Source organism: Podarcis vaucheri (genome assembly GCF_965113315.1).
Source record: "Podarcis vaucheri genome assembly, chromosome: 16".
Classification (NCBI taxonomy): Eukaryota; Metazoa; Chordata; class Lepidosauria; order Squamata; family Lacertidae; genus Podarcis; species Podarcis vaucheri.
The window spans coordinates 32,636,627-32,778,401 of record NC_138754.1 but is presented as its reverse complement, the minus strand read 5'-3'; the positions used below and the strand labels follow the sequence as shown (position 1 = coordinate 32,778,401).

At 45.0% G+C, this 141,775-nt stretch overlaps 3 protein-coding genes and 3 long non-coding RNA genes across 11 annotated transcripts; 2 read left to right on the top strand and 4 right to left on the bottom strand.

The window, feature by feature from the left end:
- Positions 1-20,236: 20,236 nt before the first annotated feature.
- CHFR (checkpoint with forkhead and ring finger domains) lies at positions 20,237-41,686 on the top strand. 3 transcript variants are annotated; one of them, XM_082203193.1, is made up of 18 exons: positions 20,237-20,393; positions 21,334-21,487; positions 23,563-23,662; positions 27,521-27,630; positions 28,773-28,832; positions 29,017-29,229; positions 29,898-29,990; positions 30,350-30,506; positions 32,222-32,376; positions 33,452-33,614; positions 34,480-34,622; positions 35,502-35,621; positions 36,491-36,574; positions 37,757-37,827; positions 37,991-38,078; positions 38,494-38,601; positions 39,797-39,869; positions 41,287-41,686. In XM_082203193.1, exons 2-18 carry the CDS (start codon positions 21,346-21,348, stop codon positions 41,327-41,329), a joined length of 1,923 nt encoding a protein of 640 aa, XP_082059319.1. In that variant the 5' UTR covers positions 20,237-20,393; positions 21,334-21,345; the 3' UTR covers positions 41,330-41,686. The 3 variants fall into 3 exon arrangements, with proteins under 3 accessions (XP_082059319.1, XP_082059317.1, XP_082059318.1); XM_082203191.1 differs by having other exon boundaries at positions 20,238-20,393; positions 29,775-29,990; XM_082203192.1 differs by lacking the exon at positions 20,237-20,393 and adding an exon at positions 20,442-20,718 and having other exon boundaries at positions 29,775-29,990.
- LOC309521200 lies at positions 29,147-29,768 on the bottom strand. Its single transcript, XR_014214557.1, has 2 exons — positions 29,679-29,768; positions 29,147-29,301 (listed from the first exon to the last, which is right to left on the bottom strand). It is a non-coding gene; the product is annotated as an uncharacterized lncRNA (long non-coding RNA).
- On the bottom strand, positions 29,868-32,212 carry LOC309521188. The gene is made up of 2 exons (XR_014214543.1): positions 30,810-32,212; positions 29,868-29,966 (listed from the first exon to the last, which is right to left on the bottom strand). It is a non-coding gene; the product is annotated as an uncharacterized lncRNA (long non-coding RNA).
- Positions 41,687-48,627: 6,941 nt separating the features above from the next.
- On the bottom strand, positions 48,628-94,553 carry LOC309520994 (uncharacterized protein). Of its 4 annotated transcripts, none has more exons than XM_082203111.1 (7): positions 94,532-94,553; positions 64,495-65,474; positions 57,907-57,958; positions 56,976-57,078; positions 56,688-56,851; positions 52,296-52,541; positions 48,628-51,102 (listed from the first exon to the last, which is right to left on the bottom strand). In XM_082203111.1, exons 2-7 carry the CDS (start codon positions 65,385-65,387, stop codon positions 50,341-50,343), a joined length of 2,220 nt encoding a protein of 739 aa, XP_082059237.1. In that variant the 5' UTR covers positions 65,388-65,474; positions 94,532-94,553; the 3' UTR covers positions 48,628-50,340. The 4 variants fall into 4 exon arrangements, with proteins under 4 accessions (XP_082059237.1, XP_082059234.1, XP_082059235.1 ...); XM_082203108.1 differs by lacking the exon at positions 94,532-94,553 and adding an exon at positions 94,176-94,417; XM_082203109.1 differs by lacking the exon at positions 94,532-94,553 and adding an exon at positions 94,034-94,103.
- A 10,702-nt stretch (positions 94,554-105,255) lies between these two features.
- On the top strand, positions 105,256-122,642 carry LOC309521685 (uncharacterized protein; the record flags this gene model as incomplete). The annotated part of the gene is made up of 11 exons (XM_082204397.1): positions 105,256-105,261; positions 108,656-108,810; positions 115,612-115,691; positions 115,806-115,837; positions 115,987-116,103; positions 116,243-116,322; positions 116,444-116,552; positions 116,646-116,729; positions 116,969-117,073; positions 117,386-117,437; positions 117,534-122,642. 11 exons carry the CDS (start codon positions 105,256-105,258, stop codon positions 117,557-117,559), a joined length of 846 nt encoding a protein of 281 aa, XP_082060523.1. The 3' UTR covers positions 117,560-122,642.
- Positions 109,484-110,071, bottom strand: LOC309521201. Its single transcript, XR_014214558.1, has 2 exons — positions 109,949-110,071; positions 109,484-109,786 (listed from the first exon to the last, which is right to left on the bottom strand). It is a non-coding gene; the product is annotated as an uncharacterized lncRNA (long non-coding RNA).
- Positions 122,643-141,775: the final 19,133 nt, after the last annotated feature.

Genomic DNA, 141,775 nt, shown 5'->3' with positions numbered 1-141,775 from the left:
TTGTCTCTTTTTTCAGGTTGTACAGTCTTTCTTACAAATCAGTTATATCTGTTGTGAGACATTAGTGTTGAGTACTGCTATGTCTTTATGTGTGCTGCAAGCCACCCAGAGTGGCTGGGAAGAAAACCCAGACAGATGGGTGGGATCTAAATGATAAAATTATTATTATTATTATTATTATTATTATTATTGCTGGCACGAATAACGTATAGCATTTGGCTGCTCCAGGAGAACAAGAGCACCTGATCCGCAGGGCTGTCTTATCCATAGGTGCTAGGGGTGCGGGGCACCCGGGCACTGGACTCTCAGGGGCACCAAGCCGAGAGTCCGGTGCCTGAGAGTTGAGTCCGGGGAAGAGCCTGCCCGTCGGTCAGAGTGCTGCTGCAGGCTCTTCTGTCACCACGAGTTCAGGGGTGACTGAGCCAGTGAGACGCTGAGGTGGCTAGCTGGCTCCGCCCTCCTGCGCGCCTGGGACTGGGCAACCTGGGGGGGGGCCCTGCCAGGCAGATCTTTGCACCCCGGTGCCGCATATGCTTAAGACAGCCCTGCCCATCTGTAACAGCTGCGCCACAGACTGGTTGTGCAACATGCTATGCTGAAGAACTGGGGGGGGGGAGACGCCCCCAGCCAATTGCTTCCGCTACCCACAGAGCACAGCAAACTGCTCCAAAGGAGGAACGATCCTTTTCAACCAGGAATGTTGCCTTTGACCACACCAGGCAACACAGCACAGTGTTGTCTAGAAGGCCCTCTGTGAAGATGCCGCGGCCATCAGCTGCCACCTGATTATTTTTACTAGAGACAGGGATTAAAGCGGGTTCCCTTGTGCATGGAAAGCACCTGAGCAGCAGCTTGACACCAAACAACACAGGAAGCTGCTTTATACTGACTCAGACCATGGGGCTCAGTGATGTGCACGCTGACAGTGCCTCTCCAGGGTTTCATGCAGGGAGTCTTTCCCAGGATCACCTAGAGGTAGAATCGCAGAGTTGGAAGGGACCACGAGGGTCATCTAGTCCAAGCCCCTGCAATGCAGGAATCTTTGGCCAACATGGGGCTCGAACCCACAGCCCTGAGATTAAGAGTCACGTGCTCTACTGACTGAGCTATCACGGGTGTCAGGGATTGAACCTAAAACTATGCATAAGAAGCAGAGGCTCCACTGCTGAGCCATGCTCCTTCCAACAAGGGTCAAGCAAGCCGATTTGCTAATTTGCCCCATGCCAAGCTGGACAGGGGAGTTTATAGATGCTGTAGATGATGCAGTAAATACGAGGCATTTTCCCGTTTTGCTGAAGTCTTTAGAAAAAATGGTAACCTTTTACTGGCATAAATAATAAATGTGGCGCATCCCCACCCCGCTTACTTTTCGCCTCCTCGTTATTAAAGCAATAAAGCAATTTCAAAGGTGTGGTTAGCACGAGTTAATAGCATCTCCAGGGGATTCCTGCTACCCTAGGAGATTTATTAATCTTGGTTTTTTTAAAAAAAGGGGGGAGGGGGGCAGAAGACACCCTTGTCGTGTCATATGCCATTAGTTAATTTCAGAAAGCATCTACAGGGCTCCCCCGATTCATGTGTTACACGGAGAGCAGGACAAGTTAAAGAGAGATAAAAAGCCATCGTAATCAGGTCAGGAGATGCTTCCAGGAAGAATTTTTCTTTTTCATTTCCTGCAAAAAACACAAATCTGTTTCACTAATACAGTCTTGGAAGCAAAGGCTCTTTCAAGGCCACCTCTGAAACGGAGTTTCCTAACACAGTACTGCTTCCCCCAAAAAAGACTCGGATGCAACACACAGATAGCCCAAATGTCTGAACTTGGCATCCTCAGAATCACAGCTTCCATTCAAAAAACAAAAAACAAGGACTAATCCTTAGGGCTACAAGACTTAGGGCTACATTTTAAAAGGAAACCAGCAGGTCTTGGCTGATCTTATGGAAATGCAATCTTTTAATGATCCTGTGACCAAATAAATCCAATTCAAAACCTGACCTCATGTAGACAATTGCTGCACATGGAAGTTCTACTTTTGACAAATAATTTGCTTTCACTGGAAGGGATGCTCATTTTTTCCCTTTGGTCATACAGTCATAATACTTCTAAGGATTCCTTTGTATTCAAATTATATACTGCCTACTTTTTATGCCCTTTATGAATAAATGTGTTGAGGGCTGTGTGTGTGTGTGTGTGTGTGTGTGTGTGTGTGCATTTGTATGCATGTATGCAAACACGCTTCAGGGGGGAGGTCTTTGACCCGGGTGACAGAAAGCCTAATTTCGGCCCTGACAACCCAGCTCACGACCACCACCACCACCTTTCCCTTTTTACTCCCCTCTTCCTCCAAGCAGCAATAACCCGCGTGGAAAGAAGCCAACAAGGGCTGTATGTCTGTGTGGCCCCTGGGTTTGAGATCCCCCAGCTCTGCTTTACAGTGACAAGGCAGCAACAAAGGGTTTCTTGCGCTGCTGCAGCTTAATCCTGCAGGATTGGGGCGGCAGGCAACAAGCGGCTCTCCTCCGCCTGATGGAGCGGCAAAGAGACACGGCACATCATTTACAGGGAAAGGAAGGTGACTTTGAGGCAGTCGTCAGCTTGCCTGGGAGTGTCATTGAAGGAGATTCTTAAATTTGTCTTGACAGAGGATCCGGCTGTATGGACAAGTTCGCTGCCTGCCACAAAGAATAACAGGGGAACTTGTCTGTTCCAAACCACCCCCAATCGTACTCTCACAGTTTCCCCACTGCCCCTTCCTGACAATGTCTGTCATTCCAGCATGCCATCACTGGGAATTAATGTCGGCCTGGGGTGGCGAAGCAGGGAGCCAGGGAGCACATCAAAAGACACGCCAACATTAGACTCCAACAGGCCTTCATTTAAGGTAATTATGTACCAAAGAGACTCTACCTTATCGCTGATCTCTTGCTTTGTTATCACAACAGGCCTCCCAGATTCCTCAACTAATACCTTCCTCCCCTTAACAGAAGACTGATGGATAGGGAAGAAACAACCGGTAATCCACAAACATGTGGGGAATGGGACTATATGCAGATGGAGACCGCTGTATATTTTGGGTTGATGCCTAATCCTCACTGGTATACCTTTGATGCACTACAGAATGCCAGTATGAGGCTAAAGTGATAAAACAGGAGGAAAGCAGGATTCTGGCTTCTACAGAACAAGACAATTGGCCAGTTTGGCTCAGCAATGTCAACACTGATTGGCAGAAGCTCTCCAGCATTTCAGAAATGGGCCATCGTGTCCCTCCTCCCTGCAGCTTACCTGGATATTTATTTTATTAAATTTCTACACCAGCCTTCATCCGAGGATTGCAGGGCGGCATACAATATAAAACACAAAAAAATACACAGCATAGGAACAAAACAGCAACACACACACACAGTATTACTTCTTCATTAAATTGGATGGAGGGTGGTATAGCAATTCTATTATTATTATTATCATCATCAACAACAACAACAACAACAACAACTGGGATATTCTGCATGCAAACCAGATGCTCTACCACTGAGCTACTACAGCTTTTCTCCTAACAAGAAGCTCCTTTCTACCAAGTCAAACCATAAAGCCTCGTATTGTCTACACTGAGCTACAGCCCTCACTCAAATCTTCCTCTATTTTAAAAATGCAGTATGCTCTCACATGCTGAAGCGCTTCCTATGTAGAAAATTTGTGTACACCTTATAATTTAATTTGGGGTCGCTCAGGGCAAATGACTATGCTTAAATGACTTGCAGCATCCACTGCAAGTACAAAACGCCTTTCCCTATTGTTATTTTAAAAGCAGCATTTCGGCACCAAGGGGTAGAGTCAGGAAGCTGATGAAATGTGCATATTATACTAAAAGGGGAGAAGATTAACACCTTGGCAACTAAGGAAGCTATACATTAGGACAGAAATGAAATTCAAGTTGCAATAGAATGGAAAAAACTACATCTCTGAGGGGGGAGAGGAAGAATAATCTACAATCCAGATGTTCGCTAAGCAGATGAAACCTGGAAACGCTAAAAAGGAGTCCGGGTGAAAACAAAAACAAGCTGCACTTTTTGAGCAGAGAGATAAAGCTAGTTTACTGCGGGGGGGGGGCAGCTTGGTAAGAATCTTGTTTTCAGTCAAAAGAAAGGTTTTCAACAGCAAAAAGAAAGTTGTAATACCTCATTTCAGAAAAAAAGGATATCAGTCAGACCCAGAAACCATTTATACTGATTTTAATGTGTTTTTGCATTGCTGTGACCCATCCTGGGACCTTGTGGAGAAGGGCAAAATAGATAGATGATAGATGACAGATAGATAGATAGATAGATAGATAGATAGATAGATAGATAGATAGATAGATGATAGAGATAGATAGATGTCCTAGGAATTTCAGGTTTCACTTTAATAAAAAGCAGTTTCTCTCCTCTACAGTGACGGGAGACTCAAAGTGTGTGGACAACCTAAACCCCTTAAATTAAGAACAGGCTTTTTTAATTTTTAAAACCAGAATACTTCCCCAACACTTAACCCCAACCCTGTACACCCTCCTGTGCCAAAAACCTCCAAAAGAAAGAAGCCTCATAAGCATTTAGAGCAAAAGATTCTGCTGGGCCAGGCCCTAGGCCCAACTAAGTCCATCACCCTGTTCTCAAAATAGTCAACCTACGAGGAGCCCACACGCAGGCAGTGACGCAGCCACTGAGAGCTAAAGCATCCCCCCCCCCTCTTGCAAGTCCCTGCAACTGGCATTTAGAGGCAAGGCTGCCTCAAACGCAGAGAAGAACATAGCCTTATCCTCCTCCTTTGGAGTGCAAAGGCTGTTCTAGCCATCCCAGGTGGTCCCGCCAAGTTGGGAAAGCCCTTTCCATCACCTGCTGTACCGCAAGCACCGACCTTGACAAAATGGTGCGCTAGACAGCCACCAACAGCCCTATTGAGGGTCTTCCTTAAGTTCCTACAAGACTCTAACAGCTCCACATCAGCCCAAGCAGACATCGCAGGCCCCTTTGCATCTCCAATGCACCAGGCTCCATTTTATTTTTGCAGCTTGCCATTAATGCATGTCAGTCCAGTTGTCAGTCTGGAGGCTCAAGCTTTATTTTGCAGACAATCGGGGTAAAATCCAATTTGAAAAGAAAGGCAAAAGCTGTAGTTGTTAGAGAGGTGTGATAATGAAAGCCGTTGTGGCTTCCTCCCCCCCTTTTCCACATTTTATCTGTAAAACAGCCTGAGGGCTTACAAAGAGTTTACAAGAGCCCGGGAGGGGGACGGCTGGAGATAACAGTGGCAGGCACAAAGCAGCTAAACTGAAATCTCTAAGTTATCTGCCTGTGCCAAATTTTCAGACAGAGAAAAGGAGGGGGGGGGGAGAAATAGAAATGCTGTTCCTAAAGACCAACATTGCCATCTAGTGTCAAAGCACTACAGTCAGACTTCGCTCAGTTTTTGTAATCTGAGGTTATCACTAGACTGTCACCTTGTGACAGTTAGATTCCATCAGCCCCAGTCAGCACCCATGGCAGAATAGATACAATGGTACCTCGGGTTAGGTAAAGGTAAAGGGACCCCTGACCATTAGGTCCAGTCGCGGACGACTCTGGGGTTGCGGCGCTCATCTCACTTTATTGGCCGAGGGAGCCAGCGTACAGCTTCCGGGTCATGTGGCCAGCATGACTAAGCGGCATCTGGCGAACCAGAGCCGCACACGGTAACGCCGTTTACCTTCCCGCCGGAGCAGTACCTATTTATCTACTTGCACTTTGACGTGCTTTCAAACTGCTAGGTTGGCAGGAGCAGGGACCGAGCAATGGGAGCTCACCCCATCACGAGGATTCGAACCGCCAACCTTCTGATTGGCAAGTCCTAGGCTCTGTATAAACTTCATCATACCCTCCAACATTTCTCCAATGAAAATAGTGAAGTCATATTCAATAACAACAACAACAATTTTGACTGAGTAGCTTCCAACATATATAAAACCATCATTAAACACTGAAAAACTTCCCTATACAGGACTGTCTTCAGGTGTCTTCTAAAAGTTGTATAGTTACTTATCTACTTGACTCAGGGGTAACCCCATGACGGTAAAGGTAAAGGACCCCTGGCAATTAAGTCCAGCCGCGAACGACTCCGGGCTTATGGCGCTCATCTCTCCATATCTCCATACCCCCCAACAATTCTCCAATGAAAATAGTGACACCCCAAGGACAGAAGGAAGGCTTCTTTAAATCTGGGATGGTCCCTGGAAAATAAGGAGACTTGGAGGGTCTGCTGGTGCTTGGGGGTGGAGATGTGGTCCCAGACCCATCCACTCTGAATGGAGTCTTACGCCTGAGTGAATAATAGACGTTATGTCAACTGGAGGGAGAAAGACTGTTCCCCCAAAAGTATGTGCCCACTAACGGCCACAAGAACACCATACATCTAAAACACCTGGTTTCCCCAAAGGATTCTGGGAACTATAATTTATAGAGCTACAATTCCCACCACACTTGACACACTGCAGTTCTTGGGATTCTTTGGGGCGGGGGAAAGCAATGTGCTTTAAATGTGGATGTGAATCCGGATATTCTTCAGAAGTTCTCTGAATCCCCTCACCTTTCATGGTGAAGTAGCTGGCTTCCAAGGGCCTTTTTTCTGCAGCGGCATCTGAATTATAAATGTAATTGACAATACCAGTTGTTGTTGACTCACTGACTGATGTGATGGACATGTTTGCCCTATTTCAGTAGCAGTTGGTGACCAACAGGCATAACAAGGCAGAAAGTTGGTGGCGCAAAGGAGATTATGGGGGGGGGGTACAGCGCAAATTAGCTAACTTTATCTTCGTTCAGGCCCAATCAGGGTATCCACAAAAATACATGAAGGATGTCTCAGAAGGACTGACAACTTCTTGGAAACGTTCTCAAGTCCATATAAGAGCTATGGCATTAGATGGTGCCATTGATGGTATTTCCACCACTTGGGAATAAGCTGTTTGCTATGTCAAATAGCCCTTCCTAAACTTTCTCTGCTCAATAGCTACTAATTATTCTATCCTTTTCCTTCCCAACACTACTGGTACCTTTTAAAAACACACACACAACAGGAATACTAAAAAAACCTAAAACACCAGGCAATAAAAAGTCGCTTATAAAAGTTGTATGTTGCTTGAAGTAACAGAGTTAACGGATAAGCAGAAAATCCGAACAACATTAGTTCACTGGACAAGTTCAATAAAATCTAGCACTAACGACGTCTAGCCCATTCCAGACTGCTTTAGCATAGAAAAATCTATATGAAGGGCCAGAAAGCAACCTAACAGCTGCCCCCAAGGCATCTACAATATAATAAAATACTAAGGCTGCAATCCTAACTCCACTTAACCAGGGAGTAAGCCTTACTGAAGTCAATAGGGTTTACTTCTAATAGACACAGTTAGCATTGTGCTGTGGTGCTACGATCCTACAGACACTTACTTTGGAGTAAGTCCCACTGAATCCAGCAGGACACAACTGCAGGTGTAGAAGTCTTGCTCTTGCTTTGCAATTCCTTAATTTGCTCTGGGTGCTGCTCAGCTTTCCTAAACCCTGTTCTATGTATGAGTCAAAATTCATTCCTGAATTTATTATGCTGCTATGAAAAGCACAGTTGCCCTTTCCCAAAGTTAGTTTTTAAAACCTTACACCACAAAAGAGAAAAAGAGCTCAATTAAGCAAGTACAGTCAAATATTAACAGGGCAGCCTCCACACAAGCTAAATTAGTAGAAACATTACACCTGCTCTTCCCACCCCCAAAAAAAGCTTTAAATTTTTTTACCCACATCCCTCTAGCCATACCGTAGTATACCACCATTCCTACAGAGCTCTATTTACATATTACACACAAACACACATATATATTAGAAGTAATAAACACCAGAAACTCACAGAGCTGAAGTTAGTATCATGCTTCTTTCGCCTGCTGTTTGCAAAAGGAGGTAAAAACCAGCACAGCCTCAAAGAACAGGTGGCAAATGCATGCATCTGATTGGTTGGGGAGGACGGTCATAATCCCAACCAAACCTTCTAGCACCTTCAGTGAGTTGCTGGGGTACTCCTGACTGACTAACCATGTGAGAAAAGCTAAAGGGGGAATTAAAATGGAGGCACATTCCTGCAAGAAGGGTTTTTAATTTGCTATTTAACATAGCAGGTTTGGTGACTTTTTTTTAACCCTGGAAACAGGGGTGGGAACTTAGTGAGGATTGCAATTGGCTGTGCTGTCCTGAGATCATTGGCCAGCATAGGAGATGGACAGAAATAACTCCCAGCTAGACTGGTAAAGAAAAAGTTGTTATGTGTGATATAACATTGTGCCACCAGATGGCGATGTGGAGTCCTGTTTTTCTCTAACTGTTTTCCCTGTTTAAATTTACATCACTTACTGAAACGCTTCTTTGATATGTCTAGATGCAGCCTAAATGAGATATATAACGCAATGTATATGACCAGAGACTGGGCTATAGCTTTGTGGGATTCAGGGTTCAGAAAGATTACTGAGTAAGCAGTGGGCACCCAAGACCTATATGAGAGCCCCTCCCTTGCCAAAATTTGTTAGGAGGCCATCGGATACACTTTTGCTAGTTTTGCTGCTGCTATTGTATTGGCTGGTTTTGACGTTCTTCCGTGTTGTGCTGTACACTTATTTTATTCTTATTTATTATTGCATTTATACCCCACCCTTTCCTCCAAGGAGTTCAAAGAGGCATACAGTGGTGCCTCGCAAGACGAAAAGAATCCGTTCTGTGATTCTCTTCGTCTAGCGATTTTTTCGTCTTGCGAAGCAAGCCCATTGACGGATTAGCGCTATTAGCGGCTTATCTGCTGATCGGATCAGCTGATAAGCGGCTTAGCGGCTTAGAAAAGGGGGGAAGGGGGGGAAAACCCACAGGAACTCACAAGACATTGTCGTCTTGCGAAGCAAGCCCATAGGAAATTCGTTTTGCGAAGCACCTCCAAAACGGAAAACTCTTTTGTCTAGCGAGTTTTCCGTCTTGCGAGGCATTCATCTTGCAGGGCACCACTGTATATGGCTCTCCCGCCTCCATTTTATCCGTACAACGACACTGTGAGGTAGGCTAGGCTGAGAGACTGTGACTGGCACAAGTTCACCCAGCAAGCTTTATAGGCAAGTGAGGAGTTGAACCCTGCTCTCCCAGGTCCTACTGTGACACTCTAACCACTGCACCACACTGGAAGTTGAATACAGGGGACAGGAAACCAAAGACCTGACCTTGGAGGGGGGGTGACCCTCCAAGCTTCTCTGTTTTTCCCTCAGGCCTCCAGAGTCACACCCTTCACCAGCCCTGGAATGTGTCCCTGAACTCTGGTAGTGATTCTTGCTTGTCTGGATGGAAGACAGGGGAAGGGGGCCACTTGCAAAGAAACTAGCTCACAGTGCAAACACAGAATTCACATTTATTGCTCTGCCAACTTTAGCCTGCGGCCCCGCCCACATGTGGCCCCTAAAAGGCTGTCTAGGAGAGAATGCGGCCCTCAGGCTGCAAAAAGTCCCCCCTCCTGCAGCTTAACTACATGATGAGGTGTAAATGAGATGAATAAAGAAAACCTGCCAATAGCTTCAACCTCAGATCTGAGAGCTCTATCGCGTTAAATGTTATAGCAATATCAATTCTGCTTAGAGAGATATACTAGAAGTCTCTTTATTAAAGGCACAGGATCACTGGCCTGCGCCAAACTAGTCAAAACTATCTAAAATAAGGCAGGCACCTGTGTAGATGCCTTAACCCTGGTTTGCTTGCTTTGAATGACTGTTAAATACAGTGGTACCTCGGGTTACATACGCTTCAGGTTACAGACTCCGCTAACCCAGAAATAGTACCTTGGGTTAAGAACTTTGCTTCAGGACAGTGGCGTAGCGTGGGTTGTCAGCACCCGGGGCAAGGCAAGTAATTTGCGCTCCCTAACCCATGGATTTGCACCCCCTAACCCTAACCCCCAGATGTTGCGCCCGGTGCGGCCGGGCCCCCCTGCACCCCCCACACTACGCCACTGCTTCAGGATGAGAACAGAAATCATGCAGCGGTGGCGCCGCAGCAGCAGGAGGCCCCATTAGCTAAAGTGGTGCTTCAGGTTAAGAACAGTTTCAGGTTAAGAACAGACCTCTGGAACGAATTAAGTATGTAACCAGAGGTACCACTATACTCCGTTTGCTCACCTCTAAAGCAACAGTAGCTTATTCGTATTTCTTTGTATGGGTTCTCTGGAGGCTTAGCATGACATGCTATGCTAAATCATAGTTTTACTGTATCTTTACCCAGGTTAAAGGCAACAGACATGGTTGGTGCTAACCATGGTTTAGTGCTATGTCTGCAATAACATGGGGAAAGGTTCGCCGTTGATTTATACCTGCTTTGAAGTTGTCAAACTACATATAGAATGTAAAAGTATATAAAAAGAAATTGGCAATCCTAAATGGAAGTAAGTGAAAAACTGGAAGCCATTCTGTGGGAAATAAACTACGAGAGCCAGTTTTAGGTGGGCAGGCCGCACTGGAAGCAAAGGCTGGAACATGGAGCCTGCACCAGAGTAGACCAGCTGGTGTGAGAGGAAGTTTGCGCCAACAAGCCAGTTGGCAGGAACTGCCTATCCTGCAAAATCCAAAGGTGAGAAGCAGAGCCACTGTTGCCAATCAGCAAATTGCTTGTCAGGCCTTTAAAATTACATGCCTTGCAATTGCTTGGGGAGCCTGAATCAAAAAGGCATAATCTGCTGTTGGTGTTCTCTAATTAGTTGTTTTTAGAGCACCTACTATTGACACAGTGCCTTTAGAGCTTTGTGAATTGCTGTAATGACACCCATTCCCTATCTCTACAGCTTGCAGCCTTATCTTTTATGCCAAACAGGGTGGGTGTTCAGCAAATACTTGGCTCAGAAGGCCATTATAGGTGCTTGCGCTGTGTTAAATCATCCCATCAAAGTGCCAAGTAAGAATCAGGGTGTTAATCTTTGTATCTGGATGATTTCCAGATCTACAAACGAAGCTGTGCCAAAAAATTCCAACCACTTGCACAGCGTTTATGGGATAGAATGGGGTGGAGGGGTGGGAATGGTAGCTTTGGGGGCCTTTTACAGTGAAATATCTGGAGTTATTCCTATGGGAACACTCTCTCTCTCTCTCTCTCTCACACACACACACAAGCTCTTTTTTTTTTTTAAAAAAAAGCAGATTTCCCCCCCTACAACAATCCATGCACACAGCTCAGTAGAATCCAGACACCCAGCTATTAAATTCTTTTCTAATTTACAGAGGTTGTGAAGTTCTGTCACAAAGTCCAGTGCCTTAGCAGTAGAGCATATCCTTTATATGGAAAATATGCCATGTTAAGTCACCAGTATCTCCAGTTTAAGGTTCGGAAGCCTCCTGCCTGAAACCCAAAACACTGCTGCCAGTCAGTGTTAGATAAATGAGGAAAAACTCCCCAATTCTTCCTTGGATGAACACTTTATCCCCAAGAAAGGGACGCTGGATAAACACAGCATCAGGGTACGGTACGACTGCATTTATTAAAGCCCAATCAATGATGAGCTTTGAAGCACAAACCTCTGGGCTCATACTTCCAAAAAGTTGCCCCAAACAATATAAACTCTACAGCTTTTGCTTCTTTTGCTACATCAGTATAGACGTGAATTTGTCTAACATTCTTCCTCCAGGGCCCATTTGAGATGACTGAGAATTACGGAGGCCAATCAGTCACAAAATGGTGGCGCAAGGGCAAGAGCCAATCACAAAATGGTGGCAACTGGAGGCTTAGTTTGGCATAATGAGCTGACATCGTTTTGCGCTGGTATCTAATCCCATCTTTGGGAAATGCTTTTTTTTTTTTTTTTTTTTACGAATTTTCCTTGTCCGTAGCTCAGCTTTCTTCAAGCGAATTACAGACAGGTGTTCTGCTGCTATTCAGAAAGCCTCTCTGCTTTAGGCAGTATTTGCTGATCTGGAAAGGGTTTTTTCTTTTATATTTTCCCTTCCCGCCCCTGCATACCACTCAAAAGTATTTTTACCCATCTCCTGTAATTTCTCCTCCCATTTTCCTTTCACTCCCACCTCGTACCTCCTGCCTCCCCACCAAACAAACAAAAACTGCTAGTTTATTTCATCCCTCCTCCTTGGTCCTTTTAAATTCACTTCCTTAACAGCTTTCCTCTCTTTCCCCATTCTTCTGTCCCCATATTGTTTATTGTTTATTATCATTTATTATATACTGACCTTCATCCTTAGATCTCAAGGGTGGTTCACAGCACAAAAATACAGGGTAAAAACAATAACAAAACAAAACAAAAACCCCACCACCAGCCATTTTAAATGTCTTTGTTCTTTTATTTTTACTAGGCCAGTTGCCTTGAGACTCTTGAGTGCAAATATGTGGCTTATAATCAGGGCCAGCCTGGTAAATTTTCCCATAAGATGTTCCTATTTTCATCAGAGAAATGTTGGAGGTTATGGAGATAAGTAACTACGTAACTTTTAGAAGACCTCTGAAGGCAGCCCTGTATAGGGAAGTTTTTTCATGTTTAATATTTTATTGTTGTTTTTTTAATATGTTGGAAGCTGCCCAGAGCGGCTGGAGTGACCTAGTCCGATGGGCAGGGTATAAATAGTAAAATTATTATTAGGGAATACGGCATCCCTATTTTCACCAGAGAAATGTTGGAGGGTATGGCAGCAGCAAGGGCAACAGTGCAGTGTTGGCAGCGTGGGGAGGGCAGTGGTGCAATGGCAGGGACAGGAAGAGGGCAGGGAGTGGGTTGAATCTGCCCCCTGAGGCAAATGGCTTCAACTTGCCTCATGCACCTAATAATAACAGTATCTCCACACCCATCATTCAGCCCGGACATGGAGGTCCAGCTCCGAGGACCTTCTGGCAGTTCCCTCACTGCGAGAAGTGAGGTTACAAGGAACCAGGCAGAGGGCCTTCTTGGTAGTGGCACCCGCCCTGCAGATGTCAAGGAAATAAACAACTATGTGACTTTTAGAAGACATCTGAAGGCAACCCTCTTTAGGGAAGTTTTTAATGTCTGATGTTTTATTGCATTTTTAATATTCTGTTGGGAACCGCTCAGAGTGGCTGGGGAATAAATAAATAAATAATTATTATTATTCACTGTCTAGTTTCCTTCAGACCTCCACCCATTTCTTCTCAGAGATGTTCCTTTCCTCCTCCTCCTCAGCATGCCAGGTGTTACTCTGTGCTGGCACCTTTCCAAACTAGCCATGCCATAGCTTTTTTGGTTGGGCAGATTGAGCATGCTGAGTGAAAGGAGAGTGGTTTTTTGTTTTGCCTAAATTGTTGAGCTTTTGGGGGGAAATCACACACAAAAAATGCCATTTTCCAGCTATCTTTATGGAAAATCGGCAAAGACATTTACCTGATTTCTGCCCGGACACTGCTGCTGCTGCTGACTGCTGTATTCTAGATATGTTTGGGAAAATGCAAACATATGGCAAGCTTACTCTTGGTAGCTCCACGACCCTCAAAGGTTGTGGGGAGATCATGGCCTGGGAGAGGGCGTTCTCTGTGGCAACTGCTAAGTTGTGGAATTACCTCCCCAAAGAAGTGTGTCTGGTACCTTAATTATATTCTTTCCTCCTATTTGGAAGACGTGCCTCTTTATGTTGGCCTTTTGACGCCTGAGATATATATTTTGGGGGCCCACCCTATTCCTGTGACTGTAATTTTTTTTACACTGTTTTAAACATTGAATTTTAATTTTTTTTTCATCTGCCCTGGGACCTTATGGTGAAGGGAGAGTAAGAAATCAAAATTACCAGCAACAGTAGTCATAATATTAATCGATAATTTAAAAAAACACTGAAGCACATAGCCTGGTTCTCTGAACATAAATATATAGGAAGCTCTCCTTCCAGATGCATCCTTGCCTTGCCTCACCATAAGCAAAGACTGCCCTTAGTAGGGCCTTATCTCTGTTGAACCTATTTACTCTGGTTGTTAGCAGACAAATGCAAGAGATTGAGAGACCAAGAAAATCCAGGTTATGCTGCTGGAAGAGGGAGGGGTGAAGGATAAATCTGCTCTTAAGTGAAACTGACTTTTTATCTCTCTGTGTCTTCCTGCTGACACTACATTAGGGAGGTTGACATCAAAAATCCCCGGAGGTCCAAATCCAATTTGAAATCAAATGGAAAAGACCGGCCTGGGAAGGACAAGGATGAATTGGTTCTGCCACAAGAAAAATTAGGACAGAAACAGGTTTATCTCCAACCAATCTCTTAAATAAACTGCCTTGAGGTTTTAATAAGGGGGTCATCCTGATCCGATTTTTGAAGCGTAACGGGGACACAGAGCCTGAATTGACCCATCTGTATAAGCGAGTTGCTGGCAACACGGTGCTTTGTGAGTACTGTGCCATATTTAGAATGGAGGCAGGCGATTCCTTGATGCCCGCAATTTGTATTCACGGAGACAGCTGCGGCTCTGATTAACATACCATCACTTACAAGAAGGTGCCTTTCCCTCTATCCGTCTGTCAAAAACCGCAGCGATCAAGTACTCTTGTGTTCACCAAAATTCAAAACGATGAACGTCTGGCTGCACATCGGCACCAGATGAAACAAAAATAGGAACTGGAGTCTCTAGGCCTTAATAGACCTGCCTTAATCATAGAACTGGCTGCCATTTATTTTAAATAGGAGCCTCTCTCATGGCAGAACTAAGTAAAGCATCACTTATTGGCAAGTGAAGTGGCTGCAGAATGCCTGCCAGTTCAGTTAGCTCTGAGAAACTTGATTCAAAGGATGAAGAGAAACAGTGCAGTGCAGTCCAAACCCTGTATATTCAGAAGTAAGTCCTATTGTAAGTGGGGTTAGGATTGTGGTCTTAGTCATAAGGTGGCAGGTTCAAAGAGCTGTTCGACAGTGGAATTTGCTGCCAAGGAGTGTGGTGGAGTCTCCTTCTTTGGAGGTCTTTAAGCAGAGGCTTGACAACCATATGTCAGGAGTGCTCTGATGGTGTTTCCTGCTTGGCAGGGGGTTGGACTCGATGGCCCTTGTGGTCTCTTCCAGCTCTATGATTCTATGATTCAAATCCCCAGCATTTCCAAGTAGGGCTAGGAAAGACTGTCTGAAACACAAGAGCCCCTATTGGCGCAATACAGAGCCAGATGGCACAAAGGTAAGGAAGTGTAAGGAAGTTTCCTATGTAAGCCACAGACTGCAGTCATAGTGCGCACCCAACACATGCCCAATCTGCTTATTCGTAAGAGCAATGTGGCTTGTCTTCTAACCTGCTTGCTATGTACAGTTCAAACTGTTTGTTGTCTTCCCCAAGAGATCCTTAATCCCTTAACATGGAAGCAATTAAATCATTTCCTCCACATTTAGGATATGGTTAGCCACAAACCTAATATTCGTTTGCATAAAGCTGTTTTCAAACTCAATGTTCTAATGTCCTTCTCCACCCCCCAAATCCCCAGAGCTCTACAAAGCTCAAGATTCTTTGTGATTAAATGTGAAAAAGCCCCCCGTCAACCAACATTTTCAGATTTTCAATTTTCTTTTTGGCCTCCTGGGGTTTTAATATGAAATCTTCCAGCACGTGGAAGCCATATAGCATCCTGAATTACGGCCAGTTTTCTTTTTAATGGCCACAGCGGTGTATTTACTACTTGTGACCACACACACACACACACACACAACCCAGTGCTCAGAACATCACTAAAGGATGATGGGCCCAGCCTCCCAAAAGAGAAAAAATAAAGGACAAGGTGACAGGAAGGGAGCCCTTGGCTCCAGACTAAATGAGCTGATTCTTCCTTGCTCATGAAAGCGACTGACACCCAAATAAGAAGGAACTAGAGACTTTAAAAGATTTTAGTTTGTATCAAAATAGAAAGAAGGGGCTGAAATAGTCTGTTAGCAGAGGAAACAACAAGTTTTTATTTTTATGCCATTATTAATCCATATTGTTTTCTAAAGGTACTATATTGCTGTTTATTTTCACATTTAATAATATCGTTATCTTCTATCTAAGGCTTTTTAAACGGTTTACAGTTAAAATCTTGAGTCTGTGTGGTCTTTTATCACTGGTTATTATACACTTTACCTCCTTTCTCACTGGGCTGATAATGAGCAAATACAAACTCTGATTAAATGACAAAAATCTGCCACCAACGAAGTAACTGTTTTCTAGCAAATCTAAAAGGTTATTTGGTTTCTTGATCTCCCTTGCTATGTCTGTTTTCATTTGCTAGCTGAGTATATAAACTTCCGCTCTCTGCTTTTGTTCTTCTGTTGCATTTTGAATTTTATTAGGGCCTTAGTTTATTTTCATTTTATTTCTAACATTTAAATAGACACAAAAGAACAAGAGTTCTATGGGCAGTTCACCAAGCGACAAAAAATTAAAATACATCGTAAAACAGTAATAAAAACAACCTTGAAATATAATTAAAAACGCTATTTAAAATTGCCTTGGGGGACCATTTGGTGGGCCAAAAGGCAGGATTTTTTTTAAGTACTTAGAATAAAACAAAAACAAAAATTCTGTCAATTGAATAACAATTTACTTGGACCAAGAAGAGACAGGAGCAGTGGGAAAGAAAGAAAGAAAGAAAGAAAGAAAGAAAGAAAGAAGTCTTGTCTTTGTACCTCTAGTTTATAAAAGAAAACCACTCTCAACAGCCTGAATTCAATTACTGTACTCTGCAGCCAATGAGAGTGTCGCAAAGCAACAGCAGAAACTCCCTATGGGATTTGGCTTCTTTAACTCCTGTCATATTATTCCCTTGCCCTGCCAATGGAGGAGACTCACAGCAGCTGCATTCGAGAACCGGAAGAGATGTACCGTATTTGATTTCTAATACATGCCTCTTTGTGCATGGAGCAGACGTAGAGATAAAAATGAAGAGGGACATACTAAACCGGCTAGTCCAACCCCATCAAATTCATTGATACTTATTTCTGATTAAACATGGTTCAGATTGTGCTATAAATGTTTTTGTTAAGCCGATTTCTGTAATGCACTCTACATGGGGCTGCCTCTGAAAGTACTCAGGAACTTCAACTGGCTCAAAGAGCTGTAGCTGTTTTTATTGTACTTATTTGTATTATTAATACAGACTTTCTATATGCATACAGTTTTAATTCTTTTAATGTTTGTTTTCTAATGATTTTCCCCATTTTAAACAATTATTGGTTTTATCTCTAAGCCCCTTCCCCTTCCTGGCTGAAGCCCTATGGTTTTTATCTGTTCCAGGTATGAGGCTAAATGACTCAGCTACTTCCACCTGGCTTGATTGGTACTACCGTCACTTGGCTGCAAAGCAATCACCCCACAACTGGGCCATCTCGAAGAATAGGAGTGCAGATGCAAGCACTTAAGTCTGTATTAAATGAAGGGTTAATTGCACAATGCTACCTAAAAGGTAAAGGACCCCTGAAAGTTAAGTCCAGCTGTGAGCGACTCTGGGGTTGCGGCGCTCATCTCGCTTTACTGGCCGAGGGAGCTGACGTTTGTCCGCAGACAGTTTTTCCGGGTCATGTGGCCAGCATGACTAAGCCACCTCTGGCGAAACCAGAGCAGCACACGGAAATGCCGTTTACCTTCCCGTCGCAGCAGTATCTACTTGCACTTTGACATGCTTTCAAACTGCTAGGTTGGCAGGAGCTGGGACCAAACAACAGGAGCTCACCCTGTTGTGGGGATTCGAACCGCCGACCTTCCGATCAGCAAGCCCTAGGCTCTGTGGTTTAGACCCCAGTGCCAGCCGTGTCCCTTTTTCAATGCTACCCACACCTCCTCAATTACAATTCTTCAGCATTTCCACTACAGGCTGAGAAATGCTGACTGGCCCATGGTCACCCAGTCAACTTCATGGCTGAGTGGGGATTTGAACCTGGTCTCCAAGATCCTAGTCCAACACTCTAACCACTGCACCACATTGGCCCTCATACATAAAATATATCGGTTATAAAATACATTTTAAAATCTATGTGACTAATAATCATGCACTCTAGTCAGACTGTCCCCTCCCTCTCACATGGCCAAACTTTACATTTTTTTTCTCATTTGTTTTAGTATTTTTAAATTGCCTTAGATGCTATGACAGAACGGTGATACGTAACTGTGATAAATAACTGGAGGCTTTTTTCATTCTGTATGAGACATTCAGGTGTATATAGCACATAACACAGTTACAGAGATTTACAGAGTTTCCAGAAGGATAGCTGTGTTACATCACAATCATAACCATAGCTACTCAGAAGCAAATCCTATTGAATTCAGTGGGGTTTACTCCCAGGTAGTAGGGCTAAGATTGCAGTATTATGGCACCTTAAATGAAGGGTGGGAAACCTCTGGCCCTCCAGATGTGGTTGGACTAGGGCTCTGTATATACTATACATTCAAAGCACATTCATAATACATTCTTTCCTTCAGAGAATTCTGGGCACTTTAGTTTACCCCGCAGAGTTACAATTGCCTTCAACCATTAATAAGGCAGCAACCAGAATTCTTTGAGGGAAGCAAGTGCTTTAAGATTATAGCGTCCACGCAGCTAGCATTGGCTATGCTGGCTGGGACTGGCTAGAGTGGAAGCTAGACCACTTCTGGACTGCCCAAAGCACTGGCGTCCACTTCTCCAGATACCCTGAAGGAAGGTGAGGACAGGTGACCTCACCTATGCCCGAAGTCACCCCCCACCAAAGCAGGCTCAAAGCTTCTCAAAATCATTTTCTCAGCAGCTAAGCATCAGAAACATTCCGCTTGCTGTAACTAAAAAGATTGCAACAAGGTAGAGAACAGAGCCCATTGTCTTCTCGGGCCTTTCTCAGAACCACATTGCAACTTGCTTTCTCTCCGGGAAACATGCCAAAGCACAAGAATGAAACAACGGGAACACTCTGAAAACCCCCTCACCCGCTTTCCTGCCAAGAGTCCACAATAGTCCCAAGACAGCTTTCTGTTCATGCTCAGAGGAACCTCAACATGGGGCAGGACTCCTGAGGGAGGAAAAAGGGGGAGGGAACTAGAAAGGGGTATATATGCTTGTGCACATGATTGTGAACTCGTGCATGCTTTTTGTGACTTATCACACTTGCTCCTTCTACCAGTTCATGGGTGGTAGAAATAAAAGCCTTTTCTCCGAAACTATTCCTTAAGTGTCTGTTGACTCCCACTTCCCTTTCCCTGGCGCAATATTTTTCCCACCCAAGGGCAAAGCCTCATAAGGCTACAACCCGATAATCAGCTTTAGCAGTTATGATTAAATTGACAATTGCAGTGGGACAGGAATTGACCTAAATTACTTGCATTGAACATTTTAATGAATTGTAATACAGCGGTACAAAATTAGAAATTCCTTTGAAATTCCTTTACTCTTTGTTGGTACAGAAACTAACCTACTGTAGGAGGGTGAAATCTGCATTGATTGCTCTGCCCACCTTTGCCTCTGGCAGTTTTATGTGAATATATACTAAGCATAAATGTCACTAAGTAAACATTAACTTATTAGCTTGCCAAATACAGAAATTGGCCCTAGTGTTTCTGCATATTGCAGTTTCCAACTTAAAAAAAAAAGTTTAAAGATACAAGATGCATCTTAATCATGACACTTGGAAGAAGATTCCCCAGACCTATATTAGCAACCATGTACTCTTTTTGGCCCCCCAGTTGTGTTTAATTACCCAGTCATATGTCATATGTATATTGCATTGTTTTAGCAGATTTTAATTTACTTCTCAGATTCAATTGTTGCTGTTGTTTTTAATTGTTTGTATTAATAGTGTGTTTGTGTATTTCACAGCGGCCATCAATCCCACCCAATTATCTGTGGGGGGTGTATAGCTGCAGCTTCTTTCTATTGGCAAAACCTCTATTTAAACCCTAAACTAGCCTTGTGTATCAATCCTACACAAAGGGATGTGTGTATGATTTATAGAAATATATAGAGATAGAGATAGAGATAGAGATAGAGATAGAGATAGAGATAGAGATAGAGATAGATAGATAATGATTTTCAAAACAGACTTTATGGGCCTTGATTGTATTTCCTGTTTCAGTAAGCTGCATTGAGTGCCTGTCAGTGAAAGGGGCAAATTAACAACAACAACAACAACAACAACAACAACAACAACAATAATAATGGGCAAGGACTCTATGGTAAGCACAGCGAGCGACTCTCTAGCTGCCGCCCTTGCCATAGATAGCGTCGCCGCCCTCTTCCTTTCTCCTTTCCTCTCTCCCGGCCTCCCCCGCACCCCTCTCTATGGTGACGCTCGAACCTAGACCGGCCAATGGTTGGCCAGAAGAGGCCTGGCGAGCTCCGCCCAGGGCCTGATCAGCTGAGGGCTGGCAATGTCTGTTGACAGCGGCAGCCTCAGCGGCAGGACTCGGGCGTAAGAGGCTGGTGGGGCTGGGGCTGCCGGGGGGGGGGGAGCTCAGCCTGCGGGGCTGGGGCAGGGGGTGGAAGGGGACAGGAAGGAGAGGGGGCCGAGTGGGGCTCTCTTCTCCCCATTGCTCTCCCTCCCGGGCTGGGCGGTGGGGGAGCGAAGGGAGGTGGGATCCGGGCGCTGTGAATATGGGGCGCTGTGCAAGAGTTCCTCCAGTCTTGTAAAGGCCCCCCCTGCCTTGTAAAGGCCCCCCCTTCCCCTCACGGGCTCAGCTCTCCCCCCAGACCTCGCAGAGGCCTTCTGGAGGAGCCTGGATGCCAGCAAGGGGGAGGTATTTGGCACAGGCCCCTATTATTATTTCTTCTTCCTCTTCCCCGTTTTCCTCCCCACCCTTTTTTTAAAAAAAAAAGATTTTCTCCCACACATACACACAACCCCTCCCCCAATTTCTAAGCCTAAAGGGAGGTTGTTTTAAAAAGATACTTAGAAACGCAACAGAAGGCGGAGGAGTTGAGCAACTGAGGAAACTGAAAAGGAGGAAGAACAGGAAGAACCACCCACCGCCCAAAGGAGACGCTAGGGAGGAATTTACAGGGTTAAAGCTGAGATTCTAAACAGTTTTTGGGGGTGGGGGGTTAAGCCCCCATTGACTTTCTGCTCAGAAGGTGGGGAAGCAGGTGGGAGTGAAACTGCACCTCTACAGAGCTGCTCCCTCCCCTCCCCTAAAAAGAATTATTTTACCAGATTTTACTGCAAACCTACAACACGTGCTTCCTCAGGAGTTCGTTTCTTGTTTTGTCTCATTGTAACTCGCATGCTGCTTTTCTCCCCAACCCCGCACCCCCCCAGAAAAAACAACTTAATTGCAAGAAGCTGCCAGTTGAAGCTAAAATGAAACTTCCCCCACCTGGCCGCTTAACTTTTCTTTCCGTCCCAAACTCTACAGATGTGAATCCAGATGGAGCACTCGGAAGTCAGAGGACAAATACAGCAGCAAAGGCAGCGGAAGCCTTGGGGAAAGCTGATCCGCTTGGGGGCCGAGGAAGCCGAGCCTCACCTCTTGTTGCTGAAGAAAGAGTTGACAATTGGGAGAAAAAAAGGTATGGTTCCAGAAATAGTCGTGCAGTGGATGTGTGGGCTATAAGATGGCAGAGAGGTATGCAGAAGCTGTCTGTTCAATCCCTTGTTTATAGTTTTCTACCCAGCCACAGGGAACCCACAGCTGAGGATTTTTGTGTCTCTATGTTGGTATTCTCTTAGGGTGAGCTGAGAAGGCTTTTTTAGTTTCTTGTTAATAATCAACAATCAACAGACTTACAGCTTTACTTTGAAGGGTCTGTTTTTATCTTGCTTCCTGTTTTGTACACTAAGCTGTTTTGCTTTTTGTTTTTGAAAATATGCTAGGACTCCATGTTTTACTATCTCAAGAATACTAATTTATGAGTCAAGGAACATGGGTAATACATTTTTTCTAAGTTGACATAATACTCAATTTTTCTTTGATTCGCAGCTGCAATATTTGATTGCTTTTGCAAGACATTACATTTCAGAACATTGTTTTCATTTCATTTTTTTATATAAAAAGTTGAAAGATGCTTACCGTGTAATCTGATACACGTTGCTTTAGAAGTAGGCCCCATTAGACATAATCCCAGGTAATTGCGTAAAGAATTGCAGCCTAAGTAGTTGTTAGGCACATGTTGTACTAAACCCTCCAGCTTGTATGAGAGAATAGTAAATCATTATATGAACTGTCAAAATTGTTGATGTGGATACAAGTTCTGACTTAATCTTTCCACATGTGCTCTTTCATTGATATAACTAATAAAGTCTTTCTCTGTAAGATGCTGTTAGGAAATGTTTAGGAAATGTTTCCTTTTTTTATAAGCTGCTTTCAATATATGTTAGAGAAGAAACAGACACAAATGCAAATACATGAAACCATGAATACAAATATAGAAACTATGATCATGTATTAAACATAAAATCTAGAGTGTTAACTTGTGAACGCATCCAAATAACGTGTACGTTAAAGCACATGGCTCCCTCCCCCCAAAAAAAATTGAATTGTAGTGTGGAAATTGTATTTTACCCCACCATAGCTACTTAACTTCCCAGCACCCTTAATAAAACTACAGTTCTTGGGATTCTTTGGGGGAAGCCATGTGCTTTAAATGTGTGGTGTGCATGTGACCTTTGCATGATGTATGTTCTTTGATGGGAAGATTGCCACCTTTCAGAGCCTGATTGATCACATCTTTGCTTGGCATAAGTCCTCAGACATGTAGTGGGACTTACCTCATGGCCAAAAGAGTGTTGTGGTACCTTGGAGCCTGGAACATTTATTATAGAATGAGCTCAGCAGTGACCAGTGAGGTGGCATGGGTGGGACTCCGTTGCTCTCCTGGCTTCTCAATAAAATGGTAAGCTGGCACTTACTGAGACGGAAAAGCATGGCACTGTGCATCGCAGCAGAAGCACTGGATTGGCTTTGCCACACAGCACTGAGCACTCCATGCCTTGACTCTCCCCTCTCAAAAATCGCCAGTGGCCTGCTATGTTCAGGAAGTGGGAACCTCACCTGTGCTGCTTCACTTTCATGGACTAGCTCATGCCATAATAAATTTGCTAGCCTTTAACATGCCAGAAGACTTTTCATTGTTTTTGCTGCAACAGCCTTACACACTGCTATCCTTCTGGAAATTATTTCATGGTAAGTACTCTTATGATGACAGACTTAAATATGTAGGGCTGAAGGTTTTTTTTGGGGGGGGGAATGGGGCGATGGGATGGGGGATGGGATGTAGTTAGACTACAGTTCCCATCCAGCATTGCCAATAAGCCATAGGATGGAGGGTATGTGGCTGGAGAAAGCTGTGATTGGCTATCCTGGAATTCTGGTGATACATGGAAAACCTGTCCTGGTTTTGAAAACGGATGTCACAGATTTGTGGAGGGTGGGCTATCAAATTATTATTGTCCGTGATAGCAAAATAGAAATTTCACATGCAGAAACCGTATATCCCTGAGGAGCACAAAGTTGTCCCAATAAAAGGGGATAGTCAGCCTTCTCATACCCTGTGTGTGAGCATCGCAGAAATTGTGATGGCCTCAGTAAGGCTGAATTCTTCCAGGAATATCTGCAAATCTAAAGACACTCATTTTTGTCACAAAGGTTGCGACCTGTCCTTTCCTGGCAACAAACTGGTGTCTGGAGATCACTGTAAAATAAGGGTGGATGAAGAATCTGGTCAAGTATCACTGGAGGATACCAGGTCAGTTTCGCCTGAACCCTTTCTGCTTTCCTTGCCTGGTTCTGTTGAGTAAAATGTTCTGGTTAAGTGTTCACGCGGGAGTGCCCTGGCTGCCCTTATTTGACTACAAGGCAATATGTTGATATTTCCTGCATCCCGCTTCTCTCTTGGGACCTGTCCAGCTTGCACACTTAAAACCAGATTTTTTTTTTTATCTGCTTTCCCCATGGAAACTCTAATTTTGTGAGGGTGGTGATTATTCCATCAACAAATCCTTAAAATTGTTAACTGAGGTTGCAGTTCCCAAGGTTCCTTGGATGGTAGATGACTCGATTGTTCCTTAGGTTGCCTCAAGCTTGAGACCCTGTGGTATTAATTCCCGCCCCTTTTGTGATGTCAGAGCTTTTAACTATTTCTAGTGTTCTGTTCCAATAGAAGGGATTTCCATAACTGCCCTGATGTTGATTTTGTGTGTGTGGGTGTGTGTCTCTCTGGTTGCATACACTTTCCTGTGTGCACGACTTGTGACATCGCCTCTCTTTGAAGTAATCTGTTCAACTATTTCGACATCATCTTGCATAAATGAAAACAGGCCATAAGAGAGTAAGAGGTCTCACAGGCTTTTGTAGCTAGCAAGCTGCCAACATTATCACAGCCAAAATACAATCTGTTTTGCTGGCAGGACAATAAAAGATTTGATGGAGAGCATTAGTAATTGGAACACTTACAGGTAGGGTGGCCCAGAAGAATTGGGTATGGAATAGTCACAGACACATGTGTAATCACTCGGATCTCGATCCAGCTGAAGCCCAGATTTACATGAATGGGCATGGGATCCAGGCTTTGCCCAGATCTGGTACACAGCCCCTACACTTACCTTTCCATCTTAAAGATCCATCAGTGCCCTTTAGAGCAAGGGTGGGAAACCTGTGACCCTCCCAATGTTGTTTGACCACAGCTCTGACCATTGGCCTTTCTGTTTGTTGCTAAATGATTAGCTTTCCAGCACTACTAAAACAGGGTTGGGCAGCCTAATTCAAGCTACTATCCCATACACGTTTGCTTGGGAGGAAGTTTCATTAAAGGAGCTGGCGTTTATCTCTGAACAAACATGCATAGGATCAAGCTGTAATGTTAAAAAAAAAAAAAGCAAGAGAAATGTTTCCAAATTTAGCTGAGATACCTGTTCTATATTTCTCTTGCATCTTCCCTCACCAATTCTCTGTTTAGGAAGCAGCTTTAATTAGCATTTTTACTGCAGAAAGTCAACAGTTTGCTAAATGCTTTCTGTAAAAAAAAAAAAGTGCTCGGATTATTTTGCACATGAAATGGGAGTCTCTTATGTTTGAGGGAAGGGGATACAATTTCTTTTAGAAGGCCCATAAAAGTAGCATTGGGAGCCTTATGCAAAAGCAATGCACCTTCTTGCAGTTTCCCAGTTTGGGGAAAAGGTTTCCTGCTTTCTGCATCAGAAAGGCTAGCAAACTGTTTTCCTCACTTGGCAACTCCCTCCCCCCACTTTTCCCTTAATCAGCAACTGTAAATGAACAGGGTCTCTCTTGTCTTGCAAAGTTGCTTACCCTTCTTCACACCCCAGTGAAAAATCCAGTTTGCATCTTGTTAAATTGTGCATTGAGTAAAAGTGTGTTAACTCGGGTGTTTCCCAGTTCTTGGTATCAGACTCTCTGGGACCCCAGGGGGATGAGGCAAGCAGCTTTTTCTTTTTTTTTTTTTTAGATCAAAACTCTGGAAGAGGAGGGAGCAGAGCAAGGGTGGGGGTTTTTGTTCGGTAATTATGTTATCCTCTTTAAAATGCCGTCCTATATTTTCCTCAGACTTTAATTTGGATTTACAGTTTCTATTTGTCAGGTTTCTTGCATAAATCTATATTAAATTGGGATGGATATAATACAGGATGGCATTTTGATGAGGAAGATAAGATGTGGATGCTGTTGGGGGGTGAAATTTTATTCGTGAGGTTCCCTCTGTCTCCCCCTTGCTGTTTAGGGGCAGCTCTTCTTACCCAATTCTAGCACTTTCCCTTCAGTATCTTGTAAAGACAGGCTTTGTCCACCCGATGGCAGCAACGGCCGTTTGTGTTTCTTAAATAGGCTTTATCATCCAGACTTTGATATTAATCACTGTGTGCAAGAGCTGCTGCTGTTCTGAGGACGACGTCCTACCCTTCTTCCCCAAAGAGCCTGGGCGATAGAACATTATAATTTAAACTAAGATTAAAACATTTAAAAGCAATTTAATAATTAAAAACATCTAAATCGTGTAAAACTGTTGCTCTTGCAGTTTAATAATTGTCCAGGCTGCCAGGAACAGTTATTTTTCAACCATCAAAATACCTGGGTGAATAGGAATGTTATAAAATTCCCTCCAAAAGTTAATTGTGACCTGTCAAGTAAAAAAATAAAATAGTAATCATATTAGTTGACTACAGCTTGGGTGACCATTTTAGGCATAGCTAAATAAGAGGAGACACATTGTTAAAAAAAAAAGGGACTAAAGAGGACACAGATTTACATATGCTGACTTATACTGTGTAGGTGCCAAATTAGAAACAATCGCAGTAGTTTATTTTTTAAATTTTATTTATGCTTTTCAGGTTTATACATTTCAATAATTTTACAATCATTTTCAAAACTTGACTTCCTTCCCCCTCTTTCTGCAGTTCCTTAAATTTATTTTTAAAATCTTCTACATATCCAAATTAACTTAATTTGTTCATTTATTCATTTTCTTTAAATATATATTCTTATGAAAGTGCAGGTTATTACAATAATTCTGCCAATGTTCTTATCTATTTACAATTTATTTGTAAATATTCAATAAACCATTTCCATTATTTTATAATAATAATAATAATAATAATAATTAATAATTTATTATTTATACCCCGCCCATCTGGCTGGGCCTCCCCAGCCACTCTGGGCGGCTTCCATAAAAACCAAAAATACAGTAAAATATTACACGTTAAAAACTTCCCTGAACAGGGCTGCCTTAAGATGTCTTCTGAATGTCAGGTAGTTGTTTATCGCTTTGACATCTGCTGGAAGGGTGTTCCACAGGGCGGGCGCCACTACCGAGAAGGCCCTCTGCCTGGTTCCCTGTAGCTTTGCTTCTCGCAATGAGGGAACCGCCAGAAGGCCCTCGGCGCTGGACCTCAGCGTCCGGGCAGAATGATGGGGGTGGAGACGCTCCTTCAGGTATACTGGACCGAGGCCGTTTAGGGCTTTAAAGGTCAGCACCAACAAACTTTTTATAAAAAGTTTATCTTGATTTCTTATTTTTCCGGTAAGTTTTGCCATTTCTGCATATTCCACAAGTTTTTGTATCCATTCTTCCTTGCTTCTTTTCATTTTTGGGCGAGTAACATTATTGCTGCTGTAGTAGCATACATGAATAAGTTTCTGTACAGTTTAGATAGTTCTGTCCCTATAATATTTTTTTACAAACGCTATTTTAAGCATCCTTTTCAATTCGTTATATATCATTTCCCAGAATATGATATAACAATCGCAGTAGTTTAAATAAAGTACATCTTGCCATAGTGGGGAGGACTGTGACCAGGTGAGCTCTGTGCCTGCTCCGTCCTCTGTCTGAATGCTAGCTGTGACTAAGCTGGTTTAAATGAGATTCCTCAGAAGGGGGTGGGCTCTTCCCCACTGGAGGTATTTAAGCAGAGGCTTCGATGACCACCTGGGATGTTGTCATTGCAAGATTCCTGCAATGAGTAGCAGGGTTGGACTACATGACCCTCCGAGTTCCTTTCAGGTTTCTGATTAGCCACTTATGTAGACCTCCTCTCTCTTGCCCACCCCACTCCTAATCCCTTGTTACTCACCAGAAGGCCTTGTTTGTATTTTATAGTACTAATGGAACGGTTATTAACAAACAGAAGGTGGTGAAGAAGCAGACTTACCCGTTACAGACTGGAGATGTGATCTATGTTATTTACAGGAAAAATGAGCCAGAAAACAGTAAGGGGATTTTGCTGCTGCTTCTTTTTTTAATGGGCTTCTTTGGCGCAGGGGCTGATGGGTGGGAGATCTCTGGGGTAGAGCAAGAAGAGGGAACCTGTGCTGACACCACCCTCTGACGTTGCCGGCTTACAATTCCCGGCACCCCTGACCATTGCCCCTGCTGGCTGGGGCTGATGGGAGTTGGGGAGTCCAACATAATCTGGAGGGCCAAGAGTTCCTCACCCCTGGGTTAGTGTGTGTGCGCATGTGCGCAGAAACGAAGGGGGGAAAACATTTGGCATTTCTCCAAGTGAAGCTTATATGGGATACACTCTTGTCCCGGGCCAAAAGCCTAGCCATTAAAGAAAGCTGTGGGCCACATGGCCAAAAACGTGAGGGTTGTCTTGCCATCCTCACCACAACCATGTGGTGAGGGAGAGTGTGTGTGTGTGTGTAAAAATGGCCTAAGGTCATGGAGTGAGCTTCATGGCTGGGCAGGGATTTGCACCTGGGCCTACCCACTCTTATGCCAGTGCTCTCACCACTAGAACACACTGGCTTTTGTTAGATTCCAGCACTGACAATAAGTGAAGCACAGAGCTGCTGCAATGGCGCTGGTTGGGAGGAAGCAGGGAAACTGGGTTAGCAGACTGCTTCCTGTCTCAGAAATGGTGCACTTTGGAAATGGAAGAGGAGGAGGGAGGTGTCAGGGAGGCGTCTGAACCTCCCCAGGCAGATGTCTTTAGGGAGACCCATCTTTGTTTGAAAAATTCAGGATAGGAAAAAAGGAAGCACTTCTTCATGCAACCTGTAATTAAACTAGGGAACTCTCACAGGAAGTAGTGATGGCCACTCACTCTGATGGCTTTAAATGGTGCATTACACAAATTTGTGGAGGATAAAGCTCTCAGTGGCTACTCCCCATGATGATTATGTTCTACCTTAGCTGCCGGACACAGTTTGCCTTTGAATGCCAGTTGCTGGCAATCGCAAGCGGCAAGAGTGCTATAACACTCAAGTCCTTTTTGTGGGCTTCCCATAGGCATCTGGTTTAAGAACAGGATGCTAGACTAGATGGGTCATTGGCCTTTTCCAGGTAGCTCAGCTTCTCTTCTTAGCTGTTGGGAACCATTGGCCTTACTGATGTTCTCTCTCTTCAGATGTTGCATATCTTTATGAATCCTTGAATCCAAAACAGGACCCAGCTCATGAGCCAGTAGGTAAGTAAAAGCGATTAGATCAAGGCCTGCGGAGGCAGGGGAGAAGGAGCAGTGAAGATTAGCTGCATCCCTTTTAAAGCTGCCGGGCTCTGCAGAATCCCCTTAACAGAGATTTCTCTAAGCCTCTCGAGCTGTTGAGGCAGCACCAGAGAACGTTCCCCCCTTGCTCCCTTCCCCTCTGCAGAAGCCACTGTCAAAAGCATGTGCCATATGACCAAAGATACCTCAAGTACCAGACAAAGCGAAGATGGGACCTCTGCGGCATTGCCACCGTCGGCTAACCAGGCTAGCTATGACGAACCACAGCCATCCACTTCCACGTCGAACCTCTTTAATGCTGCTTCTACCTCTCTCACTGAGGCCGTATCCACAGAGCAGGATAATCCTTCAACATCTGGTAAAGTCTCAATTCGCTTGGCCCCATGTGTCTAATGATCATTTCACGTAGGCCTTCCTGCTGAAGCCTAAGCTGTTTAAAAATTGGGGGTGGAAATCCAGAATAGTCTTTGGAGAAGTGCCGTTTTTCAGGTTTTCTGTATACCCCAAGACCAGGGGTTGGCAACTTGCAGCCCACGGGGCAGTTTAACTTGCCCCCGAACCAAGCCGCCCACTTGGCGAGTCCCCGCCCGCTGCGCTAAACTGGTGCGGTGTGGCAGCGGAAATCGCGTCTGCGCACGCACAGGCGGTCCAACCCACAGAGAGATCTCCACGGGACTTGACTGGCCCAGGCAGGTAAAACCTTGCCAACCCCTGCTCAAGACCAAGCAAGTACATCTTTTATAATAGGGGGTGGTTCTACCCCTCTGTATTGGCCAAACGAGAAATACCGTAGCTGCCATTGTTTGCCTTGTGTACAGGAACGCTTTGCATTCAATCAGTCAGCAACGATTTCTGCTGATGTGCTGCACTTCCCTTTCTTTCTTTTTCTTCTTTTGGGGGCAGGGCCGCAACCGTACGCCTTTATTCCTGCACCTTCCCAGCCTGGCTTAGAACCATGTGATCCAGAAGCATCACTTAAACACAAACAGCCAAATGTAAATACTGAAACTTCTGACACTTCTTCAGGGGATAAAGAGAAAACCGTGTCGGCTATGCCCAAGTTGAAAAGCAGGGATGAAGAGGAAGCCCTGGAGCCTGCCAGGAAGAAAATAAAAGCAGGTTAATAAATAACGGTTACTTCCTTTTTTTAAGAGGTCTGTGGTCCAAGATCTGGCTGGTTTCCCATCCTAGTAACTTTGGGCACTCCTTACTGTCCCTTACTTCCCCACAACTTGCCATGCAATTTATCTTCCCTTCCCTGAAACCCCTTCCTGGTGTAACGTCTGCAACCCAGCTGAAAGGTGCCTCTGTTTCCCCAGCCTAGCCTGGGAAGATACCCTTCAGGGCACGGAGAAGCTCCGCGCCTTCAAAATGGGCAGGGAAGGATTGGGCAGCATCTTGTTTGTTGAGCAACAATGTCTTGGGTTCCACTGTGTGTGCCAGCGCTGTGATGTGTGTTCCCCTCCCGCCCCTTGCAGGTGGCGATGCCAGCGCGTATCTCCAGGTGATTCCTCCAAACGTATGTGCAATTAAAACGGGGACCGAAGACACAAAGTCACCAAATGTGAAGCCAGACAAAATGGAAGAAACACTCACCTGTATCATCTGCCAAGAGCTGCTGCATGACTGTGTCAGGTAAGGGGGGGGGCGGGTGTCTGTGGGCCAGACCAGAAGTAATGGCAGTAGGCCAATGTCTCTGAATCAGTTCACCACTGAGTTCCTGTGTAGAGTATGCGTGTGGCGGGGGATTGAAAACTCCTTAGGGGCACACTTGCTCCCCCCCCCCGAGCTATTTTTCTCACAGTGAGAAAATGTTTGGTGGTGGGAGAGTGAGCGCTGAGAAGCACACACAGGCAATCACAATGGAACTTGGTGTACTCTGGGATGGATTGAGTTCTCTTGCTTCCAATCACCATGGTCCGCAGCTATGTTACCTACCCTTTAAGAGCATGGAGTCCAATATTTGGTGGGTTGGTTCAATTTGTTGTGTGAGATTCATCCCCCCCCCCTTACACACACGTTGCTGTTCAGCTCTTGTTACCCCTTTAGGGTTGTCAGGTCACGTTGCTGTGGCGACTGTAGAATTCACAGTGGACAGAACTCACTTTGCTGGGGGGTCTAGATCTAGCAGTTGTTTGTCCCCTTGGGCTTCCTTCCTACCAATAACACACCCCTTTGTTCTTGATTCTGGGCCCTGTCTCTTGTTTTGCCCCAGCCCCTACTTTGTGCTTGGCTCCTCCTTCTTTTAACTCCGTGATTCCAACATCCAGTTGTTGCCTTGAGTTCCTCCTCTCCCCACATCCCCTTTCCTTTCACAGCCCAGTCTTCTGAGCGGCCTCCCTAGCTCTCCTCTCTTCTCTTCCTGCTCTCCTGCCCCTGAAAGTGCAGCTCCTCTTGGCTCCTTCAGAACACCTTCTCCACATTCATCCCTTGTTGCATCAGTTCCGCAAGCCAATGAGCATTCCGAGCCACTGTACCCGCTCAGCCAACCATATTCCATGGTTCTGCTGCCCTGAGAGCAATTCAGCAGAGCTGTCTGTTTCAGCACCAAACAGAAGGTTGAGGATGGGGAGAGAGACGCCTCCAGCAGCAGAGCACAGAGATGCAAGACTGAGTAGGATCCATCTCCTCTAACCCATGCGCATCATACATTTAAAGCAGTCTTATGTCTTATTAGTCACGGGGAATTCTTGGAACTGAGGTTTGTTACAGGTGCTCTGTGAAGGCAGCAGCTTTGACAAACTACAGTTCCCAGGATTCTTTGAGGGAAACCGTGGCTGTTAAAGTGGCACAGGGGTGCTTTAAATGTGTGGTGTGGATGTGGCCAAAGCTGTCGCTGATTTCAGGATAGTTGAACTGATTCCTTTTCCATAAGTGTTCAAACGCATTTGGAGCCAACATAAAAGCCCAGAACCTTTGCTGCCATTTGATTATGTGGATAAAAGCCATGGGGTAATGTTATGCATTTTGAAGAAGGTCATACGAACACATTAAAAATGCAGCACTGCGAAATCAGTGAACACACAGCCAGCAGGAGTATAAACACAGCCTGAGATGCGGCATTTCTGATCCTGCAGACAGTGGTTTGGTGTGCTGGGAAGAAGCCTTGCATTTGCACACTTACTCTTTCCCTTTCCTCCTGCCTGCACATTACCAGCTTAATGAATCATTTTCTAGTTTTGGTCAAACCACAGTTTGATGACTTGAGGGAACTCTGGAGCAGGGTTACAAAGTAAGAGGCTTGTTCCTAAGCCCTACAAACCATGGTTTGCATAGAATGAGAAACATCACATTTGATTGTAGGCACATCCTCCTCCTCTCCATATCAAGGTTTCCCCTGTTCTCTCCAGCTTGCAGCCCTGCATGCACACTTTCTGTGCCGCGTGTTACTCAGGATGGATGGAACGCTCCTCTCTCTGTCCAACCTGCCGCTGTCCGGTGGAACGTATCTGTAAAAACCATATTTTGAACAATTTGGTGGAAGCTTACCTCATCCAGCACCCAGGCAAGTGAAAAACTGTCTTCAGATATATGTTGTTGATGCTGATGATAGATTTATGTGGCTTTTTAGAGAGAGGGGCAGGGGGACAAGTCCCTGCCCAAAGGAGCTCGCAATCTAAAAAATGGTCACACCAGAGACCACAGTTGGAGGTGGAGGCAAACACTATAGTGCTGCAATCAAGTGCAGGCTAACAAGATGAGCTGCATTCATTCTGAAATAGTGAGTCGACTCCACTTACACACAGTGAATTTATTCAGTCATTTGGTAGTTGAGGGTACCAAACACATCAAGGGGCTTCCGAGAACACATTTGGCTAGCCCCACCCCCAGACACTGACGTGTATGCAAACCATACCCCTCAGCCAATACAATTGGCATCAATCTGTGCGCATGTGGATGTATTCAAATAGGGCTCCCTTCACTAGAAATTGCATCTCCATGAATCGAGCCCTTCCCAAGTGCACAGGCACACATGGGTGAGCCTGTTGCAATTTGTGCGTCGGCTAGATGGGTGTGTGGATTGGTGGTGGAATGTGAATCAAAAGCTGGAATGCAGGGCCAGCCAGGTGCGTTCTCCGAAACCCCTTCCATGCATTCAGTACCTGCCCATACCAAATGACTGAACAGGTCTTGCACATGCCTGTGCCTCTGTTCCTATGTAAGGGGCAGGTGGTGTAGTGGTTAAGAGTGGTAGACTCGTAATCTGGGGAACTGGGTTCGCGTCTCTGCTCCTCCAAATGCAGCTGCTGGGTGACCTTGGGCTAGTCACACTTCTTTGAAGTCTCTCAGCCCCACTCACCTCACAGAGTGTTTGTTGTGGGAGAGGAAGGGAAAGGAGATTGTTAGCCACTTTGAGACTCATTCGGGTAGTGATAAAGCGTGATATCAAATACAAACTCTTCTTCTTCTTCCGTGCATTTGAACTGAAAGCCACTTTAAGAGCCAGCATAGAGGACCTCCTGGATTCCTTGAAAGTTCTGTGACTCTGAAATGATCATGGATGCATTTTTGAATGGGAGCCTGTGTAGCTTAGGACCAGCTCCTGGTCAAAAGGCTAGTCGACTTTCCTCTGTTTGTAGATAAGTGTCGCAATGAAGAAGATGTGCGAAGCATGGATGCCCGGAACAAAATCACTCAAGACATGCTTCAGCCAAAGGTGCGGAGGTCCTTTTCGGATGAAGAAGGAAGTTCTGAAGATCTGCTGGAGCTGTCTGACGTCGATAGCGAATCCTCTGATATTAGGTGAGCGTGGTTGTGGCAATAGGATTGATTTTGTGGGACTTGCAGCCTTGCTACCAGGACGACATTTTGAATCTGGCCTTTGAGACGCTTCTCAGGCCATGGTGACTCCTTCCGTGCCTTTGCTTGCCTATAATTTGCCCTTGAATTGTGATATCGATTGTTTGCCTTGACAGAGGAAACTGTGTATGTGCGCGCGCACACACAAGTTTTTTTTATTGTAGCATGGTTGGATTGTACTAAGGTAAGAAATGCATCATTGGCCTGCTGGTTTGGGGGAAGCTTACACGGTGGACATATTCTTCTCTCACTACTGTTGCCCATAATGGATGTTCAGGGGCATGTTGGCTTCTCATCCTGGACATTATATCATAGAATTGTAGAGTTGGAAGGGACCACAAGGGTCATCTAGTACAACCCTCTGCAACGCAGGAATCTTCTGCCCAACATGACACTTGAAGGCGGCCAGTGATGTAAAAAAATCCTCTCTTTGGGCTTGTTGCTGCTGCAGGAGCTACTCAGTCTTCTGCTCTTGAAAGGGTCCACAAAAGCCATGAAAGAAATCTCTCTCACACGCCCACATCTTACCTGTGTGCTGCCTATTAAAGAGTGCCAGGATTACCTGATGTTTTCATCCCAGTTAGACAGTCAGGGCCATGCCCCTCTTAAACTTGAGCCTCTTATGATCTTTCGCTGTCCTGTAGTTCAGCTTTGCTGTCTTCATGCCCTGCTTGAGTTTCTCAGAAGCCACAGTTGCAAACAAGATGTGGGAATTCCTGGACCAGTCCAATGGGGGCTCTTGAATCTGATTGAATTCACTTTGGCTTTCACACGAGTTCCAATAACCTACCTGCACCCGTCTTTTCAGTCAGCCATACATTGTGTGCCGACAGTGTCCGGGGTACCTTCGGCAACCCGTTGCGGCCATTGCCTCCCCGGGCCAGGAAGGAGAAACGGAAGCCCGGCAGCCCTTGGGGGATGCACCATCTACCTCTGCCAACTTTCCAACAGGTCAGTGTGGTGAAAGAATGCAGTCAGTGGGTGGTAACGTGAGGCCTTTGTGCTGTGTCTTGCCTGGCAAGTTCTTTGTTCCCACTCCCCAATAGGTTTCCTCTTCCTTCCTTCCCCATTATTACCCCATTGTGATGGGGCAACACTATCAATGGGCTCTCACCCCAGGCCAGATAGGATGTAATCGCCTGTTGACTTGTTCCCCACGGAAAAGTGTATATAGCCGGAGTGTCATGTTTGAGCATCTTAGCATTCTTTGCTGAGGGTGTTATATTGATTTTTCATAGGTCTACCTTTCAAGCACACAGCTGGATCAGTTTACAGGGAAGGGCCATGACTCGGTCCCAGGTTCAGTCCCCAGCATCTCTAGAACCAACTGGGAGGGATTCCTCCCAATCCTGGGTGGTTGCTGGGACTCAGCATAGACAGTATGGACTAATAGATAGATAGATAGATAGATAGATAGATAGATAGATAGATAGATAGATAGATAGATGGACTAATGAATTTATATTAATTCATAATTATATATTAGTAACTTTATATTACCCTAACTTTGTATTTTTGTAATATTTTGTTTAAGCTGACTGTTTTTGCTTCAGCTTTTTGTACACGGCTTAGAGATATTTTTAAAATATTAAGCGAGAATATAGAAAGTAAACAATCACAATCAAATAATCTGCAACAAGCGGGGCTTTCGTGCCAGTTGCACAGAGCTGTCGGTTGATGCAGAAAGGGTTCGCTAAAAGTCTGACTTACCTTGGATTGGGTGGCCCCTGGTCCTGATCCTGACCATTGAGATTCTATGAAGCTCACTGTCCATGCCCTGTTTTTATTCCAACTCTTTCCGTGTCTCCCTGTTGTTTTCTCCCAACCTAGCTGTCCAGGAGTATGTGTGTCCTTCTCAAGGAAGCCACGTGATATGCACTTGCTGTTTCCAGCCGATGCCGGACCGCAGAGCAGAACGGGAACAGAATCCGCATATCGCCCCCCAGCAATGTGAGCTAGTAGTCGGTTGCCTACACTGTTAGGCATTTTTGCTGTTTGTTCCAAACTGCTGTCTTTTGGATGATTTTGCCATGGAGGCGTGAGGGCAGAGTTAAGCCAGCAAAGGGTTGGGAAGTATTCTGTTTTTTAAAAAAGTATTAATGACGATGTGTACGTTTGCAACAGGACAGTCTATATCAGGCATCCCCAACCTGCAGCCCTCCAGATGTTTTGGCTTACAACTCCCATGATCCTTAACAGGACCAGTGGTCAGGGATGATGGGAATTGTAGTCTAAAACATCTGGAGGGCTTAAGGTTGGGGATGCCTGGTCTCTATGTTTAAATAGATATCACCACCCAATTCCTTCTCCTCGCATGGCAGTGCGTGAATTCCTTTGGGATTCAAATAGTGGGTGGGTGCTACTTGTGGATAAATTTATGTAAAGGGAGCTGGGGGAGTGTGCAGTATGAAGAACTGAAGAGGGAGTGTAAGCCCTTCCTTTTTCACCAGTGGGGTGAGTGCAGTTTCGCCTTTTCTTCCCGCTGTAGGAAGAGCACTGCAGAGCACCACTTCCCCATCCTTAAGGGAGTTACTCCTCCCTTTGTTTCTGGTCCTCTGCCTCCCCTCTTTCCGCTTCCAATTATTCTACTTGGCTGATCAGGAAGTGATGTCACTTTGGGGAGGTGCTACCCGTATGCTCACCCCCAACTTCCTATAAGTAGTGGTTGACTGCTGAGTGAGAGTGAAGATACTCACTGCATGCAACAGATATAATGGGAGTGTGTTCATTGATAGCTAATAGGGAATTTGGGGTCCTTTACTACTTGATATTCTGGATGGCTGGTACCACAACATGTTCTCTGCTCTCTGTGTTCACAGGCACCATCTGTCTCCAACCCTTCTGTCACTTGTACTGGGGTTGCACTCGAGTGGCATGCTTTGGTTGCTTGGCACCGTTCTGTGGTAGGTTGGATCACTGTCTTTTTTCTTTTTTGCTGTTGGCAGAATTGCTTTTGACGGAATTTTCTCAAAAACTCTTGAGGAATTTGGGACCGCTGACCATTAGAAGCTGAGACAATTTGGCTCCCAGCAACATTAGCAAACACATGAAATTTCTCGTAAGCTGTTTGATACATACCTTGGTAAATGTAATCAACCGTAAAGTGTTTTCTCACAACCCAAGTTGGCCTTGGCATATTCTAAAACACAGTCCTGGTTGAGACTGTAATATTTTACTAAACTCACCCTACGGAGAGAAGCCTCTGTCTCCCTGTGGAGGTTCCTGGTTCAGACAAATTGTGCAGGAAGAGGTGGCTTACCATAGACAGTGATGCCTTTCTCCAGGTGGGAAAGAGCACTGCAAGTGAGAGGGTTGGAAGGAGGCATTCCCATAGCGTACACTAATAAATATTCTTGGAACGGCAACTTCTGCAGGCAGGTGGAGGCTTCTGGTCTCTGGGAAATCGAGACCCATTAAAAGGCTTCCTGAACAAAGCTAAATTGTGCTCCACAGAAGACCCTGAGCAGGGTAGATTCAAGACTTAGGGTGTAGAGAACCATGAATGAGATCCACGATGGCTTCCATTTGTAATGTTCCAATTTCTGTTCATGCATTCTAAGCTCTGTCTGACTATGCTGCAATGCACAATCTCTAATGTGGACTCCAGTGGCATCCTCTCTGAGAACCTAAGAATAGTCCTGCTGCATCAGGCCAATGGTCTGTCTGGTCCATCTTGTTCTCAATGTGGCCATCCCAATGCCTATGGGAAGCCTGAAAGCAGGACGTGAGCACAGCAGCACTCTCCCACTTGTGACTCCCAGCAACTGGCATTCAGAGGCTTCCTGCTTCCAGTTGTGGAGGGAGACCATAGCCATTGTGGCTAGCAGCAGTTGACAGACACTTTTTAGCCCTAGGTTGTTGAGCATGTTACCTTCTGCAGGAGCGGATTCCCATGCATCCAGCTTCCAGCGCTTGACATGGAAACTAATACTTCTGACTTCAATGAAGCCAATATTCCAGTTCTGTGAGCTTGAAATCATGACCTCTAGGCATTGAAGGTCATCCTTGTGGTGAGAAAAGAGAAGACGCCTCTTGGGTATTTCAGAGCAAAGATAATTTTCCCTCTCTTTTTAATTTCCTTACAGAAATAAATCTTGGTGACAAGTGTTTAGATGGCGTCCTTAATGGCAATAACTATGAATCGGATATTCTAAAGGTATATTCAGTTTTAAAGTATATCAGTTGAGAGAATATAGCTGCTTAAACCGAGTTTGCAGAATACATTTTTACTACTTTCCATGGGGTGGGGGGTGGGGTGGGTCAAGTTTTTAAGTTCATCTCTTTTACATGCTGCTGACTATCCTTTTCTCTCATCTGAGGATTACCTGGCATCCAGGGGTTTAACATGGAAAAATATGTTAAACGAAAGTCTCCTAGCTCTTCAAAGAGGAGTTTTTATTTTACCAGGTAAGCCCCATCTTTTCTCTCTGACTTGAGCTTTCCAGAGGCATATCTTCTGCGTTGTGCACTTTCAGGGAAGCAAATTACACTTCCCCATTTGTATCAACCCAACCTTGATCCTATTCTCTTCAGAAACCCTGCTCCACAACTATCTCCACCAGGTGAAGTAACTGTGGTTAACCTGCCAGAAGAGAAGGCCTTTTCAGTGGTGGCACTCTGGTTATGGGATAGCCTTCCCAAAAATGTTGGCCTGACACCATCTTTGTGGTCCTTTCACCACCTTTCAGTTCATCAAGGCCTTTCAGATAACTTACAGCAAACATATGTACTCTTGACAAGTTGTTGCCTGTGTGGAGTATTTCATGAAATGGCTTTTTTGGCCCCTGACTATCTGCAACTCTGATTCCCCTCTGCCCTCCAGATTACCGCATTACTGGAGAAACTGTTCTCTGTTACTGTTGTGGCCTCCGCAGCTTCCGAGAGCTTGCTTATCAGTACAGGCAGAATATTCCTGTTGCTGAATTGCCAGGTATGGAAAAACTGTCATTGTTATTCATTCACTCCATTCATTCATTTATTCCCCACCCATTCATTTATTCCCCACCTTTTTCCCTTGGTTTATAACAAAAGCCAACAAACAACACTAGAAATAAATCAGTTTTAAATAAAATTGGAAGCATTGGTTACATAATTCTATATTTCCTGAGCGATTCAGTAGCCAGTCAGTCAGTGTTTTGGGTTGGCAATTAGCTGTGTCTCACCTACATAAAGTTGCTACTGTTCTGAAGTTGGGAAGGGCAGGTAGAGGCAGCAATACTCTGAGCAGCTTCAGATGGCTGAGGACTGCCTGTCCCTAACCCATGTTCACAACTTTTCCCCTTGCATATGTGAGCTGGAAAGTATGTCATTTGTCCTCGTTTTGGAGAGAATCTTTAAATCTTATACCAAAGGGCAAAAGAGACCTACAGTAATTCTCTCCCATTATTTCTCTTCCACAATACAAATGTTTTGGGGGACTATTCATTTTGTTCTGCATTGAGACTATATTTATGGTGTGTGTTAAAATTCCAGGACAAGACTATCCCATGTGCATATGCATCAGTAACAGCTTAGCATGCACTATGCAAGCATTAAGTTTCAATATTTTAAAATACAGTGGTGCCTCGCAAGACAAAAAGATCCGTTCTGTGATTCTCTTCGTCTAGCGGTTTTTTCGTCTTGCGAAGTAAGCCCATTGACGGATTAGCGCTATTAGCGGCTTATGTGCTGATCGGATCAGCTGATAAGCGGCTTAGCGGCTTAGAAAAAGGGGGGGAGGAAAAAAAACCAGCAGGAACTCGCAAGACATTGTCGTCTTGCGAAGCAAGCCCATAGGAAATTCATTTTGCGAAGCACCTCCAAAACGGAAAACTCTTTCGTCTAGCGAGTTTTCCGTCTTGCGAGGCATTCGTCTTGCGGGGCACCACTGTATTGCATGTTGCTGTTTCTATTATATCTTCTTAAATTTCAAAAAATTCCACCTATACATGTTGTTGTTGTTTGGTTTGGTCCCCCAACTGATAATCTACTTACATAGCTTTGCACTTGCTACCAAATAATTGTCCGCACCTTATTTTAGAACAACAACAATGATTGACTGATTCACCCACCCACCCGCCCTCAAATCTCTCTGCTTTTAACTAACGTCAATTGTACATCAAATGTGTTGGTGTTTTTTCTTACAGTGGCTGTCACGTCACGCCCTGATTGCTATTGGGGGCGCAATTGCCGGACTCAGGTCAAAGCTCACCATGCAATGTGAGTTGCCCCCGCCCCTCCCCTCACCCCCTCGATACTTTTCTATAGGAACTTAAATCTGTGTGCATTTCAGGGTCAGGGTAATGGTTCCGCCAGAAAAAAACGCATGCATAACTTTTTCTATATTTCTGACGAGAGATCATTTTCCTCCATGATGCTAACTGTTACTCCAGCACTGGAATTATATGCTCTGTGCACCTAAGCCCAGTCAGCACTCTGGCAGCTGCATTCTAGACCAACAGAAGTTTTAGAGTACTCTTCAAAGGCAGCCCTGTGTAGGTATTAGATATTGGTTGCAAGAATAGCACTAAACCCTGTTGCAAGAATGAAACTAGCGTCTCCTTGGGCTTGCGTGCCTGCTCTCCTGTCTTCCAGTGCAGAGATACAAAAAGGTGATAGAAAGTTCCTGCCTTAGATTAACCACAGCTTATCATGTCACTGAACTAACTGTTCAGTGTGGTTAGTTTTAAATGTGATTAGTGGAAACAAGCCAACTTTGAATTAAAGGTAAAGGTAAAGGACCCCTGATAGTTAAGTCCAGTAGTGAACGACTCTGGGGTTGCAGCTCTCATCTCGCTTTACTGGCCGAAGGAGCCAAAGTATGTCTGCGGACAGTTTTTCTGGATCATGGGGCCTGCATGACTAAGCCACATCTGGCGAAACCAGAGCAGCGCACAGAAACGCAGTTTACCTTCCCGCCGGAGCAGTACCTATTTATCTACTTGCACTTTGACGTGCTTTCGAACTGCTAGGTTGGCAGGAGCTGGGACCAAGCAATGGGAGCTCACCCCGTTGCGGGGATTCGAACCACTGACCTTCTGATTGGCAAGCCCAAGAGGCTCAGTGGTTTAACTAATCATAGTTAACATTAACCACAATTTGCCTAAGTTTGGACCACAGAGCAAACTACAGGTAAACTCATTCACATAGCACAATGCTATGGTTTAGTGTTGCATTCAAACCAGTGCATTATTTCAAAACAGCTAATAATTTGAATATAGTATGTTTTAATATTAATTTATCAACAACAAAAACTTCCCATCCAATGTGGGAAGGAAACTTCACAGTGCTAGCTCACTTTGAACATTATAATAACATCAGCTGCCCAGAAGTCTGCCCAGGGGCTATAAACAGTTTCAACAGTTCACATGTGGGGTGGGGATGATAGTGTTTTTCTTTAAATTTGACATTAACCACCCTAAAAATGCTAGCCTTCACTTAAAACAAAAGGTGGGGGATAGCACTCAAGATTATAAAATGTTGAGATAGCTGTGATTTGTTCGTTGATAACTCAAAAACTCACCCCCCCAAAGAAGAAGAAGCTCAACAACTTTGCCAAAAAAATCATATCAACTGTTGTTTGCTTGTTTTCTATTGTGTTTTTTAAATTTTTAACTCAAGTCTTTTGTTGTTCCAGGAAATTCAATCACATCTGTGAACAAACACGATTCAAAAACTGAAGGTGTTTTTTGAGGCATTTAACTGGCCTGAATATTCGCAGCCTGTAAGAAAGGAGGGGGAAATTAAATCTGCAATACCGACCGTACAGTTATTGTTTCATTGTTCCCTCATAGCAGGGAGTTGGTTACTCTTTTTACATCAGATGCTCTGGTGTATATTTTTGATTTGTAAAACGTTTTTCACAGTTTATGAGCAGGTCAGTGTCTTTTTTTCCTTTCCTTTTCCTTCAATAGACAGTGTGGAACAAGCAGTTCATTCATGATTAGTCTGCCCCTGCTTCATCATGTTTTTGACTTAATGACATCATCATTGGACTGAAGGATTCTAATGGCATTGAATAAAGTAGGGGGAGTCTACACTGTGTGGCAGTAATTGCGCTGTTGAAATATATTGAGAGCTATTGTTTGTGGGGTGAAGTAGGGCTACAGGGTGGGTGCAAAAAGTTGCCAGGCAAGTGATAAGCTCCTTCTTGGAAAAATAGATGGGCAGCAGTAGTTATCCGCTCCACCCAAGTGGTACAGTGGAGGACAGTTGGGGCTGTGTCTACATGGTCTTGCTAAGGGGATTGGTTGCATGGCCCTTCAATCAACATGGCTGTCAAAAAAGATCACAGCTGGATTTGGCCTGGCCCATCCAGTTGTCAGGGGCAACTTGTGATATTCTGCCCTTTCTTGCAACATTTGCTCCTGAGTCCTGCAGTGCCCAATCAGTGCAGCTGAAATGTACCCTTTTTATTTGTGGTGGTGATGAGATAAATGGGAGCAATCACTTGCTTTCCTGGAATCCCTGGGGCTCTGCTCCCTTCTCCTCCCCTTAGATACGTTTGCTTTTTGGTCTTGGGACCAGAACGATAGCAAGACAGTCCACCTTCTTGTTTTGCTATCCGTTGGACTTTTGAGATCAAAATAATAGTAATCCTGGACCTCGTTTTACGAAGTGAATGTGTTCATGCAAGTCTTTCTTTTCTTTTCTTTTTTAACAGCCATTGGGAGAGAAGTGGAGGTAATATTTTAGAGCAACCCCACCAATTGTTGACATTTGCTGTCCCCTACTTACAGCTCAGTTACACTGGAGACTTGTTATTCCTTTCCTAGACCATAAAGGTGGTCTCTAGATAGTTGTACGGAATGGGCACAATCCAAGCAAGGTCAATAACTTTTAGTTGCTGGTGCTGTCAGTAGAACTTAATTTTTATTTTATTTTGTTTGGACCTCCCCTTATTCTTATATTTCCTGTGTTCTTTTCATTACACATAGAGGAAAGTTGTTTTTGTCTCCGCTTATATGATAGGCATGGTGGTAGAATCGCGCATCTTATTCTAAGCATTTTTAAGCTCTCCTTTTGACTTTAGAATTACACATGAAGCAGTACAAATAATAGGAATTGCCTTTGAAATCAGGAATTGCCTTTGAAATTATCTGTGCATGAATACATTTCTACTTTGCAAATTATCCTGCAGATTGTAACAGTTGGATCAAGGCAGCCTTGAGCAGGGTAGGATGTAGAAATAAGTTGCTTCCTCACCCCCCCTCCTTTTCTGGGATTATGTTGCTAAATTAGCAATGCCGTTGTACAGCAATACACTAGATGATGCTTTGCATTGTACATTTTCACAATGTAAGTTTGCTTTTTAAAAACATCAATGTGCTGGTAGATTTAATAATGCCAAGAGCACAGTCTTCCTTTTTGTAATAATGGGGCATGGTGCAACACATTAACTTCCCATACCCTAAAACAGTAATGTGGGAACTCACCCAAAGAGAAAGCCAACAGGCTAATCCAGGATGTTTGCCTACCCGAGTGTCCTTTAAGGGTGGGTATTACAAAAAGGATTTGTCACTTTTAAGTATGTAAAAATGTTGTTCTTTCACTCCTGGCTTTAAAAACGTAGAGCTTCCAAAGTGTTATGGTTTACTAACCACATCCAAACCATTTGTAAGAGAAACATATTTCCCCACCCCACCCTAAAACGCCAACCTAACATAACGAGCGCCTGCTCACTTGTAGCCATAGGAAAATTTTAAGTGGAGTGCCCTTAAACCTTGATGCAGTCAATTGACTGGATGCTCTAGACTGCATCCTAAACATGGCTTAGTAGATTTAAATCTGGGTTCATGATCTGGGAACCCTGTCCACACATCCCGTTAGTGGCGCAGGAGCCATTTCCCTGTACAGTCAAACCTTGCTTCTTGAGCGCCTCGGAACTCGGACGTTTTGGCTCCCGAACGCCAAAAACCCGGAAGTGAGTGTTCCGGTTTTCGAAAGCTATACGTCCGACACGGCTTCCGATTGAGTGCAGGAAATTTCGAACAGTTTCGGGAGTCGAACGGATTCCTGGAACGGATTAAGTACGAGAGCCAAGGTACAACTGTATTCACTTCCCTGACTTGAAGACGCAGGAGAGTAGGGTGGGAAGAACACATGCTATATCTATCCACTGCAGTTTGGCCTGTGACACTATTTTAGGTCCACCTTTCCTACATATCTCCAGTCCAACATGGGAAACTGCTACGGGGAAGTGGTTTCTATGTTACCAGTAAGTTTGAAACAGATTCCCAAGCCCAGCCTGATGTCAAGTTGTATTCTTAGAATATATGGTGCTTTCATTTCCTGAAATAATGTTAACGGTGTCCTGGCATTGGAAAGACCAAAAGGCAATACCGCACAATGTAAAATACGTTACCTTTTGGGAAATCTGAATTACTGCTGGATTTCATTCCGAAAGAAAAGGGTGAAGACATACACAGGACAGAAGAATGTTTTTAGTTGATTACTGCTGTTGTCTTAACTCAAACTCTCACTTAAAAGAACTGTTGCTGGTGTGCTGGACCACAAATCTGGCAACTATCGTCAACAGAGAGCAAGAAGCAGCTTACTGCCATGGAAATAGCATGGTGTTTGAGAAGCAAAATAACAGCTTTTTCTTCATGCATACATTTAAATTTAGAGCAGTCCTTGCTTAAACAGGCTTCCCAACCCATCTGACTTAAAACTTACCCAGGAAAACGATAGACAAATATGCAATATTATAAATTATGTAATAGTACCCAATTACATGTCTGCATATCTGTATTGTACTTGGTAGAGTAGAAATCAGTCCAGAGCATAAGGACAAGTTTGTTACAATCAGGATAATCCATTTGGGTAATGCTGTTCCAAGCATGTATCATTTCAGTTTGCAATGATGACTTCCATGTATGAATGCTTCTCCCACAATCACAAATATTAGCATGTCAGAAGTAGGGGTTAACTTTTCCTTCTTTATAAAGAGATTTTTTTAATTTATTTTTTTGTGGGAGAATACTCAAACATGCAGTCAGGATACTAAAAGTGGAATTATCTTCTGGTTTTAGGTCATCTAGCAGTTTGCACTTAAAACTCTTCTGTAGTAACAGGATTCACTTAAACTGCAGCCTATAACTTGCCAAGTTGCAAGCTCACAATCAGTGGGGTAGTTACTAACATTTAGCGATGTGAGTATATGATATTAGGCATGAAGAGGGTGAGTGAAGTGTCTATCTTGAACTTGCATCTGTAAGGCTTTTGCAGGAAGAATGGGTGGATCTGGCTTTAAGATGCCTGTTTAGTACCTACAAAATACAAAATAGTATGGAATGGCCTATTTTTAAGGGGAAAGCTGGTCTGGAATAATCCTTGAAGTTGACAAATGGAAAATGTGCATTTAGTTTCAGTTCTGACACTTGAGTTCTGTTGTGTGCGTGTGTTTAAAGCGTTGGAAAAAAATAGCTTAAAAGTCTGCAGTTACGGAATCCTCTAAGGCTGAGCATTTCCAGCTGCTTGGTCTCTGTTTCAGCTCAGCATGTGCATGAGAGCACATTTTTTGCATATGTGAAAAAAGGGAGCCCCTTGCACATCTGTCTCCAGGACATGCTTTGCATTCCCTGTTGCTTCTTCCTGTATTCAGAATTGGCTTCCAGCAAAGAGTTTCTTTCGATTGCTGGATGGGTTGAAAATTATGGGCTCCCCACTTCCCTGAAAAAATGGTGCTTTAGGTGCTTTATACTTGACTTGTGATGGTTCACATTAGGAACGTATATTCCTGCTCTGGGCACATCAATACCATGTTATGAGTAAAAAGAAATGAAGCAATCGGCTGTGCTGCACATCAGAGGGCTGTGAATTTGATGCCACCACACTCCTCACACACACACATATATACACACTAAATCTACTTTTTCTATGCATTAGGCGATTGAAGTATTGCAATGGAATGAAAAGGGTTTTTTGTGCGTACGCTGTATCTTTTTTAAAAGAATGAAAATAATTAATATTGCCAATGTTGGTGGGGCTGAATTGACCCTTAATCTTTAATATGCTCTTTTAAGGGTTGAAGAGCACCTATGTTCATGGGTATTACATACTCTTACATGTTTTAGTCCTTTTTTTAAAAAAAAAAGCAAAAAAAAAAAAAAAGCAAATTGTATGGTTTGGCCAGGTGATATTTTTTAGTTAATGTGTTAACTTCTAAAAGTTTACTTGATGTTTAAAAACTGTAAATGGTTTGGCATATTTTAACCTCTCTGAAGTACAGGCTTCACCTCCCTTCTGTAAGAGAGAGAGACAAAACACTGGGAGTTGGGGATTAGTCTGTTCTTAGGATAGATGTGGAAAACAGGGAGGATTGTGTATTGCTAAATAAGGCCTAGTCTCCTTCTCTGGGATATTCTTCAGTAAAGAAGGTGGGCAAATAGTTCTTCCAACTTTTTTGTGGCAATGTCAAGGATTAAAAAGTTTACTCATGAAAACTGCTTCTATTTTCTTTTTCTTTGTTGAGTTTCTATTTTGGCTTGGTTCCCTCCTTTCTTTTGCCATTAAAGCTCAAATTTTGGACTACTTCATGTGATATTGAACTGTGTATGAAGACATCTAATTTCCTATATATATATTATACACACTTACACACATACTGTTATGGCAGGGAGAGGAGTGCGGACAAGGGCTTCTAGGGTGGTGTACATTTTTTTAATGCAGTTACATTCCATTTTTTTTCCTCCAGGGAGGTGTAGATGGTTCTCCCCCTCCTCATTTAATCCCTGCAGCAGCCATGTGAGCTAGATTAGGCTGAGAGGCAATGACTAGTGAGCATCTAGGCTGTGTGTCAGTTCGTCTCCCAGGTCCTAGTCCAACATTCTAACCACGATTCCACACAGGCATGTGTGACCACCTGGCCTCAGATGTAAAATGTTTTAATAATAATAATGGAATGATACTGTGACTGGTCCTGATTTCTGCTTTCCCCATGATCTGTGGATGATCATTTTTTGAGGCCCTCTGTTGTGTGACTCTGGACTTCAGCTCCAAGGTCTAGCCCAAGCTGAGTTACTGGCTGCTGCAGCAGTTTTGCAGGAAAGGGCCAATATCATAGTATCTAAAGGGACCCAACGGTCATCTAGTCCAACCCCCTGCAATGGTGGAATTTCAGCTAAAGCATCCATGACAGATGGCCATTTAACCTCTGCTTAAAAACCTCCAAGGAAGGGGAGTCCACAACTTCCCAAGGGAGACTGTTCCACTGTCAAACAGCTTTTACTGTCGGAAAGTTTTTCTGTGTGTTTAGTCAGAATCACCTTTCTTGCAACTTGAAGCCATTGGTTCGAGTCCTACCCTCCAGAGCAGGAGAAAGCAGGCTTGTTCCCCCTTCCATGTGACAGCCCTTAAGATATTTGAAGATGGCTATCATATCTTCTCTCTTTTCCAGGCTAAACTTACCCAGCTCCTTCAAGCGCTCGTTGTAAGGCTTGGTATCCAGACCCTTGATCATCATAGTTCCCCCTCCTCTGCACATGTTCCAGCTTGTTAGCATCCTTCCTAAATTGTGGTGCTCAGAACAGGACACAATAGTCCAGGTGTGGTCTGACCAAGGCAGAAGAGTGGTACTATTACTTCCCTTGATCTGAATAGCGTTAGCTTTTTTTGCTGCTGCATCACACTGTTGACTCATCAAACCACATATTTTGGTAAAAAGCTAAAAAAGATGGATCTAGAAGCTACTTTCCTTTTCTGCGGTCCAGAATGCGTGTCGGAAGGGAGCAGGGAAAGACTTTTATTGACCAACTTAGTTCATTCATTCAAGTACCCATTCCTAATTCCAAGTAGAATTCCCCATTCCACTCATAGCTGCCAACCTTAATGTACAATGCAGAAGCAAGACTAAACTGTTTGGAAAGGTCAAGAAGACAGTTTGCATATAGTTTAGTTTACAGCACAGTCATGAAGCCACTGAGTTCAGTTGGGCTAAGAACATGTATAGGATTGCAACCTCAGGCTACAAACCTTGGGAGTCTACCCCACTGAACTCAGTGGGAGGTAGACTGCATATGATTGGCACCAGTTACATTTTAGACCTACCTCTCCTACACTGCCTAGTTTCAAATCCATTTGTTGAGCCATTTTCTAAGACACAATACCATTCCCTCTGTCCTCAGTGCAACAGTGGAATGTCTTGCCCTTAACATAGGGCTGCAACTGTAATAGACCCCTTGGTATCTCAAACAGTTGTGGGTTTTGTTTTGTTTTTGCAGAGCCATACAATATTCGTTTGTTTAAAAAGAAAAAGCTAAAGACTACTTGTTGACTTCTGGATGTTACCCATTAATCATGAAGAGGAGAAATGTATGAAAATTCCAAGTTCAAAGGCACTGTAAATGTGGTTCATACTTGGTCCATAGCCATGGCTAAACTCCACCACTCATATTTCTATAGAGACCACATGCATGATTAAAACGCACGCACACAAAAAATGTTGCACAACTGCTATCAATACTGATAAGATAGAGCAGATGGAAATTTAAACAGCAGGTGAAACCATAAATTAGTCTGGGCAAAATCAAGGCTAAATATATTAGGAGGAGCCAGACTTAAGGCTCCTTAAGCATAGCAAAAATGAAAAATTGCTCCATTTGATAGAGTGGGTTAGATTTTTCCCATTCCTCCCAGGGCATCTGCTTTGCAATAAATATTTGGAAGCCTTCCTCAGCTGTCTAAACCAGGTGCAAGCAGAGATCTCCCCAAGATGTGATCCCTTCCATTCGTGTATAGCAAAAGCCCTTTGAAGAAATGCAAGTAATTATACATTTCTTACCAGGTTACCATTGGGAAGCAATTAAAATCCTTAAGGGGCTATTAGGTATAATCAAACTAGCAGGCTTTCCTTTCATTCAGCCCTAGAATACACACTTCATTAGAATCAGAATTGCACAGCTGCTTGAAGCTGAAAAGTCTCTAGACTGCCCTGGTGGTGACAGTAATGCATTATTTAGTAATGGAAACAAAATGGTTGAAGAAGCAAATAGGTGTTTATCAGCAATAACTAGCTAGATTGGATGTTTAAAAAACAACACAGTACAAACAGAATATTCATCACATGCTAAAAATAGCTCCAGGGTGCAACTTATTAAAGCACTTGACAAACATGACCTGCTTTCTCAAGGAATACTGGGGACCTCAAAGCAACTTTTTTTGTGGCTGTGAGCAAAGCATACCCCAAATATCCTCAAAGACACACTTACTTCCTAGGCGCCCAAGAACCCTTGACAAATGTCTAAGGATGATTTGAAAAAACTAGACCACCAGACCAAGGACTGCAAAATCTGTATGGATGTTTAACTCAACGGGAAGCTGCACTTGCAATGTCCCTGGTGATTTATTTTTGGGATTGTGAGAATGTGTGCGTGGCAATGCATTTTTGACAACACTAGTGCATAGCTTGGTTGTAGTTTACCCAGTAATAGCAGATTTATTCATGATTTACCACCCAGCATTTTGCCATGTATATATTTGCAAGAGGTAAAATATTCTGAAATGGAGATGCATGGATGTGCGTGACAGGGAACTGCAGCCAGTTGGGATTTCCCCTGCCCCCATTCTTAAGTTGCATCTCCACTCTTTATGATCTTTGCAACAATGAACACCAGTGTTTATGGGGCAAAAATGGGTGTAGAAGAAAACAGGGGACAACCTTTGGAACTGTGTTTATTGCTGCAGTGAGAACAGGCATATATGAGGCAAGCATATTGGCCCTGGCCACTGTGAATTGTCCTAACAGTAGTTAGCTAGGTTTGATGAGCTTCTAGTTCCTTGCAGCTGGTATTCTTTGAATAATGTGCAATGAGAGTGTGTGTTTTACCAAAGTGTGCATTCATCTCTCCAAAGCTGCCAGGACCTTCCCCAGATGATACTATTAGTGTACTTACTGTATGTTGCATCACATGCAGAGAAAATCCTCCTACCCCAAGTGGCAGAGCCTTCTGCAGGATTTAGGAAAGAAGCAATCCTTTTATAATGCAGTCCTTAAGAATAGCCAGAACTACCATCGCTAATGAGACTCTTGACAATCCTAACTGTCTCACATCTAATGTAGTTTTACACACAAATGCAGTATAAAAGAAACCAAGCAAAGGTGCTGTGCATTTTGTTTTGTGCTCATGTAGCTAACCATTTACTTCTTTGTGTGTGTTTCTTCTGCTAAACACAGTTCTAACTGGTACTCACTGCCACTTCCCTGTCCAAGCCACAATCAAACTTCAGTAAGGAATTGTGCGATTTCCTCCAGCTGTGACTAGAATTTGGTTGATATGTTTCAAAGTATTATGTCCAAAACAGCATGCCTCTTTTCAATGAAAGCCTGACCATTTGCTTCCTGGTATAGTGTGGGAATAGACAGTGCTTCCATATTCATCACACCAACTTTAAGAAAGCCTGTCTTCTTTGTAAGAAGTACCAGCCTGGTAGTCTTGATAAGCTCTCAATAAGTCAACAAAAAACTAACAGTCATTAGATGCATCTCAGTGAGAGGTGGCAATGGAATAGGGTATAACTTAACACACAATCTATTCCAACATTTAGAGTCAAGGCTGCCCAAGCACATTCTCCACGTTGTACGTACAATGCAGCTTCCATTCCGTCTCAGAAGGAACATGTGTCTTTATTGCTTCCAATTGCACAAACCTACAACCTTCAGTATCAGTTCTGATACCCATATTTGGAGGAGTTACTGAACTGAAGTTTGACACAACCGGTGAGAGGCCAAGGAATCAAAATTCGGATGAGAATTAGTGGTGCCAGTGTCTGAAGCAGGCCCATAGTTTTTATCCTTGTAACCACTGCAACTCTTCAGGGAATCACTGTGTGAATTTGGGTACTGTCCCCAAAGATCAAGGTCTGCTCTGATACTGGTGGATTCAACTGAGCTTTCTGGAAGAGTTAGGTCCACTGGCTGCTCATCTGCAATGGTCAACCCCATATTATTATGGATAACATTTGGCTCAGATAAAGCATCTGCACATTGATTCACATGCTCTGCTAAAACCAAAGGCTGCTGATCATCCCCTTCCTCAGAAATAACAAAAACAGGTTTGGGTTTATCCACTTCCAATGAGAGCTCCTTGGATTTTGAGCCATTGACTATGTTGCTTGTGAACTGGAGGGGCCCTTCAAGGAGGTCTTCGGTTCCCTGGCTTGGACTGTTGACTGGAGATCTTGCGCCAACGTGCTTTGCATGATCAGACAGCCTTGGTTGGTTACAGTCGGGAGAACTTGTTAAAAACCCAAAGTAAGGGTTTCTGAAACGGGATCTTTTCAAGTTGCAGCTGTTGCTTAGCTTGCGTTGTTTCTGTGCCGAATACGTCAGTGGGTAAGATGCAGCGCTGGCCGATGAGTCCAAGTAAGCCGGTTCAGAGATGCCGTCTATTTCTGCAGCTGAAGTTACTTTCCGAGTAGCTGCAGTCTGGTCTTTCGTGGATGCAGAAAAGCCCTGGCAGGAGCAATCATAACGTCAACTCTGATAATCAGATCTGAGGGAACTACAAGTGAATATTTCTTAAGAAGTCGTTTAAAAAAGGAGCAAGAGGTCATTTTGCTCTATTTCTTCACTGCCATTTCCTTCTCTGCCTTGTGCGTGATTGCCTTTCCCACGACTTAAAGGTCAAAGCAAAAAAGGGGGGAGACACGCATGCACATATGGGAAGGAGTGTTCTGAAGGTAAGAAAACTCCTGTTAATATTTCACAAGGTTTCCACCATTCTTTTCTTTTTTTTCTATTACAGAATCAAAGTCAGGAATGGGGAACCTCTGGCCCACAAGTTGTTGCTGGACTATAACTCCCATCAATCCTGACCATAGGCTATGCAGGGCTTGCTATAAGTGTCACTCAGCTGGTTAGTACTGGTTAGCTGGGCAGAGATTGGTTGCCCTACAGAGTTCTCAAGTGAGGCTTTGCTGTTGGTGCCTATCAGCTGTTGGGTGTTGACAGCAAGCCACGTTTGCCAAGGATCAATTGGGAGGGAACTTTTAAGGCTCCTGTAAAGGCTTCCTTTAGGGATGCGGGTGGTGCTGTGGGTTAAACCACAGAGCCTAGGACTTGCTGATCAGAAGGTCGACAGTTCGAATCCCCGTGACGGGGTGAGCTCCCATTGCTCGGTCCCTGCTCCTACCAATCTAGCAGTTTGAAAGCATGTCAAAGTGCAAGTAGATAAATAGGTACCACTCTGGCGGGAAGGTAAACGGCATTTCCGTGCGCTGCTCTGGTTCTTCAGAAGCGGCTTAGTCATGCTGGCCACATGACCCAGAAGCTGTATGCCGGCTCCCTCGGCCAATAAAGTGAGATGAGCGCCGCAACCCCAGAGTCGGCCACGACTGGACCTAATGGTCAGGGGTCCCTTTACCTTTAAAGGCTTCCTTTGCAGCTGTGCCTTTACCTGCCCCACACCTGATGCCATAGATGGCATTACATGTGTGACAGATGGGCATGGCTCTGTGAAAATGACCCCATGGGCCACCCACACTGGGCCTTACTTGACTTGCAGGTGCTAGATTCTTATGAGCATGCAAGCATGACAGTACTAGTAGGGGAAACAGGCTAGACCTGGAGCCACTGGATCAAACTTTGACAGCAGATCTGCAGGACACATTCAACTTGCATCCCCAGGGCTTTCTACAAATACTTACACTGCTGTTAACCAATTTGGTGAAAGGGCTGTTAGTAGCCCAGCTGCACCACTTTTTCTGTAGCTGAGGCAATGGAGCTAGTAAGTCATGAAAAGTACGAGCACGCCATGTTCGCTGAGTTGGGCAATGGCTCTCTGTCTGTGCTACCCCGATATTTGTAGCACTGATGCCAGATTCCGCTGGACCTGCTGTCAGCCAGTCAGAAACTGAGCCTGGACTCGTGATGCTTCTCTTCAGTTTTCTGTCCTAATTGAAAAAAGACAGATAAATCAAAACGAAAATACTGCATGTGATACCTTTTATCCAGTTGGCCAGTGAATTTTCTTCTAAAATCCATACTTGAAGCTCTGACCCAATTAAAATCCCATAGCTCAGTTGGGTAGAGCATGAGACTCTTAAACTCAGGGTTTTGGGTTCAAGTCCCACGCTGGGCAAAAGATTCCTGCATTGAAGGGTTGGACTTGATGACTTCATAGTCCCTTCCAACTCTACAAGTCTATGGTTCTGTGACTTTTACTTGATTAATCAATTGATTAAATTCACAGTATTTTGCAAATGAATGAAAGCAATTGTTCTGACTCAAAAACATATGCTTCTTTTCTGGATCAGCTTTCCCCAGTGTGGTGCCTTCCAGATGTTGGAAGACGGTCCCCATAATCCCTGAACATTGACCATACTGGCTGGGCCCTAGCTGTACCGCTGACTCCTCAGACTGGAAACTCCACTCCCAAGTTCACAGGCACCAGTCTCTCTACAGTGGTGCCCCACAAGACGAATGCCTCGCAAGACGAAAAACTCGCTAGACGAAAGGGTTTTCCGTTTTTGCGTTGCTTCGCTAGACGAATTTCCCTATGGGCTTGCTTCGCAAGACGAAAACGTCTTGCGCTTTTTTTTTAAAGCCGCTTGCAGAGGCGCAGTTGTGACAGACCGTGCTTCGCAAGACGAAAAACATCGCAAGACGAAAAGACTCGCGGAACAAATTCTTTTCGTCTTGCGAGGCACCACTGTAGTTACCTGCTCCTATAAATAGCATAGAACCAGGGTCCTTCTACATGCCAAGCACATGTACCTTCAGTCTAAAATAGTGCTTGCAGATTAAAAATTGCAGTATACACATACACAAGCCCCATCTACACTATGCATTTGAATAAGTATTATACCATTTCAAGCAGTCATGGCTTTCTCTGAAGTTATCCTGGGAACTGTACATTGCTAAGGGTGCTGAGAGTTGTTAGGAGACCCCTATTGCCCTCAGGAACCTACATCTCAAAGCTGGTTCCAGTACTGATTCTTGCAGTAACAATGGTCTTAATCACAAACACTTGTGAATTGCTTAAAATAATAAAAAAGGAGATTCTGCAAAACTCTTTTGCACGAAAGACACTGGGTCTCCCCAAGGGCTCGGTTGCTGCACAGTTAAGAATAGAACTGGGCCTCCCCTCCATTGTTGCGAGAGCCCACATTAGAATTATTAGTTTTTATTGTAAATTAATCAATGCCCCAGGTTCCCTACTAGCCAGGCAAGCCTTTTTAACTTGTTCTCATAGCAACAAATGGTCCAAGGCCATGGAGACTATTATTGCACGCTACTCCCTCCCAGGTCTTGACACGCTGTCATCTTGGGACCAACATAAAATCCGGGCCTGGATTCTTATAAGAGACGAGGCCATGGACCGGGCACAGTCCACCACAGCCCGCCTCTCCATGTGGCTCCCTAAAGTGAAAGTGGTAAGATCACTTGCCAACTACTTGATAGAACTGACAGAGCCCAATCTGAGAAGAGCGTTTACTATGGCCCGTTTCCATTCTATACCCATGGCCTTCCTCCAGGGGATTTACTCTAAGACCCCTATTACTCAGCGTCTATGTCCATGCGCAATGAATGAAGTAGAGGACTTCATACATTTCTTTTTCTATTGCCCTATTTATGAGCCAATAAGATCTAAGCTCCTCCTCCTGATCCCGCCCACCATTACGTCTAAGGAAGACTGTTTGAAATCGCTTCTCGTGGACGCAAATCCCCAAATTTCACGTGGGGTGGCAATCTTCATAGTGCAGGCTCTGAAACTCAGGGCTACTCTGACAGGGTAGTGTGTCCTAGGCCTGGACCTGTTTTAATTCTTTTTATTACTTTTTTATATATATCCGCATATTAGATTTTTTGGCGCTGGCAACTAAATCTTTGCATTATTGTCTTAGGGTAATTTAAATGTCATTACGCCAGCAATATCGCCTTGTATTTTGCTTGGTTGTTTGTCTCTAGCATTTTTGTATTGTCTTATTTTGCTATGGCTGTATGCTAATGCAATAAAGGTTTGATTTGATTTGAATAAAAAAGGAAAGAAAGCTGAAAATACATCAAATGGCTTGGGCATATCTCTGGAATAGTATTAACACCTTATAATGCCATGAGAATTAATCTGGAATCGCCAGCTTGGCTCCCCCTATGCCCCAGAAGTGGAACACTACTGGAATAATCTCTAGAAGACAGAATCAGTTTTTACATGGATTTCAAAACTCATTTCCTGGACAGACACACTCTTGACTCTCAACAGTGGTGGATTAGCTTTCTTGCTGGAAGCATAAACTCCCAACTGCTCCTGTTTAGGGTGACCACGTCTCATGCTTTATAGAGGACTTTCCTCTTTGTAGAGATGTCAGAGGACAGGCTTCTGTGCAAAAGTCCTCTTTTTGAAGGGCTGTCTAGTCTAAGTCAATAACCATAACAAAGGAGAGCAGGAGGGGATTTGAAGCTCCCACCAACAATTATCTCCTGGATATGAGGCTGAGCAGCCACATGTACTAGCAAAGGTTATGCAAATATTTTGTCCCCCCCCCTTTTTGGCAATCCATTAAGCGGCCAAGAATGGGTTGTTTCCAATGCTAGTCCTAGACACATTGAAATTGATGGACATTGCTAACTTGGGTTCAATAATCTCAACGGGTCTGTTCTAAATAGCATTTAGTTAGATCCCACCTTTAGTTACTAGAGACAGCTCTTATTTCCTGTTCCTTAGTAATGGTAAATCATGGACAGCTGTAAAAATAGATGACTGACCTCTATAAAGAAAGGCATCCGACCACCCTATGCTCCATTGGTGAGCCCCTTCCTCTGTTAGTGGATACTGCTGTGGTGGTGGGGGGGGGTTTACCTGGTGTAGACAACAGCATCAGAGAGCAGCAGTGCCCAAGCAATACCATGGGGCTGCCCTAACCACCATTTTTCACTGGAGGCATTGTGGGAAATTAAAATGGCGGCTTGATCCAGCTGCCACTGAATGTTACGCAGAATGGTGGTATGAAAACACAACCCCAAAAAATGTAACAGAAGACAGCTGGGTGCTGACTCTGGCTATGAGCACAGTGGAATTACAAGCATGTCCCTATTTTCATCCATGAAGCGTTGGGCTCCTGCCATGATCACAGCTCGGACTCACACTCCCTAGGAATCCTGGAGCCACTGTTGACCAACAGTTGCTTCTCAGTAAAAGGATTTAGATAATCTTTTTTTTCCCTTTCCCAAATCCGCTTACGGGTTCACATTGTCTAGACAGGCATTTCAAGCGAAGGTGATCCTGGGATCTTTTTTTACTGTCAAGGTTCAAAATTTCACACCCCCATAAACATTGGCGTAACATCTAGAAAAGAAAAGAACGACAGCAACTAAGTGGAAAACAAGTACTTATTTGCGAAGTTCTGACTTGATTTAGGATAGGGAGCATGTTCCTATCCTAGGCAGTAGACTATAGTCACAATTCTACCACCAGGGAATTTGGAGAATTTATTTCAGTATTTTCCTGTATGACGAAAAGCTCACAGAATTTCATTTAAATCTGTGCCTTTTCTCTTGGTCAATGTATTTGTGTGGACATTGCCCGCCAGATGTTTTGTACTACAACCCACATCAATCCTAGCCAGCAAGGCCAATGATCAGGAATAATGGGAATTGTAGTCTACAACATCTGGAGGGACCAAGATGGCTACACCGTGTGTGTGTGTGTGTGTGTGTGTGTAGGTAGCACAGGTTTAAAATATGTGCTGCCTTTTGTTAGAACAAAAATAATTTAATGGTGGCTAACCCTGTGGCCCCAAAATTGTTGCTGGAGTCCCATATCCCATCAGTATGGCAAATGGGTAGGGATGATGGGAGTTGTAGTCTAACAAAATTTGAAGGTTGCAAGTTGTAGCTAAACATTGTTAAGTGGGTCCCACCTTGCATTTTGAGGTTATAGGTGTGTCCTGGCTTTTGAAACATCTGAGAACTACTGATTGAACATGCACATGTGAATCAAAGCTTGAGACAACTGGAAGGGGAAAACATGCTTAAAAACACAGCCCAAGATCTCATTCACTGAAAATGTCTCACTGAAAACACACCAAAGGTTCCTCTACCTGTATTCTGTAGGAGGTGAAACTTAAGCCACCAGCTCCAGGGCTGGCTGAAATAATAAACACCTCGTCGCTTCCAGACTCAGTGGTCACTGCTGACACTGAAGAAGGTATATCCTGGTCTGTTTGCCGAGGAGAGCACTCCATGCTGCCATCGTAGGAAGTGACTACAGAAAACACAAATATGTCTTATTATTATTTATAGTTTAATACCATCAGGGTGTTGCTGGTTTTGCAGCAGTACTGTTCTGTACAGAGTACCGTGGCAAACCCTATACATTTGCTGCTTACCGGCTCCATTCCCGTCAACAGAGTGGTTGTTGTTTTCATTCTCTTGACTCGGCATCACCAGCTGCAGCTCATTGATATCAACAGCGGCATTCTGGATCCCATTCTACAACTCAAAACATTCCCAAGTCAACATCTGAGAGATCTGCATTAGCTCCCAGTACGTTTCTGAGCACAATTCAAAATGTTGATGCTGACCTTTAAAGCCCTAAACGGCCTTGGTCCTGTATACCTGAAGGAGCGTCTCCACCCCCATCATTCAGCCGGACACTGAGATCCAGCGCCGAGGGCCTTCTGGCGGTTCCCTCATTGCGAGAAGTAAGGTTACAGGGAACCAGGCAGAGGGCCTTCTTGGTAGTGGCGCCCACCCTGTGGAACACCCTCCCTTCAGATGTGAAGGAAATAAGTACCGTATTTTTTGCTCTATAAGACTCACTTTTTCCCTCCTAAAAAGGAAGGGGAAATGTGTGTGCATCTTATGGAGCGAATTCAGGCTGCGCTGCTATCCCAGAAGCCAGAACAGCAAGAGGGATCGCTGCTTTCACTGCGCAGTGATCCCTCTTGCTGCTCTGGCTTCTGAGATTCAGAATATTTTTTTTCTTGTTTTCCTCCTCCAAAAACTAGGTGCGTCTTGTGGTCCGGTGCGTCTTATAGAGCGAAAAATACGGTAGCTATCCTATCTTTAAAAGACATCTGAAGGCAGCCCTGTTCAGGGAAGTTTTAAATATTTAACACTGTCTTGTTTTTAATACTTGATTGGGAGCCGCCCAGAGTGGCTGGGGAAACTCAGCCAGATGGGCGGGGTATAAATGATAAATTATTATAATGTTGTTGTTGTTGTTGTTACCTTCAGGGAGACAACAACAAGAATCAAAGAGAGGAAAAAACCAAGAACCTGCACAAACCAGCAAGACCACAAACTATTAGCACTAACCTCTTGGTCACTGCGTGCATCCAAAGAGCTCCTTTTGGGACACAATTTCTTCCTGAATGGGTTTGGGTGGGGGGAGCAGGGGAGGGAGGGGGAAAGAGGCAAGAGGAAACGTCACATTTATGCACATTTCAGCAGCCCTTGCAGCTGGAAGTTCAGCATCATCTACTAGACCAGGAGATGGGAACCTTTGACACAGGGGTTCTCTATCTGGCCTTAGAACTCTCCCCAGGCCACAACCCACCACAGGCTCTGCTTGTCGCTGGACTGGAATACGACCTTGAACTCTGCTCATGTGTCTTATTTATATGGGTGGAGCATAGAGAGAGGTGTATGTTTGTAGAAGCTAGCCTAGTGTACATGGATTGCTCCACCAACTTTTGCATCTGGTCCCGCCCTCCACTGGCATGTGGCTCTCAGAAGACTGCTTGGACAGGAATGTGGCCCTCGGGCTTGAAAAAGGTCCTTCACCTTTTTCTAGGAAGAAAGACAGTCAAAAATTCAGGCTACCCACAGTGGTGTTCCATTTTTGAAGCGGGAAAAAGTGCACATTACATTCCTAGAAGTAAAATACAATGCCCAAATACAGCAACGAATTAATATGTCATGAATAAATATCTGAAAGACCTGGCTCCTTCCCTAGAAACATTATTGGGTGCTAAGATCAGCAGAGGGCGCTTTCTTGGTAGTTCCTCCAACCTCAGAGGCGCAGAGGGTGGCAGCCCAGGAGAGGGCCTTCTTGGTGGCAGCCCCTAAGCTGTGGAACTCCCTCCCCACAGGGGTGCACCTGGCAGCTTCATTGTACAGCTTCCAGAGAATGCTGAAGATGCATCTCTTTACCCTGGCTTTCAACACGTGTCTATTTTTCAGAATACACCTTATTTTTGTTATGGTAACTTGTTTTAAATAGTTTTTAATATTGTGTTTTAATGTTGTAACTCACCCTGGGATCTTAGGGTGAAGGGTGGGTGATTAATAATAATAATAATAATACATGCAGGCAAACAGATATGTTTTAACCTTGCATCAAAAATGTCAGCACTTGGTGTACTTCTGGGGGTAAGGATTTCAGTAATGGTGGTGCTATAACAGAAGTTCTTGTGCTGTGTTTCCCTTGGTGATGGGATTATGAGAAGGGCCTTTCACACTGATCTAAGGAGCTGGGCCGGCTGACACAGTGAGATTTGTTCATTTAGATACCTCTACTCCAAGTCATTTATGTTAATTTTACTTGTTTTTATTTAACAGAACTTATGTACCACTTTCCTGCCAACCTTGCAGTTCAAAAGCACGTCAAAGTGCAAGTAGATAAATAGGTACAGCTCCGGCGGGAAGGTAAACGGCGTTTCCGTGCGCTGCTCTGGTTCGCCAGAAGCGGTTTAGTCATGCTGGCCACATGACCCGGAAGCTGTATGCCGGCTCCCTCAGCCAATAAAGCAAGATGAGCACCGCAACCCCAGAGTCGGCCACGACTGGACCTAATGGTCAGGGGTCCCTTTACCTTTACCTATGTACCACTTAAATATCAAAACCTCTAAGCAAGTTTAGATACAACATACATTAAAATTACTGATAAAAACCAGCATTAAAAACAAGTTAGGCTAAAATTTTCAGATTAAAATTAACATGAATTAAAAATATATCTACACACACACACACACACATTATGAAATAAAATGACATTTTAAAATGAATGTTATATTTATACGTCTGGATATGCTTGCTTAAATAATAATAATAATAATTTTTAGCAAGTGCTGAGGGTAGTACAGTGCTTAATATCAAGGGTCAGGGAGTTCCAAAGTTTAGGTGCTGTCACACTGAAGGGTCAATTCCTAGAAAGTGTGGAACAATGTTAGGTGACACTGGTAAAAGAGCCAGCTTTGATTTATAGGTCAACACCAGCACATAAAATTCAGCCTGGAAATGAACAGGCAGCTGATGAAGATCTTTCCGAGTCAGTATTAGGGAATTCCTAGTACTTGCTTCAGTCAACATTCTCACAGCTGAATTCTGCACTGTTTGTAGCATCTGGACATATTATAGTTATCGCTGAGAAGTAGTGGTAGTAGAAGAGCTTTTATCTGGAGGGCGTGCACCAGGATACACATACCTCTAAACATTTGGTGAATCTAAGTTTGGCCTCATTGAGAGGCAGAATTTCAATATAAGTAGGAAAATGAGAGTACCCATAAACATTTTTTTTTTTGGGGGGGGAGCACTGAGGAGGAGGAGTTGTCTTACTCATGGAAATAACTATACACACACACACTCATTTATTTATTCAATTGATATCCCGTCCTTCCTCCCAGAGGAGCCCAAAGCAGCAAACACATGAACGGTGCAATAGCAAAAGCATGCTTAAAACATTATCTCAGACAGGGCTGCCAGGTTCAGCCATTAAAACAGGAATGTTTTAAAATTCCTTCTGAAAGTTAGAAATGAGGGGCAGGTAAGCTCCTCACCAGGGACACGGGTGGCGCTGTGGGTTAAACCACGGAGCCTAGGACTTGCCAATCAGAAGGTTGGCGGTTCAAATCCCCGCGACGGGGTGAGCTCCTGTTCCTCGGTCGCTGCTCCTGCCAACCTAGCAGTTCAAAAGCATGTCAAAGTACAAGTAGATAAATAGGTACCGCTCCAGCAGGAAGGTAAACGGCGTTTCTGTGCGCTGCTCTGGTTCATCAGAAGTGGCTTAGTCATGCTGGCCACATGACCCAGAAGCTGTACGCCCGCTCCCTCGGCCAATAAGCGAGATGAGCGCCGCAATCCCAGAGTCGGCCACGACTGGACCTAATGATCAGGGGTCCCTTTACCTTTAAGCTCCTCACCAGGGAGGGCATTCCACAAATGGGGAGCCACCACCAAGAAGGCCCCTATCACAGGTTAATGGCAACCAGTGGTGGCAGCACCAACAAGGCCTCACCTGCTGATCGTAGGGTTCAAGATGGTTGACAATGGTGAAAGGGACTCTTTTTGGTACTTGAGTCCCAAATACACACACACACACGTTCTGGGTACAGGGATACACAAGTTGTCGGCCACCAAAGATAAAGACAGTCATTGGCTCTTAACTGGTCAAGTGAGCTCCACAACCCCACAGAGTGAGGCCGGCTTGGGCTCTAAGGAATACAGCCTTACCGCGCTCCTCTTTTTTGGGTTAAGTTTAAAAACAGAGGAGGGGTGGCAGCCTTCGGGGTTGCCTGCAAGGAGCCGAGAGGGAATAACAAGCTCATTCTCTTCTGGTAAGGCGGCGGGTAGCACAGTGGTTGCCGTCAGAAACGGCTCCTTGGCAGGTCAGAGCTGCAACAGAGCTTGGTTTCTGTTGCAAGGCCTCTTCCTACTTCACAGCCACAGAGTGGGGCGGGGAGGGGGACCCCCAAACCCTCAGGACTCTGCAGGGCACGATTCAAATTAAATAAGGTGGACGAGCCTCTTGTTCTTGGGGGCTTGGGAAAGAAGAGGGGTGAAAAACAGCCTCGCTGCTAACCCAGGCCTGGCCTCATGGCCAAAAGTAATTAGAATTATTGGCCAACCAACAACTGAGGCTTTCATTCCTTTCCCCAACCAGTAAACAAAGACAACAGTGTGGCAAAATCTTGGAGTTTCCCAGAGAGCTGAAGGGAATGAGTGTCTACAGCAGACACACACACACACACACACACACACTTAGAATAGTGCCAGGGTGCTAGATTTGGCCTGCGCCCTTCGGGCTGCCTGCAGAGGTGGGGAGCTGCTACTTTTAGCCAGCAACCGGCAGATTAAAAGCAGTAATAATAGGGATGGTAACGATAAAAAAGAATAGGAGAGATGAGGCGAGGGGTAGCCAAGCTCTGGTTCTCCCAAGGGCAGGCCACGATGAGGAGAAGGAGAAAGCAGGGCATGTTCAGAAAACAGGTTATTTGCTTCTTTTGTGCAGGCTTTTACTCCAGAAACGGTCGTCAGCTAATTTGGGATGTTGAGCTAGAGAAGAGCCGAGGTTGAACGCTGCCGGCCTAGAGTCAGTTTTCAGTAACAGAGACTAATAATTAGTGTTTATGTTACAGCACTTTCCCCTCCGTGCTCAGACACCCTACAGCAGTGGTCTGGGGCTTGCCGAGTGTTTACTTTGGGTTTTTTCCCCAGGTCCAGCCCAAAACATTTGGCTACCCTGAGGCAAAAAAAGCAAAATGGCACCTTCCCAATTCCATATACAGTGGTACCTCAGGTTAATTACTTAATTCATTCCAGAGGTCCATTCTTAACCTGAAACTGTTCTTAACCTGAAGCACTACTTTAGCTAATGGGGCCTCCTGCTGCCACCGTGCCGCTGGAGCACGATTTCTGTTCTCATCCTGAAGCAAAGTTCTTAACCCGAGGTACTATTTATGGGTTAGCAGAGTCTGTAACCTGAAGCATACGTAACCCGAGGTACCACCGTACAGTGGACCCTCAGGTTATGTTACCTTCGGGTAACGTAACCTTCAGGCTGCGAACGCAGCAACCCCGAAGTGTATACTTCTGGGGTTCGCTGTGTACGCATGCGCAGAAGCGCACTATCAAACCACGTGCATGCGCAGAAGCAGCGCCTCTTCTTACGAAATTTTCAGGGTGCACATGGACCCCCGGAATGAATTAAATTCATATCCAGAGGGTCCACTGTACAGTCGTACCTTGGTTCTCGAACAGAATGCGTTCGACTCCCAGAACCGTTCAAAAACCAAGGCGCGGCTTCCAATTGGCGGCAGGAGCGTCCTGCAGCCAATCGGAAGCCATGGAAGCCGCGATGGATGTTCGGCTTCCGAAAATCGTTTGAAAACTGGAACACTAACTTCCAGGTTTCGATCGTTCAGGAGCTGATTTGTTCTGGAGTCAAGGCATTTGACATCCAAGGCACAACTGTATAAAAGATGGCCCAAACTGTAGCCATCTCTTTTTTTCCAACACCAGCCATGGGACAGGGTCCTCCACCGCACCTGAGAGAGCATGCTAGTTTAGGGGTTGCTGAGCAAGCCACATGGCTCACATGGTTATGTCTCCTTCTCCATCCCTTGGCATTTGCCTCCTGAAGTGGCTAATTCACTTTTACCAGCCTTGTACTTTTATTAGAAGAGATTCACCAACTGGAGCCTGGTGCAAAGGATGTAAGGTTGGATCCAGATTATGATAGCCAGCGTGGCATCGTGGTTACAGTGTTGGACTAGGACCTGGGAGACCAGGGTTCGAATCCCGACTTGACCATGGAACTCACTGGAAGACCTTGGGCCAGTCACTTGCTCTCAGCCTAACCTATCTCAGAGGGTTTTTGTGAGGATAAAATGGCAAGGGAGAGTAGTATGTATGCCACCTCGAGCTCCTTAGATAAAAGGTAGAATAAAAATGTAGGAAGAATAAATAAATGCTCTATGACATCCATGACGGATATACGGCAAAAATCACCTGGTTGTAAATTATTCCGTCTTTGCAGGCTGTGCAACCAGACACAAAGATGACATTTGGAGCTGTCCCTCAATGAAGGAAAGACTAAATTAATCGTATGAATTTCAGTCAATTTATTAAATCAATAAAATCTGCACAAATTTGCCTACAAGGAAAGAAAAAGGTCTACAGGGGGAAAAGAGAGTATCCTTTTTTTTTAGACAATAGGCATAGTTCACTATGCATAGTCTCTGAAGAGGTATTCTCTCTTCAATGTCTCTTCAAAGATAGTACGTGCAGGTGGTTTTTGTTTAATATAAGCACTTTTAAATTGCTTTTAAAGCAATTAAAATGTTTTTAATTTATTAATTTAATGAAGCAATCAGACATGGCTTAATAATATTCTTTTTGGCTGGTATCCCTCATTGGAAGGCATCCCTCAGCTGAGAGCGATAATTCTTAAATGAAAGTTAAGGGTAGGGATCAATGAATCACTCAATTTCAGTTCTCTGTTTCTCATTTTTCCAATCTGAAATTCAGTTCTCCACATTTCTGCAGCAATTTGCATTTTTAAAACATCTTTTAAAAAATGTGTCAGCTTGTTAGTGCAAATGTATCTTAATAACCACATTTTTGTATCCACGCTGAGTAATATACACAGGTTTACAAGCGATTTCCCTAAATATAATGCACTTTGTATGTTATTACCACTAATATATGCATTTTTATGCACACTTTCCCCTAATATACAGTGGAACCTCGGGTTATGTACCATCCTCCTTATGAACGCTTCGGGTAACGAGCTCCGCTAACCCAGAAGTAAATGCTCCTGGTAGTGAACTTTGGATGTGAGCGGAAGTCGCGTGCCGGCGGCCCAGCGGCACCGGGAGGCCCCATTAGTGAAAGCACGCCTCAAGTTAAGAACAGTTTCAGGTTAAGAACGGACCTCTGGAATGAATTAAGTTTGTGACCGGAGGTACCACTGTATATGCAATTTTTGGTACACATTATTACCTAGCTGGAGAACTGCATCACAAAATTCAGAGCAATGCAAATTTAGGATGGCTGTGCTTTTGTTCAGATATTATTTCAGAAAGTGCAAATGCAGCAGGTAGGTCTTGAAATGTGAACCGAATTGAACTTCTTCCCCATCCCTAGTTAAGGGTTCAAAAATGAGTCAACAAAGGCAGCACCTACCTGCAAGCTATACAGAGCGTGGACAAAAGAACAAGTGCAAAGAAGACTATCCCTGCTATTATCATCAGCATCATAATATTTTCTATCCCCTCGTTTGAGTCACTCACAGCAACCAGTTCTGTATCATTCTTGTACTCAAAGAGCATCGCAAAGCCTCGCCCGCGATCCGTGGTCGTGATCAGCTCCACAATGACTTCCACCATCTTCAGAGAAGACCCAAAAGTCATGTTCTTGTTCAGCGGTGAATTTGTTCCGCAGAAGCGAGAAGAGAAGGCAGTGAGGTCAGAGACGTACAAGACATCATGGGGACAAACATCAATTGAGGACGGTGGTGTGGAGGAAGCATCTGTGGGCATGGCCACCGTTGAAATGGCCATGTCCTCTCCCAAAGTCACATTTCCTAAATGTTGTTTAGGGCCTTCTGAATCCTCGCTTCCTCCCCTGGCAGCAAGGTGAGCAAACAGTATTTTGTCCTTCGGGTTTTGATCCCCTTGTACTCCACCAAAAATTTGTCCTGGCAAAGTGGCACTGGTAGCTCCCATTAATAGCAGCTCACTAGGCTGAGTAACTGCTAACTCTTTGGGTTCTTGCGTTTGCCTGAATTGCTTAGACTCCTGTTTCTGAGAGGTGGCCTCTGGAAATCTATCATCATGAAGATTATAAAAATCCTGCGAGTGAGACTCTTCAAAAATTATACCCTTAGTAGGAAAGGTGGTGGGGAAGTCTGCATTTTCCTCAGTCGGGGAAAGCTCCTCATTTGTGTTTTTTGGAAGAGAAAGGAAACCACCCCAGACATGTGGATTTTCGCTGATGCTTTCAAACACATCGAAGTCAAAAATTTCCAACATGAGGTATGTTCCAGCAGGGATAAAGAATTGCCAAATACAGTGCATGCCTGATGAGTAATTGTTTGGGAAACCAGGTGATAAAATAAGACCTCTTTCCAACAAGCTGAACTGTGCGCCGCAAGAATAGTATACCTGAAATTAAAAGGGAGGAGATTACTTCTTAGTTGCTTTGAATAAAAAAAAAGTATCAACACTCTGTCACTGGCATTTGTTCCCACCCCTTTGCAAACTTCATCTAGCTGCCTGCCTGTGCAATGAAGAATATTTGTAAGGAATATGCCTCTGATTGCCATCGCAGGGAACTGCAAGTGTGAGAGTGCTGCTGCACTCAGGCCCTGCACATAGCCATCCCATAAATATGTGGTCACTGTGAGAACAGGGCACTGAACTAAGATGGGCTTTAACGGGCACCATTAGGCAGAGTAAGGCTTGTTAGTCTGTGAAGTGGCTGCTCCGGATAAATATATGCCCAGTGGTGGATGTGTCATTGAAATTCTACTCAATATTGATGCAGAGCAGATTCCAATGTACAGTCGTACCTTGGATCTCAAACGCCTTGGCTCCTGAACAAATCAGCTCTCAAATGATTGAAACCCCGAATTGAGTGTTCCAGTTTTTGAACGATTTTGGAAGCCGAACGTCTGATGGCATTGGCTTCCTGCAGCCAATCAGAAGCCGTGCTCTGGTTTTCAAACGTTTTGGAAGTCGAACTGGAATGGATTCCGTTTGACTTCAGAGAAACTTAAACACATGGCAGATTCCCAAAAAATAGACCAGAGGCAACTGCATTTCATCCAGCAGTTTTACTGCTACTGAAGGCAAATGAGCATAATGGTCACAAATCCAATACGTTCAGGATTGGCACTGTCCATAAGAAATCCAGTTGCAGCAGACTTAACTTAAACTTACAATAACTTACAATAAGACTAAACCTTAACACTAAGCATATTATGTACAGAACACCACACCAGAAGGAAGAGCGATAGAAAGAGTGAAACTCAGGCTTCTTCTGGCCTTATTATTATAGTCTGCATGATCTTGACAGAAAGAGATAACAGAACCAGTTTAAACCAGCTGTACTCAGCTTATCTGAGGGAAAAACCCAAACAGCACAACCCTTCTGCTTGTTTCTTTCACACAGAGAAACTCCCAGAAGCTTCCAGAACCCTCTTGAATTAAGTAGAATAGGAAAGATCTCTACACATCAGATCGATACTCTCTGCACTAAGAAATGCAAACTGACAGGATTATGGGACTTCCCCCTATGCATCAACACACCACCTTTTGCTTTGCGTGGGATTCAACTGTATTGTGAATGGCCTAGATATGTTACTTGTTGCCTCGCTCACATTGGAGGCGGCTGCCATGTCCATAGTTTTCTTGATTAAAGGTATAATCAAGCTGGCATGCTTGTTGGGAATGTTTTTGTGTGGAGGAGCGTGCCTTAATTCTGAAGGAAGTAGGACGTGTTGACCTTCAGGTCCACGGTGATGCATGGATCGAGGGGAAATAAATCAATTCAGAAAACATCAATGCAATCCCTGCATTAACTTGAGGGATATAAATCCTGCCGCCTCCCTGCTGCCTTGAAAAGAGGAAAGTTATAAATTAATAAGGCAGTCGCTCTTACGCAGGCACCATTCATTCCCTGGCATTAATTGGGGAGGAAAGGGGATTTATTTTAAAAACAAAACTAAAAAGGATTAAGTCGTTTTTAGTCTGTTTAAACACAAAAAGGATCTTGGCAGGACAACAGACAAATCTTACAGAGTCTGTGTATAGGCACAGATGTCAAAATATTCTAGATTCCTTCTCACTAACAGGCCCTCTTTGGCTCACCCTGAAATTAAAGGCTTTGAAATACACCATAAATTAGTTCTTAAAGTCTCTCTTCCTCCCACTCCGCTTTTCTCCAGTGGAAAACTTGTAAAATGAGAGATGTAGGTTTAAATTTTAATTTTTTTCCTCACATTCCTAGAATCTAAGCAGGGCGGGGAACCTGATCTGGTTAGTGGGCCAGATACCGTATTTTTTGCTCTATAAGACTCACTTTTTCCCTCCTAAAAAGTAATGGGAAAGGTGTGTGCGTCTTATGGAGCGAATGCAGACTGCGGAGCTATCCCAGAAGCCAGAACAGCAAGAGGGATCACTGCTTGCGTTGTTCTGGCTTCTGAGATTCAGAATATATTTTTTCTTGTTTTCCTCCTCCTAAAACTAGGTGCGTCTTATGGTCTAGTGCGTCTTATAGAGCGAAAAATACGGTGCTTATCTCTCCTACCCTGGGGTTGGGGTGGGGAGGACAGAATAGACTCACCTGCCACCATAATAACATCAGATGATGATCATAGGAACTTCAAAGCACCACATAGGGCTTGCATTGACCCTATGTGATGCTTTGAAGCACCACAGACTAGCGGAATTGAAATCACCACCTATCAGCTGATAGGTGGTGACTTCAAGCCTGCTTCCAGCAGCGATCAGCTGTTTTATCAAGTTCCTTATGGGACAGCCATGCAGTTGATCCACTTGCATCTCTAACCACCGTCCACCTGATGTCTTGTGTGATGCCAGCTGCAGGGCAGGTGAGTATGATTTGAGGAAATGGGCCAAACTGGGATCTATGTCGGGCCAAATTTGGCCTGTGGGATGGAGGCCCCCCCACCCATATCTGGAAGGCAGGCTGTTTGGCTTTATTTGAGAAGGAATACTTTTAACTGCTGATATGAAAGGCTGCAAGGGGTGATGGAACAAAAAGAAGCAGGGAGGAAACCAGCCAAACCCAACAATCTGCTCTGTTCACAAAAAGTATATCTGAAAAGGTCACCTCAGCAGTCAATGATTTATTCATTATAGCCAGAAAGGCTGAGCAGACTCATGAATGTATTCCATCAACAAGACAAAGGAGGAGGAAATGCAAGGAAGATCAAAAGACTGCTTTAAAAAGAAAAAAAGAAATTTAAAGCCTGAAAGGGGAGTGTCTGGAGGAAATACAGAAGGAGGGGTCAACTGATAATATTGAATTGTAAAGTGTTATTAAATATGAGAAAGGAATCTGTCCCACTGAATGTGAACAGTTTATTATGGCGGCTGTTGGCACATCTAGACTGTCGCTATTTTCAGAGAGGATTCAATCACATATTGGCAAATTGAGGTTGCAAAATTATCACTGATTGTGAGGTCTTGCGCAACAAACGTACTTCCCCAAAAGAACATGCCCGTCTTGTGATGGGAAAATGCAGTGGAAAGTGTGATATAACACAAAGCAGCATACTTATACTGAGTAAGACCATTGGTCCATCCTGCTCAGTACTGTCTATACTGACTGGCAACGGTTTCCCGGTTTTTTTCTCCCAGCCTCACCTGACCGATGCCAGATATTTACCTCCTTCCGGGACCTTTTGCATGCAAGGCGGATGCTGTGCCAATGAGCCATGACCCTTTCCCACTTGCTCAGCGACACATGATCATCAAACTTCCCTGTAAACAAATCATCATGCGTCCTCATTCAATAAGCAACATCATCTCATCTCCCTACAAGCAAATCAGGATGGAGGCTCAATAAAGTGATCGTCTGAAAGCACTCAGATTTACGTAAGTCGAGACACAGATGTGAATAGTACAGGGACCGCAGTGCGATTTTGAGGGAGGAGCTTCAGGTTGAGGCCAGCGTCACATTTCTTGGCTTCCATTTTGAAAACATACGTGGAGAGGCTGAGGCTGCCTGATCACGGTGGCGGAAGCAGATCCAGGAAATCAGTTGGGTGTCCACAAGATGACTGACCTGTGCATGCTTATGGCTTGTTGACTGCAAATGGTGAATTGCATGCTGTAGGGGGTGGAGGAAGCAATTAACCACGACAAGAGGAGGAGAACATAAGAATCATAGAATCATAGAGTTGGAAGAGACCACAAGGGCCATCGAGTCCAACCCCCTGGCAAGCAGGAAACAGTCATACAGAGGAGTCATACAGGATCAGACCAACAGCCTGCTTCCAGGGGGGCCAGTCAGATGTTTTACTTAAGTCCTTAAGTCCGTTTTTTAGACAATCGCTGCATAAGGACAAGATAATGCTGGTTTTGGGCTAGCCCTACATTACTGGTGTGTGTGTTTTGGGGGTTATTGTCTGAAAGGGACCCAATAAATATATTGGGCATTTAAAAATTCAATCCCAATATATCTTTGGATCAAACACCCACCTCCATTTAACCAGCTGTGTTGTTGTTAATTATGTTTTTATTGATTTTCTCCAAACCACCCAAAAAGGATTGCCACCATACAATAACAGAAACAACAAAATCTCGAAAGACACCCCTTCTTCCAAGAATAAAAACTGTCATGTTCTACATGATTGACATGTGTTAGGATAAAAAGAAAATGTCCTAGAATCTCTAAAATAATGTCCTAGTGTCCAGAATTGAATAGATCAAAATATTCTGTATGCTACAGGGAGTCCCTTGTTGTTCACATATGCAATAAAGAGATACTGTTCCACTACTTGTCTGTAGACTTCCCCCCACTGCCATTTTTAATTTATATTTTTGTGTTTTTCGCTTAGAGCAATCTGCCAGAACTTTTACTACCAAGGCATGACAGACACTCCTCCAAATCATTCCAGTATCTAGCAATCACCAGGCTGGCGGCAACCAGCAAATGTCCGATTAAAGGCTTAAAATGTACAGACCATCTACAGAGCAGCTGTGGCCTCTGTGCTCGGAAAAATCTCAGTATAGGGTTGCATTCAATCCAATACATTTCAGAGTAGACCCGTCAAAATTAATGGACCTGACTAGCTTAGGTCTATTAATTTAAATGGGTCTATTCTGAGTTGGACTTGGCTGGATACATCCCGTATTCTAGAATGTTGTCCTGACCTTTGTTTGGCTCTCATTATACCAGCAAGTAAATGTGTATCATAATAATATATACCAAATTACTCATGTGTAGTTGTCATCCTTTGCATTTGCTGATTATAGCATGGGGTGCCATAGGGCTCTGCAGATAATTACAGAGAAATGGTGCTTTGGTCTGCGAGTCTTCAAAAGCATGAGATTGTTTGCTTGCAAGCTGGAAAAAGTGCTCCTTTCGAGAAAGCACCAACAACTGTCTTGTTACGTGTGCGTGTTTTTGTCTGTGCAAAATCTGGTGCCTTCTTGGTTCTCCTGGTATTTACTTGAGTGCCCATATTTATTTGGTCATTTATTTATTTTTTGCTTCAACCCTCATTCCTAAGGGTAAAGGTACCCCTGCCCATACGGGCCAGTCTTGACAGACTCTAGGGTTGTGCGCTCATCTCACTCTAGAGGCCGTGAGCCAGCGCTGTCCGCAGACACTTCCGGGTCAAGTGGCCAGCGTGACAAGCTGCATCTGGCGAGCCAGCGCAGCACACGGAACGCCGTTTACCTTCCCGCTGGTAAGCGGTCCCTATTTATCTACTTGCACCCGGGGGTGCTTTCGAACTGCTAGGTTGGCAGGCGCTGGGACCGAGCGACGGGAGCGTGCCCCGCCGCGGGGATTCGAACCGCCGACCTTTCGATCGGCAAGTCCTACCCTCATTCCTACAAGCTACAATTCTGGCCAAAGAAGAGACCATGTGGTGGATGGTGACTTCATGGAGTAATTGTGCAATCTGGTGAAGGCTCCTTATTTCTGATAGTCCACAGCTGTGGTTATCTTAATGAGGCAGCTGGTGCTAGCCTTATCCTCTTACATCCCCCTTGCAGTTGCTTTTCCTTTAAACCCTGAAGAGCATTATCCACAATTTAAACTTGGGTACGCAAATCAGCAGAGCCTTGTTGTAGAAGCATCCTAGGACCAAACCACTTCTGAATGTGGGGTGAGCTAGCTCTTTTCACGAAGGGAGGTACCTTCATAAATTAGTGGGCTATGCCATACTGTAAGTTTCCTCTCTGAGGTGCTAAAGCATGGGTAGGCAAACTAAGGCCCAGGGGCCGGATGCGGCCCAATCGCCTTCTCAATCCGACCTGCGGACGGTATGGGAATTAACGTGTTTTTACATGAGTAGAATGTGTCCTTTTATTTTAAATGCACCTCTGGGTTATTTGTGGGGCATAGGAATTCGTTCATTCCCCCCCCCCAAAAAAAATATTGTCCAGCCCCCCACAAGGTCTGAGGGACAGTGGACTGGCCCCCTGCTGAAAAAGTTTGCTGACCTCTGTGCTAAAGTTTCCTGTGTGCAGGTGCTCCACCCGACAATCTGCATGCAGAAATAATACAGTCTGAGAGAGGTGCAGAGAGTGGCTGGGGCAGCCCAGTCAGATGGTTGGGATACAAATAATAAAATTATTAAAATTTATTATTACAATATTTTGCTACTTGTAGGATCTGCAACACAGTGTTGCAGTATGGAGTGCTTTGGTTCAGGGTTCCAGCCATTTGATTCAATTCCAAGTTGTTTTGTCATAAAGCAAGGCTGTGTACACACCATGCACTTAAAGCGTCCCAAAGCATCTGCATTTTACCCTTCACAGAGCTACAACTCCCAGCAACTTCAATTATCATTAATTAATTGATATATTAATAGACCACCTATATACCAAAATGGCTTCCAAACAGTTTACAACTGTAAAAATCAATATATAATTAAAATCCATGATAAAAATCCACTGGGGTGTTAAAACATCCTTAGTTAAGCTATGCCATAAAGCAAACAATCAAAACAAGAAAACCTGATGTTCATAAGGATGAGAGATAAAAACTGCAAGGTAAATAAGCATATTAAGGATTAAGAAATGACCTACACCGGTGGAGGGAAGGTGTAGTATTTATTTTTGTATTCTTTGTATTTGTTTGTACTCAGGTTTTTTGAAATAAGTGAGTATATGTTTGGTTGTATGTGCATATTAAATAATAAATAAATAAACAACCCTGATGTTCAGTTCAGGGAAATGCTTGCTCAGGAGCCAATGGAATGCCATCATCGATGGGGCATTACCAAAAACGGGGGCCACCAGTGAAAATGCCAACTTCTATGTTACCACAAGCCAATAATCATCAGGCAACGGCAAAACTACATGGGCTGCCTTAACAAACTACAGTTCCCAGGATTATATGAGGGGGGTGGGGTGGGAGTCATGTACTTTAAATATATGGTGTATATGCAGCCCAAAATCGGATAGGTCCTAAGGAAATCAGAGCCTTAATGCTAGCGCATGTTGACATGTTATACTTTTGCTTGGAACTGATGTTTTATAGTGTGGAAATTTCTAATCATTTACATATGGTAAAACTGCTGTTACGTAACCTGATGAGTAATTTGTTTTGGGCTAAAATAAATGAATAAATGCATTCCCTCCCTCCCTGTTGACTTAAGGAGTTGTGCTTTTCCACTATGGGAATTTGTTTGTTGATGCCATGGACAGCTTGTAGACAGGTGGTTCCAAGTATGCTGGTACCTCAGGTTACATACGCTACAGGTTACAGACTCCACTAATCCAGAAATATTACCTTGGGTTAAGAACTTTGCTTCAGGATGAGAACAGAAATCATGCAGCGTCGGCGCAGCGGCAGCAGGAAGCCCCATTAGCTAAAGTGGTGCTTCAGGTTAAGAACAGTTTCAGGTTAAGAACAGACCTCCAGAACGAATTAAGTTCTTAACCTGAGGTACCACTGTACTCTCCAGCCATTGCTCTTCCTCTCTAAGCTGCAAGCAGGACTGCAGCTGACACATGGGGAAATTGTGCATAAAAATGAAAATATTTGTGGAAATTACACACAAAAAGACATCACATTGGGAGAAGTTGCTTGCAAAAAATAAATAAATTACATTTGCCATAACAGCATATAAAATACATTCATTAAGAGAAATGTGCCCTAGGATAATGGATAATTTTCATGAGGAATTTTTTTTTAATGCAAAATTGCTGCAGAAAGGCAGAGAACTGAATTTAATATTGGAAAACGGATTTGCAGGGTATCATTTATGTCCCATTTGTATGTGTTTTTAAATCAGCCAATGAAGAGGGACTGAGAATTTAAAAATCCAGAACTTTATAGTTAAATGTTTAAATAGGGATTGCCTGTCACTTAGACAGGGACCTTTTTCAGAGAGAGACTAGGGTTAGCTCGGCAGGTTAACCCTATCTGATCCCCTGAGAGGAAAGTACGGTAAAAGTCTTAGAAGGGGCTTTGAGATTGTTGCTGTTGTAGAAACACAAATAGCTATTCTAGGTGGAAATAGTCTATCCTGAGACTAGATTTAAGCAAGAGTGCTGTTTCAGGTTATATAGTGCTTCAGGTAAATAGTGTTTGGCCATAAACTAAGTATATGTGCCTCACATGAGTTGAAAAACCCCACTGAGGGCAAATCAATCAGAAGTCTAGTTTTGCTCCAGAAGTGCCTCCTCATTGCTTTCTGGGATAAGCGGATGCATGACACCCTTTGCTCAAGCAAAACCCCCGAGTTCAGCTTAATAAAGAAACCTTACCACAAACAGTCAAAACAGCATTGTTAATGGGAAGAGTCGGATTTTTATAAACACTCAGAAAATCGGTGAGATTACCCAGCTCCCATCTTCAGTGAGGGAGTCTGTCATAACACACATAAGGATTGGGGTGGTGGTAGACATTTTTTTAAAAAAAATTAATTAATTAAAACACAGAGCATATTTGATCACTGGTGGAGGAAGAGGGAGTGGGGGAGCGCATCGCCCCTGGCACCACGATCCCGGTGGGGTGCCATTGTGGCCGCCCCCTGCGTGCTGGGCGCCATGCCCTCACAGGTGGCATGCCATGCTCCCAGGACACGCGCCACACCCTCCGGAATGTGCACCAGCCACGCCCACGCCTGATCTCTGCCCCCCAGTGCCGGAGCATGAAGCTCCGCCATTGTTGTTGATCTACCTTGCCAGGCCTGCTCTGAAAACTAAAGGATAGTGTGTCTAATAATAAGGGACTATAATGACTATCCCCCATGATAGATTGGGCAAGAGATGCGGGACATAACATAATGTTTGAAGACCGGGAAAGGTTGTGGAGGAAAGGGGTCAAGTTCACTGCATGTACGGTGTTAAAGGAAAATGTTATGAAAATGATGTATAGGTGGTACTTTACCCCTGTAAAATTAGCAAAGATTTATCACAATAGTGATAATGCTGGAAATGTGAAGAAAAAGAAGGTACCTTTTATTATATGTGGTGGACCCGCCCCAAGGGTGAAAGACTTCTGGGAGAAGATTTATAATGAACTGAAAAAAATGTTGAAATATACATTTATTAAGAAACCAGAAGCCTTTCTTCTTGGAATAATAGGTCTGGAATTGCCCAAGAAAGATGCTAGATTGTTTTTGTATGCCACAACTGCTGCTAGGATTTTGCTGGTCAAGAATTAGAAAACACAAGAAGTGCCAACAGTGGAGGAATGGCAGATGAAGATGATGGACTTTTGGGAGCTAGCCGAGCTGACCGGAAGAGTCCGTGACCAGAAGGAGGAAGAACACCAGGAGGAATGGAAGAAATTTAAAGACTATTTAGCTAAATATGCTAAAATAACTTAAACAGAGATACTTGCAAGTACCAGATTGGCTAAGGATTTAAATATGTGACGTTATAGAATAATACGTTTAAAGTTCAATATGAAAAGAAAGAAAGATGTTAACTGAGTAAGTAACTTTTATGAGAAATTAGTTTTGGAAAACTGTGACAATGATATACACTGAAACTCAGCCAGGGGGATTCGAGGAAGTCACTTAACAATGTTAACAAAAGTGGAACTATTACAATTAGGATTTATGTTTGTTTGTGTTGTTATTAATCTGGAAAATCAATTTTAAAAATTGAAGAAAAAAAACAAGCATAATGACTATCCCCCTTCATGGATCACTGCCTTGTCTTGGCGAAGGGGCTTGAATAATTCAGAGAAGCTATGAGCTATGCCGTGCAAGGCCACCCAACACGGACAGGTCATAGCCGAGAGTTTAGACTAAATGTGATCCACCTAGAGAAGGAACTGGCAGTCCACTCCAGTATTTTGCCAAGAAAACTCCATGGACATAAAAAAGGAGCAACTTTGAGAAGTGAGAGTTTCCAAGGCATGCTCTGGTTCATGGGGTCACAGAGAGTCGAACACGACTAACTAAACAACAACAACGACTATCAGACACGAGTGGCATTTGCCAACTCTGCATTAAATAATTAAAATGATGAAACTAGATACCCATAATTATACTGCGACTGCAGAAAAGCCCTTGACACTGCTGGATTTACCTTGCTTGAGTTAATGGCGTGGGAGTGAGATAATCACTTTGAACAGCTCATTATACGAACGCATCCTAGTATCTCCACCAAGATCATCCTGCCCACACCCTAACATTCGGTGGAAAGGCCCTTAATAACATATAAGAAGAGGCTGCTGGGTCAATCTAGGCCAGCATCTTGGATGCATGTACAGCACATTTGAGGTTATCCAATCGGGAGGTTATCAGAGCACAGGTTACTGACGTTGGTTGATCCCATTCCAGAAATAATATTTTCCCCACTTTCTTGATGTTTCAATGGTACATGGGAATGGATATTTGCAGAGGATGAGCAAAAAGGTCACAAGCAAAAGAATTCAGAGACAAAAATAAAGCCATTTGATGGAATGTTTTGAGTGAAGTGAGAAAGAGGATTTGGGGGATGGGGTAAAGTAGGTTGTTAACAGCTCCTTCTCCTAAACCAAGTAAGAAATTCCAGAATGAGTTCACATCCACACTTTGGCCTCTGGGAAGTTAAATTCTATACTCAAAAATAATCCTATGAGGTTGGGTTGAGCTCTGTAGGAGAAAGTTTCTTTCTAGCCTTCCTGGCCTGGACAGAATGAGTGGAGTTGGCTGATTTTGCAGAGCCGAATTGGCTTCTCAGTCCTTTTGAAAAAAAAGTTATTTGTTTTAAACCCAAAGATGAAAACAGCTTGGAATTTTGTTTTCCAACACTACAAAGCAAATCTTCTTTTATGCAAACTCGTAGGACGTTCCACATGTTGGATGTCTGTGCTGCAGAAAGCCATATGAGGTTGAAAGCAATCCATATGTGGAAGAACAGCATGCAGACAAATCTCTCCCGCCACTTACTTCAGTCTGTGGACCTCCCAGAATGCCCCCCAGCCTTGAAGCAGTTCCATATACTCCCCCTCCCTGTTCCATTTATAATGCTAAGTGATTCTCACTTTCCCGAAGTCCAGGGATACTGGCACTAAATTAGTTTGGATGAGACAGTATTGGAATCTCTGTAATACTATGGATGGAGAGAAATTTGATTCACTTTGCATTGAAAGGTGAACCTAATTTGTGCTTTCTAAAACAATAGGAGAACTGAAATGCACCCATCCTTCAAAGCTTGCACTCCTCTGAATTTTGCAATGCAGTTCTCCAACCAAGTAAATGTGTACAAAAATGTAGACAGGTCAAAACCAGCACTTTGACTAGGGCCCAGAAACTAATTGGCAGCCCAGGGGCGTCTTGCCCATAGAGGTAAGTGGCCTGGGGCGCCGGGGCGCCAAGTTCTGGAGGGCACCAGGGAAGAGGCAGAGGCTGGATGCGGCACCTCCTAGTGTCAGCTCACTGCCCTCACCTGCCTCCGCCATGCCGTGCCGAAGCAGCGCCGCGCCTGGAGCCTCCGCCTCTTCCCCACCAGAGGAGCTGTCCTCCAGCCACTGCCTGCCTCCGCCAGCCCTGCAAAGCTGTCGGCAGCGCCACAAAAAGAAGAAGAGTTTGGATTTGATATCCCCCTTTATCACTACCCGAAGGAGTCTCAAAGCGGCTAACATTCTCCTTTCCCTTCCTCCCCCACAACAAACACTCTGTGAGGCGAGTGGGGTTGAGAGACTTCAAAGAAGTGTGACTGGCCCAAGGTCACCCAGCAGCTGCATGTGGAGGAGCGAGGACGCGCCCCCCGGTTCATCAGACTATGAGTCTACCACTCTTAACCACTACACCACACTGGCTCAGCCTTGGATGTCTGTGCTGCAGAAAGGTCGGCAACTCTGGGAAACAAGGGTGGGGGGCACCAGAGGGATCTTTGCAGTACAGCGCTGGATATACTTAAGATGGCTCTGTGGCAGCCAGTACAATTTGGACCAGGATCAATGTAATATCTTCAAACCATCTTGGCCCCGAAATCTGCCAACTGCTTCTAGCCTCTCACTTGCTGAAGGGTGTCCTGTTCCAAAGAGTGGGCAGAGATTGCAGGTCTTTAAGGAAAATATCTCGTTCTTTTGTTAAAAGTATCTGGTAACACTCTGAGGAAAACCATGCTGGGCTCTTCCAGACACCCTTTTTAAAAATAAAATAAAATTGTGCATTCATGGTTATTTGTGGTTACTATGATATCAAGGCAGTTATACACAATGCGGGTGGCGCTGTGGTCTAAACCACGGAGCCTCTTGGGCTTGCCGATCAGAAGGTTGGTTGGTTCAAATCCCCACGACGGGGTGAGCTCCCGTTTCTCTGTCCCAGCTCCTGCCAACCTAGCAGTTCGAAAGCACACCAAAAAGTGCAAGTAGATAAATAGGTACCACTGCAATGGGAAGGTAAATGGCGTTTCCGTGCGTTCTGGCTTCCATCATGGTGTTCCATTGCGCCAGAAGCTGTTTAGTCATACTGGCCACGTGACCCGGAAAGCTGTCTGTGGACAAAGGCCGGCTCCCTTGGCCTGAAAGCGAGATGAGCGCCACAACCCCAGAGTCGCCTTTGACAGGACTTCACCATCCACTTTCAGTATTATTTGCAGTATGATGTGTGGATGGTCCAGAATAAATCCTCGACTAATTCACTATTATCAAGGACACGTTACAGAATCAATCAATCTCTCTCTCTCTCTCTCTCTCTCTCTCTCTCTCTCTCTCTCTCACACACACACACACACACACACACACACACACAAGTCTGGATGGGCTCAGTGACAAATTGCTTACCTCTCCACTCTTATATCCCAATACATCCCTGGGCCCATGATCTTAACTGGGAGTTAGGAGTCCGACAAGAGGGAATGGCTACCCATGCATGGTACCAAAGCAACACCTTACACAGGTACTTTAAAACCAAAACCAAAAACCTACACCGAAAAGCTGAATTGGCAATTTGGAAATGATGCAAATTAGACTGTCATCTGGCTTGTTCACACAATTGAGTCACTACCTGGATCTCGCACTCATGAAGTAGGGAACATGCAAATCAGTCCGTCATTGCTAAAAATTGCGACTACTGCCCTCAAAATCTCACTTATCCAAAGGAGAAAATCGTAAAGGGGGATTGGGGGGTGGGGGAAGATGAGGAGATTCTGCGACTATTGCTTTAATCTGGACTTCAGGGGCCAGGATGCTTGTAAATTTCACTTCATTGCCTGTGCATCACTGCAAAGCGTGGAGACCCAGCAGGGATGGGAATGAGAAAAGGGCCCTCGTTCGTCAGTCACAGGAAAGGCCAGTCAGGAGAGTTGTTGTTGCAGAGTGCTCACCAGCAAGTAGTTTATTTTCCCCAAATTGTTCTGCTGTGCCAGATCCAAAGTATATTGGTCAACCCTGTAGCTAAAAATACAAGAACATCACACAAATAGAGAATCATCTCTCAAGGGTCGCCCTTAACCCTGCTACCCTCATAATCATAATTTTCTTACATCTAACTGGTAAAGAATATGGGATAAATATAAAAATATATAAAGAAAGTTAAAGAATCCAGCTGTCTCTCTTCTGAAACCAGTGCTAAGAATTGGAACTGACTTCTGTTTGTTTTTAACATCTGGAGGAAAAACAGCATCCTTAGATATAGAGATTTGGTTTATTCAGGATAGAAAGCCTGATTATTAAAGAATCAAGAGCAGATTAAACCAGGAAAACCCTTTAGGCACATCCAGGTTTTCATAAACATAAAAAATCCCATGATTAATGATAATTCAAGAAGGTTGATGGGTTATGAAAAATTAATTACCAAAATGACTGTTTATTGTCAAAATCATATCATTTAGTATTGAAATATGATACAGAATTCAAGCAAATAAAGGATTTTATGATTAATCTGACGCAGAAAATAAAGGAAAGAATACCCCAATGGAAGTATGGGAAAGCTTATGGAAAAGATTGCCTTATGTATAACAATAAAGGGAGATTGTAACAAAGTAGTGATGTGGTTTTATCTAACCCTAGTAACAATACAGAGAAAATACCCAGGTTTATCCTGGAAATGTCAAAAAGAAAAGGGGGATTATTACTGTATACGGTGGGAGAGTCAGCTAGCAAAAAAATAACACTTTTGGAAATATAAAAGGTTTTGTAACAGAAATATTGCTAGACTCCAGTTTTCCGTGGTCATTCGTTATACAGGTTGTGGCTGGTGGGAGTTGGAAGTTAGCAACATCATGGATCAGGGATTGGTTAAATTGCAGGAAGCAAAGTGTAGGAATAAACGGACAGTTCTCCAAATGGAGAGAAGTAAAAAGTGGAGGCTTCAAGGATCAGTACTGGGACTCGTGCTTTTTAACTTGTTCATAAATGATCTAGAGCAGTGGTTCCCAGTTGGTGGTCTGCGGACCCCAGGGGTTCCATGACACCATTCACATAACAAAAACTACCATAGAGATAACAAAATTTTCAATAGTAGGAGGTCCATAGTTTGGCTTTTGAAAAACAGGGGATCCACAGTACTTAGCTAATTGGGAACCACTATTAAGAGTTATATGTGAGGTGGCCAAGCTTGTTGATGATACTGAATTGTTCACGGTTGTTAAAACAAAAAGGAGGTTGCAAAGAGCTCCAAGAGGACCTCTCCAAATGAAGTGAAAGGGTGGTAAAATGGCGAATGCAATTCAATGTAAGCAAGTGTAGAGCGATGCACGTTGGAGCAAAAATCGTTAGTTTCACATACACTGTGGGTAGGCAAACTAAGGCCCAGGGACCGGATCTGGCCCAATCGCCTTCTAAATCTGGTCAGCGGATGGTCCAGGAATCAGCGTGTTTTTACATGAGTAGAATGTGTCCTTTTATTTAAAATGCATCTCTGGGTTATTTGTGGGGCCTGCCTGGTGTTTTTACATGAGTTGAATGTGTGCTTTTATTTAAAATGCATCTCTGGGTTATTTGTGGGGCATAGGAATTCGTTCATTCCCCCCCCCCAAATATATATATATATATATATAGTCTGCCCCCCCCACAAGGTCTGAGGGACACTGAACAAGTTTGCTGACCCCTGACATACACACTCATGGGGTCTGAACTGGAGGTGACAGATCAGTAGCAAGACTTGGGGGGTCACAGTAGATGTTGACCCAACGTGCAGGGACTGTTAAAAAAAAAAAGGCAAATGCCATGCTAGGGATTATTTGGAAAGGAATTGAAAATAAAATGGCCAATACTGTAATGCCATCGTACAAGTACAGTGGTACCTCTGGTTGCGAACGGGATCCGTTCTAGAGCCCCATTCGCAACCTGGAAGGAACGCAACCCGCGTCTGCGCACGCGCGGGTCGCAATTCATCGCTTCTGCGCACGCGCAGGACATCATTTTGTGCGTCTGCATGTGCGCGAGTGGAGTAACTCCTTCTGGGTCGCCGCGGGATGCAACCTGAAAAGGAGTAACCTGAACCGAACGTAACAAGAGGTATGACTGTATATGTTATGACCACATCTGGAGTACTGTGGACAGTTCTGGTTGCCTCACCTCAAAAGGGATATTGTCGAGTTGGAAAAGATTCAGAAAAAGATCACCCAAATGATCAAGGAGATGGAACAACTGCCCTATAAAGGAAGGTTGCCATATTTCAAAAAGTGAAACTCTAGACACAAAAATTATTGAGGGGTTGTTGTTTTTTTGCAAATTTTTGAGCTATTTTTAAGGAAATTCACCAAAATCTACACTTTTCCTGGACATTAAAGATATTTCCAACAGCCGAATCCTGGTAATGTCCAGGAACTTCCGGATATATGGCAATCCTAAGTGTTAGAGACTTCTTAGTTTAGAGAAAAGGTGAGTTAGAGGTAACATGATAGAAGTTTATACAGGGGTACCTCGGGTTAAGTACTTATTCATTCTGGAGGTCCGTTCTTAACCTGAAACTGTTCTTAACCTGAAGCACCACTTTAGCTAATGGGGCCTCCTGCTGCTGCTGCGCCACCAGAGCACGATTTCTGTTCTCATCCTGAAGCAAAGTTCTTAACCCGAGGTACTATTTCTGGGTTAGCGGAATCTGTAACCTAAAGCGTATGTAACCCGAGGTACCACTGTAAAATTACGTAGAGCTTTTCTCCCTCTCCCACAAGAACTCGTGGAGCTCCAATGATGCTGAATGTCGCAAGATTCAGGACAGTAGACTATTCTTACGTTTTTATGTAACACCTGAAGGATTGCAGATTCCCCATTAACACTGCTTTAAGTAGGGATTTTGGAGAATTAGGATGGAAATTGAAACAGAAGTTGCCAACGTCTGTAGAATTTGTCCCATGGTCTGGAAAGGAATGCAAACGGTATTTGCTGCTGTTGTTTTCAGCCTGCAAATGATATGTAATTTATGATACCACCCCCCCCCCCCACATTTGCACTGTGTTTCCTTCAAATTGAAATGAGTGGCATGGAATAACTTAATAACAATGCAATTACTTACATTAAATTCTGCCACTACAGACAGCAAGACGAATAATGTGGATTTTGCCAGAAACTGAACTGCAGCAGAACGGAAACAGCACTGCACAGTTGGAACATAGTTGGAATGGAAATTGATGCCTTCTTACATCCCTAGTTCTAAGTGATGGTTCCCAGCTCTGAAACTCACTGAGCTGTATCCAGCTAAATAGTTCTGCTAGTGCAAGTATTTCTGCTTGTCCAGTGGTACTTCCTCTGTGCCCTCCCCAAGGGTTTGTGGGGACCCTCAGAACAGATTTAGGGGGGCATGGGAAAGAGGGAATATTTCTTCATGCTGCCTGAAGTCCTTGTGCTAGCAGATCTATTTAGTAGGATGCTATTATCGCTGGCTAGAGGCATGCCAATACACACTTTACTGAATGGTGTTCAACTTCGTACTATAAACTTTTCCAATTTGTATTTTCTCAGACTTAAAAAGAAACTGCTGCAGTTTTTGATGCTGCTCTTGTCTCCAGAGTTGTTTTAGCTGTTTTAAATTCTCTCTCTCTCTCTCCCACCCCCATGACACACACACACCAGCTACCCTTTCTGAGGTAAAAAGGCAATTAGAATGTTATAACAATACACAAACATGTCAGTAGTTGCAATTTTAGAAATTCTCCTTTCCCGTCGTCATTAGAGAGTATTGCTATGCTTCATGCACTCAAATCATTAGGCACCAAAACAGAGACATGAATACCCCAAACACTGCGTTCCCTAAAGCAGCTGTCACGGCAAATCAGTATCAGGCATCTATACATAGGGAAGTTATGCTTAGGCACTTATCAAGGGAAGGGTTGTAGCTCACTGGTTTTGCATGCCAGAGGTCCCAGGTTCAATCACCGGCGTCTCCAGCTGGCAAAGACTTCCTGCCTAAACCCTGGAGTGCTGCTGCAGCTCAGTGTAGATGATACTGAGGTAGGCGGCGGTCTGACTCTGTACAAAGCAGCTTCCTATGAACAAGCTTGGATAGAAAACCCAAAACATAAATCCACATTCTAAAAAACCAAACACCTTCAGTTCCACTCTCAAACCAGAGTATGGAATTTGGTATAACCAGAGAGGAGCCAAACGTTGATCAGCTTCAGGTGGCCACTTTTATTATTATCAACAGTCATATCTAGAAACTGGAATTTTCAATGGGCATTGCTGTCCACTAAACATGCAAGTGGTGGGAGATGATCATTTTCTGTGTTGGAGGCAACCTCAAATGGTCAACGTCATGCCTATATGCCAGTTGTAAGATTGCTATATAGTCAATTACAGCAGAATTCTAATTGAGTTTGGTACCTTTCTCTGTGAAGTAGTGTTTTTATTTGTACACAGATTGTAACAGCTGGTGTTTTTAGTTTGATAATTTTATTTCCTTAATTGTTTATACATGATGGCCCATGTGGTCCCTTCCAACTCTACAATATCAGGAAGTCTTTAATGTTTGGTGTTTTATTATGTTTTTATAAGTGCTGCAAGCTGCCCAAAGTTGCCAGGGGAAACCAGCAGCTTTTGAATTATGGTGCTGGAGGAGACTCTTGAGAGTCCCATGGACTGCAAGAAGATCAAACCTCTCCATTCTGAAGGAAATCAGCCCTGAGTGCTCACTGGAAGGACAGATCCTGAAGCTGAGGCTCCAATACTTTGGCCACCTAATGAGAAGAGAAGACTCCCTGGAAAAGACCCTGATGTTGGGAAAGATGGAGGGCACAAGGAGAAGGGGACGACAGAGGACGAGATGGTTGGACAGTGTTCTCGAAGCTATGAACATGAGTTTGACCAAGCTGCGGTCAACCCCAAGGTTTTTGTTTTATAAGTCTTCTGCTTTTGGGGAGGGGAAGGAGTTACAATTCCATTCTACACCATGCTTGTGTTGGTCCTTTGGCTTGATGGTTGTGTTATTACAATTTTGGGGCCCAGTCAGTTTTGCCACAGATTGACAATTATTGGCTTGTGGTAACAAAGAGTTGGACTTCTTAACTGGTAGTGAATGCCCTGCCTGCTTAAATATGAGAGGTCACATCAGTATTGGCATTCTGCTGGCTCCTGAAGACGTGCCCATTTAGGCAAGCATTTCATTGAATTTGAACTTGTGATCTAATTGTTTTAATTGCCTTTTACACCGTTTTCCTTACTATGCTTCTTAACTGGCTTGTTTTATTGCATTTTTAAATTATGGATCCTTTTAACACCTTGACTGATTTTTTTAAATTGCGAATTTTAACTACACCTGGATTTTATACTTGTTTTGCATGCAGAAGGCAATGCTTGGCTTAGGTCTCTCTTGTCCTTCCCCTCTTTACTAAAAAATGTGGTACGCCAGTCCTGCTGTATTTGGGGACTCTCCAGCTCTAACACCAAAGCCAGCGTGGTGTAGTGGTTAAAAGCGGTAGTCTTGTAATCTGGGGAACCGGGTTCGCGTCTCCGCTCCTCCACATGCAGCTGCTGGGTGACCTTGGGCTAGTCACACTTCTTTGAAGTCTCTCATCCCCACTCACTTCACAGAGTGCTTGTTGTGGGGGAGGAAGGGAAAGGAGAATGTTAGCCGCTTGGAGACTCCTTAAAGGGAGTGAAAGGCGGGATATCAAATCCAAACTCCTCCTCCTCCTCCAGTGGAATTGGGACTGGCAGGGCAGAAAGGCAGGAAGACCAACCACTAGGTGGAGCCAGAGCGAATGATAAGCAGAGCCACCCCCTGAACCAGGGGTGCCATCTTGAATAAAATATTGGAGTGGGCAGGTAAATCCCGCCCCACATAATCGATCACATGAGACACAGTGTGCACACACACAATTTGAATGGCAATGTCTATCAACTTGGGTGCCCCGGTCCCCTCAAATATTTTTTTGGGGGTGCGAAGACTCCTCAGCCCCTAGGAGTTGGCTCTTATTTCCTGCAATGGTTGCAAGAAGGCAAGTGTGACAGCAGCTGGCCCTGCTGTAATATCCTCCACTCTCAGAGACCCTGGAGAGTCACTGCCAGTCTTGGGATAGGTGTACAAAAGGCTGTATCCAATGTCCATTTGTTGCGCCAGCAGATGGCAACATTTAAAGGTTGTGCAACAAGGGAATCCAACACAACAGTTGTGTAATCTGCTTAACAGTAAACTTTGGTAATGCACTTGTATTTTCCCTTGTGCAACAATGTTCTGTTAGCACAACTATGCCCCTAAGTGATTTCAAGCCAGTGGTACATTGCATACAACCCCAAACAGTATGACTTGGTACAGTTCACTAGCGTAGCAGCAGATACTGGAAGAGAAGCGTCCATTCCTCCCCTGCCCGCCCCCCAGGTTTTCTAATTGTGGTAGTGTTTCCTGGCTATAAACAGTGCTTCAGCAGTTGCATGCCAAAGCACTGATTTTGTTGCCCCGGCTGCATCATTTACTGTACGGATTCAACTTGCATTATTTGGTCGGTTGATCTGGCAGGAGACCTCGGTACGGCAAGCTGTGATTCTGGCTCCACTGCCAGTTGCTTTTACAGACTTAATAGCTGAAATGTCATAGACTTTATTAATCAGACTGCATTCTTTGCTAATTGATGGACATAGTTTCGGAGTTGAAATTTTTTAATACTTCACTGAGCTCGGGAGTGATCCGTCATGGAAAAAATACACAGCAGACTTTCTCTCTTGCTTCAAGCGCAACCAGCCCTAGACTGCCTGCGACATTCTCTCTCCTTCTTCTGCTTCATGTTATTTACATTATTATCCCATCCTTTGCCTTAGGCTGGGATATGGAACCTGTGCCGTGCCCTATGTTTTGGACTACAACTCCCATCAACCCTGACCATTGTTTTCATATACAGTGGTACCTCAGGTTACATATGCTTCAGGTTACATGCGCTTCAGGTTACAGACTCCGCTAACCCAGAAATAATACCTCAGGTTAAGAACTTTGCTTCAGGATGAGAACAGAAATTGTGCTCCAGCGGCGCGGCAGCAGCAGGAGGCCCCATTAGCTAAAGTGGTGCTTCAGGTTAAGAACAGTTTCAGGTTAAAAAAAGACCTCCGGAATGAATTAAGTACTTAACCTGAGGTACCAATGTATAGGGACGTCCCATTCCATAATGATAATTTTACTATGTACACACCACCCATCTTCCTGGGTTCCTCCAACCACTCTGGGCAGTTTCCAACACACACACACACACACACACACACACACACACACACACACACATATATATATATAAAACATATTTTTTAAAGTGAATAGGGTTATATCTTTATTTTTAAATGTATTTTTATTAAACATTTTCTTGGTTTACAAAAGTATGTGCAATGCTCTCTCTCTTTCTCTTTCTCCAAGTAGCATTTTTTACAGATCAGTTTCATTTGTTGAGACATTAGGAAGAAGAGGGGGAAAGAGGCAGAGGGGGGGGGGGAAAGGTGAGTGGGGGTGGGGTCAGGTGGTGGTGTTTCTATTATACTTAATATATGTGGGGGTTTGTGTCAGCATCGCTTGTGTGGGTCCTCTTTGAAGTCCGTTTGTTTTCCTTTGGTGGTGAGAGAGGCTAAGGCTGGCCTAGCGTGATCTTTGTTTTCATGTGTGAGTGGGTGGATGGGATCAGGTTAGCCATATTGATTTGTATGCTGTTGGTGGATTTTTGTCATTGTTTGTAGGGCTGATAATAAAACATTAAACATTTTGTGGGGAAAAACTTTCCCTATACAGGATTTCCTTCAGATGGCTCCGTGGGTCAGATAACTCCATACCCGCCAACATTTCTCCAATGAAAATAGGGACATCCTAAGGAAAAGTGGGATATTCCAGAATCAGATCAGAAACTGGAACGGCTTCTCTAAAACAAGGACGTCCCTGGAAAATAGGAACACCTGGAGGATCCGAGAACATAAGAAGAGCTTGCTGGATCAGACCACCTAGTCCAGCATCTTGTTTTCATGGTGGCCAAACAGATGCCCAAGGGAAACCCACCAGCAGGACCCACAAGAGCACTCTCCCCCTCCTGTGTTTCCTAACAAATGGTATTCAGAAGCATTACTGCCTTTGACTGTGGAGGAAGCATAGCAATCTTGACCAGCAGCCATCAATAGCCCTCTCCGCCATTAATTTGTCTAAACCCATCTAAGCTGGTGGCCATCACTGTCTCCTGTGGGAGCAAGTGCCATAGTTTAACTGTGCTGCATGACGTTCTTCCAACATTCAGCTTCTTTGAATGTCCATGAGTTCTAGTGCTTTGAGAAAGAGAAAAGAAACATCTCTCTCATGTCGCCCCTTACTCCAATTGAACTTAAAGGTAAAGGGACCCCTGACCATTAGGTCCAGTCGTGACCGACTCTCCCAGTGCAGAACCCAAGGTGGCTCACAAGATGCCACAGAATTGCACACCAATCCATTATAAATATTGAATAACAATTAAATAAGCTATTATATATTAAAAAACCACCAAATCAAAACAACTTAGAACCATTTACACCACCCACCTTTAGAAGTAAAAGGTAAAGGGACCCCTGACCATTAGGTCCAGTCGTGGCCGACTCTGGGGTTGCGGCGCTCATCTCGCTTTATTGGCTGAGGGAGCCAGCGTACAGCTTCCGGGTCATGTGGCCAGCATGACTAAGCCACTTCAGGCGAACCAGAGCAGCGCATGGAAATGCCGTTTACCTTCCCGCCAGAGCGGTAGCTATTTATCTACTTGCACTTTGACGTGCTTTCCAACTGCTAGGTTGGCAGGAGCAGGGACTGAACAACGGGAGCTCACCCCGTCACAGGGATTCGAACCGCCGACCTTCTGATCAGGAAGTCCTAGGCTCTGTGGTTTAACCCACAGCGCAACCCGCATCCCTTCCCAATTGAACATACTCCCTAGGAAATATATTTAGTTCTGCAATCTTCTTTATAGTGACTATTACATTCACAACAGCAGGAGAAAGAGGTACAGACTTCTTTAAGAAGCCATTGCATGTGGTCTGAAAGAAAGGAGGCGGAGGGGAGATTGCATTTCCTGCCCTACCTAAGTGGTGTCCCTGGGGGGATTTGAATTCAGGCTTCTTAAAAGCCTGCACTCTAGATAACACACTGCCCCACACTTAGGAGCTAGCAGGAAGCATTTAATTTCAACTATGCATATGTGCTTCCTCCTCCTGGAATCAACATATTGTGGTTTTATTTTTATTTTATTTTTCTTAATAAAAAACAGAATTCCCCAAAAATAAATTGGACCCAGTTTTCAAATCAGCCATTCAGTGGGGCAGAGGAGGGAAGAATGAAGCTTGAGGCATGATCATAAAAAGAGAGAGCGTTATGCTCCACAATTATGGCACTGCTTCTGCTAATTAAGGCAGCATGGTATATGGAAAACAAGACGTATAGATAGAGAAATCTGGTTTCAAATTCCTGCTCGGTTGTCAACCTCACTGGGCGTCCTTAGGATCACCCACCTCTCGACCTAACCCACATCATATGGCTACTGTGAGCATGAAAAACCACACCAGACCATCTAAACCAGGGGTTCCCAAACTGTGGTCTGTTGACTAGTGGTGGTCCGTGCTGTTTTTGTGGATTTGTGGTTGGAGACAGGAGACAGCCCATCCATCACATCAAATATTCTCACATAATATAGATTTGCAGTTGTTCATCCATTGCCTCCTCCACTTCTCACATAATATTCTGCTGTGTTACAACCTGAACGCTACAGAATTCAATTTGAAATACAGCAAAGTAACAGGCAAGAAACAAAACAAGCAATAAAATACAGTTGCAGAGTATTGCAATTGCTACGACAGGCGGAGGTTAGTATGCAACTACATATGTACTGAAATTAATGAACACAGATAAGTTGGGCCCATTAATTTCAATGGTCTACTCTGAGTAAACCTTAGTCGAATTCCACCCAGAAAAACCATCAAGTGGTCCACCAAAACCCTCAACAATTTCCCCATGGTCTGTGGGAAGAAAAGTTTGGGAACCACAGATCTAAACAAATTGTGAGGATATTTTCACTTTTATAAAGATGCAACTACATACATATGCTAGTGGATAGCCTTACGGGATCTCTGTGGGACTTACTTGTTTCTCCTGGGGTGTGGAGGGTCTCCCTTAATAGACTTGGGGCACTGGCCAAGTTTGCATATACTATGTGGCATGTGTATAGCCACAAATTTAACCTGACTCTTGCTGTCAGGGTTTACACCGAGTATGTGGTGCCAACAGGGTTATCTGGGTCCGGTACACAGTGGTCTGGTTTGCACATAACCCAAAACTATGGTTTAGCATTATGCTTGAATGCTGCCAGTGGCTTAACTATAGTGTGTTTACTTTCAACAAACCACAAGCTGAAGCAATGGTTTGTTGTTGGTTGTCCAGGGACTCAGGCAGGAATATTCCCTGGTCCTACCTGGAGATGCAAAGACATGGACCTGGGACTTCCTGAACATAGAGCAGATACCCTAACTCTGAGCTACAGCCGATCAAATACAGTACAATCTATTGGCCAAATTTATTTTCACAATGACCTGGGATGAATGTGGTAAGTTCTTTGAAACTGGTTTCTCTGATGATGCCTCCAAGTACATCTTTCATTAGGATCCACCTAGCTCATGTAGCAAGGATTATTTGGAAAGATATGCAAGCAACAATATTCAGAGCCAAATTTAGGTGATATAACTAGGGTTGCACTCCTATGCACCTGGGAATAGGCTCGATTGAGTTTACTGCCAAGTACACATATATAAGATTGGGGTGTACAGTGTTATCATATATGACAGTCTCCACCAGTAAGGAGTTACAGTCCAAAATATTTGGAGGGCATCAACTTGGGGAAGGATGCTATACAGACTTGCACAAACTAGTGGGTGGGCATCCAGCACAACAACTGTCCTAGCAGAAACTTGTTGTGTAGAAGATTCTACAATCTACTTGCAATCTATTTGCAACAGCCAGAAACCTGCTTATGTATTCTCTTATGCAATAACAGGCAGATCCATGCCATATTCATAGCCAATGACTTTTCCAAAGAATCATGGGAACCGTAGTCTGCTAAGGGAGCTGCAAATTCTAGCCCCATGAGGGGGGAATCTACAGTTTTCCTAGATATGCAAATGAGGGCTCTTATAAATGAAAGTTCCGTTATATAAAACTCCATGCATGCAAAACAGTACCCTTTCAGGGGGGGAGTTTCTGACCATGTCTTCTCCCTGATCTGCTAGCCTTCTGTGCACACAAAGTGTTATGTACTGAGTTGAATAGGATCCAAACTGAAGCAGTCTGATTGGTCCTAGAACAATAGGATCCAAATTGCAGCAGTCTGATTAGTCCTAGAACAATAGGATTCAGAATGCAGCAGTCTGATTGGTCCTAGAACAATGCAGCAGTATGATTGGTTGGCAGGAACTACCCAATCCTGCTCCAGATAGAAGTGAATCCACAACCTGATTGGCTTACAGTAGAATTCCGGAATTAGCCAATCATGTGCAGCCCATTGTGTAAATAATGTATATAAAGCAGATACTGTGAGGGGACATTCATTCATTCCTCCTCACCACTATGAGCTGAATAAAGAGCATGAAATCACTTTGCGACTCCGAGTATATTTCACAAAGGATTTTTATTTTTACACGGAGGCACATTCTATCGTACACCCTTGACTGAAGAACAGTAGGCTCCTTCTATCTGGGATGGTCTTCATCTTCCACCGAGCACGCAGTTTTGGGAGGGACGCACAAGGAGCAGGGAGGGAGGGAGGGGACACCCGTCTAGCCAGTCAGTTCAGCCAAACCAACGCTGGCGATCAATGGGGTGACAGATGTCGCAGCCAGATCACCCTCACATCCTATCATATGCATCCCTGCCTGCAACTGAAAGTAGTAAAGTCCAGTCACAGGTTTACCACCTCTGTGGGAAGAAGGCCTAGCCAATAAATCTTTTAAAAATAAATTTGCAGGCTTAGTGGTTTGTCCAATCAAAGCTCCAAGGCAGGAAATTATACTTTTTATTTGTCTGAATAGGGTTAGGGAGGTCTATCAGAAGGCTCTGACAGAAACTAATTTTTTAGCTCTCAGAGCCATGCTTAGATGTGCTGCAAAGCTGTGCAATGGTCTTGAAACAGACCAATGTCGAAATCATATTCATGACTCAAAATGATTGTGTTTCCAACAAAGAAAAAGAAAAAGAAAGAAAACTTCACAGCCACAAGATTAATGGCTTGTGAAGTCTTAAAAGGAAAAAGCCAATGTTATTTTTTGTCAAAACCATGAAGGCCAAAAAAAGACCCCAGACTGCTTACTTTCTCCTCTTCAAAAGCCATCTGTCCAGTCATATGACCGCTTGATAGAGTGCAATGCACATTCAAAGCCAATGAGTTCCCTGGAAAAAATCCTGGGAACTGTGGCTTCTTTAAGTGACTGCGAATTGTAGCTCTGTGAAGGGGAATACAATGTTCTCTTAAACAGAAAAAGTAAAAAATAAAAATCGAATATGAAAACACAGCACAAACTCCATTCGTGGGTAAACAAAATAACTGAGGTAGGAGCCGCACCCACACGTCACCCACCCACAAAAACATCTCCCAAATACATCATTGGCAGTCCTCTGCACACAAACCTCACCCTCAACTATTCCCAACTACCACAGTATCCATAATACAGCTAGTACGCAGCCAGCTATTTGTTGCAAAGCTAACATCTGGCACACACAAAAAACCTAGGCAGCATTAAATACAACCAGTTAATTCACCCACCTCTATCTAGGGCAATACAGATCATACAGAGAATGTTCCCTTCTCATCTCCCACCTGGTTGGACATAGTTGGTTGTTGTTAATCTGTTCTTCACCCTAAGGTCCTGGGGCAGGTTACTGGGACAGATCACAACTATTTAAACACGATATTAAAAAAACAGTTTGAAACAACGTACAATCAAAAAAACTGGGTGGGCCCTAAAAATCCTCTCACAGTAAACTGATTCAGTCTCTCACACTGAGTCGTATTAATAAACCTTACAACCCTTCAGAAAATATAATCCAGACTCTGACCCCTGGCAGCAAAAAAACACAACTTCAGTTACCACCCAATAATACACCACACACTTTCTCCTCTGGGATAATAAATTCAACTCTAGAAACTTAAAGCAGGTTGTGCCCCTGGGGCAGACCCAATGAGTTCCTATGACTACATGGTCAAAATCAAGGAACTTTAGGCCAATGGAGACAAGGTGTTACTTGTGCTAATGCAATTGACATGTGTGCTTGTTTATATCAACAGCAGCAGAGGGGGAAGCCTGAACAGGGATATTTCTTTGGCCTGGGGAGTGGAGTTTAACTCTTTCTTTCCAAATCCTGACAAAATTGGCTCTCAGAAGCTGCTTCTACCATTTCATCTGAACAGGGCCAATGGACACTACAAATGCAAACAGCAGCTTTGGAGTGAGGATTTTTGTCAGGAGCATGTCAGGGATAGAAAAGAGTTAAAATTTTACTCCTCACAGTCCCAAAGTTGTTAAGGCTTCCCTGAGGTTACTGTTCACATGAATTAATCTGCGTATTTATTTTTTAAAAATGTAATCAACATCATTTATAGTTTGGACCATTAGGTTGTATCCAAGGTAGAGCTAAGTTAAAGTCATTTAGCGGTACACTTGTTCTGTTGACAAAATGATATGCACCAATGGAACGTAGGCCAATCCACACCATACATATTATAGCACACCCAACACACCTTCAAAGCACATGGCTTCCCCCAAAGAATCCTGGGAACTGTAGTTCTTCCTGTTAATCGTGCTGCTTTAAACGTGGATCTTTATTGTATTTTGATTTTGATTTGTAATGTTTTATTTTCTCTTGCCTCTGAAAGCCTTACTGGAAATGTAACATGGTATAAAAATTAAACACACACACACTCACGAACCCTGCCATTTTCACTGCCAAATTTCAGCGATGGAACAAATGATTAGCCTATGACACTTGCCTCTTACAATCTCTTTAAAGACAGAAATCGAGAACCAGTGGCCCTTCAGATGTTATTCAATTCCTCACTTTGCTGGTCCAGTGCCAGATTTAGGGTGGTGCAGGCTGTTCCTCTGCAAAGGGCACCAAGCCAAGGGGTGCAAAAAATCCATTTCGGGGTGCCAAATTTTGGCCTTGCACAGGGCGCCATATTACAAAAGATGACCCATGTCCGCCCCTGATTAGCCTCATAAAGCATGACTTACAGTCAAGGATAATGGAAACCGTCCCCCAAAATACCGCGTGGGCAACAGACTTCGCCCCACGTTGGCAGCAACAGTGTGAGAACAGCAGTCAAACAGATCACACAGGTTTAAGAAACTGTACAAAAGCCTGAAGCACCTGTTTGCCTAAAAAGGGAAAGTAGGAGGCAGTATGTAGCAGGTACAGTTTCAGACCTCCGAGTCCCTGAAAACAAAGCAAAAGCCATCCTCTGTTATCTATGGCCAGAGGACCAAATTAATTAGCTCAACAGGCTCATCTGAGCAGCTCTGCCTCGCCCCCCCCCACCTGTTTTAATCGGGATTTCCATCTAAGGCACCGATTCCAGAGCGTGAAAAGCCTTTTAGATATGAGGTGGTCAGGTCCTTCCTTGCAACTTAATTAAAAGGAGAGCGGGGCGGGCGGGGGAGGGAGCGAGAGAGGGGAGGAGTACACGTGACAGATCAAAGAGGAAAACACACTCGTGTGTCCTTGCTCTATAGCCCACCCCCCGTCTCCAAATTTTCCGGGTAGCATAGTATAAAAAACCAAAAAACAGAAAAAGACCAGAGTCAACGGGGTGAGAATAAAAAGCGACCGTGTACGCTGCTCTCCACACTCGGGCAGAGAAAATCATAAACATCTCCCCTCGCTGACTTGAAAGGCGGTAGCCGCCTCCCGCTCTCCACCCACCTTTTTTTTATTTTTCACACATGGGCACAATTTGCAAATCAAAGCGTTTCCTTCTCTTCCAGATCCCCCAGCACAAACCACCACTCGCTGGAAAAACAAAAACATCCTGGCATGTCTGGACAAGCCAACCCACCGACCCCCCCCCCACTCCCCCGTTGAAGAGAAAACGCAATTACGCACCAACCCCACACTTTGTGGCTCGGCGTTATGAGCCCCCCCCCCCACTCCCCACGCATCACCTACGGCTGGAGTTGGGAGTTTTAAGGGTGCCCCGCCACCCCTCACTAAGAGGGAGAAATCTACCCAGCAGGAAGGAGGGGGACCCGAAAGAGAGCACCCCCTCCCCGCCCGCCCACCCACCACGTAAACATCCCCACGGGGTTACCTTGGCTTCTGACCCCCAGATGCAGAACGCCGCCGCTGTCAACAGATGGAGCCAGCCTGATCTCAGGGGTAAAGGGGGACTTTTGCCCATGCTTGTTGGCTCCTGGAGCTGCTTTTGGCAGCGGGTTTGTGCGTTGGGAAGGGAGCGAGAGCAAGAGCTAGAGCAGCTGTTCCTAATACCTTTGCCTCCCAAGATTGGTCCTCCTTCTGCGCCCTCTCTCTCTCTCATTCCCCCTTTCCTCCTCCTCCACTCACTCTCTCCTCCTGTTCTCCCTCCCCTCATCTCCTTTCTCTTCGCTCTAAACTCCCCCCACCCCACCAAAAAAACGCACAAAACACCCTCAGGGTCTGTATCACCTGCAGCAGGGATGGGTGGAAGACGATGGGGAAAGTTGAGTCTTTTCCTCCCTTTGCTCAAACACCATTTAGGTCCCAGGAAGATTTCTGGACATGGGAGCTGCACACAGCCAGCAGCCTTGATTTCGTGGGAGAAACTCATGGATGGTTGTTGTTGTTGCTGCTGCTGCTGCTGCTGCTGCTGTTGTGTGGTGTCGTCAAAACCCCACCACCACGCAAAAAGAGATCTATAAAGGTTTCTTCCCTTCCCATCCCATCCAACCCCCAAAGCCAGTTTTCCACAACTGAGCCAGTCCACTTTGGGGGGGGGGAGTTCAGATCAGAGGAGGAGATTTATTTATTTATTGCAATTGCCCCTATAAGTCCAGCAGCTGTTACAGTCTTAATTACCAAGTTGAGGATCTCCCTGCCCTATTGAAGAACTGTCCAAAATGATCTACCTTACCCAATACTTGCCTTGTCTTACAGGGACAAACAAAACAGGTATCTATTGGACTTCCACTTTCAGCTCTGATAAATATTTGTCAAAGGAACATGGGGGTCCAGGTTTAGTCCTCAGCATCTCCAGGTATAGCTAAGAGAGATTACCTTCCTGAAATGTTGGAGACTCACTGCCAGTCAGTGTAGGCAATGTTGACCTACTGTGGCTCGGTATCAGGGGCACCAACTTGACTAAAATATGGGGGGCCCCCTCAGGTAACCAACACCCTGAATAATAGATCACATGACGTGGCATGCACACACCATTCAAATGGCAATGGCCTTGAACTTGGGGGGAGCTGGCTCCCTCAAATATTGGCTCCTATGCTTGGTATATGCTGGGACGCAGGTGGCACTGTGTGTTAAACCACTGAGCCTAGGACTTGCCAATCAGAATGTTGGCGGTTCGAATCCCTGCGACGGGGTGCGCTCCCATTGCTCGGTCCCTGCTCCTGCCAACCTAGCAGTTCGAAAGCATGTCAAAGTGCAAGTAGATAAATAGGTACCGCTCCAGCGGGAAGGTAAACCGCGTTTCCGTGCGCTGCTCTGGTTCGCCAGAAGCGGCTTAGTCATGCTGGCCACATGACCTGGAAGCTGTACGCTGGCTCCCTCAGCCAATAAAGCGAGATGAGCGTCGCAACCCCAGAGTTAGTCACGACTGGACCTAATGGTCAGGGGTCCCTTTACCTTTATGCTTGGTATAAGGCAGTTTCCTATGTTCCTAAATTACAGGAGGAAGCAGCTTTCAAACTTCTTTGTGTGCATGGCCATGGACCACTTAAAAATTGCTCAAAGTCGCAGTAGCCTACTTAATAAACTATTGTTTTATTTGTTCTGTGAATCAAAGCACATAAGTGATATTTTAATAATTGTATTCTTGCCTTTCTAATACAATGGATAAAAAAACCCTAAAGTAATGTGTTTTTTTCCCCATCAGCGCCACATTGCTGTCAAAACTAGCACCATATAATGAAAAACACAGGCCTGATGCGTTATTAGCCTGTTTGTTGCTTTGAACATATACAAAATGGCTTTGATCTCCAGTGTGGAGGGAAGGGGGAAATTAATAAAATTTATGTTTGGATTAACTGGCCTATTAAAGTTTACGTACTAATTGCTCAACTATTGTGGAGGCAAAATCCTTTGCAGACCTGCTGCAAGTCATTTGATGATACACCAATAGATCTTAATCAACCTCTGCCCACCCCAAGTCAGATTATTTGTCTGTTTAGCCCAATCATGTTGACTCTGATTGGCAGCAAATCTCCACAGTCTCAGGCAAAATATTCCCCATCATCTGCTAGCTGATCATGACTGTGTACACATTACCACTCGCTCTGGCTCCAGCATACTTCCACCGCTGGTGTCTGAAACTGAGTACACTGGATGTTAGGTAAAGGTAAAGGGACCCCTGACCATTAGGTCCAGTCGTGGCCAACTCTGGGGTTGCGGCGCTAATCTTGCTTTATTGGCCGAGGGAGCCGGCGTACAGCTTCCGGGTCATGTGGCCAGCATGACTAAGCCGCTTCTGGCGAACCAGAGCAGCGCACGGAAAAGCTGTTTACCTTCCCGCCGGAGCGGTACCTATTTATCTACTTGCACTTTGAGGTGCTTTCGAACTGCTAGGTTGGCAGGAGCTGGGACAGAGCAACGGGAGCTCACCCCGTTGCGGGGATTCAAACCGCCGACCTTCTGATCAGCAAGTCTTAGACTCTGGTTTAACCCACAGCGCCACCCTCGTCCCTACACTGGATGTTAGCCACAGTCAATAGGTACCCTGTAGCTTCTTGAGAAATACTCATAGATTCATAGAATTGTAGAGCTGAAAGGGACTACGAAGGTCATCTAGTCCAACCCCTTGCAGTGCAGGAATCTTTTGCCCAACTTGCTGCTCAAACCCACAACCCTGAGATTAAGACTCTCATGTTCTATGACAAGGGTAGGCAAGCTAAGGCCCGGGGGCCGGATCTGGCCCAATTGCCTTCTCAATCCAGTGGCCTGCAGATGGTCGTCGTGTTACATGAGTAGAATGTGTCCTTTTATTTAAAATGCATCTCTGGGTTATTTGTGGGGCATAGGAATTCATTCTTTTTTCAGAGTATAGTCCGGCCCCCCACATGGTCTGAGGGACGGTGGACCGGCCCCCTGCTGAAAAAGTTTGCTGACCTCTGTTCTATCAACTGAGTTATGTACTCCCACCCCTCTCACACATGAAAACAAAGTTCATCACAGCCAGTTACAAGCAACCAACCACACCCTAGGCCAACCCCAACCTCTCTCACCACCAAAGGAACACAAACGAATTGCACAAGCGACACTGACACAAAACCCCACACATACATTAAGTAGAATAGAAGCATTGCCACCCCACCCCACCCCACTCACCGTGCCCTCCTCCACCTCTTCCCCCCTTTTCTTCCTAATGTAACACTAATGTCTCAACAAATGAAACTGATCTGTAGAAAATGTAACTTGAAAAAAGAGACATTGCATGTACTTTTGTCAACCAAGAAATATTTAATAAAAATATGTTAAAAACAACACCCCCCAAAAAAAACCTATGTACTTTCCCTCAAACCAGCTTCCATCCAATTTGAAAATGGAAGCGGCAGTTAAGATGAGGTGTGTACATTTCAGATAACCATTGCACATGCTCAGATGACAGCTTCAGTGAATTGGATTTCAGCACAGGGAAACAAATCAGGAAATGGGCATTGTGTGAAGAAGACATCCCTGCCCTCTCTCTGGTGTGTATAGCATATGACTTGAAATGGAGGGGCGCAGGAATGGCCTTGAGGTGTTTCAAACTTCTACACCTACCCTGTTTCAACTAGAGTTGCCTACCAGCTAAAGACTGAATCTTCTGCTTTAAATATATGTTGCAGATGTAGATGTCCCTTCCCTCAGGCTCTTCCCTCAGGCTCTTAATCTCAAAAGAACTTAATCTCTCCCCACATCTTTCTCCCCCACAACTCCACAACGCCTATGATAGCAGTGTGTCACACCAAACGTGACTGACTTGTAGACAGGACTCTATGAACTGAAAACGGAGGTGCTATATGTGCCTTTGTTAGCCATGAAAATCAATAAAAGCAATAAAAAGAAAATACATGGCATACAAGGAAAAAGAAAAGGGCGGGAGGAGGAAAACACAAGATCAAAATGAGTTCTTCAAACTTACAATTATTTAACTTTCTCTCCCCATTGTCTGTTGATGGTGTATAACCAGCAACAGTTTCGGACTTGCACCTACTGTGTATTTTTCTAAGGGCTATCGTTCAAAATACACTTTATTTTGTTTTGGCTACCAAACTGCTGTCATCTGACAATGGCATTTTATGAAACATAGCCCTTCTTCCCAGCGCTTAATCTGAATTTTGAAAGAGAAGTTGAGTTGTGATGTTTCTCAGCTTTCACAGTTAAATCCCCCTGTGATTGCCAATGTTAATACAAGTTGGATGTGCGTGGTTTTTTGGTGGGGGGAGATCTGTCTGACAAGGAATTCAAAAGGATTTAGAAAATAAAGAAAAACCCACAAGAACACACGAAGTTCTGAACAAGAGCCTTAATCTGACAGTAGCAAAGATTCTGATTAGTGTTCTTACATCTTTAGGATGTAAGCCTGCAGAGAGTCTCAGACAAGCACATAATGTGCTTGGAATAACCTGTCAAGCACATAGCGCGAGCGGACGAGGGGAGTCTGCAGGTTTAAAATTGCCGTTCTTTTTAGGAACTTATGACTCCCCGTTAGCTGAATTCCTTTGCAGAGGTCATCTGAGTACAGTCACCCGTAATCCCTTCAAGAAAATGCCAATTCTGCTGCTGTACTAAAATTGAGCTACATACTGATATAACACATGCTGTTTCCCCCTCTTTGCTTAAGCTGCCAAAGACCCAGTTTCACCTCTCCAGTAATTCCTCCCTCTTACCAGGTTCGACTTCCACCTGCCACCCAGTTTCACTTTGGCCATTCCTAAGGATTAAAAAAGCAATAAGTCACGGTATTCACAAGCCATTATTTCAGTTCCTTAAGTCTCTTGGCACATAGGAGTACCCAAGGGGCTTAGGCCCCATCTGAACTATACATTTAAAGCAGTATCATACCACTTCAAACATCCATGGCTTTCCTCAGAGAATCCTGGGAAATGTAGTTTGTTGATAGTTGATAGGAGTCCCCTGTTGCGCTCGCAGAACTACAGTTCCCAGAGTGGTTTAAAAGTCAACCTCTTTTCCCAGGAAACTCTGGGAATTCTCTCTCTCTCTCTCTCTCTCTCTCTCTCTCTCTCTCTCTCTCTCCCCACCCCTCCCCAAGCTTCTAGCATGGCTCACATTGCTCTGTTTCAATACAATCTTGAGTGTCAGAGCATGTGCAGAGTTTTTTTTGCAGAAGAGAGTTTCTGAGGGAGCATCGCTGAACTCCTGAGCAAATGTTCCCACAAAGATCTTCCTTCAAAGAGCAACATATATGGGGTTGTCCTCTGGTATCTTCACAGCACACAAGTTCCCCGGTTTCTGAGTGGTTTAAATACATAATATGGATGCAGCCAAGCTTCCACTGGAGTTCATGTTTCAAAGCCTCCTTAATGTATGGAGGGGATATTTATTTAAGCTTGAAGCTGGGGAGTTAAGGGCAAACTCTTCTCTGTGTGCTGCAATGCTCAGAGGACAAATTCCGTCCTCCCCCACCACAGCACCAGAGTGATGGACTAGGTAGGACCTGGGAGACTTGGGTTCCAAGCCCCCACACAGCCATGAAGCTCACTGAGGGACCTTGGACTAGCCAGTATCTCTCAGCCTAAGCTGTTGTTGTGAGGAGAAAGTGTGGAGAGGAACACCATTTTCACCACATTGAGCTTCTTGGAAGAAAGGTTGTATATAAATGTAATAATAATAATAAATTAATAAATAAAAATTGGACTTGGGGAGGTAAAAATCTCGCCGGCTCCAATAGGAGTCTGCTTTCAAGCCTAATTGTTTTTGGAGACTATTTTCAGGGGGGTTTCAGCTGAGGAGGGAGGCTCGGTACCTAGGGAGATAAGCCCTCTATTAAGTAGTGGGTGGACATAGCAGACAACACAGAGATTTCTCCAAGTAGTTCTTTATAAGTAAGCTGGAACTGAACTGAACAGCAAACAGCTCAGCCGGCCTGCTTTTATAGGAAGCCGGCTGTCAACACTGTAACAACAACAGCCCAGGGTATCCCGCCTAAATTAACTTACGTGGACCTGAGTGAAAACTAATATACACAATACCCCTGGTGGCCAGGGTGAGAACTTCAATACATAACACCCTCCCCTCTCACCTTACTGCCACCTGGGCTAAGTACAGAGGCACTGGAAAATAATCTTCTGTTTATTTAACACAGCTCAGAACTATGAATATGTCCACCTTCTCATAAGAACATAAGCAGAACCTGCTGGATCAGACCAAAGTTGTCCCCCTCCCCATCCAGCACCCTGGGCCGTCCCAAGACATTTTGGCACCTTAGGAGGACCACAAAATGATACCTGCCTCCTGCCAGGGAAGAGCTGGCGAGTGAAGATCTACATCAGACACAAGGGGGAATAAAGATCTACATCAGTGCCTCCTATTCGCCAGGTGACCACTGTAGAGTGGCAGCAGCAATGGGCAATGCATTTCTTGGGAGGCTGGAACTGTTGGCCCTGTGAATCCTACTGCCCAAGGTGGCCGCCTCACCTTGCCTCATGGTTGGGCTCGTTCTGCTCAGAGTGGACTTTGAAGACACTCAAACTCAGGACGAAAGGGAGAAACATGCTAGGAGGAAGGCACATTTGGCAAACCCTCACCGTGACCAACTCCTGCCCAGAAACCTATGTCCCCACTGTGGAAGGATGTGTGGATCCAGAATTGGCCTCCACAGTCACTTACGGAGTCACTGTTAAGACCGTGTTCATGGAAGACAATCTTAGTTGGCTATGAGTGGTCGCCAAAGAAGAAGAAGGTCAAACAGATGAACTGGACACTTAGAGCAACTCATGCATTTTTTAGGAGGTCTTCTCAGATAAACACTTGGTAGAGGGAGAATCAACCATTACAGCACAGAAGAACACATTCAACGTATATTATTGCTCCAGCTCCACACAGACACAGCTGTTCATTAACCAGGGTCTTATTGAATCATCCACTTAAGTGTGCCAAAGGCAGCACATTACTTACCTGGAAGGGGAGATACCTTGATCGTGGAAGGTTTTCCCAGGCTCATCCTTTACATTTCCCCACTTGTTATTTTCCAGCAATTGGCATTCGGAGGCATGCTGCCTCCTAGCAGCAGAGGTAGGACATTGGCAGCCTTTACCTCTATAAAATTGTCTAGCCCTCTCTTAAAGTTATCCATGTTGGTGGCCATCAATGCCTCTTGTGGGAATGAGTTCCATAGTTTAATAATAATAATAATAATAATAATAATAATAATAATAATAATAATAATAATTTATTTATACCCCGCCCCTCTGGCTGGGCTTCCCCAGCCACTCTGGGCGGCTTCCAAAAAAATATTAAAATACTATAATACATCATACATTAAAAGCTTCCCTAAACAGGGCTGCCTTCAGATGTCTTCTAAAAGTCTGGTAGTTGTTGTTCTCTTTGACATCTGGTGGGAGGGCGTTCCACAGGGAGGGCACCACTACCGAGAAGGCCCTCTGTCTGGTTCCCTGTAACTTGGCTTCTCGCAGTGAGGGAACCGCCAGAAGGCCCTCGGTGCTGGACCTCAGTGTCCTGGTGGAACGATGGGGGTGGAGACGCTCCTTCAGATATACTGGACCAAGGCCGTTTAGGGCTTTAAAGGTCAGCACCAACACTTTGAATTGTGCTCGGAAATGTACCCCTGCCTTAGTGCTGTATGCAGAAGTACTTTTCCCCATCTGTCCTGAGTCTTCCAGTATTCAGCTTCATTGAATGTCAACATGTTCTCATGTGTTCTCATAAGCCATCCATGCTTCCTCTTACTCATATTTTATCTAAACTAAAAGAGCCTCAGATGTTGTAGGCTTTCCTCTCTTTTTCACCTTTGATCAATCTTTCACACCATGAAGATGATTACAATATATTTAGGGGTCCAATACCATCCGTGTTGCTTGGTGTTGTGAACAGCTTTTTACTTCTGCTTGCATTTGGGGTACAAATGGGGCACCGTTCAATCTCTGCCCTCCTTCCTCTGTAAAAGAAACATATTTAAAACTAGAAGTTAAGATTCATTATTATTATTTTTTGTTCCCGGGATTTAGAGCTAACTTCAAAGCCACCATGACATTGTAATAATCACATTAGTTGGCAATGTGACAGTTGAGTTTCGGATTTACTTTGGGATTGTTTCCCCAACTTAGCAGTGCAATATACTTAAACCAGAAGGTTTTAACTGAAACAAGCATTGTTTCTCTTTCATGTTGTACGGATGCCAGTCCTGGTTGTTTGTGGATCTGTGGGCAGCCATGAAGATTGGAGCATTTCAATTCACGAACATAAAAAGACCCCTGCTGGATCAGACCAAAATGTCCACCTAATTCAAGATCCTATTTCACTCAGTGGCCAAATAGACTTCTCTGGAAGGCCCATGAGCAATGCTTGAAGGCAGTAGGCCTCTTCTACTGATGCAGAAGTAGGTAGAAATTCCACTTAGCTAAAGGCCATCAGGTGCCCTGCTTGTGGGTTTCCCATTAGCCTCTTTCAGAAACAGGATGCTGGACTAGACAGGCCTTTGGTCTGATCCACTGGGACTCTACTTATGTTCATGTCCTACAGTGACTGATAGACTTAAAATGCCTCTGTGTGGTTCCAATGTGTTTTCCCACATGGAGCTAATATCAGGCAAGATCTGCTTGACCCGACTCTGCACTGGCTGCCCATTAGTTGCCAGGCCCAGTTCCAAGCTGAAGTAGGTGATGGGGAGGCAGAGATGTCATGGGTGTCTCCTCCTGCTTCTTCAACAAGCTCCACTCATACCTTGTCTCCCAGAACCAGAAGAGGGCAGAAGCAGGCGGAGCAGTGGAAGACTGCATGCAGGCCCAGTCTCTGATTGCCTGGGAAAAGCCATGGAGGGCTTTTTGTGGGGAGACAGGGGCTTTCGGTCTCGGCAACTGATTCATGGGTTCAGACCTACCAGGGATGAGCTGCTCTGCTCATGCAGCCAAGTCTGTGAAGATTGTGCTTTTGCGAATTGTTAACTTTAACTCTGAATGGTGTGCTTTACTGCCAGCATGCTCCTTGTCACCTATTTGTTTCTTCAAGCACTTTTCTGTACAGCAATATAAGAAATCTTTGTGTGCTATTTTTACCAAATAAATGCATTTTTATGCACACTTTACCTTAGTAAATACATTTTTGCACACATGACTTGGATGGAGAACTGCATTGCAGAATTTTGAGAAGTACAAATTCTGGGAATAGTTTCAGGACATAAAAAAATAGAAGCAGTGTATCTGAAGAAGTGTGCATGCACACGAAAGCTCATACCAAGAACTAACTTAGTTGGTCTTTAAGGTGCTACTGGAAGGAATTTTTTTATAAAAAAATAGAATTAGGGTTCTCCTAAAATGAGAACTGAATAGGATCTCCACCCCCATCCCTTGATGTGCTACTTGATTCTACACATGTTTACCAAGAAATTCATGCTGAAAAGTCTCCAGTGGAAATAAACAGGGCTTAAAAAGGCTTAAATTTGACTGGGTTGTGTGCTCAGCCCCTGTTGAAAAGGGAAATTATTTGCCAGCAAAGCATAAACTTAATCCCAGTCTGCTAATGTGGAAAGGTAGCCACCTGCTGGCTCTCTGAGAAATCCACAATATGCCTCTTCGTCTTTGGTTTAGTTTAGAAACGAATAACTGGAAAGAATGCCTGTTTGATTACTAGGAAAGTTAGATGAATTCAATCTGAGGAACATGCACAGTTGGATACTTCTGACTGAAACCCTGCTAGCAAAACTGAGGGAGGCATAGCCTGCTATAAGCAGACTGCATTTGCCTTGATTATGCTTGTCCCTTTGGAGCTGACCATCCTCTCCCCAAAACTTACCTTTCTTTGGTCAGCAAGTGGAAGTGTCAGCAGGTCGACAGGCTCATAGAGCATAATTTTCAACTGGCCTTCAGTAGGAAAAATTGTTATGAATTCCAGGAAGTATATTTCTCCTGAGCCAATTCAGGCAGACAGCTGACAGCATGTGACATCGCTTCCAGAACATCAGCACTGGTTGCCTATATCTTACCAGGTCAGTTTCTGTGTTGATATACAACCCCCCACCAAAGAACTTGGGTCCAGGATATCTTAAGGGCCACCTGAGCCCTTATATCCCAGCTCAGTCATGGAGATCATATGGAGGGGCACTGCCTGTTGTCCCCCAGGGTTACAGACCAGCCTCAGAGATTTGAAAGTCTTCCATGTGTTTGATTTTCAAGCTTCTCTTAAAGATCCTTTTATGCTGGCATGCCTTTGCTGTTATTTAATTTTTTTTATTTATTAAAAGGTAAAGGGACCCCTGACCATTAGGTCCACTCGTGGCCGACTCTGGGGTTGCGGCGCTCATCTCACTTTATTGGCCGAGGGAGCCGGCGTACAGCTTCCGGGTCATGTGGCCAGCATGACTAAGCAGCTTCTGGCGAACCAGAGCAGCACACAGAAAGGCTGTTTACCTTCCCACTGGAGCGGTACCTATTTATCTACTTGCACTTTTACGTGCTCTCGAACTGCTAGGTGGGCAGGAGCAGGGACCGAGCAACAGGAGCTCACCCCGTCGTGGGGATTCGAACCGCTGAACTTCTGATTGGCAAGTCCTAGGCTCTGTGGTTTAACCCACAGCGCCACCCGAATCCCATATATATATATATATATATATATATATATATATTAGCCAGTCACTTTGTTATTTGTATTTTTTATAAATTGTGTTTCATGTTTTAACACTGTAGAACTGCCCTGACATTTTATGATATACTGGCATAGAAATACTCTTATAAATAAATGAAATAAATCCCACCCCACCCCCTTTTTTTGGTCCAGCGTCACCCCTGATTTTTTTAATTTGCTAGTTTGTAGCGGTTAGTGGAGCTTCCGCTGCAATTATTACACAATCCTCTAGGTGTACATTGATGTACAGTGGTATTGTCTCATCAGGTTAAGAAGCATGGATAGGTTTAGAAGTGGCCATTATTATGTTGTTGGTGTAACCTTGCCTCCGTCTGTTACATGGCCACCCCTCAACCTCATTGCCTGTTCTGTGATGGAGCACAGATATGCAGGTGAGCATCACCTGTTCAATCAAATCAAAGGTAGTTGTTGAAGCCATGGAAAACTTGTAAGAAAAGGAAACGGTCTCAACCTTAGATTAAGGGTCACCTTACATGAACTGCCAGGTGTGTTGTTGCCAGTTTAACTCTGAGCATGTGGCAGCTTCTGATTAAGCTGTCATAACACAAAGATTTGGACTGTTTGGTATGTTAAGACACCATCACAAATTTATGCACAATTTGCCTGTAGGAGTTGCTCACAAACGAAAGGAACTAACTTGCACTGAGTCAACCACTGTTGGTCCATCTAGCTCAGTATTGTCTACTCCAGAAGGTGAAGGAAGTTTTAGCTTGAGGGCTTCATTCCTTTCTGGACCATTTTGCAATGAACACATGTCAGGGGTGGGTGGGGCCAGAGGTGAAAGTGGGTAGGGCTAAGGATGTAAAAATAACATTTGTACAGTAGGCTACTTTCTGCAAACACAGAGCCGCTATTGTGTATAGGCCGTTCATGCAGGCAAGGATCTGTATCAGAGTTCAAGGACAGATTCCAGCCAGGCAAAAACACCCAAGGAGGGTCCCAAGTAAGGCTAATGAGGGATGTAAGAGCATATGACATGGGGAGAGTCCCAAAGCCCAGATGATGATGATGATAATGATGGTGACATTATTATTATTTATTAGATTTGCTGGTCACTTGTTACCCAAAGGTCTCAAAGTGACTTACAGTACTGTTACAAATAAATAGATAATGCCACAACAGATGAAAACTTGGAAGACTGCATTTGTCTCCCAGGCCTGAGATCCCCCAACCCTCATCTATACTGCCTGGCAATAGTTCTTTGGGTTTTAAACCCAGGAGGAGGAGGAGGAGTTTGGATTTGATATCCCGCTTTATCACTACCCAAAGGAGTCTCAAAGCGGCTAACATTCTCCTTTCCCTTTCTCCCCCACAACAAATACTCTGTGAGGTGAGTGGGGCTGAGAGACGTCGTGTGACTAGCCCAAGGTCACCCAGCAGCTGCATGTGGAGACTTATGGCAGGGGTTGGGGTTGGGCTGCCTTCAGCTGCCTTCTAAAGGTTGCATAGTTACCGTACTTGATCTTCTTGGCTCCAGGATCGCACGACTCCATGCCCTCCCAACATTTCTCTGATGAAAACAGGGACATCATACCACACCCTCCAACATTTCTCTGATGTAAATAGGGATCAAATCAGAAACCAGAATGACTTCTGTAAATCCAGGACTGTCCCTGGAAAGTAGAGACACTTGGAGGGTCTGTACTGTCTCTCACACACCCCTGCAGTGTCAACCAACAATCCACAGCTGAGGGTCTTTCTTAAGATCAGCTGAATTTATTTTTATTTAAAACCAGAACATACACCTCAGTTTGTAGAGCATGAGACTCTTAATCCCAGGGTGGAAGCCGTTGGACAAAAGGATTCTTGCATTTCAGAGGGTTGGACTAGATGACCCTTGTGGTCCTTTCCAACTTTACAAGAGCTGCTTAAAATGCTGCTAAGTTACCCATTCCTGCAAAACTCTGGAATCCACAGCTGAGGGTCAACAGACACTGGTGTCAGTAGTGGGATACCAACCATGCTTCCATTCAGAGACCAGAACAGAGGCAGAAGTACGAATGGCTTTCTGCTGCGAATGCCAGCAGGCAGACGCAGCAATACAGAGTTTTGCTGCTTAGCAAGAGATTTGGGGAATTTGTGACCGTTCTTCACTGTGATCAGATTACACACTGAGTACTCGTCTCCCGTTTACTGTGCAAGCAAGTCAGCCAGGCCATAGCATGAGTTCCTGCCAGCCATCTCATCCTAGGTCACCCCCTATGCAGCATTAGGCAGGTGAAGTCACTAACATAAAAAAAAAAATACCTAAGGCGAATTCTGGGACTCCAGAATCCACAGATACCTGCACAGTCTCTAGCTCAGGTGTGGGGAACCTTTGGCCCTCCAGATGTTGCTGAACTCCTGCTTGCTGGAGTTGACAGGAGTTGCAGTCTAGCAAAAGCTGGGGTGGCCAAAGGTTCCCCACACATGATTCTGCATATAGAATCATAGAATCATAGAGTTGGAAGAGACCACAAGGGCCATCGAGTCCAACCCCCTGCCAAGCAGGAAACACCATCAGAGCACTCCTGACATATGGTTGTCAAGCCTCTGCTTAAAGACCTCCAAAGGAGGAGACTCCACCACACTCCTTGGCAGCAAATTCCACTGACGAACAGCTCTTACTGTCAGGAAGTTCTTCCTAATGTTTAGGTGGAATCTTCTTTCTTGTAGTTTGGATCCATTGCTCCGTGTCCGCTTCTCTGGAGCAGCAGAAAACAACCTTTCTCCCTCCTCTATGTGACATCCTTTTATATACTGTATTTGAACTTGGCTATCATATCACCCCTTAACCTCCTCTTCTCCAGGCTAAACATGCCCAGCTCCCTTAGCCGTTCCTCATAAGGCATCGTTTCCAGGCCTTTGACCATTTTAGTTGCCCTCCTCTGGACACGTTCCAGTTTGTCAGTGTCCTTCTTGAACTGTGGTGCCCAGAACTGGACACAGTACTCCAGGTGAGGTCTGACCAGAGCAGAATACAGTGGCACTATTACTTCCCTTGATCTAGATGCTATACTCCTATTGATGCAGCCCAGAATTGCATTGGCTTTTTAAGCTGCCGCGTCACACTGTTGGCTCATGTCAAGTTTGTGGTCAACCAAGACTCCTAGATCAGGAGCACATTTGCCCTGCGGTCTTTGAAATGCTACATCCCCCTTGGAGGTCAAGGATTTCTGTGCATGCTCCAGGACACTCAGCCAAGGTGCCAGAATTTTTGTCAGCCAAAAGTTAGCTGCTGCACTCTTGAGACACAACTTCTGCTGAAATTGCAGATAAATTTGCACTGGTTTCCTCGCCCTTTGAGACTATCTGAGGTGGGGACTGGAACAGGCCTGCCTCTTTGGGGACTTGTTAATTGATTTTAGCACTCCTTTGGAAAGAAGCAGGTATGTGCTCTTTGTGACTGGGCATATTTCCAAATGTGAATTCCGCAGAAAAACAACAGACTGTGGAGCATTCATGTGCCCATGGCTCTGGAATTCATGTGCTCCCATGCCAGAGAGGTTTTATGAGCGAATTTGATGGTTCCTTTCCCCACTTAGGCTGGACAGGTCCGCAACATGCCTGCCTTTAATGTTATGGCCCACCATTCAACTTGCATGCACCACGAAATGTGCCCCCCACATGGAAAGAGCAGGCTGCATTTACCCTTTTCTCTCCCGATTTGAGTTCCACCTGAAAATTATGTGGCAGAAGTTACAAATGCTTTCAAATCCATGCCCTGCTTAATCCACAGAGTGCAGAAGGGTAGTGATATGATTAAGCCCCCCGCAGCAAACGTAGAAAAAGAGAGGCACCAAGCACCTTAGAAACAAATGGATTTATCGTGGCAGAGCCAGTCGTAGGGCTAGAGAGTTTGGGATCAGAGCATTCTGCAGGCGGAACAGCAGGTGCCTCCGAGTTCTGACAGAGGAGCATCACCACTCAGGAAGGGCCAGGTGGGGCCAGGTCCTGGGGGGGGGTTGCCACGGTGGCAAGGCTCCGCCCTCCTTTGTGACATCTCTTGCTTCTCCTTTAAAAGCCACTGACTTGCAGGCGGCCATTGTGGGTTAGTGAGGAGTTGAGGAGAGAGGTGGCGGTTTCAGTTGGTGTGGCAGTTGGTGTTGAGTAAGAGGAGGAGGAGGAGTGTTTTGTTCTTTTTGTTTTCTTATTTTGATTTTGATTTCATTTATTACTTTTATTTGATTTATTTGATTTGATCTATTTTGATTTTCTTTTATTCTTTTATTTTAACACTTTTATTTATTTTAATTTATTTTTTGTTCTTTGTTTTAATATTTTTTTGTTTGTTTTTTTGTGCACACCTGTGGACGGCATGGGCAGACTGTAAGTAGCACCCCTTTCTCTTCATCTCCGGGGGGGGGGTGGTGTCACAAACTGGGAGGTTTTTCTGGTTTGTCCCTGTCCCTCCCTTGACCTCCACCTTACACCCATTCAGTGAAACAAAGAAAAATATATACATGGTCCTGTTTCCCAGCCAAGTTGAGGACCCCCTATTGTCCTGGCCAAGTCCCCAATCCATGTAGATTGGATCTGTAGCCTTTTTAGCCTTGGGTGAGAAGAGCTTTGCGCCCGGGAAAGGGAAATGGGAGTCAACAGACACTCAAGGAATAGTTTCAGAGAAAAAGCTTTATTCTGCCATCCGGCTGGTAGAAGGAGCAAGTGTGATATAGTCACAAAACAAGCACGAGTTCACAGCCATTTGCACAGAGTATATATTCCCCTTCCAGTTCCCTCCCCTTCTCCTCCCCCTCAAGAGTCCTGCCTCTGAGCATGAACAGAAAGCTCCTGTCTTGGGACTCTTTTGGACTCTTCCCAGGAAAGGGGGATGAGAAGCCATAGGGGGGTGGGTCGAGGAGCCTTGCGGTTCAGCGTGTTCAAGATGTTGCAACTAGAGTGAGATAAGACTCAGTTCTCAGGCTTGCTTGACAGCAGTGGCGTAGTGTGGGGGGTGCAGGGGGGGCGGCCGCACCAGGCGCAACATCTGGGGGTTAGGGTTAGGGGGCGCAAATCCACGGGTTAGGGGGCGCAAATTACTTGCCTTGCCCCGGGTGCTGACAACCCACGCTACGCCACTGCTTGACAGAGTCTGTTCATTAGCTTTTTGAAGCTCTCTTGTACTGATAAAAGAGTAACATTTTGCCTTTCAACAGCATCCTCTGAGAAAACAGAGGAAAACTTTAGCTGTGGATTTTTTAGAGGAAAGAAAAGGAATTTTGGACAGTTTGAGGCCCGGTTGCGGGGGGTGACTTCGGGCCTAGGTGGGGTCACCTGTCCTCACCTCCTTCAGATCCACTCTTGTCCTTGAGATGGCTACCTGTCTGGCACTCGGAGACCAGGAGGGCAGTGATGATCACCCTGGCAGAAGGGTTGCTGTGTACGTGGTCTCATGCTTCAGGGATGATGGCTGCCCCTAGCCATGTCCCAAGTGCCTCCTCTGGTCGCCATCTTCCTTCTGAGCAGAAAAGAGTGTTTTAAGGCAGATCAAAGAAAAGGTTTTGCCAAAGAACAATCACTATGGATGAAGAGGTAAAAGAAACAATGGGCAAATGGGCACAAGATATCGGCCATACTATATATTTAGAACAATGGGAGAAACTCTGTCGCGAGGATATTCGCTTTACCACCTGCTATACGATAAAGGAAAATTTGGTTAAAATGTTTTACAGGTGGTATTTAACACCAGTTAAACTCACCAAAATTTATAAATTCAAATCCAGCCTTTGTTGGAAATGTAACAAAGAACTTGGAATGATAATTCATATGTGGTGGGGTTGCAAGGAAATAAAGAAGTTTTGGGGAATAATACATGAGGAACTTAAGAAAATGCTAAACAAACCCTTGATAAAAAAAATCCCAAAGCTTATCTGTTCGGGTTGGTGGGCAAAGCGGATATCCTCATGACAGAGTTTCTACCATTGTTCTAAATATATAGTATGGCCGATATCTTGTGCCCATTTGACCATTATTTCTTTTACCTCTTCATCAAATCATAGTCCAATAATAGTGTAAATTTTTGTTAATAATTTCCTATTGTTTTGAAATATAATGGTGCTAAATAGCTATTGTTCTTTGGCAAAACCTTTTCTTTGATCTGCCTTAAAGACACTTTTTAATTGTATATATGGCCAATTATCCATCCCATATTGTTTTAATTCTTCATATGTTTTTAATTTTAACTTTCCTTGGTCTTCTTCCAGTATTTGTCTATATGTTGCCCAGTTCGGATTCATATTGTGTTTTTTAACTGCATGGGCTTCTAATGGAGAGATCCATAAAGGGATTTGTGGCTCTAATAGCTGTTTATTCCAAAACTTTAAAACTTTAAAGTTTATTCCAAACTTTAAACAATGAATTTCTGAGTATATGATTTTTGAAGCCATTATGTACCTTAACCTTCTCGTATGCTAGGTAGGCATTTCTAGATTTCTAGATTTAAAGTACTAGTGTTTTCCAATGTAACCCATTCTTTTAGCCACACCAGACATTCTGCTTCATAATATAATTTTAGATTTCTTAATGCCAGTCCTCCTCTCTCCCTTTTATCTGTTAATAGTTTATACCTTATGCGTGGTTTTTTTGGTTTGCCATATGAATTTTGTTAGATCTTTTCTCCACTCATCAAAACAATTTTCTTTCATTATTATTAGTATTGTTTGGAACAAATATATCATTTTGGGTAAAACATTCATCTTAATTATAGATATTCTCCCCATTAATGTCAGCTTTAATCTACTCCAGGTTTCTAGATCTCTTCTAATTTCCTTCCAGGCTTTTTCATAATTGTTTCCAAATAGATTAATATTTTTCATCATCAATTCTATACCAAAATATTTTGCTTTTGTAACAATTTCCAAACCCAATTTCTCCTGTAGTTTACTCTTTTCTAATTCCTGTATGTTTTTTACCATAAGTTTTGTTTTGGACATATTTATCTTGAAGCCTGCTACTTTCCCGAACTCATTCATTATCCTCAATGCTTTCATTAGACTGGTTCCTGGCTCCTCAGGTGCTAATATAATATTGTACGCAAAAGCTCTAATTTTGAAAACATCCTTGCCTCATGTAATTCCCTTTATCTCTTTTTTTTCTTTATTTCTAAAATCAGGATTTCCAAAGTTAGTATAAAAAGGAACAGTGAAAGCAGGCATCCTTGCCTGGTACCTTTCTCTATATTTCAAGGATCCGTCTTTTCACCATTTCTTATTAAACATCCCTGCTGGTTTTCATATATTGTGTTTATTGCTCTGCAGTAGTTTTCACCCAGTCCTACTGCTTCTGCTATTTCCTGAAGGAAAGATCTTGATAGGTTATTGAAAGCCTTCTCGGCATCTGTTAGCATAAACGCCGCTTTTTTGATGGGTCTCATTTCCAAATATTCAATTAGATCAAATACTATTCTCCTATTTGCCATTATATGCCTATTTGGGAGGAATCCTACTTGCTCTTGGTCTATTACATCTTTTAGGACCGATTTCAGCCTATTTGCTAATATCCCCGCGAACAATTTATAATCATTATTTAATAATGATATGGGTCTGTAATTGTTAACTCATTCTCTAGCTGTGCTTTGTTTGTGAATTACAGTGGTGCCCCGCAAGACGAATGCCTTGCAAGACGAAAAACTCGCTAGACGAAAGGGTTTTCCGTTTTTTGAGTCATTCCGCAAGACGAATTTCCCTATGGGCTTGCTTCGCAAGACGAAACGTCTTGCGAGTTCTTGCGAGTTTGTTTCCTTTTTCTTAAAGCCGCTAAGCCGTTAATAGCCGCTAAGCCGTGCTTAGCAAGATGAAAAAACCGCAAGACGAAGAGACTCGCGGAACGGATTAATTTTGTCTTGCGAGGCACCTCTGTAATACAATATTGGCTTCTTGCCATGACTTTGGTATTTTTCCTTCTTGCATGATCTCGTTCATTAATTTTTTTAAAGGCATTGTTATAGCATCTTCTAACCCAGTGTTTTTCAACCTTTTTTTGGGCAAAGGCACACTTGTTTCATGAAAAAAATCACGAGGCACACCACCACTGTGTGCGGAGAGGGAGATGTCAGAGCCCCGCTGCTCTCTATGGGGAATCGGATGAGAGCAGACCGCCTGTCCGCTCTCATCCGATCCCATCCGATCTGATCCCCACCCAGGACGGATGGGAAATAGGGTGGACACAGTCCGGCGCCCGCCTAGTGGGTGAAAATTTGACTTTTTTTTTTAAACCTTAGGCTTATTTTTACTCATGACAATATTTGTTAAAAATATTACATCTGCCTTTGAGAAGAGAGAGTATCATATTTTTATAATGTGGAAAAATAAACTCTACAGACATCCCAAATTGGCACACAGGTGCTTTAAAATAACATCCTCTCACAGGATAATTCCAAAGGGGTGCTTTGCTCCCACCCTGTTTACCCAATTATTCTTTAAACACACTGGACTGCATGAATGGGTATAAGACGAGAATACCTAAAAACAGTAAAATGTTTATTTTCTTAGAAAAAAAAGAGGGATTCAAACTGATTGTGGTCACAACGTCCATCTGTTTAACCTAGAAGTCCCCCCCCCCACGCTCTCCTTCCTCGGCGCCTCTCGCTCCCCGGAGAGGCTGCCCAGCGCGAGGCTCTCGCCGTCTGCCTGCCTGGCTGCCTGCGAGCTCGGCGGGCAGCGCCTCCGTCCGCAGCGCCCGCCTCGCGGCTCTCGAATGGCGCTCGCCCGGGAGGACACGCCAGAGCCCCGGGAGCTTCTTCCTCTGCCCCCTGGAGCCGGAGCGCCGCTTGGAGCGCCGAGGAAGGAGAGCGCGCTGGGGGGGGGACTTCAAGGTTAAACAGATAAGAGCCGCGAGGCGGGCGCTGCAGATGGAGGCACTGCCCGACGAGCTCGCAGGCAGCCAGGCAGGCAGACGGCGAGAGCCCCGTGCTGGGCGGCCTCTCCTCGCCGCCGCCGCGGCACACCAGGCAACATCTCAAGGCACACTAGTGTGCCGCGGAACAGTGGTTGAAAAACACTGTTCTAACCTTTGGTAGTGTATCGCGGATAGTCCATCTGCACCTGGAGCCTTCCCCGGTTTAAGATTGGAAATTGCTTGTTGTATCTCCATTGTTGTTACTGGTGCGTTTAGCTGCTTCCCTTTGTTTTCACCTATTTTGGGGATTTGTTTTCCTTGAAGATATTTTATAATTTGTTGTCGAGTTTCTGCACCTTTTTTATATAGATTGGTGAAGTATTTTACAAAGCATTTATTTATTCCTTCTTCCGTCTCCACTGCTTTTCCTTCATATACTACTTTGTTTATTTGTCTTTTCTTTATCTGCCATGCAAGTAATTTACCTGGTCAGCTTCCCAATTCAAGTGCTTTTTGTTCATCCATTTTATATTTCTTTCTATTTCATCATTTAAGAGTGTTGAGAGCTGTGTTTGTAATATTTTAATGGTTTGGTTTGCGATCTCTTTTTTGGTGTTTTCGCTAATAATTTTTCTTGTTTGCCTATTTCTGCTTGTAAATGCTTGATTTTAGCCTCTCTTATTCTTTTTTGTATTATGTTTTGTTTATACAACATGTTTTTAGATTGGCCTTGAGATAGTCTTTAAACCTCTTTTGTTGGCCACCAGCATTACACCTTCCATTTTTAAGTTTGGAATAGAGTCGTTGCTTTGGAAGACGATCATCAGGCATCTGAACCACATGACCAGTCCAACGAAGTTGGTGTTGAAGAATCATTGCTTCAACACTGGTGATCTTTGCTTCTTCCAGGACACTGGTGTTAGTTCGCCTGCCTTCCCAAGTGGTGTGTCACATTTTTCGGAGACACCATTGATGGAATCTTTCAAGGAGTTGGAGATGGCGTTTATAAGTGGTCCATGTTTCACAAGCGTACAGTTGGGTTGGTAGTTCAAGAGCCTAGACTGAAACTTGAAAGACTAGTTTCAATGGACCAAGAATGGTTTTCATGGCTGGTTCTGACTTTCCCCTTTTCCCAGTGGGAATTCCTACTTGTAGAGCAGAGGCCGTGGCTGGTCGGCAGCTGCAGTGCCTGTGTGATTTGCAGTGCCTGTGTGCTTTGTTCTGTTGTTGTTGTCAGTGCTTTGTGCTGGAGGGCACTGTTTCGTGGCGCTCATTGGTTGCTATTGGATATTTGGATAGTCTGAGCGGATTGGTTGAGCGCCTTGCGAGCGAAAGGCTCAGCCTTCATTAGGGCAAATGTTCTACCCTTATTTATGGCAGCCTTTGGAATAGAAAAAGGAAAGGACTGTGTCAGGATGTCTTTTGTGGGGACATTTGCAGACGTGAAGGTGTTGATCTGGGGTACAGTCGGAGTGGGGTATGGTGCCTGCTGGAGGGCGAAACCCCCCGCCACCCTTTCCAAAAATTCTGGTAACAATGGTTCATGAAATTTATACATTGCTTGACTTCATGAATGAGGGGGCCAGGCTCTCTGGGCCCTGACATGGCAGTAGCTCTTGAACCCAGAGCACTTGGGACCTCCTTTCTCTCTCTGCCAGCCCTTCATGCTTTGGGCTGCCTCTTTCAGGCTCTGATGATGCCCCTTCAGGTCACTGAACTGCAGAGAGATGGAAGGAATTGGTCAGAGTGGGCCGGCAAGGATCAATTAGGCTCCACATACGTATTTCTGTTCTGCCAATTCTGCAGTGGTTCACTGTTTTCTCCAGACGCCCCTCCTCACCCCCAAACACCCCCCAAGAATTGGGGCTGCCAGCATCTGAGTCACTCTTTCCGCTCATCTCTTCTAGGATCAGGTGCTTAAGGCGCCTCTTCAGGCGCTGCCACAGGGTGGCCCCCCAGCCAGACACAGAGCAGCCCGTGGCACCAGGTAAGCCAGTGGCCCTCCTTTTTTGGACAGAGGAGGGCAGGGATGGGCATGGGGGGCGACTAGTCCAAGGATGCAAAAGAGGACTCACTTCTTCCCCTGTCCTTCTGGTTGCAGTGCTGCTGCGGTTCAGCATCCCAGCCCCAGGGGTAAGTATTGGAGAAAACAAGAGCAGGGACTGGATCCCTCAGACCTGCCCCCCGCTGCCCCCCGGGCTCTTTGCCCCTCACTCCGCACTCTCAGATGCGGAGAAGCCCTCCCCTCACGAGGAACTGACAGCCTGACTTTTGCATTTCAGCTGCTAGAGGATGAACAGCTTTACATCCTGGGGGTCATCAACAGCTGCCAGGCAGCTGAGCTCAGGGGGTGCCGATCCCTGACGTGCTCCAAGGAGGAGACAGCCCATAAAATTCTGGTGAGTGGTGGGGGGAAGGGGTTGTGCATCTGTGGGGAGGAGGACCCTGCTGGCTTAGGCCATGGGGTTGCCATTCCCCTGCAAAGCCAAGCCTGGTGTTTGGGGTCAGAGCTGATTTTCCTCCTCTGTTCTCTTCCAGGACATCTTGGGGCCCTTGGAGCACTTCAGGGATCGGCCCCTGACCTTGGCCCTTGCCTTGGAGGCCCTCCTCCAGCTAAGGTGAGTGGGGTCTTTGGCGTCCATGGGGTTGTGGGGGGGGGGAGAACTCCAGGGGGAAAGAGCAGGCGGGAGGGAGAAAGGGGCAAGGGAGACTCTAACCCTCTCCCTTTCATTTCTGCAGCACGATGAGGCCCAGATTCACCACTGACATGATTAGTGCCATACTGCACAGAATGTTGGAGGCTGTGTTGTGTGGGGCCAAAGAGGAGGAGGAGGAGGAGAAGAGAGAAGTATGTCCTTTGTTTTGACTTCCCTTCACAGGCTCTTTCTTCCTCTTCATCACACCCTTGCATAATCCAACTCTCTTCTCTCTTTTCCCGCAGGAACTGAAGAGGCACTACCGGCTTCTGCTGGGCAGTCTTCTCATGGAGACACCCAGCCCTGGCACCCTCCTCCAACTCCTCAGTGTAAGTGTCCCTATGGCATCCGGGGTGATTTTAGGGTTGTTTCCCCCCCCCCCCCGTCCCTTACCCAATGGACTGCCCCATTTCTGGGGCACAGAGCCTGTTTGGCCCCCAATTTGGTCCAAGACCAAAGCTGGCAACCCCTCATGGTCCAGAAGTACCAGGGACTCCGTGGTGGGGGCAGTGGGGGCCGCTTTGGCCCAGACTGGCCCCTGACTCTGAAATGTTCTTTCCTCCTGCAGGACCTCAGAGGATACGCCCTGGGGGAAAGTGGGGAGGCACAACAACTTGCGGCCAGCAGCATCTCTTTGCTGCTGGCCATTGCCAGAAAATATCCCAAACTCAGAGTAAGTACCTTGCCTTCTTCTATTCATTTCTTTGGTTACTTCCACCCCCCCCCCAAGATCACATCCCCAAGTGATCTTTAGCGCAGAATTTGAGGGGGTGTGTACCTGGGGGTCAGGATGAGGCCAGAGGCTTTTCCTGCCCCCTTTCCTGCTGCTGCCCTTCCACCTCTGCCCAGGAGGCTGCAGGGCCCAGGGAGGTCCTCTGGAACAAGGGACTGGGCCCAAGACAGAGGGAGACCCATCCTTCCTGACTTGGCGCTGCTTCTGTGCTCTCTTGCTCCCATCTGACCCCGATTTTTCTTTCCTCTGCAGATGACAGTCGTTCGGCCGGAACTGGCGTGCTTCCGCCGGAAGCCAAAAGAAGGTAAGCCCCACACCTTAGAGACAGCGCCCCTTGACTAAAGGCCTGTGGGAAAATCTCATTTGCATTTGCATTCTCTTCTCATTCTCTTCCATCCAGATGACATCATCATCGAGGATATATAGCTGTAACTGTCTGCAGCGACGCTGGAGCGCCTAGGATCTGACTGAGGATCAGGAAAGCACTCAGTGCTGGCTACTGGAACAGTTTGAACTGCTAGAGGACCACAGTAGGCGACTCACAGAGCGGCTACACCAGTTGCAGAGCCAGGCAGGACCTGAGGGTCAACAGAGGCAGCAGCTAGAAGCCGGTGAGTGCCAGCCAGGACTGTCCAGTCGGACTCTAAAGAGAGAGTCAGGAGAGATTGCTGGAGACCCCACAGAAGGGGCTCAGCAAGCACCAGCAGAGATGGCAGATTTCCAGTCTTCCCAAGTTGTAAATATTGGGGGAGGCATCCCTTTTGAACTTCTCTCAGAAAGCAACTGGCTGAGTTGGTCAATAAAAATGCAGCAGTTGTTAAGGAGAGATGGACTATGGGACTGTGTTGAAACTGAGGTTTTGAGACGGGACTCTACTGAGAAAAGACGGCTGGATGAAAGGGCTCGTGCCCAAATTATGCTGTGTTTGAGCAACTCTCAGTTATTGCATGTAGCAAATGCCAGCACAGCGTTTGAGTGCTGGAATTTATTAAGGGCAATGCATGTCAGAGAAACTGCTGGAACTATAATTTCTCTGACCAAAAGGCTGTTCAGGACTGTTATGAAAGAAGGTGAGAGTTTGGCAACTCATCTTCAAACACTGAAATCTCTGTTTCTTCAACTACAACAGAGAGGTAAGCATTAAGATGAAACTGATCAAACCTACATTATCCTTTCAAGTTTGCCTGAAAGTTGGTTGCCTGTGATTAACAGCATAGAGAGTATGCGTCCCTGAGATCTGACCCTTGAGTATGTGGTTGGAAGATTGACCGAAGAAGCAGAAAGAAGGTCAGACAGAGAGGCTGAACTCCCAGAGCGGAGGAGTTACAGCTGAGGGGGCCAGCAGCAGAATCTGCCAATGGGGCAACGCCAAGTTTGGGACTTGGGCATGGCGGTGAGGAGATGCTATAGATGCAGCCAACCCGGGCATCTCCAATGTCAATGCAGGGCAAGACCTCCAGGAGACGACATGGAGCAGAGACAGCAATTGATGCAGAAATGTAAGCAGAAGGGGTTCTCTTCAGGGAAGAAGAACACGCGTTCTGCTCATCTTGTGTCTGCATTTTCTCGAGAGGAGAGGAAGGTACCTCGAGGAACATGGTTGCTGGACTCTGGTAGCAGCAGGATTATCTGCAACAGTCGGGAGGACTTTAAGACCCTGGGGAAGCCAGCTGATGGAAAAGACTCAATCTATCTTGCTGATGGTCATAGAAGCAAGATTGATGGCCAGGGAACATGTTTCCTGCAGTGCTTCAACACTACTCTACCAGAGACTGTTTGTCAGCAGTTTGGACTATTGTTTACTGTCTGTAAGCTGTTTGATTAATGCAGGGTATAGTGTTAAGTTCACGCAGGATGGTTGTCTGATAAAGAATGGAACTCAGGTATGTGGCCATGCAAAGTTGGAAAATGGGTTATATGCAATGCAGGACAAGCCTGTTAAAGCAGCCCAGGTGGTTCCGGATAATTTGCCAGTTCATAAGGGGTGTGTACATGAACTGCGCAGAAAACTGGGCCATGCCAATTTCCGTGTGCTTTCAGAGATGCAAAATGTGTGCAAGAACCTAAAAGTAAATAGCTGTAACTGTTTCCTAGATTGCAATGTATGTAAAATGGCCAAATCTAAGAGGAAGCCTGTGGCTTCTAAAAGTGACAGAGTATCTAAAGAGGTTTTAGAACTTGTCCATTGTGACGTGATAGGCCCTTTTCCACAGAAGACTGAAGGGGGCGCCAGATATGCTTTTCTGGTAACAGATGATAAATCACGTTTTAGTTGGTTGTTTTTGTTAAAGCAGAAATCTGAGTGTTTCCCCACATTCAGAGAATGGGTTGCCCAAGCTGAAAAGCTCTTCACTCGCCCTGTTGTGCAGTTGCAAACAGATAGGGGTGCAGATTTTCTGAACAAACAATTTGGAGCATGGTTGCGACGTAAGGGGATCACTCACCGTTTGACTAAGCCTTATAGCCCTGCTGAAAATGGTCTGTGTGAAAGACGTGGGGCTGTAATACAGTCAGTAAAGGATTGCCTGCTAGTGGATGCAGGATTGGGTAACAACCATAGGCTGTGGGGTGAGGCTTTCCTTACAGCAAACGTTTTGATTAATAGAACCTGGTCTAGCTCTATAAAATATATTCCTTATCTTGTGTTGTTTGGGAAAGAACCAGAGTGGACAATGCTCTATAACGGGTTCTTGGGCACATGTAAATATCCCCAAAGCTCAGCGCCAGAAAGGGGGCGCTAGAGCGCAGAGACTGCGGTTTGTGGGATATCAGCCCTATGGCAAAGGGTGGCGTTTCAATTTATGCACAGAATGCGTGGTTGTCACGAAGCACAGACTTTGCTGACCAGGACAGATGGACTGCGATCCATGCCAACCCAGATTGCCTACTGCCTCTGCAAGTAAGAGAAGAGGCTTCTTCTCAGCCATTGGCAACACAGGAGCAGGATGAGGAGGAGGCACAGATTTCTCCAAAAGATGTGGCAATAGATAATACTTCTCTAGAGGAAGAGGAAGAAGAGCCAGAGATAAGGGGGGAAGAAGTAGCTGTGCCTAGGCACTCCCAGCGTTCAAACAAGGGTGTACCTCCTCAGCATTTGACCTTAGGAGGAGTGAGAATATGCAATGTAAGTTGTGTGGAACCACAAAGTTATAATGAAGTCTTAGACTTACCCCCTGGGGAACGTGCTTTGTGGGAACAAGCTATGAAAGAAGAAATGGACTCTTTTAAACGTAACAAACTGTTTGAGGTCATAATGCCGCCACCTGGTGGCAGAGTGGTGTCATGCAAGTGGGTTTGTAAAAGGAAAACCCCTGCATCTGGGGAACCACATTTTTGAGCCAGATTAGTAGCCAGAGGGTTCACTCAGATTAAAGGGGAGAGTTATGATGAAGTGTTTTCTCCAACTGTAAAGAGTGAAACTTTTTGTTTAATGCTCTCTATTGCTGCTGCAAGACAATTAGCAGTGCACCATTTTGATGTTGATGCTGCATATCTGCATGCAAATTTAGACCATGAAGTGTTAATGAGACAACCCCCTGGGTTTGAAGAGGGGAATTGTACAGTCTGGCGTTTGGGAAAGGCTGTTTATGGTCTCAAACAAAGTGGAAGGTGTTGGAACCAGTGTTTAAATGAAGCCCTTGTAAAACTTGGTTTTAAAAGGAGTGTGGCTAATCCATGCCTGTACACCAAGGGGACAGGCAACAAATATCTACTGCTCTTAGCCTTTGTTGATGATTTGCTTGTAGCAGGGAGTTCCACAGATGAGATCCAGAAGCTCACAAGTCAACTGGAAAAGAAGTTTAAGCTTAAAGCCTTAGGGCCTGTAAGCAATTACTTGGGAGTAGAAGTAAGTCAGGAAGCTGATGGAAGCTTCCTATTGAGCCAGAAAGAGAAAATTCTTCGTTTGATAGAGCAGTTTGGCATGGAAAACTACAAGCCAGTTCAGACTCCCATGACACCAGATTTCCCAAAGACAGTGTGTGATGATGAATTTGATTAGCCTGAGTTGTATCACTCAAAAATAGGATCACTGCTGTATTTAAGCCAGTGGTCAAGGCTAGACATTGCATGTGCTACAAATGTTCTGAGCCAACATGTATCTAAACACAGTACTGCCGATTGGTGTGCTTTGAAAGGGCTTATCGGATATCTAAAGGGGACATTAAATGTATGTTTGAAGATATCTAGTACATAAGACGAAAAACTAGAAGTATTTATTGATGCGGACAGGGGAAGCTGTGTAGCTACTAGAAAATCTACAAGTGGAATGGTTATGATGTTTGCCAATTCCATAATTGGATGGAGGTCAAAGAAACAAGGATTTGTTGCGACCTCATCCTGTGAGGCAGAATATGGGAGCCTGTCGCTAGCATGCAATGAAATCATGTGGTTTATACAGATACTAAAAGATTTAGATTGTAAAGTAGATTTGCCTATCCAAGTGTATGAAGATAGCCAATCGTGCATTGCATTAGCGGGCTCGGAAATAATGAAATCCGCATCAAAACATATTGCTATCCGTCATGCAAATGTTCGAGATTGTGTACAGAGTGGGGTAATCAAACTGGAGTATTGTCAATCACAGGATAATATTGCTGATTTGTTTACCAAGCCTTTGCCAGCAACATGTCATAATTAATTGATGACAAAACTGGGTTTATGTACATAGTGTACTGTATGTATGTATGTATGTATGTATTTGACCTGTTGGGGTTTTTCGCATTTAAGAAACAGAAGGGGTGTCACGGCTAAAATGGCCGCTGTTTCTTTAATGCTTAAAAAAGCTGGGTCAGCATGAGTCAGCAGTCTGCACCGGGTTGTATATATAGAGAGAAATGTTAGTTTGGTGTTGGGTTGGTTGGTTAGTTAGTGAAAGCTGGTAGTGTTGAGGTGTGTGCAGTTGGTCAGTCGCTTTTGCACAAAGACTTTTAAGAATAAAAGCAGAAAGCACTCTGCAAGGATATTCTTGTGGACTCTTTTATGCCGACAAGGGTCTGAGGAGACAAAGGGAGGTCAGAACCCTTTCCTTTTTTTTTACAATCACTGACAGGGATCCCATCGGATGGCTTCAGGGGAAGACAAGGCTCCCGAGTAAACCCTACACAGATGCAGAGTGGAGTCCCTAAGATGGTTGGGTGGTATTTTGTAGGCCTCCTCCTGGCAACTCCAGCAGCCCAGCTGGTGCCTTATGCCTTGCTCTTCTTTCCTCTGGACCACCTCAGGGAGGCTGAGGGGGGAGGGTCTTGCTGTCTGGGCACAGGGCTGACACCTTTGCTTTTGCAAAAGACAGGACAGGGCAGGGGACAGAGAGAGATCCGAAAATTGTTAACATTATTTTGCCTCAAAAGATCTCACGGAATTTTAGGTTTTTCCGTTCCTTAGGATATATGATCTACTCCCTGTGTAACTCCACGTGTCAAGAAGAAAAAGAACTGGAAGAGAATGGAATAAAAATAAATATTTTTAATGGATTATGAATAAATGCACAATAAATTGTTACTGTCTTGAATTTCATTGTCTTATTGTCTTCCATTCACCTGGACACCTTTGTTGTTACAGCCTGAAATAGAATTAGCATTTTTTGCTGCTGCATCACTCTCAGGTTTACTCATCTTAAGCTTGTGGTCCACTAAGATCCCTAGACCCTTTTCCCTACCAGCGAACCAGGTGTCCCTCATGTTATATTGGTGCAGCTGGTTCTTCCTGCCAAAGTGCACAACCTTAGATTGGCTACAGGTCTTCTTTGCTCACCACCAGGGAGTGACCATGTCGCAGTCAGTGCTGTGGTAGCTCCATGTGGCAGTAAGAAGAAGAAGAAGAAGAGTTTGGATTTGATATCCTGCTTTATCACTACCCTAAGGAGTCTCAAAGCGGCTAACAATCTCTTTTCCCTTCCTCCCGCACAACAAACACTCTGTGAGGTGAGTGGGGCTGAGAGACTTCAGAGAAGTGTGACTGGCCCAAGGTTACCCAGCAGCTGCATGTGGAGGAGCGGGGAAGCGAACCCAGTTCACCAGATTACGAGACTACCGCTCTTAACCACTATACTACACTGGCTCCCAACACAGTTCAGTGCAATCGCCTGGTGACAATCCAGTCCAGCTGGTGCCAGTGACCTGAGATCTAAGATGTCTCCAGGACACTGAGTGTTTTGCCTTCGTAGAGCATACCATGTTCGTGACATCTGCTGGGAGGGCGTTCCACAGGGCGGGCACCACTACCAAGAAGGTGCTTGCAGGCTCCTGACATTCTGGTCTAGTTCCTCGCAGAACTTGTTCTTGATCTGTATATCAGAGTACACAGAGCGTAAGCACTCAATATGTTAACCAGAATGGAGGTAGCTGAGAGATGGAGAGAAGGCAAGCATTCTGAGCCCTCAGCTAGCAGTTCTATCAGAGACAGAAAGGAGTCCCTTGCTGCAACTTTTATGCCGTGAATCTTTGGGATGCCCTCCTTGCCACAAAAGGTGTAGCTCTCTCTGAGGTTGCCATTCAAAGCAAGTCTTGTCTTCTGTTCTTTGTTTTAATATTTTTGTTTTTTGTGCACAACTGTGCATATTCTGTATATATTTTGTATATTTTTATTTTTTACATAGGGGAGTAGTTAGGGTTAAGTGTAGGGTTTAGGGTGGATTACGAGTCCACCGCTCTTAACCACTACACCACACTGCCTCTCCCCACTCTTATATGGAGGTGCCAGAGACAACTTGGGACCTTTTTCATGCAAAGTATAAAAGCTACATCTCTCTCTGAGCAATTATATGAACTGGCACTAACAGTCCTCTCTTGATGGATCATGCAGATTTCATTAGAAATTAAGAGGAAGGCCATGGCCTCTGCTATGTAAGTGACCCAAAGCATTCTAAATGAATGCTAATATATTCCTTTCTCTCCTACTTATATCCAGACCCCCTTTTCTTTTTGCAAAAATGACCAAGGCAATCTAAACATCTCTTAACCAGGGAGTAAGCCCCAAAAGGACTTCTGAGTAGATATGGTTAGGACTGCACTGTACAGTGGTACCTCAGGTTACATATGCTTCAGGTTACAGACTCTGCTAACCCAGAAATGCTTCAGGTTAAGAACTTTGCTTCAGAACAGAAATTGTGCTCCGGCGGTGTGGCAGCAGCAGGAGACCCCCATTAGCTAAAGTGGTGCTTCAGCTTAAGAACAGTTTCAGGTTAAGAACAGACCTCCGGAACGAATTAAGTACTTAACCTGAGGTACCACTGTACTACATTTATTGAGGCATAAGCCCATTTCAATAGATGCATGACAATTTATTTGAGAGGCTTACGATGCTCTCTACTGGCCACATTTTGTAGCACAAGGCGCATGAATTTGAGAGTGCAGGAAAAGTTGGCTGTAAACACAAGTCAGGGCAGTGGCGTAGCGTGGGTTGTCAGCACCCAGGGCAAGGCAAGTAATTTGTGCCCCCTAACCCGTGGATTTGCACCCCCAGATGTTGCGCCCGGTGCGGCTGGCCCCCCCTGCACCCCCCACACTACGCCACTGAGTCAGGGCTGGTTCTGCCATGAGGTGGATTGCCTCAAGCGGCAAATTAAAAGGCAACAAATTATTAGTTGTTAAGATGACAATTTCAATACCCCATTTGGGGAGGCTGTGGATTTATTGTTTCAGAATCAAAAGGTCATGGGTCATCTTAAAACATAAATTCTAGCTCTTTCATATATTCCACCCATGGTATATACACATGGTATTTTCCACTTGACTCATTTGATGACTGCCAGTGAACATTGCCTGGTTTCTGTGGTGCAGTTTATTTAGTCCTTGTAACTGTTAATCAAGCATTTGGTTGCTCCATGCTGTAAAAAGGAGATGGGGGTGAATCAATTTAACAAAAACCAGCAACCAAAACTCAGCCTAAACAACAACACAAAAGGGAGTCAAGTCCAAGGTGCTGAAGACCAACTTATTTGAAAAACACTCCACTAAATGTATTGTAACATAATGAGTTTCAAGTGCAATTGTTCTTCATCACAGGAAAGAATAAAGTGTTCTCTAATTTTCAATATATAAATTCAATAAATAATAAGAAGAATTTTAAGTTCATATATATATATATATATATATATATATATATATATATATATAGGTTTTGGTGTCTTCGGGTGTCTTCCCGTGTAAGAGTCGGGGTGTCTGGGCGACGTTTCGACGAGGTCTCACTCGTCATCTTCAGGCTGGTGCTTTCGGCTTCTTGTTACTGGAACAGAGCAGAGTCTGGTGTTTGAGTTCCTATAAATACTGTTGAGGGGTGTGGTGTATAGCCTCCAACGTTCTGGGCAGAGAGGAAGTTCCTAGATTAGTGTGCCTTTTCTTCTTTTGTTCCTTAATTACTTGAGGGATATCTTGGGTGATTTCATGAGTGATTTCATGAGTGATATTCAGAATATCACTCATGAAATCACCCAAGATATCCCTCAAGTAATTAAGGAACAAAAGAAGAAAAGGCACACTAATCTAGGAACTTCCTCTCTGCCCAGAACGTTGGAGGCTATACACCACACCCCTCAACAGTATTTATAGGAACTCAAACACCAGACTCTGCTCTGTTCCAGTAACAAGAAGCCGAAAGCACCAGCCTGAAGATGACGAGTGAGACCTCGTCGAAACGTCGCACAGACACCCCGACTCTTACACGGGAAGACACCCGAAGACACCAAAACATATATATATATATATATATATTCATAACTGTATATATAAACCACATGTCTGAAACCCCACAGAAGAGTTCCTGAACAAATTGACCTCAAATATTTCTCTGCAAGGTCAAAGTGGGAAACCTCCCCATTGTCTTTCCTCACAAATCCTGTCCTCACAAATCCTGTCTTAAGGGCACATTCAAGATATGAACAGGGTGTGAGCCTGTGACCTGTAACCTAGATTCAGGAATTACTGTATTTTTTGCTCTATAAGACTCACTTTTTCCCTCCTAAAAAGTTAGGGGAAATGTGTTTGCGTCTTATGGAGCGAATGCAGGCTGCACAGCTATCCCAGAAGCCAGAACAGCAAGAGGGATTGCTGCTTTCACTGCGCAGAGATCCCTCTTGCTCTTCTGGCTTCTGAGATTCAGAATATTTTTTTTCTTGTTTTCCTCCTCCAAAAACTAGGTGCGTCTTGTGGTCTGGTGTGTCATATATATATATATATATATATATATATATATGCAGGTTTTGGTGTCTTCGGGTGTCTTCCCGTGTAAGAGTCGGGGTGTCTGTGCGACGTTTCGACGAGGTCTCACTCGTCATCTTCAGGCTGGTGCTTTCGGCTTCTTGTTACTGGAACAGAGCAGAGTCTGGTGTTTGAGTTCCTATAAATACTGTTGAGGGGTGTGGTGTATAGCCTCCAACGTTCTGGGCAGAGAGGAAGTTCCTAGATTAGTGTGCCTTTTCTTCTTTTGTTCCTTAATTACTTGAGGGATATCTTGGGTGATTTCATGAGTGATATTCTGAATACCACTGGGTGGGTCATTAAGGGCACTACAGACAAAATCAGCAAAATCCTCCATAAACACAATATCAAAACAGCCTTCTGCACCAACCAAAAAATAGCCAATATCCTCAGAAACCCAAAAGACAAAATCCAGCTGGAAAACCAAGGGGTCTATGAAATACCCTGCAAAGTCTGCCCAGCCACGTACATTGGACAAACAAACAGACGAATAAATGCACGTATCGCAGAACACAAGAATGCCGTCAAAAAAGAAGAAAAAACTTCCTCTCTTTTCCAACACATGAAAGAAACAGGACACGAAATTAATTTTGCAGATTCCAAATTGCTCTTTAACATGGAACATCACCACAAGAGAATAATCATGGAAGCCATCGAGATAGAGAAACACCCTCACAACATGAACAAGCGTGACGACACGTCCCGCCTGCCAGACATCTGGAAATTAGCCCTCCCCACAAAAACCGACACCAGAACCAGAGGCACACAGAACGCCGTCACCAATCAACCACACCAGACCCAAACCCAGACCCTCTCCACAGACATATTACAGACTCCATCCAGTAGCCAAACTATAGTGGCACCTCCGGATGCTGCACCCCCCTGCAATCCCTACACAGATCTGGCTGGCACAAGGCACAAAACCACAGCTCGCCCCTATACACGAAGCCAAGCCAGAGCACAACTAAATGCAGCACAGCCATCTTCTCAGAAAAACTCTTCACAAGCTCAAGAGGTCAAGACACGAAAGCTTTAGCAACTAATCTACACTTAATGACCCACCCAGTGGTATTCAGAATATCACTCATGAAATCACCCAAGATATCCCTCAAGTAATTAAGGAACAAAAGAAGAAAAGGCACACTAATCTAGGAACTTCCTCTCTGCCCAGAACGTTGGAGGCTATACACCACACCCCTCAACAGTATTTATAGGAACTCAAACACCAGACTCTGCTCTGTTCCAGTAACAAGAAGCCGAAAGCACCAGCCTGAAGATGACGAGTGAGACCTCGTCGAAACGTCGCACAGACACCCCGACTCTTACACGGGAAGACACCCGAAGACACCAAAACCTGCATATATATATATATATATATATTTGCTTTCGTATTTATATATATAAACTGTTTTATTAAATTTACTTAATAACATAACATTAGTATATATATTCTATAAACAAACAATACAAAACACAGTCTGGTGCGTCTTACAGAGCAAAAAATATGGTATTAGTATATATTCCCCATTTCCCTTTCCCAACCAAAAACATGAGATCTGGCAATTTGCCTTCTCTGTTTGTAGTGCCAGTGTTTTCCCTGGCAGCTGTCTCTGTCATTTTCTATCTTTAGTTTTGGATTTCAAGCAGTGGTTGGGTTGTTTACCCATCAATAGCCCTAGATTCCTGGAGGGAGGAGGTTGAAATTAGGAAGCATAAATTATCCAGACAAGACAAGGCAGGCACATCGTAATCTGCACACTTGCCAGTGTTGAGAAGAGCTCCTGGCAGGCACTAAGTAAATAACAAGCTTTGACTTGGAGCTTCATTCCCACTGCTGATCTCAGTAGCTCTCATAATTAACAGACAAACTCACTGATCTCAGTGGCTCCTTGTCAGGCTGAAACATGAGTCATTCCCAGCCTGTGTGCTGTGAAATCCTGTGCACACTTCCCTGGAAGTAGGTCCACAGTGCAACTCAACTTCTGGGGAGATGCATATAGAATCGTACCGAAAATCATTTAAGCAGCAGCTACCAGAAGTTTGGAAAACGTTGGTTTATGGCGATAGCGTCTGGAAATAGCACGGAGATGAAAATAGAGATTGTGGAGACCTTGAAGTCCAGTCTTCAGTTCCTGGGGCAGTAACACAAGATGGCTCCCCCCTTTGATTGAATGTATAGGGGGAGGTACACAGAAAGATAGAGTTGCCTCTTACATTCATCGGGGAGGCCCACTTGTAACAAATCAGTGCCACCCTGAATTCACTGGGAAGGATGGGGTACAAATTTAGCAAATAATCATAAAATAATAAAATGTATTGGGGCATGCAGGAGGATCAGGTAGCTTGGTTCTGTTGAAAGTCATGTTACTTTTATAGTTACTATGTGAGATATTATTTCTTTGTAGAAAAGACCGAGGAAATCTGAATCTCAATGCAGGAATGCACAACAGGGATCTCAATTCCTCAGTTCTTTTACCTGTGAAATGGGAAGGACAAAGTTCATTAGCCCTTTTCACACTGATAACTGCTAATTGTATTAGCAAGCCCCACTTGTTTTGTGACATTTCATCAAAGCATGCTTGTTCTGTTTCTCCACCTTTATATCTTTGCCTATGAGGACTGAAGTACAATTATTTCACCTGCTGTTCTCAGCAGTGATGGGGCTAAAGGGGCACAAAAAGGAGCGCTCTGCTGTCTCTGCCGCCACCATGCACTCCTGACATCAGGAAAAGGGAGATGGGTAAGCATTGGGCTCTGTGCTGGCACCTGGGCCTTGGCACAGGTCCAACTGGACCACTGACACTGGGGCTAACTGATGCAGTTACTGCATTAGCAGTTAACCCGGCTAATTTGGAAGACGACATTTTCAAGGCAGAGCTTTTTATTGCTATCTTCCAGAAGATGGTGCCATCTACTGGAAAGTGGGTGAAAGCGTAATGACCATTGTATATGAAGGTAGAATTCACAAGACAGTAAAGGGGTTCGTGCGGATCCTTTTTTTAATAAAAAAAAAGAATGAAATTAAGCACTCATCCTGATTTGCTTGCACAAAATTTATGTGGAGGTTAGATGATGCCAACTCTATTTAGCATTCATCCTGATTTGCTTCTGGGTTCCACCATCAGGAATTTCCCCTATACTTTTTACTTCATTGCCCTGTCACTCCCCTAACTGCAAATAAGTCCTTTAAAAAAGTGGATTTGTTGCACCAGAGTGCTTTAATTCTGCTTTAATTGGGCAAAGTGACATGGTCAGCATGCAACTGAATCGCTCCTGCAAAACAGTGACCACAGTCCCTTCCTCTCACAATTGGCCTGCCAATCATGATTGAAAAGTTATCGCTTTCTCCCTCCTGCTTTTGGCTTACACCAATGACTTCAAGAGCTTGTCTTCACTCTTATTTCTTTTATGACTGAAGTTTCCCAAGCAAAAGCATTAGCAATCAAAATAAGCGTTGCAAAATCTGAACTGTTACATAAAAACAAAACACCTTGAAGGAGCTCACTGCCTTTGCTTGTGAATTAACCTACATGCAGGGAGCGGCCTTCACGCCTCACAGTGGGGTGATGTTCCTCCAGCCTCAGTAGGGCTGGTGAGAGTGGGCCTCGCCCTCCTAGGCCAGGTGGAAAAGGCCTTGCGGGGAGCGGCCTTCACACTCACAGCCAGGCAATTTTATTTCATACCACACCATATGGCAGCCATTTTTTGCCTTCCAACATGGCAGCTATTTGTGTTTTGCTATTTTCTCACTGGGGCAAATCTCATGAGCGATATGTCCAAATGTGTTTTTACGCTTGGGGGGCTGCTGCGTCGCTTGTTCATGAACCTTTTCTTCCTTCCAAATGCCCTGAAGATCCATTGCACACCTTGACTTGCATGAAACCTCCTCTCTCTTATTTGCTCAGTGAACCAGACGGGGAGAAGGAGGAATGAAGGAAAACAGAAATCCGGCCTGAGAACGGAGGTCCCTGTCAAGAGAATGGCCAAGATCTCCTCAGGTGAGGATGAAAGGGGAGGCAGGGAAAAGCAAAGAGCCCCTGAAAACATCCCCACACTCGGGAAGAACTTGTCGGCCAAACCCCTGCACGAAAGTGTATCTGCGTGAAGACGGTCAGCACTTTTCTCTTGGATGGGTGTCACTGAGCAGAGTTTTCAATGGAGATGGTGTATCCTGATTATGTGGGGGAAACAGAACGGGAGAGCATTTGGGTGTGGATGATGTCATGCAGATACAGAACTGGACTTGGGTATTTGATGGGGTGAGCTCCCGTTGCTCGGTCCCAGTTCCTGCCAACCTAGCAGTTCCAAACCACGTCAAAGTGCAAGTAGATAAATAGGTACCGCTCCGGCCGGACAGGAAACGGCGTTTCTGTGCGCTGCTCTGGTTTTGCCAGAAGCGGCTTAGTCATGCTGGCCACATGACCCGGAAAAACTGTCTGTGGACCAACGACAGCTCCCTTGGACAGTAAAGCCAGATGAGTGGCGCAACCCCAGAGTTGTTCTCGACTGGACTTAACTATCAGGGGTTCTTTACCTTTTTAAAAGCACTGCACACTGCCATGTGATGTGAAAGTGTTTCATCTTATCAATGGTCACAACTCCTGAAATGAATGGATGGCTCCAATGATCCATTTGCTGCCTTCCTTCAAACATTAACATTTGTGTATGTTCTAAGATGTTTAAAATAGTCAAAAAGATGACAGCTTTTAATTCCTCTGAATTTGATATCTACTTTAGATTTTTAAAGGCTGGCTCCCAAAGTTATTTCAGGTGAAATAGATGGATTTAGGCCCATTGCTTGGCCGAATGTTAATCACACACACTCACACTTCAGTGGAAACTGCATGCAGCTGAGCAGCTCACATTCGGAGCATCAACACAGAAAGGAACAGAAAGAAAGCAACACAAATATTTTGATGGAAGTGTCTTAGGAAAGCGATTTTAAAATCATGGACACCTAGGTTCTGAAAATGGTATTGCCTGTATTGGTGTGAGTGATGGGGTCCCATGGCACAAATTCCATGTTGTCCCAGTGCAAAGGAAAAGAGCTAAGATCTTCTCCCTTACTATAATGTCCAAACAAGATGGGATGGGGAAGAAGAATGATAGGTTTGTAAGGAGTCTTCAATAATTTTGCCAAGGAAATTCTTATGGTTCAGGGCCTCATGCTATTAGCCTTTCTTGCACATGGAGATCCTTTATGAAATGCATTCAGGCCCATCAAACAAATTTGTACTGAGATACACATACTGTATCACCATTTTTATTGCTGGAACTGCTCTGAATCTGACTTCAGGAAGAACGCGTTTTAACTGCACAGTGTCCTGGAATAGACACTCTGCATTGGGAAAGAAGGGAACTGAGTTCCCTCCCATTTTCCACTTTCCTGATGTTCCAGATGACCAGTACCCTGGAGTTATGATTTGTGTTGTTGTCAGGATTCTAACTGGCCTGTAACTGACCTAAGAATTCTGCAGAGCAGTTGCTGCTGTGGCTGGCTGGCTGGCTGCTCAGGCGAACGTCAGCTCAGTGGCCAACAGCTCAGTCTTCTTGAGGCTCAGGAACACCTAGCAAATAGCTGCTCTGTTCCTGGCACGCTAGACTCTAGCTGAGGAAGGCCTTTCACGTAAGTTTATGGATTAAACATTCCTCACTATGCCATCAGGTGTGTTTATGCTCAGTGGAAAAGGATAGCTGCGGTAGCAGATAGCAGAACAGCGAATCATGAGCAGCTTCCCATCCACAACAGGTTGCTGAGGTTCTGGCCATTTTCACACAAACAATGCAAGAGTACCGTATTTTTCGCCCTATAGGACGCACTTTTTCCCCTCCAAAAATGAATGGGAAATCTGGGTGCGTCCTAAGGGGCGAATGCAGGCTTTTGCTGAAGCTTGGAGAGCGAGAGGGGCCGGTGCGCACTGACCCCTCTCGCTCTCCAGGCTTCAGGAAGACATCCGCAGCCTAGGCAGCCCTGCGGGAGGTCCCGCAGGGATGTCTAGGCTGCGGATAGCAGCCTGCTTCCCGGAGCGTTGGGCGCCCTGAAAGCAGAGCGCCCCCCGCGCCGGGCAGACATCTGCAGCGTGTTGGAGCCCTGCAGGAGTTCCCCACAGGGCTCCCCACGCTGCGGATAGCAGCCTGCCGCCTGGTGCGAGGGGCTCCCTGAAGCAGAGCGCCCCCCGCGCCAGGCAGACATCCGCAGCGTCGGGAGCCTTGCAGGAGTTCCCCGCAGGGCTCCCCACACTGCGGATAGCAGCCTGCCTCCCGGCGGGCAGGGCACCCTGAAGCAGAGCACCCCTCGCGCCGGGCAGACATCGGCCAGCCCCACAAGCTCGGGGGACAGCAGGGAGGCGCAGCGCCGCCATCCCGCTGTTCCTGGACCTGGTTCTGTTTCCCCGACCTGCTTTTGCGGGGGAAATAAAGGGGGAAAATTTTTACTTTATTCCCCCCCCCCAAAAAAGGTGCGTCCTATGGGACGGAGCGTCCTATGGGACGAAAAATACGGTATATTAAATCAGTAGCAGTGTGCTGGAAGAAAGTATGAGTGTCAGCTTCTCTGGATCAGATGTCTATACCTAACCAGGGGGTGGGAGAGAGCAGGAACTCTTTCTTTTTCTGCTTCTTTTTGTGCATGGAAGGACGAATGCAGGAGGGAGGGTATCCTTCAATGACTAGACATGTTTGTTAGTCCCTCTCTCACTGCATGTTGTCTTCTCTTTTGTTTCCAGGATGTCTGCCAAGGTCTCCCCTGCTCCCCTCCTCTCCAAACCACCCCTGCGGGTGAAAGAAGGCTCCCTGGTGGTCAAATGGCTAAGTTTAGTTTCCGGCCTCCAGGTATCTGCATTCCTCATGGATATTTTGGCCTGGATGATGTGCATTGCCTCAACAGCCATTGTCAACTGGCGAGTGTGGCATGTGGAAAACATCAAGGGAATAGGCTCTGGAAACATCTGGATTGGAATCTGGCAGGTCTGTTTTTGGAAAGACCCTTCTAACGACGGCAAGTCTTTTTGGCATTGTGAAAATCTCAATGAGCAACATCCAACCCTCCCAAAGGAAATTTTTATTGCACAGGATTTAATGGCCTTAGCTTCCATTATGAATTCAGCAGCCCTAGGATTAATTTTGTTTGCCTTGTACAATGTGTTCAAGCCCAGAAAACATAAGGATTTTGTGTTAACCTTTTTTAGGCTTGCAGCTCTCCTGAACTTAGTCGCAGGGATACTCGTCCTGATTTCCGTGATATGGAACATGTCTGCTGTCTTACAAAATGGGGAAATTGTCTTCCCAGAAGCTTTTGAATTGCCTCAAATTCCCAGCGAGCCTTCTATTTATCTAGGCTATATCGCTGTGGATTTCCAGCTGCTGAGTGCAGCATTGGTTGGGATGGAGAGATGTTGCATCAGGACCACCGCAACAGATACATCTCAAATAGAAACTGTAGTGGTGATTACCCCAGGAAGTGCAGTGAAAAGCGAGAGTCTAATTATTTGTTCGAAGTGTGGTTCTCTGTTGGACCTGGTAATTCAAGAGAAATCCTCCGCAGTGGAGATGGAGGAAACCCATGCGGAAGATCTTGTCATTCCAGAGGAATCCTGTGCAGTTGAGATGGAGGAAAGCTGTACAAGTGATCTTGTCATTCCAGAGGAATCCTGCGCAGTTGAGATGGAGGAAAGCTGTGCAAGTGATCTTGTCATTCCAGAGGAATCCTGCGTGGTTGAGATGGAGGAAAGCTGTGCAAGTGATCTTGTCATTCCAGAGGAATCCTGCGTGGTTGAGATGGAGGAAAGCCATACACCCCAAAGGTCACCTGAAGAAGAAGAAGAAGAAGAAGAAGAAGAAGAAGAAGAAGAAGAAGAAGAAGAGTTTGGATTTGATATCCCGCCTTTCACTCCCTTTAAGGAGTCTCAAAGCGGCTAACATTCTCCTTTCCCTTCCTCCCCCACAACAAACACTCTGTGAGGTGAGTGGGGCTGAGAGACTTCAGGGAAGTGTGACTGGCCCAAGGTCACCCAGCAGCTGCATGTGGAGGAGCGGAGACGCGAACCCGGTTCCCCAGATTAGGAGACTACCGCTCTTAACCACTACACCACACTGGCTCTCGACATCAAAGCCCATCTGATGTCCCCAAACATACGATTATATATATGATTCCCTACAACAGGGAGTCATAAACTATCAGATTCAGATCCACGCAGATGCATGGATCTGTGTGGATCAGGATCTTATAGTTTTGTTTTGGGACTTCAGGTGGGCTTTGATGTCCTTCAGGTGAGGAGGCCTCTTTTTTATGACTAGTATTTATTTATTTATTTATTAAAGATTTTGTTGATTTACAAAAGTGTGCAATGTCTCTCTCTCTCATGTTTTCTTCCCCCATGTAACATTTGTACAAATCATTTTCATTTGTTGAGACATTAGGAAGCAAAGGGGAAAGAGATGGAGGGGGGTGGAAGATGGGTGGGGGTGGGGTCGGGTGGCGATTTTTCTATTTTGCTTCCTATATGTAGGGTTTGGTGTCAGGGTTGTTTGTGCAGGTTCTTTGCTGTTCGCTTGTGTTCCTTTGGTGGTGAGAGAGGTTGGGGTTGGCCTAGGGTGTGGTTATTCATTTGTAGTTGGCTGTGGTGGTCTTTGTTTTCATGTGTGAGTGGGGTGGTGGGTGGGTGGGTGTTTTGGGTCAGCAACAAATCTACTTATTCCAATACCTCCCTTAAAGCAGTAGTGGATCACCACCAAGAAGGCACCACCACTGAGAAGGGCTCTGCCTGGTTCCCTGTAACTTGGCTGCTCCCAGAGCTGGGGGGGGGGGGAATCATATTTTTTCCCTTGATTTCCCCCTCTGAAAACTAGGTTCACCCTATGGTCAGGTGCGCCCTATAGAGCGAAAAATATGGTAGTTATCATAACAAAAGAGTGGCCAGGATGCCATTTTTAATCCAATCAGCTAACCTGCCAGACAGGAAGAAACAACACACCCAGATTTCTGCTCCTTCTCTGATGTATTAAGGGGGTGGGGTCTGGGCTACACGCCTTCTGTGATGTGTTTATGATGCTTCTGGGGGTGGTCTTGTTCTCCAGGGTGGGCAATTTCAAATGTCTATATAAGGGCTTGTGCGCCTGTGCTAAGAGGTCTCCTCCCCGCCCCCCTGTGAGTGAGGGGAGCACCCTGTTACAGCAGCTTTAATAAAGATCAGGCTTACTAGCTGCCTTGCTTCTCAATGTTCTCTGGTTGGCCTTTGTTATTTTCTCCTACCGATAGAGAACCTAAAAAGAGGATTCTGTATGGGCTCTTGGGTACCCCATAAGGGGAAAAGAGCAGGTTTTTCCTTATAAGAAATAATAAACATGCTCATATCTGTCAGGGAACTGACATCAGAGGGAAAGGAGGTGGTAGGGCTCCCAGAGACTGGGAGAGACTCAACAGCCAAAGCAGGGACCAGCAGGGGGAGCACGGGGTCTCTGGAGGGGAATCTCAGTAATACTGAGAGAGACGCAGCAACGCAGGCAGGAAGCAGGGGAGAGAAAGGGGTGAGAGACACTTCTAGCGAAAATAGTGGGGAGGTGTCAGAAGCAACTGCAGGGAGACCCATGCTTCGTCGGAAGCTGTCACGTCGTGAGTCCAGGAGACGTGTTTCCGTTAAGGAACTTCTTTGTTGGAGGCGTTTCCGCAAACAGCCACTGTCGGACTCCACCAGTGACTAGAGCAGACATGTCTGATGAGCTCTGTCACGCACAGAGACTTGTGGGGCCGCACAAACTCTGAAGGGGCACACTTTTAAGCACAAGCAGCTAATCAACCCCCTGACAGCAGTCCGACAGTCTTTGTACGCTGCCTGTGCAGGAGAAAGCATCATGAGCGACCCAGCAGGAGCCGGAGCAGGAGGAGCTGATCCAAGCTTGGAGGAAAGATACCGAGCATTGGAAGTCCAACTTGCGCTGCAGACGGCGAGGCTGGAGGAGAGGAGGGCGCAGGATGCTGACAAGAAGGGGAGAACCACTCAGTTCCCCAGAAAGGTACCAGGATTGGTGCAGAAGTTTGGGGGGGACCCCAAGGACTATCATGCCTTTAGGACAGAGATGCAATATGCCCTGAATGTGCAGTTTGATGAGTTCCCTGATGAGGAATCGCGAGTTGCTTTCGTAATTGGGCATCTTGAGAAGGGCGCGCGTGATTGGGTTCGGCCCCTGATGGCAACGCACAACGATATCCTAAAGGACACTATGAAATTCTTTCGTGCAATGGATATCATGTTTTCCAGTGATATTGAGGAAGGGTTGGTGCGCAGACAGCTGATGGCTTGCAAGCAGGGAAGCAGATCTGTCCGTGAGTACTGGACTGAATTTACCATGCTGATTCACAGATTGGGGTGGGATTTATCGGCAGCACCCATTCAGATGCTGTTTGAAGAAGGTCTTTCTTCAGCTGTGAAAGACGAGCTGTCCAGGAGCCCCAGGGCTGTGTCGATGGATCAGCTGACCAAGTCTGCGCTGACCATTGGAGCGCGCCAGGAGGCAAGAGCCTTGGAGAGGCGGGAAGGGAGAGGGGAACGTTGGAAGGAGTTACGCATTCCAGACATTCCTGAGCCAGCTTTCCCGCCGGCAGAGCCGATGGAAATCGGAACAGCCCGCGCGCGCGCAGTTTCAAAGCCCAGTGAGGGGGCGAAGAAGGAGGGAAAGGGAGCCCGGAAATGCTATCTCTGCCAACAGCCAGGCCACTTTGCCAGAGTCTGCCCCCAGAGGAAGGAATGGCAAGGGATGGTGGGGGCAGTGGAGGGAGGAGAGCAGGGAGAAACGGAGCAAGTAAAAGCCAACGCCTGGTTGCCGTCAGGGCACTGCAACCAGGCTCAAGAGCAGTGAAAGTGCCCGTACCAGAAGCTCCTCGACCTGCCCTAGTGATTGAAGTGTCGCTAGAGCTGCAAAATGGACACCCCCTACAAATAAAGGCGCTGTTGGATTCCGGCAGCTCTTGCAATTTTATGAGCAAGGAGTTTGCTGCTGAACATCAGATACAGACTATCCCTTTAAGCAACCCCCTGCAGGTGACCACAATCGATGGCAGGGAGCTGTTGGGAGGAGGAGTCAGCTTGCAGACCGTCCCAATGATAATGAGGGTGGCAAGGCACACAGAACTGATAGCGTTTAATGTGGCCACCTTGGGAGGCGCTCCCATTATTTTGGGAATGAGCTGGCTAGCCCTACATGATCCGCTGGTGGGCTGGCATCAAAGAGTGGTTTCCTTCGGTTCAGCACATTGCTTAGAACACTGCAGGGGGGAAAGGGGTTCAGCAGGGGCCCAAGCCACCCTGGCAGGGACTGAAGTGATGGAGAAAGGGACGGTGCCACCACAGTATGCTGATTTCAACGATGTGTTCAGCGAGAAGGAAGCTGATCAACTACCCCCGCATAGGCCCTTTGATTGCCAGATTAATCTACTCCCTGGAGCCCAGCTTCCTGTAGGCAAGCTGTATGCCATGTCAGACAGGGAGATGCAGGAGTTGAGAGCGTTCATTGACAAGAACCTGAAGAGAGGCTTCATCAGGGAGTCTAAGGCAGCGGGGGGTAGCCCAGTGTTTTTTGTGGATAAAAAAAACACGGACAAGCCGAGGCTGGTATGTGACTTTCGACAGTTAAATGCAGTGACTGAGCCTGCGGCTTTTCCCATGCCCAGGATTGATGATATTTTGACCAGGGTGCGAAAAGGAAAGATTTTTACAAAGCTGGACCTGAGGGGGGCGTACAACCTGATACGTATAAGGAAAGGGGATGAATGGAAGACCACCATGTTCACCCCTTTGGGGGCATTTGAATATCTCGTGATGCCTTTTGGATTACAAACAGGCTCCGCGTGTTTTCAAAGTTTTATGAACCACGTGCTGGGGCCTTTGCTCTACAAGAATTGCGTGGCCTTCCTAGATGACGTGTTGGTGTATTCGGAGAACGAGGAGCAACATGTGAGAGACGTCAGGGAAGTGTTGAGCAGGCTGCAAGCCAACAGACTGTGGGTGAAACTGGAGAAGTGTCAGTTTCATACCAAGGAGGTGGAATTCCTGGGGTACCGCTTGTCCGATAAGGGGTTGGCTATGGACCCCAGCAAGGTTCAAGCGGTGCTGGAATGGAAAACACCCAAGACCAAGAAGGATGTGCAGAGGTTCCTAGGGTTTGGAAACTTTTATCGTAAGTTCATCCGGAACTTCGCCCACCTGACGGCGCCCATCACGGACTGTCTTAGCGGCAAAAAGAAGTTTGTTTGGACGGGGGAGGCGGAGAGAGCGTTTGATGAACTGAAAAAGGCCTTCGCCTCTGACGAACAACTTCTACATGTGGATTTACAAAAAAAGCTGAGGGTCGAAACAGACGCGTCGGACAGAGCCATAGGGGCGGTGCTTCTTCTGCAGCCGGGGAAGGAGGGGTCAGAGTGGCGACCGTGTGCCTTCTTTTCGCGAAAACTGAACAAATCTGAGAGGAACTACACGGTGTACGACCGGGAACTTCTTGCCATTTATGAGGCCTTCCGGAGATGGAGGCATCTACTAATTGGTGCACAACAGAAGGTGCAAGTGTGCACGGACCATAAGAATCTAGAGTATTGGAGAACTGCGCGAGTGCTCAACCAACGGCAGTTGAGATGGGCCCAGGAGTTCTCCAAATTTAACTTTGAGATTTGTTACGTACCAGGCCCGGAGAACGTTAGGGCTGACGCTCTCTCACGCAAACCTGAATATTTGGAGGGAGAGGGTGCACCCGAGGAGACCCATGTCATTCCCGAGGACCGCTGGGTGTGTGGGGCGGCATTGGTGGGGCAAAGGGAGCTGGTAGAGGGAACGGTGCAGGATGAATACGCCCAGGACAAACTCAGGAGTCTCAGGAGGGAGGGAGACAAACCCGGGGGTTTTGAGGAGAGAAATGGGGCATTGTACTACAAGGGAGCGTTATACATACCTGAAGGGGAATTGAGGGAAAAGGTACTCAAGCAACTGCACGATAACCCCACAGCCGGGCATTTTGGGCAACACAAAACCATGTGGCTGGTCACCAGGGAATTCTGGTGGCCCAAGGTCAGGGAAGATGTGCGGGAATATGTGAGAGGGTGTGACAGATGCCAACGAGCCAAAGGGGAGAGGCGGGCACCGGCAGGTTTATTAGAACCACTACCCACGCCGGAGAGGCCATGGGAGGCAGTGGCAATAGATTTCATAACTGATCTGCCCAGGTCCAAAGGGAAAACAGCCATCATGGTGGTGGTAGACCTGTTAACCAAGATGGCCCACTTTATAGCCTGCTCACATGCGGTCACAGCAGAAGAAACCGCCAAATTGTTTGTGGAAAATGTGTTTAGCTTGCATGGCGCCCCCTTGAGGGTGGTTTCGGACCGAGGGAAACAATTTACTTCCAGGTTCTGGAGGAGGCTCATGAGCTTATTGCATGTAGAGGTCAATTTCTCTACTGCCCGTCATCCCGAAACCAATGGGCAGGCGGAAAGAGCCAATGGTGTCCTCCAGCAATATTTGAGGTGTTATGTTAATGACAGAGAGAATGATTGGGTGGAGAAGCTGGCGTTGGCAGAATTTGCCTACAACAATGCAGAGAACGTGTCCACGGGGATGAGCCCCTTTTTGGCCAATCACGGGTGTCATCCCCGAGCCTTCCCAGGGGGGGAGGGGGAGAACTGGAGCGTTCCAGCCGCAGAACAGTTCGTTGAAGAAATGGAAGCTATCCACCGCCAACTTCAACTTAATTTAAACCGGGCGAAGGAGGAATATAAGAGGCAGGCAGACAAAACCAGAAGGGAAGGGGAAAGCATTAGGGTGGGGGACCAGGTGTGGCTGTCCACCCAAGGGTTACCGTTTAAAGGAGGTTGTAAGAAGTTAAGACCCAGAAGACTGGGTCCATTTGAAGTCACGCAACAGGTCAACCCAGTGGCTTTCAGACTCCGGTTACCGAACCACATGAAGTTGCACCCAGTGTTCCACAGATCGTTGCTGTCACCGTATATAGGGGACAGAGAGGGGAGGGTCAATAGGGGACCAGCGATGGAGGAAAAAGAACAAAGCTACCATGTAGCGGAGATTCTCGATTCCAGGTGGAAGGGAGAGCAAGTAGAGTACTTGGTAAGGTGGGAAGGGGAACCGGAGTCGGAAAACACCTGGGTCAGGGCAGAGGATGTAGATGACGAGGTTCTGATTGAAGCCTTTCATCAGAGATTCCCTCGTAAACCCCAGCCAGTGGCGAGGTTCCGGAGGGAATACTTCGCCACCACCGACGAAGAAGAAGAGTTGGAGGGGTTCGCTGATTCCGAGGTGGAGGAGGATTCAGCGAGTCGGAACGAAGACCGATGGAGGGAGATGTTCGAGACGTCTGAAGATGAAGAGGATTCGTTTCGGGGTTTCAGCTCCTCACCGCCCAGAGGAGAGGGAGGGGGCGGGGGGGAAGGGGGCCCTGGAGGGGAGGTGGATGTCAGGGAACTGACATCAGAGGGAAAGGAGGTGGTAGGGCTCCCAGAGACTGGGAGAGACTCAACAGCCAAAGCAGGGACCAGCAGGGGGAGCACGGGGTCTCTGGAGGGGAATCTCAGTAATACTGAGAGAGACGCAGCAACGCAGGCAGGAAGCAGGGGAGAGAAAGGGGTGAGAGACACTTCTAGCGAAAATAGTGGGGAGGTGTCAGAAGCAACTGCAGGGAGACCCATGCTTCGTCGGAAGCTGTCACGTCGTGAGTCCAGGAGACGTGTTTCCGTTAAGGAACTTCTTTGTTGGAGGCGTTTCCGCAAACAGCCACTGTCGGACTCCACCAGTGACTAGAGCAGACATGTCTGATGAGCTCTGTCACGCACAGAGACTTGTGGGGCCGCACAAACTCTGAAGGGGCACACTTTTAAGCACAAGCAGCTAATCAACCCCCTGACAATATCAAAACAAGATTCTGAAAATAAGACAATATTGCTTCTGATGGTAAAAGGTAAACATAAAGGACCTTGGACGGTTAAGTCCAGTCGAATTCGATTATGGGGTGCAGCGCTCATCTTTGCTTTCAGGCAGAGGGAGCTGGCATTTGTTGACAATACAGTGGTACCTCGGGTTAAGAACTTAATTTGTTCCAGAGGTTTGTTCTTAACCTGAGGTACCACTTTAGTTAATGGGGCCTTCCGCTGCTGCTGTCACGCCGCCGCCGCGCAATTTCTGCTCTCACCGCGAAGCAAAGTTCTTAACCCAAGGTCCTATTTCTGGGTTAGCAGAGTCTCTAACCTGGAGCGTCTGTACCTGAGGTACCACTGTATTGCCTTTGATGGACAGCAGCTACTCAAAATGGGTCAGGCACCACAACACATTTGGTAGAGTGTTTTTCAAAGAAAACCAATGTTCAGCACTTTGGGGTTCACCTTTCCTTTCTTTTTCTGTTCCATGTTGCCCAGCCAACATAAAGGAAAGTAGGAACATGTAAATCTAGTAAGTCT

Coding starts and splice junctions, on each gene's coding strand:
- LOC309520994 (XM_082203108.1), bottom strand. CDS start 94,403: ATGAGAGAGAGAGAGGGCGCAGAAGGAGGACCAATCTTGGGAGGCAAA. Junction 57,079..57,906: donor ATGCACGCAGTGACCAAGAG/GTTAGTGCTAAT, acceptor TTTGAGTTGTAG/AATGGGATCCAGAATGCCGC. Junction 51,103..52,295: donor CCAAATTGGTTAACAGCAGT/GTAAGTATTTGT, acceptor TGCTCCTGCCAG/GGCTTTTCTGCATCCACGAA.
- CHFR (XM_082203191.1), top strand. CDS start 21,346: ATGGAGCACTCGGAAGTCAGAGGACAAATACAGCAGCAAAGGCAGCGG. Junction 35,622..36,490: donor GCATATCGCCCCCCAGCAAT/GTGAGCTAGTAG, acceptor CTGTGTTCACAG/GCACCATCTGTCTCCAACCC. Junction 39,870..41,286: donor GTCAAAGCTCACCATGCAAT/GTGAGTTGCCCC, acceptor TTGTTGTTCCAG/GAAATTCAATCACATCTGTG.